General features: G+C 31.1%; 2 protein-coding genes across 5 annotated transcripts in view; both read left to right on the forward strand.

Annotated features, from left to right (window-relative positions):
* Positions 1 to 886, forward strand: part of LOC148272948 (N-acetylglucosamine-6-sulfatase-like) — a 13,918-nt gene extending 13,032 nt beyond the window's left edge. The window contains exon 7 of the mRNA XM_088239354.1: positions 1 to 886. This exon is cut by the window's left edge and continues 473 nt beyond it. The gene's annotated coding sequence lies outside the window, so the exon portion shown is untranslated.
* A 17,836-nt stretch (positions 887 to 18,722) lies between these two features.
* Positions 18,723 to 113,408, forward strand: LOC148272949 (uncharacterized). 4 transcript variants are annotated; one of them, XM_088239350.1, is made up of 5 exons: positions 18,723 to 18,938; positions 51,524 to 51,562; positions 108,901 to 109,020; positions 110,260 to 110,316; positions 111,684 to 113,408. In XM_088239350.1, the coding sequence occupies exons 3-5, from the start codon at positions 108,901 to 108,903 to the stop codon at positions 111,930 to 111,932; spliced, it is 426 nt and encodes a 141-aa protein (XP_088095476.1). In that variant the 5' UTR covers positions 18,723 to 18,938; positions 51,524 to 51,562; the 3' UTR covers positions 111,933 to 113,408. The 4 variants fall into 4 exon arrangements, with proteins under 4 accessions (XP_088095476.1, XP_088095478.1, XP_088095479.1 ...); XM_088239352.1 differs by having other exon boundaries at positions 110,260 to 110,426; positions 111,684 to 112,056; XM_088239353.1 differs by lacking the exons at positions 18,723 to 18,938; positions 51,524 to 51,562 and adding an exon at positions 69,295 to 69,577 and having other exon boundaries at positions 110,260 to 110,426; positions 111,684 to 113,070.
* The last annotated feature ends 8,279 nt before the right edge of the window (positions 113,409 to 121,687 follow it).

The following is a 121,687-nucleotide window of genomic DNA, read 5'->3' on the forward strand; positions in this document are numbered from 1 at the left end:
TTAGAGCGATGACAGGGTATTAAAAAGGTTCTCTCGTTACTAGAACGAGGAGATAGTCCGTGTTGTGAAAGAGGTTGGATGAGCTCTCTCAGATAAACAGGCGAAGTGGGATTATTTAAAATATTGTGAAAAAGTGATAGAATGTGAATGTTTCTTCTATGCCTGATACTGAACCAGTGTAGTTGCGTACGATACTCGGTTATTTGGTCAAATTTGCGAAGATCAAAGATATAACGAATACAAATATTCTGCAATCGTTCTAACTTATCAAGTAATTCAGAGTTAACATCTGGATAACATACATCCGCATAGTCAAGTAGTGGAAGAAGTAAGCTCTGGACTAATGTTTGCTTAACATTAATTGGCAAGAAATTCTGTAATATTTTAAGTGAGTGCAAACTGCTATAAAGATTACGACTAACTTCGTTAACCTGATCGTGCCACCCTTAATGCTTATGAATGATAATACCTAAATTTTTGACTGAAGTCATGAATGGAATTTCTGTACCATCTATTTAACTGTAATGTGCTGCACAGGCATTTCTCACCGTGGATTTGAAAATAGATTAATCAAGTCTCTCCATCCTGTCAGTTGAAGTCCACGCGACATTATTCCCTCGACACATCTCAGTAAACTACTTTTTCCCAGACTATTACAATATAAGTATTTTTAAGAATACATAAAAAAAAACTGAAGAATCATCCTCTCAGGAGAATAGGGGGCTCTGAAATTGAATACTCTATGTTGGTACCGAAAGCCAATATTTGTAAAGGCAGTTGCCTTGTTATAAATTATCTATCACATTTCCTTCTGTAAAAATATGTTTATGTAATTTTGTATGTTTGTGAATGAATTATTCATAATAAAATCCTTTTGTGATCATGATCATATTTTTCATTAAATTACAATACCTATGTAAAAAAAATCCTTCCAACATTGAAAAGTGCGTAATCTGTATAACCAAAATAAATCATTATTTACTACTTTATAATTAAAAAAGAATATTCCACCTGTCTGATTATGTATATTACTAGCGGACCCGTCAGACGTTGTCCTGCCCGAATGTTGGCTTCCCTGCTATTAGCTTGGAATAAGACTGTACTTATGTAGGAATACGATTTTTTTAAATGTATTGAATTTAATATTATTTTAGTGTTACCAAAAATCCAATAAAAAGAAACAAACGGGTAGAAATTATAAGGAATTTAAGGAAAGAATCTGATTGAGATCCACAAAAAACAAATGCCGTTTGTAAACATTCAAAAACAAACTTTTTTTATACACAAAAAAACATCTTTCCATTTTTTTGCAAATCCATTCTCCTCGAATGCAACCCTGGTAGATCGATGAATTTAATATTTATGCTCCTGACTTCTTTTTTACATATTCGATTGAAGATTTTAATATCTACAAACACGCACAGCGCAAAGATCTATGTTTCTCTGAAAACCGCACGTAAATCGATTAAGCCGTTTAGGAGGAGTACGGTGACATCACACGTACAGAGGAATTAAATATATATAAAGATATTTAAAGTAAACAGTAATGTCGGCCTCGTGGTGTAATGATCAGCGCGTTTGCCTACTATGCAAAAGGTCTTGGGCTCGATTCCCAACATAGTTGACATGAAATAATTGTTTGAAAGGGTGTTTTCACACTAGGATATTTCATAGTTCCTGGACTGGTACCTGAAGCGTAAGACTGATCATCTTACCTTCATGAAACAAAAAAAATATGATCAAGATACGCTACGATTGGTGTACCATGCATTGCCCTATGCACCAATAGGTGTGGACAGGGAATAATGATGATGATGTAAACAGTAATTTTGAGCTCTCCAAAGAACTTACAAATCTATTTCAACAGGGACAGAAAACCTATTTCAAAGAGGAAATATGTATCTTTATACTAGAATTCCATATTAGAAACAGTCTTCCTCAGTACTCCATATAAGGTCCGCCAAGATATCCCATAGTAGGAACAAAATCTATATACCTGAACAAATATTTGCCCAGAATAAAATCTTCTTGAATTTAACTTCAAAATAAAAAAAAATAGATTATAATATAGTCGATCAGCAAAAGATTGGTAATTTTGTAAAAAAAATATTGGAAAATAATTAAGTGAAACTTATAAACGTAAATATCGAATCGGAAAGCTCTGGTTCCTTAGGAAAACGGTGCCGATATCTGCGGTGGACAGCCGTAACGGTGACTAGAGAGTGGTTTCCTAGGAAAACGGTGTCATATCTGGCGGCCATCACAGCTTATCTGTCAAAAATATGCCCTGGAACGCGATCTGTCATAATTTTCATTAGTTACCTATGAATAGTTTGTCACAGTTTTTTTTTATTTTAAACAATTTCGAAGTCACGCGATCTTCTCGTGCACGAAAATTGTATTGTGCCATGATGAATGATTTTTCTTTCCCAAATTGATGTTCATTTTCAAGTTTCTTTTGCCTTAATAAAGGTTTTGAACACTAGTGAGGTGCCACGACAATTTCGTTGGTATCAGTTTTTTTTAATAAATATGTATATTTTATAGTAGTTGCTTTATTATTAACTTTCCTTATAATATCCAAGGTTTATGTTTCAAAAGTGGATTTTTCTGAAATTAAATTTCCTTAAATTTATCTAAACTGTTGGGATCAGGAGGGATATACCTACTAATGTGGGCTAATCAGGAATTTCTCAGCATTTGCTCATGTGGAGAGGAAACCACTCAAAACTCTTCATGAGAAGCCGGCTTCAACGCTTCCGGCGGTCAACAGGTTTTCCGTTCCACTAGAAGAGTGTTCGGCATTTTCTTCTCTACTTTGGTTTATTTTACCAATTGCCTGCACTATATTAACCATGTATAATACTACCTCTCGTGAGAGTTCTTTATTACCTATCACCGATGGGATGTCGCATAGATCTTCACCCAAGCTTCTGCATCGCGCCTCCAGCTGTTTTTTTTGAAAGCTGAAAAGAGGGCATGGCATCAACAGTTGGTATCAGATTCGCGTCCCTGATCTTGATAAAATTTTGATAACGGAACCCTCGACCTTATTAGTTTTAAGAACGCGAGAAAGTTACGATGGCATTAAAGCGATGTTGATTATATAATTTTCTTATTAAGCACTCTTTGATTTAACTACGATTCGATCGATAACTTATTAATGTAAGTAGAAAGATAAAAGTGAAATTAAGAGAAGGGTATTATGGTTAGTTTTATTGGTGTATAATTGCGCAATAATATCGCGTTGAATTTTAATAAAACGTGAGGTGACTAAGCGATCTATTTATACGAGACTCGTTGACTAAATTGAAATATTATCATTTTTAATGCGTCACCTTAAATAAATCACAATGTTTTTTTTTCAAGTATCATAAAAGTCATCGGAAATACGAGTATCTACATAAGTATCTCTAGTATTTTTGTACCTGTGATTAGTCAACATTTTCCCCATTTATTGAGCCATTTTACCAATATAATATAATAAAATCGGCCGAAAACAAGTTACATATTTGAGGACCGTTTTCACAAAGCAAAATATCTAAAAAAAAAAAACAAAATGTGTTTTTTGACGGAAATGGATTTTTTTATACGAAATCTATCGATTGCTGAAATCAATTTTAGCTAAACGATATTTATGCGAAGTTGTAGCGAGTTGAATTGGATTGGGTTTTCATTTAATTGTGTAATTATTTGAAAATATTTTAAAAATAACATGCCCATGCATAATAATAAAAAATAGGCATATAAAATACCAATAAAAAGAAAATAGTTTATAACGATTTTATGCATCAAATCAAATCTACTTTTTTATACATTCCTATCACAAAATACTCGTATGTAGAAATATCGTTTTCTCGAAATCGAATCTGATGGTGATGGTTTGGGTTTTGTAAGGAACGAGGCAAAGTTTTCTGTCGTGATCTTCTAAACCAGAATTTGAGATCTTGTTGTTAAAACGCATACACACACCAGAGAAGGCAACGGGAACCACTCTGGTCATTTTTTCCCAGGGATCACTATGGCGAGTACATCTAATAAGCAATTGTCCTGGCTGCGGAGTAGCGCAGGACCGAGATGCTTTCGCTGTAGTGATCGCCAACGTCTGGGGGATCTGACAAGGCACCGCGAGAAGAAGAAGAACCACTTATGTTTAAATTTAGCATTTTAGCATGGTGCTGATTATCTGTAAACAAAATGCGCTGAGTTAATTTATCGGTGTTGGGTGTCGATAATTAAAAAAAAATATATTATCCGAGCATCCAAAATATTTTCATGCCAGTTTTTTGAACGGTTTTTAATACAAAAAGGTTATTTAAATATTATAATAAACGTATCTAATTTAGTAATTACCTAAACAATATATCATATCTTAAAGTGCCGACAACTATATACTATTTACCCTACTATATATTTTTTGTATTGTAGCCCAAATTCACCCAAGAAGCGTCTAACTAGTTATCCTTTATTTATTATCATCACCTCCTCTGCAACAACCTATTCCTTCTAGATTCTAGCTTTGTCCAGGAAACGTCTCCTATATATCTGACTGTTTCTCTCCATTTTCAGATGCCCAAGGATGTGGTGTTCCTCTCCACATAATCCAATCATTTTATTTTATGGGCCTGCCACACACTCGACGAGTGGCATGGGAAGTAGCGAGGAAAGGAGGCAGAGACGTTGTGCGGCAACATTACTCGTCATGCCGCACATGCTCCTCGTCGTGCCCACCGCTCCATATTTGGTCGGTGTTATGAGCGCGAGTCAAAGGACCGGCAATATGAGCGCGAGTTGTGGCCACATAATCGCGCGGTCGCAGTACGCATCGTGCGCTCGCACAAGACGCACGCGTCAATTTTGAATATGTATATTTCTTTGTATGATATTTTTTAAATTAAAAATTGCTGTTTTATTTACAATATACCTAAGAGGTGAAACAAAGTATTAAAAAATAAAGGATAATTACATAGCAATTAAATACATATGAATGAAATACATATGAATGAAATACATATGAATGAAATACATATGAATGAAATACATATTAACAGTAAAAATAGTAAACAAAAATTCCACAAAGACATGGCCTATTCGTACAAGAAACGTTTATAAATTTTGCTCCTATAATAAATAGAGAGGTATAATATTTTTGTGTAATATAAGAAAGAGAAAAGAAAATATTCTGTAAAAGATTATAGGGTACGTTTTTATTTTATAGTAACTAAAAAAGGATATAAAAAATAAAATAAAAAAATTAATATACATTCATATAATTAGCTGTACTAAAAATGCATAGCGCGCATGCTGTCACAGTTTCATCGTCTATTATATAGAAAGACAAATGACAAGTGCGAAGCGTCGCGATTAATTGCGCGAGTAGAGCAATGTGTGGGCGGAGAGGTCAACATCGGGCGAGAGGGCGGCAGCGCGAGGAGCATGAGCAGCGCAAGGAGCATAGTGTGGCGGGGTATTATGTTTCCAGACTCCTTAACATGTCACGGCTTCGTTTTGTAAGTTCGTTTGTATCTCATATTTCTATAACCGCCATTGAATTTCGCTCTCGTTTCCGCTACATACGATCCGATGTTTTTAATTTTTAGGATTGTTTTAAATTGTTGTATAAAATTATAAGATTCTTCAACAATATTTTGAATTTGTCCAAATTTTTGTAGACAAGAACTGGATTTAACTCCTTGGGGAGCTGTTAACATTAACATATTACAACAGAGACGTAGAACATTTTAGAGAAGGTAATATATAAAAAAATCCACCTGGTCAATGAAGAAGTATAGAAATTGAAAAAAATTCAAATTTTCAAGCGTTGCCTAGAGTGTAGGTGAAATGATTCCATTAGATGAATCTCGCCCACATAAAAAAGGTTTCAGCTCTTTAACTTCACAAACATCAACAGATGAAAGAATTTAAAACATATATATGTTCAAATATGGGCAGAATGGTGAATGTTACACAGTGTGTAAAGTGGCCACTTAAACCAGCCAATGACAGGTCATAAGCCCTGTAGATGCCTAGACTTCTATATTAACTTCTCTAAGATTTTCTTCATCTCTGTTGTATTATGTTAATAAAAACATTCTGTTGAACTATGTCAATGTGATGTACTTGTTTATTTTCTCAAACTGAACGGTTTGGGTAGGTAGGAAGAAATTGCCTTAAGGCAATATGACCCGCCCTTATATGTATATAAATTGTAAAAGTATATAAAATGTAAAATAAATAAACAAATAAACCGATACTCTGCGACTTTTGTGCTCAGACACCTTGTCGTCCCATTGATTTATTGTTGAAGAGTCTTTAGATGGTCGGTAGTGGTCTATCTTTGCGATACGACCTGCCCAGCTTAGCCGTCCTAGTTTAACATGGTGACCTTTTAGTGATTATTTTAATTTGTTGGTTTTTCCTAACGTTAGAAGTCTGGTTACCCTATAGTGCCCGCGTGTTATGAAAGCGTTGACGGATAGTATAATACATTTTCCTCTTATGTCAATCTGAAAATGAATGGAGCAATCTCTACATAAAAGAGAGAGGCTTCGGTTAGCTGAGTTATGACGTAACATTTGAAAAGATTTAAACAAAGCGCATGACAAACGTGGTCAATCTTTGGTTACATCACTAACTAAGGTAAATGGAATTACAAAATTAAAGTATTTTTAATTGCCAATTTAAAAATTTCAGAAACTCTTTGAGCTTTTATAAATACAAGTAGGTCTCAAGCATGTTTGTTTCTGAAATGCTGAGTTGTTATTACCAATTATTTTCAGAAATTTATAACGTCATTGACGGTTGTTTTGCCGCTTTTATAAAGCTCTAAGGACCAGTTGCACCCTAAAAACTTTTGTTAAAAAAAGGTATACCTAAAGTTAAAAAAAAAAAAATTTTAGTTTTCGTAAAAATGTGTTATGTGAAAAAAAAAAATTATTATACATTAATCCATTTTGACGAAAATACGACTGTTAACTTTAATTTTTTTAAACTTTGTTTGCTCTCCTAAAAAGTAACGCTTTTGCAGTTACTCTAATGTGTGTCCATCAAAGAAATAAGGATGGAAAGGGTTTGCCTGTACAAAAATCTTAGGAGCTCGTAACACCAAATATAAAAATAAGATTTAAATAGTTCAAGCCGAAATAATGGTTACGTTTTCGACAAAATGAGCAAAACATTGATATAGACCGAACGTACCGCTGTGCTAAATCCATCAATTCTATAATTTTTTATAAAAATAATTATTCTGCAAACCGTTTATCTTTAAAAAGTACCGTTAGTTTATTTTATGAAAGTAACAAGGACACGAATTGGGAATCTCGTAAGGGACGTTGAAGCTAAACAATAAATGTCCGTCCACTCAGGCAATAGAGAGCCTATTGTTCTTACCTCCAAGAACCGGCCACATTTTAGTATTTTGAAGATAAAGACAATTTTAAAAACGCGAGTTTGAAATGAGTTTAAAATAATATTTATATTTTAAAATCAATTACATTCAATTCACTTTCATTTGCACATATTTATTTTTTCACCGTTTGTATGACAATCATAACGACAACCATCACGCCATTTCCGCGTAAGAGTAGACAGAGAGGATGGAACGCCACGTCACCCTATCTCTGCATACAGATCTCGCTGAATTTTTTTACGCAAGTATATAGGACCGTTAGGACTATGAAGTACATTGAACAGAAGTAAGAGGAAGTCATAGTCTCTTCGCTGTCTAATTTTGAGCCATTTCAGTTGCCTACAATAATCAGAAATGTGGTCATATTCAAAAATATATCTTATGCATGTATTCTGAAATCGTTTTAAGTCTATTAAGTTGCTCACAGCTTAAATCAGTCATAGAAACATCAGCGTAATCTAGAATACACATTCTTGTAGAAATGCTTGTACGAGAGTGCATTTAGTATTAATGGGAATAATATGATATTGTCATTCTTATAATTAGTACGTAAATTACGTGCTAGCAACACGTATTAGACGCAAACTTCGAAATCTCCACCAAAAACGGAAAATTAGTTATTGATGCCGAAATAAACTATGCATAAAAATCTACCTACTTGAATAATAGCGTAATTCAAAATCGTCTCGAAGTCTTGCAAAAGTTTATGTTGATTTTTCGGGTTCAAATAATGACCAATTCTTTTTCGTTGAAAATTCATATTTTTTAGCAACATAATATCTATTTTGGTTTCACTGCATTTTAGTAAAATAAAATATAATGCCACAAAATACTTCGCAGTTATTACTATAGTATATATAGTAAGTTGGTTGATTTGTTATTACAATTTATTACTAGATATGTAAAATTATTGTTTTTATTTCTAATCATATGTTTACAGTATTTAGTTTGTCTTTAATTTCTTAGGGGAAGTGTATATTATTATGTACCAATGAGCAATTATCATGGATTTTTAATAACTAATAATTTAATCTAAACAATCACTAGCCGATCAGAGTACTATTTTTATTAAAATCAAAGGAGATATACAGGATTAAATTCTAGTAATTTGAATGGTGCCAAAAACAAATAATTCGTATTGTATCGATTGTTTGAGTATTGTAGATAGCTTCCTTTTTCTATTTGTCGTTTGTTTACATACGGCGTCCTGTCACTTATTAAACGCTACAAGTTGTGATTTATAATTTTCATGAAAAATTGATAATTCAATTTATCATTATCATAATAAATTAACATTTAGAAGAGGTTGAAAACCATAAAATAATCAAAGATATTCGAGATGTAAGATGTAATCCTTTTTTACTTTCATCTGTCAGTGCCTGGAACCTGGAACTGGAGTGTGGAGTGGGTAAGGGGGAACTTAAGATAATATGCATAGACATATTATCATAGATAACTCTCCTTATATTTCTATCTGTGGCCTGTGGCATTACCAACATTAAAATTAATGCATTACTCGTGAACTTCTGTGACAAAATTTATGACCAACTTATGAAACAATCGTTTTCGAAGGACCTTATTTTCGAAACGAAAATAATTAATGAAAATATTCATTATAAGGGTTTATATAAACACTAAGAAAATCTTTAAAAGGTATTTTATTTGTAGAGTAGGTTAAATCCGATATTCCTACCGAGTGATAATACATATATTAATTGCTTCTCTAATCAAAAACCCCACCGCACTCCCCTGCATGGTACCCTCTCAGGCACTCGCGGGTTTTTTTCACGTTCAGGCTCAAAAAAGTTCACACTTTGACAAAAATGCAATAGTAATAACTAGACCGCATTTCCAGAGTGGGAATTGTTTTTTAAGCCATTACGTATTTTTTTATTGAATGCATTTGACCGTCGCCACTTCTGAAACTTCTACTAACTGCCAGCAGTTAACCGCTGTTAAACGCATTGCACTCTCTTGTATAAACAGCGAGGAGAAAGCGGTTATTCAATAATAAAAATTAAATACACATTTATTACCTTGTATTACTATTGCTCAGGCGCGATTATTGGTCACATCAATTTGGGGTCTGATATAACATTGTGTAACACACATATTCGTCATCACTTTTTGTATTTTATTTTTATTTTTTATTTATTGGGGATATCAACAGTAATACATGTAACAAAAATATAACAAATAAAATATACAGAGAATAAAACCAATGACAGATATCCACAGAAATACATTAAATACACGTACAATACATACTAGTGTGTTTGTGTGAGTGTAAGTGAGTGAGCGGGTGAGTGAGTGGGTGGTATTTATTTATTTATTTACATACACGGCACGCAGTGCCTTTTACCTAAAAATAATATAAACATTTTAATATAATGTGTAAAACTTAAAAATTAAAGTATTATTTTACAAAAATACTTAATATAGTGTTTTATTGGAATGAGGGTGGACATGTGAGTAAATATTGCACAAGTGTCGAAAATATAAATATATTAAAAATATTAAGAATTAGAGATAAAATAAAATAAAATGAGATAAAATAAGACTTTATTATTGAAACTAAATATAAGACAAAAAAGTATGTTTTAAGACGCGCATTTTAAATGTTATTTTTTACAATCAAATGGATCAATAAAGGGAAAGTTCAAATAATATTCACGAGCAAAACGTATAAGTGAAGAGTTCTGGGCATAGTTCGTACGAACTGCTGGCACATTAAATAGAGAGCTCGACGTGTGACGGGTGCGGTAGCAGGGGACATTTATTGATAACTACGACATACATCACTATTTCATAAGTCGTCATTATTATTATTCACCGAGTTCTGCATAGGGCACTGCAGTGTTACTTCAACAGAAGCGTATCGGTATCATCTTTGTTCCGTAAAAGTCTTACGATAAAGTACTGTGTCTCTATTATGAACGCTATCTTCATCTGTACATGTCGAGACGGTATACTTAACTTCTATACTATCCGTATCTTACCTCAGTATGTTTTACCTACTTGTCATATCGACATCATATGATTGAAACAAGCCAATGGAATAACCGCAAACAATTAGTCCGCGTTCCTTACGTCATTAACATTTAAAATAGTTTATATTTTAAATAGGCTTCTGTAATAAAAAGTGCTCACTTCAAAGCGATTATAAATAATATACTCCAATAAATCCCAATTCAAGCAAAAAATGCTCGCTTGAACATGAATTTTACATGACTTTTGGAAATCACCTAGACAGTACGCTTAACGACCGTCTGTATGTATTTACCGATCTGTACCGATCGACTACAAAGCCGGCTCCTATAACGTCTCGATACATACACTCGGAAAGATAGTAAAATAGATGGAAAAAATATAATAACGAAATATTTTTTTTAGAGTGGTAACTTTCTGACGCATATAATAATCTGTGTCTGACGCCTAGATACTAGATACTCTTATTTGTTAATAGGAGAGAACCTAGCGACATTACTTTCACATCTAGGTGTTCGTTTTATTAAAGTGACAGTTATGTCGGAATTTAATTCGACTTCAAAACTTACTTATTTCTCTCTCATATTTTTAATAGGCTTTTAAGAAAATAAGTGCCAACCTCCAAACGATTAAAAATTTTGATAAATCATAATTGCAGGAAAAATTGCTCGAACAAAATTTTCGACACTTTTGATACGTAGATAAACGTATCGAGGGGTTCTAGACCCGTCGGTATAAACCGATGTACTTCCATCAAAACTCGATCGTGGGGGTACTATACCTTTGTAGTCGGTCGGGAGACTTTTATCTTCAATTATGACGTTATACTGAAGCTTTGTCATTTTAGAGCGTAGATATGTGTAACGTGACGTACGCTTCCCCTTGTTTCATATCGATGTACCTACCCAAAACTTGAAGGTGGGGGGGTCGGTAGTATGTCTTTATAATCGCTAGAGGGAATTTATCTTCAACTATACCGTCAAGGTGAAGGTATGTCTTTATTTTCCCGTCATAATCGAGAACCTGTTAGAGTGGACGCGAAATTCTGGTAGGGTGGATTTTGAAGGTTTTTCACTGCAATATGTGTTATTCCTAGACTAGAAGTGATTACGATCCGCTGCAATAGAAGTGACAATATATTGCCCTATGCACCATTGGGGGCGATACGGTAATGATGATGATTGTTCACTTTGTTAAGTTTATTTACTATTCATTATTCCATGTCCGCTCCCTCGTTGGAGCATATGGTGTCCACAAAGATCTTCCAAGCATCTCTGTCGGCTGTCGGCTGCCAGCTCCTGTGCATCCTCCCAAGTCAGATTCACGTCCCGTAGTTCTGACATGAACTGCCAACGAACAGTCAGCAGTGGACGTCCAGGACGTCAAGAACCTGATGCCTTGTAAAGTAGTCAAGCGTGGTTAAGGCTCTCAGGAGGCATCCGCAGGACATATTATTTATTATACGGCAGTTTTTTTAAACAATTTATCATATCTAGTTATAATAAGGAAACATCACATACTACGAATACCAATAAAAATATATGAAATGAATTCAGAATAATTAATTGTATTTTCAAAATCAATACTGGTATTGAGGTGAAATGTTTTCATACATAAATGCTTTTTTTTTTTTTTTTAATACGTTGCTAGAAAAATGCGACGTGTTTGGTCTTTGTTGTTGTGACGTGAAGATAAGTGACTATGTTCCAAATAAATTTCAATGGCCAGGAACAAATAAACTTTATCGTGACGTATTAGGGGCGAGTCCAATGGAATGACAGTTTTTGCGGGAATTCAAAATTACAAATTAAAAAATATTTTTTATGCAAATTAGCAAAAAATATTTTTTTTATTGGATTTTTATATATAACCCGTTTATGTATTTATATGTATTTTATGTATTTTTTTATGTAACCCTATTACGAATCATACAAACACAAGTAACAAAAACAAAAATAAATTTATACAGGAAGCTGTAACACATTCAGATGATTGAGATTCGAAAAGAGAACAAAACAAAATTTTAACCAATTTTCAACAAAATATTAATTTTACATACTTTTATGGTTGGTTGAATTGCAAAGGGGTAACTATTTTTTTTTTTTAATATAGCTATTTCTCAATCTGTCTGCATTGAAGAAACGTAGAACGGAGATGGATCTTATATGCATTTTCAAAATACTTAACGCTATAAGTGATGTCCTATCTCTATAACAATTAAAAAAATCATTTTCCCAACCATGTCACAAGTCAAAATATTTTTTTTATAAGATCTTCTGAGAGCAATGCTTTATGTACTAATGTCCAGAGTGCGTAGATTAGTGAATTCGTCACTTAACTTGTAATTATTTGGGATCGAACTTCCGGGTTTTCGTAGATCTCTTCGCCATTAACCCAGTGGGGGATAAAGATGGATTGGCATGGGTTATCTCGAAGTCCTACATGTTGATCGTGTTTTTTATATATTTTTTTAACACGTAAAGCCCGATGGTTAAAAAAATAACACGAGTGGCGATGTGAGTACTTACAGACCCAGTTTAAAAAGTCGCTTTTTGGGCCTGTTCTGTGTTTTTTTTTTATTTAAAAAAAATATTGAAATGTACTTACTATAATTTTAGTCTCAGTAAAGTTTCTTGTATATAAATGTTTCTTTATATAACTGTTGTAATTGGCTTAAGCCGTATATACGAGGCATATCCATAAAGTAAGAGTACTGTTTGGCTCTCGTGCAGTGATATTTTTTTTCCAGAAGTTGTCAACACTGATTGGTAGTAGGGAGTATCCTGAACACGAGCATCAGTGACTCTTGTTAGCACGAAAACATGACTCGTAGTGTTCGTTTCTGTGAAAGATGTCAATAAGAAATCTCGCCAAGTGCGAGGTGTGCGCTGTCGTAAGATTCCCTCTCGCGGAAGGAAAAACTTCGACTGAAATTTTTGCACGGATCAAAACTGCGTAAGCAAAAATTCTTTGAACCGAACAAATGTATTTAAGTATGTCGTGTGTTTAATGAAGGAAGAACGAATATTCATGACGGGCAGAAAAATTCTAAATCTCAATTTCGGCCAAAAAAATCATGGCATCCATGTTTTGGGACCGAATAGAAATAATTTAAATTGATTCTTTGCCTCAAGGTAGACGATTATTGCAGCACAATACTGTGAGATCCTACAAAAGCTCAAAAGAGCAATTCAAAACAAACGGAGAGGAATTTTGACAAAGGGAGTGTGCTTGTTGCACGACAACGCGCCGACTTAGCGCCTTCAGCTTTTCATTTTTTCACCTTCCTGAAGACTTACGTGAGTGGAAAAAAATTTCAACCGATGCCGATGAGGAGGTGAAACAAGAGGTCTTGAAGTGGACGAAGGAGATGGTGGGAGAGTTCTATGAGGAGAGTATTAAAAAGCTTTTGCCACGACTTACAACCTAGAACGGTAAGGCGACTACCTGGAAAAATAAGTCATATATACAAAGAAATTTACTGTAATTTTTTTAAATATACATTTTTCTTAGTACAAAAATTGAGAATTCTTTACTTTCTGGATATGCCTCGTATAAAAAATTAACAAATAAGCAGACACAATATCATATGTTACTATCTTATTTTTTCTGAAAACGCAAACAAGAACAAACAAATCGTCACGCCGTTTCCCCGTAGAGTTAGGCAAAGAGGAAAAAAACGCCATTTCACTATTTGTTTGCAGATAGACCTAGCTTTTTCTACATTCATACATCTTTTAATGGACTAATTATAAAAACGGAATTTTTTAAAACTAAATTATGCGTTTTCAACATACTTGTATATAAATATAAGTACTATATTTTTTCCTGAACGGTAATATTTTTTGCATCTTTTACAATTTGTATACACTTTACATTTTTTTACTATATTTAATTTAAATATCAATTAAATGTATTTTATTTATTTAAGGAAACTAACAAAAAATACATGAAACGCATACATGAATATAAATTGTACGAACGTCTATTATCATTTTCAATATATATATAGAAAGGTCTATTTTAATAATTAGTCAATTAAAAACGTCTGCCTTAAAACAGGTTGTATCTAGTTAGGAAGACTACACATAATCCAAAGAAATCTATTTTATTATTTTTTTGGCGAATTAGTTTGTGCACAATATTTTTTAAAAAAGGTTTATTAAAATCATAATTATCAATTACAAAACATACTTAGTAATGAAATAAAATTTACAATAATAACATTTTTAAGAATGCCATGATTAAAAAAATATGCACAAAATGTTTGAAAAACTCAGTAATTAATAATGAATGCGACAGTAATTTTGAAAAATAAAATAAAAACGTTAATAAAATAAGCATGATTTAAACAAAGATTAAAAAAAAAAAGTTTTAAAAATCACATTTTGCTTTGTTTCCTGGTTCAGCAAAATGAACTATTTAACTGGAAAGAATAGCAATATTATTAATTTTAAAACATTAATCAACATAAAGTATAACAAAGTTTTAAAAAACCTTTTTAGAATACATTAGGAGTTTTGAGTTCCGATAAGTCTTCTTTAAGTGCAATCTAAACAGTAGAAAAAAATATTTGTAATTTTAAGGTGCATTTTTCACGAAAGTGATACAGTAAATACAAAAAAGTAATAATATTAAAACGTCATGATTTGAACAAAGATTTATTTTTATTCACGAAACGTTGAAATCATTTTTTTCTTTGTTACCTGGCTTTGCACTACTAAACATTTAACTGGGATAAAAAGTATTATCATTCAACATGTATAACAAAATCTCAATTTCTTTTTAGAATACATTAGGCATTTTGAGTACCGATAAGTCTTCTTTTAGTGCAAATTCCACAATAATGAAAGTTTAAAGTGCATTTTTCACGAAAGTGATACAGTAAATATAGAAATGATCCAACCATAATTTTAAGTGGTTAATTTTTTGATCACCACGTGGCTTTACATTTAGCTATTGCACAATATTTTTATGCCCAGATAGTCATCGAATCTTACACTGCCACAAGTATTTGCATACATGTCATAAACAATGCTAAATACACTTCCTGAGGTTTATGTGTGTATGAGACAGTAGAATTCTGGTTCGGGGTACTGACACGCCAAATATTCAACGACTTTCTATAGATAATTTTATAAATTTACGTGCATGAGATGATGAAGGAATGTAAATTAAGAAAGGTGGGTGTGCACGTACAGATTAAAGTGGCGTTATATCCTCTCGCCCACCCCTACGGGGAAACAGCGTAATGATTTGTTTGTTTTTATTAAATACTTTATTTATTTATTTTATTTGGGATTTTTACAGCTATTACATGAACAAAATAAGTAGAAAAATCTTAACAATGCTAAAGCCAATTAAACAAATCCACTGTAAATATAATGACACATAATATTTAAGAAAAGAAGTTTAGTAATTGTATTTGTGTGACGTTTGTATTCATGTGTAGGTGAATTAATCCAGGGATAAACAGATTTTACGAATAAATAGATCAAAATTATTATAGTATTATTATTAATATATAAAACATTTTATTTTGTGGGCAAAGATTTTACTAAATGTTATTAAATATTTGTAAATACTTACCGATTTTTCTATATCTACAGGTTCCGAGACGTACCCGTCTCTTTGTCAGGACACCAATTAAACCAACATGCAATTCTTTATTTATAAAACCAACATGTAATGCATGTCCTGTCCTTTAGTTTACGTTGGAAGAACATCAAGAAAAATTTTATATTCATAATAAAAAACAAATGAACTGGTTTCACAATAACAATTTCTCCAAATTTGCAAATCACCTGATTAATTTTAATCATGACTTAAATAAAGATACAGGAGTTTAAATCTTACATACAAATAATAAAGAGTTAAAAGTAAATAATATGGAAATATTTCACATTAGGAAAGCTTTAAGAAAATAATGTTCCTTAGATCAATAATCAAACAACCTTTCAATATAGCCCATTATACGGTGTTCCATTGTAATGATCACCCTACCTATTAATCTCACGCCTCTCCTTTCATCCCCTCCCTCTTTGTTAAACTATTTCTCCGATAACAAAAAATATTTTCATGGCCAAAACAGTGCATGTAAGGGATGCCTCTTAAAATGCATAGCATGTTGGTTTTATATTTTTATGAAGCAATTATGGTGAAGGTGTATAGTGGGTTTTGCATGTTTGTTTAATTGGTGTCCTGACGAAGAGACGGGTATGCTCGAAACCGGAAGACAGAACTGCATGGAAGTGAAATATTCAATAACTTTAAATTAAAGTATTACTTTATAATTGATCTTTCTGATATTATGTAGTACAGTAATCTTTATAAATATATATATATATATATATATATATAATTCCTCTGTACGTGTGATGTCACTGAACTTCTTCTAAACGGCTTAACAGATTTACTTGCGGTTTTTAGAGAAATATAGATCTTTGCGCTATGCGTGTTCGTGGATTTTAAAATCTTCAATCTAATATATAAGAAAGAAGTAAGAAGCATAAATGTTTTATTCATTGATCTACCAGGGTTGCATTCGAAGAAAATACATTTACAAAAAAAAATGAAAAGATATTGGTTTTTTGTGTATAGCAAAGTTTGTTTTTGAATGTTTACAAACAGCATTTGTTTTTTGTGGATCTCAATCAGATTATTTCCTTAAATTCCTTATAATTTTTACCCATTTATTTCATTTTACTGGATTTTTGGTAATACTAAAATAATATTATATTCAATACAAAAAAATCGTATTCCTACATAAGTACACCCCTCCGTTGGTGAGAAGACCGGAGTTTGACGTTTGCAAAAAGAATGCCATGTTTGAAAAAATAGTTATTTTATGTTTTGGAATTCAACCATAAACAAGTACCTAGGTAGCTACTTGAATTCAATATTTGAATATATACTATTTTTAGTTTTGGAATTTAATCACAAACAAGTACCTAGGTACCTACCTACTTATCAATGAACAGTCTTTTTCCAACGTTCGGGCAGGACAACGTTTGTCGGATCCGCTAATGCTTTATAAAAAGCTGGAAAATTGCAGGTGAGATGTCGCGTCTGTGAGGTTCAGGTTGTGGTCAGTTGGGGGCGACAATACTGCTATCAACATATACAGTTACGTACATATGTACATAGCGCCGCGTGAAATACCAGATGAATAACGTCCACCAAGGAGACCCTCAAACCGTTAGAGAGACGGCCGAAGTTCAGCATCGCAAGAGGATAATTCTGTGAAAGCAGACTCTTGAGTCTACAGAAAGTTGGAAAATAATAAGATATTTCTTCTTCGGTTCAGAAATGGTTATCAGTTAGAAGATCAGTAGATACTTAAAACATTTGCACAATACAAAATTCAAAGATATAGATTTCACAAACACCACTCTGTCAGATTTAAAATTTACACTAAAAATGCAGTATGTAACTTAGTAGACATTATAATAATAAATATGTGATTCTCCCTTCCCCACATTATCCTGTTTTCAAGCATCCTTGTCCTAATCCCACCCAATTTACAGTAACTTACTGTTCTTAAAAAAATAAATATTTACGAGTACATGAAAATAACATTTTTATATGTATAAACTTACATGTATTTATTTAATATGTAATATATTTTATTTACTAACTTTGTGGAAATCTGTTATTATTTCTGAGTTTATACACTATATCTGTTTGTTTACTATAAATATGTATGTAGAACTGTTGATTTACCAAATCAAATAAAATAAAATAAAAATAAAATAAAATAGACTATCAAACAAAGTCTTTTTTTTTGTACATCGTATTATCAGCGCTAATATTTTTTAATATTTTGCATTTCCGAAATAACTCCGCGTGTATCGTCAGAGGTTTTACCCGCTTATTATCAGTTCTGCCGATTGTAAAGAAAAACGTGATATTTTTTATAGCTCTCCTATCATTGGTTAATTCGTATTCGTTCGTTTTCATTTAACTATTTTTCATGATTTTTTTCTTGCATTTTCAAGAAACTTTGCCCTACAATTTAATGCTGTAATTTTTACCGCGCACAAGAAAACATTTTTTGTATCCTTTTTTCCATAGGGCTGAAGTTCCTTATATTTATCAGTCACCTAAATAATCTTTAAAATAAATTATATTGTCTAATGTCAATTTAGTTATTGATTCAAGTCACGCGTACTAACTGAGTCAATTAATTAATCAACAAATTTAGTCATGTGTGAATATTTAAATTAAGTATTTGGTGTAAAAACGACTAACAGTGAATCATGCGTGTTTACTTTTCGCTGCATAACATTAACCACAGCATAAAACCGCTAACAGCTGATTATATTCCAATGTATAAGGTTCCAAGCACACCGTTCGTAGCCACTGTTCTTTGAGCCTCCATACGAAGAGGCAGTGCTAACAAAACCGGTTATAAGAGATCTTTCGCGGTACAAATAATTATTCTTGTCGATCAAAGAAATTCTGTTTTCATCCGGTCAAAGTTAGAAGTAGTGTGAGTTAACAGTTAAAGTGTGTCAAATACTGGATCTTAGTCATCTCAATCGTGAGTCTCATTACTTTTTTATCCAATATACAATACACACCTACCTTATGTGACCTATTTGTAGATAACTGGTCCGGAAGCGCAATCTAAATTATACATATTTTGAAAGTTTCTTATTGTGCAGATGTGCATAATTAATGAAGCATAAATCACGTTTTAATGTCTAATCCCTATTGTAAATAATTGATTTATTTATTGGTGAACGTTTGATTTGAAATAATCATATAAAAGTATAAAGTTTACTTGTATTTAAGACATATTGTGTACATCAAAATCTAATTATAGGTAATCAAAATAAACAGTCATTTTTTAAAATTAAAATAAGACAGCTTAATTTTTAACCACATATTTTTACATTATTTTTTCCCATCGCTTTCGTAGCTGCACAAGCTTATTTTTTAGGGTATACTTTAAGAGTAAAATATGCTTTGAAAGGGAAGCTAGTGTAGCTTCGAAACCGGCCGGTAAAAAATAAGATTTGTTTTAATTGTTATTGTAACGACCACAAGGTTAGTGCTTCAAATATGGAATCCTATGTACAATGTGCAGATATCACGCATTGAAAATATTAAAAAAAAATCGTAAAATTCATGTGTTTCCGGTTGAAACTTGAGTTTAAATCTGACCAGTATATTCATATATGTAAAAAAAAATCACCTACTGCCTCTGCAAAAACGTCGTGAAATAGCGGATATAATTTATTTACTTAAAATTGCCTCTGGTTCAATTGACTGTCCTGAACTACTATGCAAACTTTCTATCAATGTTCCTTGCAATATTTTAAAAAATAACCCTCTTCTTCACATACCTCTTGTTTCATCTAATTATAGGCAAAATTCATATTTATGGCGAACTTTTAATAGTTTTAATGTAATAAATAAATCATTTAACATAGATTTATTTGCAAATAATCTTAATAACGTACGGCGTTTGCTTTCGAAATAACTCGTAGTATTTTTTTCTTTTCTTTTAAATTTACATTTAATTACTATTCATTTTATGTTCGAGAATCTTTTTTAACTTACTGTGATGCTACTTGTGAAAACCTGTAATTGGCTTATTTGTTTTTTGTTTTGTTATATAATTATGAGATAATTATAGCTGTTGGTTATCCAAATAAATAAAATAAATAAATATAAATTGTATAGCCACAATTTACTGAAAACCTGCGTTGTTCAAAAACAATATAAAAAATAATGTTCTTTTGTTTTTTCTTGTTAGTTTGAATTTATTTTAGTTTATTCAGACAAAAATATAAGTATTTTAAACAATATATTGAGTTTGTCTAAATTTTAGTAGACATGGACTGGATTCAACTCTCTGGGGAGCAGTTAATATTAACATATTACACCAGAGATAAAGAACATTTTAGAGAAGGTAATATAGAAATCTAGACATTAACAGGGCTTATGCTCTGTCATTGGCTGGTTTGAGTGGCCACTTTACACATTGTGTAACATTCACCATTCTGCCCATATTTGAACATCTTTATTCCTTCAATTATCTCATCTGTTGATGTTTGTGAAGTTAAAGAGCTGAAACCTTTATTTATGCGGGTGAGATTAATTTCATTGAATTATTTCACCTACATACTTCTTACAATACTTCTTCATAGACCAGGTGGATTTAATAACAAATGTACCTTCTCTAAAATGTTCTTCATCTCTTTTGTAATATGTTAATATTAACAGCTCCCCAAAGAGTTCAATCCAGTCCTTGTCTACAAAAATTGAGACAACTCAAAATATTGTTGATTCAATGGTAGATAGAGTGCCATTAAAAAGCGTCTGGGTTTTATAACAACGTTTTGTTTTTAAAATTACTTTTGTAGAAATATTGTTTATTAGTTAAGGTATAATCAGGTGTTCAAATTTTACTTATACAGCTATCTCAAAATAAATGCATTACATTACTAAAAATTTAACTTATAATGAAATGAATCAATATTTGATCATTTTTTAGTTGAATGTTTTACATTTCATAAAGAACGCATTAATCAAATACCCTGCTTGTGAAAACTAACATCGATCAATGAATTTTGGTTCTGACTATATAGTATGTATTCTATGGCCAAAGGGGTTGTTGATAATTGGTATAAACTGCCTCAAAAACTAGTATCTCTCTACCTGCCTACTTCAATGAAAGAAGCGCACAGATAATTTGTTATTTGGACCGCACATCAATTGTGAGAATATTAGCTTTGATAACTTGCTAAAATACCACCTAGGAATTTGGCGATAGTGTTCTAAAATAAAATATAAACATTCTGGTTTTATTACTAGCGTGTTCAGTAAATATTATACGCAGAAAGATGCTTAGCGCAATATCTTTTTCTTCGGCCTCTTTAACTTCTTATTGGGAGTATAGTCTGCGACCAGACGGGTGGAAAGTAGAGTACTGTGTGAGAAACAAAACCGGAATCCTGGACCAGTGTTTTCGACTCGATGGCTGCTCTCAGGGAAAAATACTGAAAAAGGAAACCTACTTACTAAACGAGTACCTTCCTCTAAAAGTTGATCAAGATACGCTGCATTGACTTTAACATCAGATTTGCATTAAAATGATTACAGGGAGCATATTATGGCCACCTCGTCGCGTCGTCTCCATTCAATCCTATCTTTCTCCAGCTCGTTTGCTTTGTTAAAATAAATGCTTATATATATATATATTTTTTTTTTTTTGTTTATAAATTTGTATAAATCACTTAAAATTTTTTAATTACACTTCGACCGGTTTCGAGGTTACTACCTCATCGTCAGGAATTTAACTATTTATTTAAACTTATTTATTTATTTAAACATTTATTTATTTAAACATTATTGTAACCAGAATTACTTTTCGGGTTATTTAACCCATTACGTAATGCAGACTGTGAATACCAGATGGAATTACATTATGAATAAAAAGTTAATGAATAGAAAGCAGATAGCAGCGAAACTGCTGAAATGTACATACAAAACAGAAAATTTACATAAATGAGAGCGAATTTTTAAAATAAAATAAAAAAGACAACTTAGTTTTTAGCCACTTTGTTTATATTTTATAACCTATCGGTTTCGAAGCTGCGTGTATCAAACACACACTCACCCTGTCCATAAACCCACCCTCACACCCATATACACTCACACATATATTCATATACCTACCAAAACCACACTCCACTCACTTACACACGCATCCTCACACAAAAAAACTCGCTCACATGCACTTCTAGGAATTAATATCTAACTGAACTGGATTTTTATAATTGTATTTATGTGGAAAACTGATTTGGCTTTATTTTATGTTTTTTTTGTAATGTTGTGTATACTTTTTGTATTGCTGTTGTTTTTCTGAATAAATAAAAATTTTAAAAAAATTTAATATTTAAAAAAATTAAAAACAAAACGTTTTTATTTTATTTTTGTTTTAATGATTAACCCCAACGTTATTGTTTCAAATACATTTTTAAAAGTTAAAACGTTTTATGGATGCTATTCGCAATATTTTTTTTTTCGGTTTAAAGTATCTGGGCCCCGATTACAATGGGAAGTTAACATATATCTTCTAATTTATCTACAAAGTAAAATTAAGTTTTCTGTATGAAAAGCAGAATATGTATAGAAAATTTTCTTCTAAACATGTTCAATTACAGGTTACCGACGAAGATACTTTAAATATTCATGCAAATATACTCATTTTTGTACACAAATATCGGTTTTTCTTTATAGACAGTCGAAAATAACTCTTAAGAGAAGGCAATATAGAAGTCCAGGCATCTACAGGGCTTATGACCTGTCAATGGCTGGTTTAAGTGGCCACTTTACAAACTGTGTAACATTCACCATTCTGCCTATATTTGAACATTTTCATTCCTTCAATTCTTTCATCTGTTGATGTTTGTGAAGTTAAAGAGCTGAAACCTTTATTTATGCAGGTGAGATTCATATAATTGAATTATTTCACCTACATACTAGGCAACGCCTGGTTCTTAAATGTTGTGGCCTGGCCTTAAATGTTCTTCATCTCTGTTGTAATATGTTAATATAAACAGCTCCCCAGGGAGTTGAATCCAGTCCTTGTCTACAAAAATTTGGACAAACTCAAAATATTGTTGAAGATAACTCTGTTAACTTCCCATTGTAATCGAGGCTCAGGAAGATCAAAATGTATTTTTTTGATCTAAAAGTCAGTAAACTTCATTCCAATATAAATTAGCGTTTCTTATTTGGTCCTTAGGAGCTAATTCTTATAACACATGCTAATAGTAATAATCTACAAGAATGTTGTGAACTCAATGACCTTTAGTGTTATAGTCAATTGTCTCAAATCTTCTTCGTATTCCTTTACCGCGTTTAATAAACGCCTGAAATGTTATTATATTATATCCTTTTTTTATATTCCTTTTTGTTTCCAGGATCCTCTACCTGCCTCCTTCCAAACTAATTGTCTGATCCCACATTCCCCCTTATATAATGTGTTTATCCTTATATGTTAATGTAATATTTCTATAGTTATTTAGTTAAGTCTGATTCGGCTTTTATTTTTATCATTGTTATCTACTTTAACATATTACCACAAAGATGAAGAACATTTAAAAAAAGGCAATATATATGTCTAGGCATCTAAAGGGCTTATGACCTGTCATTGGCTGGTTTAAGTGACCACTTTACACACTGTGTAACATTCACTATTCTGCCCATATTTGAACATCTATATTACTTCAATTCTTTCATCTGTTAATGTTTGTGAAGTTAAAGAGCTGAAACCTTTATTTGTGCGAGTGAGATTCATATAATTGAATTATTTCACCTACATACTAGGCAACACCTGAATTTTTTTTTTCAATTTCTATACTTCTACATGGACCAGGTGGATTTATCAACAATATTTTGAGTTTATCCAAATTTTTGTAGACAAGTACTGGATTTAACTCCTTGGGGAGCTGTTAACATTAACATATTACAACAGCGAGGAAGAACATTTTAAATAAGGCAATATATATGTTTAGTCATCTGCAGGGCTTGTTACCAGTCATTGGCTGGTTTAAGTGGCCACCTGGTACACGAAGAAGTATAAAAATTGAAAAAAAATATATTTTAGGCGTTGCCTAGTATGTAGGTGAAATAATTCAATTAGATAAATCTCACTCGCATCAATAAAGGTTTCAGCTCTGTAACTTCACAAACATCATCAGCGTTCAGTGATATACACATGTACAGAAGAATTATGTATTTAATGTATCTTTTCATATCTTTCTAGCCTACAATTGGCACACTCGTCTTTACAGTATATTATCTAAAAGACCTTTAACACAAGATAATGAGGTTTCTCAGTAGAGAAGCGTCCATTAACAAACACTGTCTTCTGGTTGTAACATTACCCTAATTTCTCCAATACCTGTTTTCTCTTCAACCTCAGCATGTTCTTCAATACAAATAACTTGCATCTTTTTGCACAATTAGCGTTCCATGTACCTTTTTAGTCATTTGATTTCTCATTAGTATAATGGTTTTAAATTCAGACATTTCGAATGAAAAATTGCTAATGTTAAAGACATCTTGAATCAATATAATTTTTTTTTTTTAAATACGGATAATAATTCATTTAAAAAGATGAAAATTCTTTGCATTTCAGATATATAAATATGCGCACGATAATATTCAATTAACGTAAAGCACGACGTTATGAATGAATTATATTTAATGACGATAAACCTGTTGAAAGATGGCTAAATTTGTCGGATCACCTGATTTTTCAACAATTTTTCAGCATTTTGTGTAAATATGCCATAGTGAAAAAATATTTTTTTTTTTTAAATCTTACATGCATTTGCTAAAATATTGATTTTTAAGACTCCATCAAACATTACCAGCACCACCACAAATTACCATCTTTCAACATAAACCTAGTTCAAATGGGGTTACTAAAATTATATGCATTCTAACACGTATTTTTTAGATATAAAAACGGATCAAAAAAGTTTATTTATTTTTTATGTAAATTCAAAACCTTAGATTTGATTTTGTTTAATAAATTACATGGTTCAGTAAAATCATCATCTTCAGTGACGCTACATCTCGTTATAGGCCCTGACCTCATCCAGAATCTGTCTCCATTACTCCCTGCACTCTGCGGCTCTTTTCCAATTCTTCAGACAAATTGCTCTAATGTCACTTTCCACATTATCCAGCCATCTTAATTTTGATCTGCCTCTGCTTCGTCTGCCTTCCGGAGTGGTATAAATATATTTTTTTGAGGTACGGTTTCAGTGCACATGGCCCAACCATCGTAATCTTCTTATTTTTCTGAATTGTGCAAGGTTAGGTTCACCATACAGTGCCTCTAATTAATGATTAAACCATTTCCTCCATACTCCATACAAATATCTTCCTTAATATTTTTCTTTCAAATACAAATACCCTGTTTTAGTCTCTTTTGGTCATAACCCAGCATTCGGCGCCATAGGCAATGACCGGTCTAAGGACAGTTTTGTAGTTCAGTAAAATACAAAAGCAAAAAAAACCGAATTATTCTGTTTTTTTTTTTTCATTTTAACCGAAAACAAATATCTCGAATCAAAAATGGTCGAAACTAGCCAAAAAACGTGAATTGTTGAATTTTATCAGTATTTTGCTGGTGTTTTACAAAACAGTTTAAATTTTGATAATAACACACATTTGGTAGTACCATGATCAATAATAATAATACGATAGATACCAAAGAACGTAATATGTTAATCACAAAAAAAAAAAATTACAATGCACGGGGCGGATAAAATATTTTTATGAAAATAGTGTTAGTTAATAAGCATGCTGGAGACGTCTATTTTAACAATTAATTTAATATCTTGTGTAAAAGACTTCTTCATAATAATGAACTAAGCTGTTAATAATATAATCTCGTATGGTAATAACAGCAAGCATTTATCTATTAAAAAAATAGCTAACCAAAGCAAAATCAAGTAAACAAACAGAATACTATTAATATTTCCAAAACGCAAAATTTTCCCTTGTTTTTTTTACCTCGAGTATCTAACCATTTTTGTTTTCTGTGTCCAGACGGATTAAGACTAAAGTTCCGCGTTTGAAATAGAACCAGAACCTCGGACAAATGTTTTCGACTCGATAGCTGCTCTCATGTAAAAATCCTGAATAAGGAAATCAAGTAGAGACAGGTCCGCCTCGTTGTGTAGTGGTAGGCGCATTCGTCTACCATTCTTGTCTTTTGTATGGTCCTGGGCTGCTATTCGATTTTAAAGATTGTTTAAAATTGAATATTTCATTGATTGGTTAACAAATTCAGTGCCCTATGCATTACTGAGTGCGGAGAGGGTGAATGATTATGATGATGATCTAACCACTTTGTATATTATGTACGTGTATAGTTTTATAAATTGTGTCATATGCCGTATTATTTGCTAGCAATAAAATATTCACCTACTTAAAATAAATGCTAATTTCTTTTTGTTCCTACACTTGGAAGTATTTTTATTTAAATTTGTATATTTAAATGTACAAATTTAAATATAGTGAGAATTTGCTAACAGTTATAATACGTGGAAAACCTTTATTAATGAAATGTTTTTTTTATTAAAGAAATGATTTGGTGCAAAATATGTTTACATGTGTGTTTACGTATGATTTTAAAATGGGTAAAAAATATTTACGATGTTAGTTATTAATCATTTCGCACATCCGTCGAGTTCAATTAGATTCAAACAAGTACAATAAATGTAAAAATATAATTTTATTGATAAAATAGAGATGTTATAAAAACAAATAAAAAAGGGCACTGCTCGTAAACGAGTTTCTTCATCAATGCAATTAAATTTTCTGTACATGTTTAAGTAAATTTTAAATGTGATTCTTATTCGCTGTATTATTTTAAAAGCATTAAAATTATGATCTTAGCATAAATTTTGGGCTTTCTTTCAAAATATTGCCATAATTCAATGGTTTATCCAACTATCCGAATTTCTGCTTAACCGGATAACGTCTGGCACTCATAATTCCGGATAATTATAGTTTTGCTGTACAGGTAAATACGAGTATTTCATTTCTAAACAATAAAATGTAACTGAACTCTTTAAACTAGCATCCTTAAAATTTATTCATAAATTAGCCACTGATGTAATTGTAGACGAAGAATTAAAACTTGAAAAAACTGTAGTAAACATGAACACAATACGAGAATATCAGAAAAATATCATACACAACCTTCTAAAACGAGAAAAGGACAATCGAGACTAATAAACCATTAACTGAAATTATACAATAAACTATCAGACAAAACTAAACAAAAGGCTCAGAAAACCTTTACCAAAGATGTTAAAATTTTTATTGTTAACAGTAGAATGTGAATTTTGAAAGTAAAAATATTTTGTTAAATGTATGTATTTATCAATGAAATTTAAATTTAAAAAAATAAATAAAAAATTAAGACATTATTGTCACCTTAACAGAGCGGATCTCTAATCCACGAGTTCGCAACATTAGCCAGGGGACGACAACCCGATTCAAATGTAGTTCACACGTGAGCGCTGCAAAAATAAATACACGACGGTGTTTATACGAGCGAGTTCATGAAAAATATTATTTATTTTTTACCAAGTTTTATTGGAATTGTTAAGAAATGAACTAATCAATATAAAGGAATTTTTCTGCATCCATTTATAGCAGAAAAAATACGCCGAAGCGACGCGCCCGCGTTGAGCAAAGCAGTCCTGTCTGTGCGCGTTCACTCTAGGACGGTGGAGGTAATCATTGTTCCGCGAAGATAGCCTCCCCGACAATGTCTCGTAACAATGTTCTGTATCACAAATTCCTGTTCACACGTGAACAATGGTCGAGTCTTGGGATATAACAATATTGTATTTTCTAAGTGTAAACAGAATTTGATATACATATCACTTTACACACTGCGTAACATTCGTAGTTGGCAGGGAGAGCTTGTCCACCACATAAATTTGCTCGTTGCCGAAAGAGAAAAGCTGCCCAAAGGAGCCTTCTGTAATCTGGTAGCAAAAACGTAATCCAGAAGTACATAATATGCAGTTCATTGGGTTTGAGAAAAGAGTGAAGTGAATTTTTCGCTGACTAGGATTAAATTGATTGGATATGATCAATTCGCCGAAATGATTACAAATCTTTTTAAAAGCCTTGGAATTATTTTTGGAAGCCATCATATCTGTCAATCCAATAGGACTTATAACAGGCCACGTATAGTAGCGAAAAGCTCCATTCGGTAATCGTAGAGAGGGAGAAAGAGACAAGACCACAGGATGTGTTCAGAAGATTGATTAGGATATCCGCAGCAGTACGAAGGGGAATCAGCATTATTGAAAACAAATAATTTGTCATTAAATTTACCATGGTCTGATAAAAACGGCGCAGTCCAGTGATCGGGGATAACCCAAGAAGATTTTAAGCGCTGGCGGAAAAAATAAAGGTAACCCTCCCTGAAGGAGAAGATTCCAATCGTGGTTGTCAAACATTTTCAGACTTTTTTTTGTATCCGATTGAAACATTCTTTCAGTTGGGAGTAGAGTAGAGTATTTGGCAGGAAAAGGTTTTTTAAAAAATAACGATAGTGTCTTGACTGCATTACTTAGATTATTTTAATCCACCAAGTTTTTAATTTCTCATTAAGTCATACGTGAACAAACTAAGAACAGTGTTTCTTTAGTACTTTCACCTACCGTTGAAATAATATTAATTTGTTCCGTAGTGAATTTATTTGTAATTTTAATTTCATTTTCTATTTTATTTACACTTTGTAATTATTTTAATAATTTACTCTACTTTTTTTTTTCTTATGACAAAATATGGTAATATGAGCAACAAAAAAGTAATAAATTGATGCTACTGCATGACATAATCAATACTATTTTAAATATCATAAACTTTTCTTCTCACACAAATTTAATATACACATTTGGTCATGATATTTATAATCACAATACGCGTTACTCAGGGAATCTTCATGTGTCTCAGTTTCGCTCAACAAAGTTCGGCAGACGGTCTCTGGAAAATATTGACCATTCCTAATTTAATAAATTGCCCGATGACCTAAAACACGAAAAGTCGAATATAAAAATTAATTCGGGTTGTGGTCCCGTGGCTAGTGTCTCGGACTCACGGATCAAAGGTCCGTGATTCGAATCCCACTCTGCCCCAACTTGATTCCCATTTTCTAAAAGTGAGTTATTTACAACTCGTTGAAAATGGCCCTTAAAATGAAATATTTGCGTAAATTATACGAACACAATTTTTTTTTTTTATTTAAAAAAAAAATCCAGAAGTGTCGCAATTATTGTTTTTACTTAAATCTTTTTGATAGTGATAGTTATTAATGTGATTTATATAGATGGTTTAAACGGATGTGTTTTGTGTTTCTTATATTTATATTGATTTATTTCGGATGTATTAACTATGTATGATATTACGTATTGTCACAAAAATGATTTTTTTATGTATGGTCCCAAATGAGATTATTTAATCACTCCTGGGAGTATCTTCTTCCAAGTCGGTCCCTCAATGCTGAGGATCGTGATCACGATGATCGTGATGTGAATGTTACACAGTGTGTAAAGCGGCCTCTTAAACCATCCAATGACAGCCCTGTAGATGCCTAGACTTCTATATTACCTTCTTTAAAATGTTCTCCATCTCTGTTGTAATATGTAAATATTAACAGCTTCCCAGGGAGTTGAATCCAGTCCTTGTCTACAAAAATTTGGACAAACTCAAAACGTTGTTTATATTATAAAACGCAAAATAAAATATCGAAAACATAACATAAACTATACGTTTGTGGAGCAGGTGATTTAATATTGGTTTAAGCGAATGAGACAATCCACTTTACTTCTACCCAGATCCACTATCATTTTTTAAAAATATTGGTTAGTCCATGGACAAGTATCTGAAACGTTAGACTGATCATCTTGCCTGTATATTTTTTATTAAAATATCATGTATTAGAAAATGTATATACTTACATATTTCTTAGATTAACGAATATTTAAAAAATCAATAATTTAAAAGTAACTTTTAAATAATTCGTACAATCTTTATTACCCTTATATTATATTATACTATTAAATATATCAAACCTTATTAAAATAGTAGAAATATTCGTTATCAAAGTAATTTAAAAGAAGCCTTTAATATTCAATACGAAAAATCTATATAAATTATTTAAAGTCATATCCATAAAGGTTTCAGCTCTTTTACTTCACAAAAGTCAACAAATGGAAGAGTTGAGGATATGTGGATGTTTAAACATGGGCAGAATGGTGAAAGTTACACAGTGTGTAAAGTGGCCACTTAAACCAGCCAATGACAGGTCATAAGCCCTGTAAATGCCTAGACTTCCATATTCCCTTCTTAAAAATGTTTTCCCTCTCTGCTGAAATAAATTTAAATACTTAAAGTCCATTCAAAAGACACCATTTACAAAATAAATAACATAGTACAAATTTACAAAAAAGAAAAATTAAATCAATTTTACATGAATAAGTCACTTGGATACCAAAATACAATAAAAATCCTAAATTCTACATAAGTCATGGTCAAAATAGTTTAATTTCCAAAGGAAAAAAAAAAAATCTCACCCATCGGAAAACTAATATATCACTAAATAAATTCAAAGTAAATTTACATGATTTTTTTTAACCCGAGTAAAAACCGCATTATATTTTAATTAGTACCTATTACAGTATTATTATTTTCTGTTTTTCTTTTCATTTCGTTTATTTTATTTTCGTGTACATTCTAATTTTTGCAACTTTAACTAACTAAATAACCATAACAGTGTATATTACCCTCTAAGCACAAGAGCTAGTCTCTTTTTTGTAAATTTACAGTTGTAACATTAACTTAATATATAAAAGTAGATTGTAATAGAAAAAAAAGATGTTTCATTTTATGTAACTATTAATTAATAATAATAAAAAAATATCGAAATATCCTGCGATCTGCAATAAATGTGACAAAGAAGAACAGGTTTGAGAAATAAAAATATTCCAGTTGCAATACACAGCCGAAACAGAAAAAATATGAGTCAATAATCATTATAATACATTCCCTAAAAAACAGCGAATTTATCATCATGTAAGTATGTAATATAAATAAATTTAAGTAAAAAGGACACATACTGTCATTAATAATGGGTAATACCACCGACGCATTTGTCACTGAATCTTTTATTTGGAAAAGAATTATGTTTTCCAATTTTTTATTCAGACACTGCCTCGTACTGTTTTTAATTAATATTGACATTATTTTTTTGGGTGCAAGTCAGGAAAATATTATTCTCAATAAAAAATGTCTGTATTTCAAATATGTAAATTCATAAAAGGAAGAAAATAATAAAGGTTGGGGAAAGTGTGATTTTCAAATAAATGTGTTTATTTTTGTAACAAATGAAAAACGACGATTTTTAAAATATTTTATTAATATGGGATATTAACAGTAATACAGCAAATATACATGTGCAAACGAAAAATCATTAAATTAAACCAACAACAGATATTTACAAAAATAAGTTGTAAATAAACAAGGTGTAGAATAAGAAGTTGTATGTGTGTGAGAGAGATATGGTGGGTGGGTGAGGATCTGTGTGTGCGTATAAGTGTATGGTATTAGGGTGTGAAAGTGGGGGTGAAAGTGTGTGTATATGTGTATCAGTATCAATTTTGTCTTGAAAAATTAGAGTGCATAAATGAGTATTTGTGAACATAAAATTTCAAAATTAAGACATTGTTAGAATAATGAATAAAGAGAGTGGAGTACGTAAACAATTTGAAATATCAACAAGGACTTAAAGACTAGCATTAAGTATTAATTTTAGAGCTCGCATATTGAAAGTCATTTAATTACAATCAAAAGGGTCAATAGAATTAATGATTACTCGCACTCTCTCTAGTTGGTACCATATTTGTAAGGTACTGTTTTTATTTATTTAGTTAACTGTACCGAATAAATTAGACGACGAAATAGCACTGCCTACTTATTCTTAATGTAAATAACATACTAAAATAATTTTAAAAATCCCATCGTCTTTTATCCACTACTTTATTTTGACATTTTAAACAATTAAAAATTAAAAGGCAGTAAATAGAGATTAAAATATTATTAATAATCAAATCAATTTGAGACGCGATACATTCCATTGATGGAAAAACTTTGTAGTTCATTGTACAGTTTTTAGTTTTGTTGTTTTTTGTATCACACAAGTGTTAAGAATGGTAAAATAACTTTTAATAATTTGTTTTTTTATTTCAATGAAAAACTTCGATGATTTCATATTGGTCAAAATCAAAATCTTGTTCTGTCGATTGTTCTTATATTCATTGAACAAGGCTTTATAGGCGAATATGGGCTTTGTTTTGAGACTCAAAATTCGATCTTAATACGTAGAACAGAGAAATTGATGCAAAACTTTCATGATTTTATTTCAGTTGAGGAGGAACAAAAACAATGCTTGTTACGTTGTGTCCAAGAACACAGAAATCTTTATCGGATTGTATAAAGCAAAGATTGAACACAAAATATATACAATAATGTTTTTTTGATCTAAAAAAGTACTAAATATCTACATTGGTACACACAGTATTGACTTAAAATAGAACATTTTTTCGGAAAACATCCAACTATCCGATTTTTTTATTATGCGAATGGGGTTTGGTCCCAATTGATTCGAAAAGTTGGTGGTAATTTCTAACGGTCAAACAAAACAAAATATAATATAGAAATATACGTAGTGATAAAAAAACTAGTTCTTCCAATATTCACATTAACTTGCAACCTTCGTGGTGTACTGGCTACGATACTTTACCCATACACGAAGGTTTGGCGTTCGATTCGCGGTGAGAACACAAAAAACTGAGTGTTTTGTGCTGTTATTGGGCCTCCTGATCTGTTGCGGTGCAAAAAAAGTAATTAACTTTTTCAGTGCGTACTAAAAGAATTATTTGCGATGTTTTGCGAATTTAAAATGTTCTATTATGTCTTATGCCTTAGAAATTACTTAACGATCTTTTTTTTTATAAACAATGGGTCTTAAACTGATAAAATCAACCTACAAAATTAATTGAAAATGTATTTATTATCTTACAATATACCCATGTTTATTTAATCCAATTAATTAAATTTAACTTAAATATGTCCAAAACTTGCGTAACGTATTATTTATAAGAACGACGGAAATTCGCTCCAAATCAAACAAACCAGCTAGATGCCAGCTGTCAGAGTTAAAAACGATTTTTTTTGTGTTATGCTGATTACCGACGTATACAAAAAAATATAGAGACACTCTTATTAGTCCCAGTAATTAATAAATAAACTCGCCGCTTTTGAATTTAAAAGTACGAGAACTAACGAGAGTAAAAAAAGCTTAAAATTTGTGTAGCTTCGAATAAGAACCCGGGCGGTAAAGGTTAAATATTTATTTATTAAGGAAATCATAGTCTTTATATAAATACAAGGTACAAAAGAATAATAAAAAAAAGTAAGACCAATTACAGATATCACACTAATTTATTATAAATGCAGGAGGAGTGGGGAAAAATAATTGAATTCTAAAAAAGAAAAACAATAAATATTAAATAAAAAGGACAGAAAAGGGTGATAACATTGTATTGCTCCAACTTTACTTTCCTCCCTCTCTCTCTGCTTCCATGAACATTTATATTTCTTAGTATAAATATACAACCAACAGTAATTAATTAGATGCAGGTAGTATATGTACATATGAATAAGTATAAATTAAGAGTTGAAATTAAATGTTAAATTTAAAATCAAAAGTAAGTGTTAAAATTCAAATTAAAAGTTTAAATTAAAAGTTAAAATTAAAAGTTAAAATTAAGAATTAAAATTAAAAAGTTAAAATTGAAAGATAAATTTAAAAGTCACTTTTAAAGTTAAAATTCATGCGATAAATTTAAAATGTATTTAACAGATCTGATAAAAATATGGTATTTACAATGTAATATGTCGATGTCACTAACACTGTCATTATAGGTAATCTTTATTCTTCGAAGAGTGCTATTTTTCATATAATTAGTCATTGAGTTAGGAATGTCGAACAGTACAGATTTACGAATTCTACGGATAGGGACTCGATATGAAATGCCTCTAACATTTTCTGGGCTCTCAATTAGGTTATTAACAATTTTGTAGAGAAAGCTCATATCCAACATGGTACGCCGAGTTGCGAGATTTTGAACCTTGTGAAAATTAGCGGACTCAGTCCTACTTGAAAATAAAACACTATTTTTTAAATCTAATTATCTAATCAAATTGTTTTGAATATGTTCAATACGATTTTTGTAAGTGTTGTACTGAGGATTCCAAATTGGCGAACCAAACTCTGGGACACTACGTACATATGAAAAAAATGTTTTCTTGATGCGTCAGTTTATGTGAAAGGTTTGGTTGATCGTATGACAAACTCTAACATTTTGTAAGTTTTTTCTACAGTATTTTCTATACGTTTGTTAAATGTAAGTTTACTATTAAGTACAACACCAAGGTCACGAACTTTCGTAGAAGAATTTATAGTTAACTCGTTAATTTTATATGAATAATTTATTTTTAAGAACAAAATATAGTAACATTACTTGGTTAAATCTGTCGAAAATTTCTTTCAACACTTTTGTAAACACTTAGATACAATTTACATTAAATTTTTTTTTGGTAGCCTATCATAAACTTTAATATAAACACATTATTTTCGGACGAAAATTCTTGTTGACTTGATAAGAAAGTGTTTGCGTAATTTTAAAGAAAGGCGTTACAAAACGAACCACATTAACGCGGGTTGTTCTTGTCAAAACCTTGCAAGAGTAATGAGTAATGATATTTATGCATCTTGAGGCAATCTTGAGCAAAATCGATTGAGTTTCCGGTTGGGTTTGGTTCTTAAAAATATCTGTTGAAAAGGTCGCACCGGCAGAGCTTTCTCCTTACATAACAGTTAAATAACTCGAAGATACAAGCATGGCTCTGTTTGGTATTTCCACTCGCGCGAAGACCAAAACTAATTTGAGAAAAATTGCGTAACGTATTACGCCAGAAACTTTCTACGCGAGTAAATAAAAATATGAATAGCGGGCCTTTTGGTCGAGTTGACTTTCATATTTGTGAGAATTACAGCTCACAGCAATTCATATGAAAATGAAGTGAATTGTTATGCGTTACGGTGTTACGCTGGCTTTTACTTAAAACATTGACTTACAACGTTCGTTGATCTGAAATTATTTTCGAATCAAAATATTCCATGAACCACCGATGCACAAAAGGCCGAATACGTGAGTTACGATGACAAAAATAGGCTTAAGTGTTGTTTTCAAACTAATCACAAATTACCTCAAAACGTTTGTAATAAACCGGTACACAATGCACCATAAGAGTTTTTTTTACTCACGCAACACAACAGCCTGTGCATGCTCTAAAATTAAAGTTATCTTGCGCACGGCCAACAGCAGTCTCGTTGAGCTTGAATTGTTGACGGAGTAACTACGCTCGTCCTGTTTTCCTGAATTTGAAATCACAAAGTTTTCACTATGTAGATTAAAGCGTCAAAAATGTACGTTCATCTGAAATAATTGTAAATAACAAATATGTAGGTACATATAATGGAAATAATATATGTTTTATAAAATACCAAATATCTTTTTTTTAAATATTGAAACGTTTACTTTTACTCGAGTTACAAAAAAAGTTCTAAAGAGTCACCGATTTTATTTCGCTAGATCAAACAAATATCTTATGACAAATTTAAAAAAATTAAACACACGTCCCCTCTATTCTTCCTATTTAAAATTTAGCGTATTCTTTGCAGGTAGGTAGTCATGCACTGAGCCCGCTCTGAAGGAATTGAAGATTACGAGGAGATAATTATGTATAGTGATGATACTGATAAAAATGATGAAGATGTGGATGTTTAATTATATTTAATAAAAAATATACAAACATTGTGAATAAAATATACATCTAGAATACAGAAAAATTCTATATGACGTTTTTTTTAAATTGTAATATTTGAGTTCGTGATCCCCAACCAACTCCAATGAAGTATTTTTTTGAAGATGTCAGGGAAATATCACGTACTACGAATAACGATAAAAATAAATGGAATGTATTTAGAATAACTAATTGTATTTTCAAAATAAATATGGAAATTGTCGAGAAAAGATTTCACATATAACTTTGAAAAAGAAAATATAAAAATATGTCACTTGAAAAACGTGACATCTGGCATTGATAGTTGTGACGTCAAGATTCGTGACGATGTACTATAAAAATTCGAATGGTTTTGAAAAAAGTTGAAAATGAACACGAATCGTGACGTATAAGGGGCGTGGCCAATGCAATGACTGTTTTTGCGGGAGTCCTTATGGAGAAAATATTTTATAAAAATATTAATAAGTGGCAATTTTTTTTTTACTGGACAGTATTTTATAGATCCTTATTACTTTAAAAAGGTAAAAAATAAAAAGTGATATTTTCCTATTATTAAAAAATGCCTTCTTTACGGGTTTCAAATCAGAATATCAAATAAAATCAAGTATTATATTTTTGTCGTCGTTATTTGCGTATTCGGCCTTATGTGCGATGTGAACTGTTTATGACAAGATTTTTTTTTTCTCTGGTTTTAATCCTCTAGATTGGTTTTTTAGTTGTTCTGTCACTCCGGTCTGTCCTGTGCGTCCGTCTTTGGGTTTTCATAAGACCTGAATTTGATCTGGATTTATTCAGTCTTCATATGACCTGGTTTATCGAGGTTGAGCAATTGAGTTAGAATCTTTTTAACAATATTAAATTATTTTCATTTATTTTCGTTGAATTATGTATTTTGAATGCGATAAAATAAGTTTTAGTCCCAAAACTTAAGTATGGAAGTGAAATATGGATCAGGCAGAGGAAGGAAGCAGAGTGAACGAGGTTGAAATACGATTATGACAGTATATGACAGGGATACGAATGATGAAATCATAATACGATGCATAAATATTTAAAAATATATATTTGTTTTGATTTAACAGTTTACTGGCAAACGAAAAAACATCGGAACTTCCTGGAAGTAATTAAAAAGTGACCAATCCTCTTTGACCAAAAGTCCGTTTATTTTTTAATAATTGTTTTTGCAGCATCAGGGAGTAGTGTCTAGTAATTCTTGTATTTGTGTTTTTCATAAATAAATAAAAAACATTAAGTATAACAAAAAAGATTTTAAATTAAAAGAATTTCTCCAAAAACTGTTGCAATTTGTTGGCGTTATGGCCTTAAATGGCGAGTCATGAAGCGATCTTTGTGTCCAATTCTTACCTCTTACGTTTTGTAAGTAATACTACTGTTTGCAGATTCTGTGTGTTAACAACTTAACACTAACATAAAAATACAATTGGTTGGCCATGTGAAATGGTATTATGACCTACAACAAGGACAAGACTCCTTATTCACACACAAATACTTTATTTCATAATTTTACAGTAACCTACTTTTTTACTTTTTAAATATTTTTTATTCCAGTAAAATGGCTACATAGTGCAGAGCCAATTCTACCATATAAAACAAAATTATCATATAAAATTTATATTTGAAGCACTTATGGCGGTCTCAGCATATCCCGCCATTGCTCGAACAGGGATGAATGGATCCACTCTGCAGTGGCTTGGAGAAGCGCGTTGTTGAAGCTTTTCAGGCGTTCCCATAGACTCCAGGCTCTTTGGCAAAGTAGGCCAGCAAAGGTGTTTAGGCAGTCCAAATACGCGACACTTAATTTATTCCATTCTGCTTGTGTATAACTGTTCCACAATTCCGCTGTATACATGGACGTCGAATACGATGTAAAGATGATTTTGATGAAAAAAGCGTCTTGCTAGCATAGAGGCCCTGATATTGATGGCTCTTCTTTGTATATCTATGTCCTTATCATCGTCATATCCTTATCTGCAACCAGTGATGCATAGAGCACCGAATTAGTACTAAAACTAATAAAAAATAATTGAATAATGACGTTACAAGATACAAAATCTTACCACCGATTTTTGCGTCCGTTTGAAAAATTTATTTATTTTACATAAACGGCATAAATTTCCTTTAACTCTATCCAGAATAATAGAACCAGAATCCTTGACGAGCGTTTTTAACTTTATGGCTACTCTCAGATAAAAATCCTGATAGTAGAAATCGATTGGAGAAAAGACAACCATAATAATTTGGGGCGCTTCGTAATCGAACCTTGAAATGAAAAAGCTTCAAATGCGATGTTTGTGCTACTTTTATCTTAAAGAATGTAATTTTTATCAATTATTGTATCCATTATTATTTCCAACACGGATCCTAGATTACAAGCCCCTGAAATCTTATCATAATATTTTTCTTCGGAAACATTTCCGTAGGATGATTTCAGGTAATACCTATGTTTAATTTAAATATGCTGAAATAAATCAGTGTGTATGTCCCCAAAAACTATACTAGAGCTTTTTCTCATTAAATGTTTTACGTACCCAGTAGCCGAATTTATGCAAGTCAGAATTCACCTATTAATAGGGCGATTCGCTTGCTACATACGGCTTCTGCAGATAATATACATTAGTATTTTTATTCTTAGTGGTGGAGGTCAGTGCTATGCAAACTCCTGACAGCACTGCGACCTGTGAAGATCTATAATGACGGGTCCCCGTAAATAGTTCTCGCCCTCCAAACCCAGGTCTGTAAAGAGCTGTATGGAAAGCGAGAGCTTACATTTTGCTAATTTTCCCCGCCGAAGCCCAGATCCGTAAAGTATCAGGCTATTAAGTAGGGGGCGAGCTCTTTAACATCATCAGGTTTAATCAGTAGTCCCCTGAGGATGAAGCTCCTTTTATGATGTAAAGCATCACATTAACATAGAATGTGTATTAGCGTTTCCTCATCTGCACTGCAGAACCTACATCTAGAAGTTTCGGAAAGGTTTATTCTAGCAAGGTGTTTGTTTAATCTGCAGTGCCCTGTAAGGGCTTTACTTATGGCATAAAATCGGGTTTAAAGTACAAAAAATGAACTGTTGTGTTGGTAATAGGTTCCTACATATGTATTCCCTATTTATTCAGTACCACGTAACTGCTTCCCTTATCAAAAAACTCACTGCCCGCCCCTGCTGTAGGTATAATAATATATTTTTCAACCGATTTGTAAAATGCACTACGTGAATAAAATAAATAATCACTTTCGGACAAAGGGATTTTGAGTATAATTCAATTAAAATCTATAACCTACTTCCAACAACAACAACAACAACAAACCATCACGCCATTTCCCCGTAGGGGTAGGCAGAGAGAATAGAACGCCATAACACTCTATCTTGGCATACAGACCTCGCTTCCTCTACATTCATACATCTTCTTATGCACGCACGCCGATTATTCCTACTTTTGACATGTCCATCTTCAAGTATTTGATGGACTTGATCGTGCCATGTCTTTCTCGGTCTTCCTCGTTTTCTGCATCCATCAACATTTGCATCGTAGATCCTTTTGAAAGGAAAATGAACCTACTTCCACTATCTATTAAAACAATCAGTAACGAGAAAATTTTTTAAAAGGCTATAAAAAGTGTTATTTAGTTAACGAGAAAATGTTTTAAAAGGCTATAAAAAATGGATAGTGGAGCTAGGTAGAAGTAAAATGGATTGTCTCATTCGCCCATACTAATATTGAATCAACTGCTCCACAAGTGTAAGTGTTCATTGTGCGTTTTGTAATATAAATAATATAGATGTACATATTTATATACCAAGGTTTTAAAACTGTTTTGTTAATTATCTCTGTTTATTAAGTTGGTCTTCTTTGTTTATTCTCAATTGTAATGTATTTGAAAAAAATAAATTCTTAAGTGTCCTCGGCACGAGTAACAAGTCACATTATTAAATGAAAATAGACGTATTTTACTGTATATATCAGCAATTCAGCAACTATCTGCTTTCTATTAATAACTTTTTAGTTAGTGATGTTATTCTGCCTTCACGTCTGCATAACGTAACGGGTTAAATAACCCGTAAAAAAATGCCAACAACAATATCGTAAAATAAAGAGATACATTGTATCTACTACTTTTTGAAGGTTAGGAAGAACACGAATTAGAACCTCAATAGGGTGACCATGAGTGTATCATGAGTGACAGATAATAGACGGATAAGTACCTTATTTAGAAAATAACTAAAGCAATTATCAATGGGATAATGTGTCAAAGGCTTTCAAAGGTTAGCGTATGGCGAAACTATTTTTCCTTTGTAAATAGATCGTTTATCAACCATTTTCTGTCACGGCTGTATAAAAATGTAAATGGTTAGTCCTCTGTTAAAAAGTTAAAATTAAAAAGAAATAAAGGATTATTCTTTTTTTTCCGGACGGAGTTTAAAATACACTCATTTTTAAACAAACCAACAAAACATCACGCCGTTTCCGCATAGGGGTAGACAGAGAGGAAAGAACGCTACATCACTCTGTCTTTACTTACAGACCTCGCTTCCTCTACATTCATACATCTTCTCATCCACGAACGCCGATTATTCCTACTCTTAACATGTCCATCTTCAAGTATTTGATGGACTTGATCGTGCCATGTCTCTCTCGGTCTTCCTCTATTTTTGCATCCATCAACATTTGCATCGTAGATCCTTATAGTCGTTCTTTCGTTGTCCATTCGCTCTACATGTCCAAACCAACGCCGCACCCCTTTCTTGATTCTGTCGTTAATGCATGTCTGAGCCTTACACAGGTCACGGATCTCGACATTTGTGCCTATCATACCTCGTTTTACCACATATTCGCCTGAGGGATCGCATTTCGATAGCATTTAACTTACTTGCATAATTATTTTTTCCAATTTCATACTTCGCTTCCATACATTAGAGTTGGCACTAAAACTTCGTTGTTAACCGCTAGAAATATTCATTATCATAGAATTTATATCCGCATCCAGTGGTGCATGAGGAACTGAACGTAAGGTGATCAGTTTTACGTTTCAGAGCACGTATTAAAATGGGAAGTAAACGGAGTTCTCTTCAATTGTCCGTTTTCTTTTGGCAAAAATGATATTTTTATATTGGAGGATTTATAATTCTGATTGTATGTTCCCTAATGTACCCGGAAAATTACCGGGCCGGGTGGATTTGCGCGGCATGTGTGAAAGGGGCCATATGCGTGGGGCCAATAGCAGGCGAACTTTCTGAAAAAGGACAGTACCGCGGATCGAAGTGAATAATGTTAATGCACGCCGACTGATGAAATATAAAATATGTTTTTGGACCTTTTTAATTACAGGTATTCAACGATGATCAGCCTTAAATTTTTTATCATTAATAAAACAGATTATACACGAACTAGATATTATACCTCTAGGAGTTTAAAAAAAACTCATTTGGAAAGATACATAAAATAAAACATTTTGTGAGACTACATAATACCAAATATTTTGAGTTTGTCCAAATTTTTTAAGACACGGACTGGATTCAACTCCCTGGGCAGCTGTTAATATTAACAAATAACAACAGAGATGAGTAACATTTTAGAGAAGGTAATAGAGAAGCCTAGGCATCTACATAACTTATGACCTGTCATTGGCTGGTTTAAGTGGCCACTTTGCACACTGTGCATCATTCACCATTCTGCAAATATTTGAACATCTATTTCCCCTCAATTCTTTAATCTGTTGATGTTTGTGAAGTTAAAGAGCTGAAACGAAGGTGAATGATGAAATTTCCGAGCCCCTCAAAATTTCATTGGGAGTACCACAAGGATCGGTTCTCGGACCGGTTTTGTTTATTATATACATAAATGATATTGTCGAAACATTAAAATATTCAAAAATAAGACTTTTTGCAGACGATGCCTTAATATATACATCGGGAGAAAATTATAAAACAATTATGGACCGACTAAATCATGATCTTAATAGTGTATCACTGTGGCTAAAAATTAATAAATTAAAATTAAATGTTAACAAAACTAAATATATGAATATAGGAAACAAAAGAATAGAAATTACACCATCAATTGGAATAGAAAATGAAAAACTTAATGAAGTCACTGAAATTAAATATTTAGGTGTAATGTTGGATTCAAAACTTACATTTCACCAAAACGCTAAGATTGTAATAAATAAGATTGCAAAAAAAATATCAATTTTGGGAAGGATCAGAAGATTTATTGATAAGGACTCCTGCAAAACTATTTACAAAGCAATTATTGAACCACACGTTAACTACCGTAGTTCCATTTTATTTTTATCAAACAAAGAAAACATAGATAAACTAACTGTATTACAAAATAAAGCTTTTAGAATCATTTTGAAAAAAAACAGATATACGAGGGTAAAGTCGATGGTAAATGAAATAAAATTATTAACATATAAACAAAGAATATTTTACAATACAATGATATTTGTTCATAAAATTATAAACTCTAATAAAAAAACAGAATTTTGGAAAAAAAAATATCGGAACCAGCATGAACACGATCACAATACTAGAGAAAAGAACAAAATTAGACTTCCATTTAGGAAAAAGGCAGTCACAAAATTCAATTTTATTTAAAGCAATTAAAAAGTATTACGAAAAGGAAAAAAGTATTTATGGGCGTAAGTATAGCCTGTGAGCTCGCCAATACATGACAGATGACATTAACATAACCATAGAAAAACATAGCAGTTGAGCTCTCAGAAGTAAAGCAACGTGAATGCAGCAATGCTTGAACTACATGTCAATAATATTCTAATAATAAATAATATTATTTGGCCATACGGAACTTTAAAGCACACCTTGGTTTAATATCTAATAGTATTTTATCGGTTAGGTAGGTGTATTTAAAAAAAATGTTGCGTACCTGAAAAAAGCACAAATAATTATGTTTTTGTAAATGATGTCAGTAGCGACACTCAGAGAGTGGCTTTGTGACGTTTTGACATTTTTTATAAGAAATTCATGGCGTAGCCGAAATACTGTTATAAAACGAGGATGTTTTTGTTGATTGACGTTAGCAGGCGCTACCCAGGGGCGACTTTGTGACGTGAGAAATTATTTAAAAAAAGAGATTCATGGCGTAGCCGAAATATTGTAATTAAAACGAGGATGTTTTTGTTGATTGACGTTAGCAGGCGCTACCCAGGGGCGACTTTGTGACGTGAGAAATTATTTAAAAAAAGAGATTCATGGCGTAGCCGAAATATTGTAATTAAAACGAGGATGTTTTTGTTGATTGACGTTAGCAGGCGCTACCCAGGGGCGACTTCATGACGTGATGAAATTATTAATTTAAATATTTTTTTTCATTTTACATAGCGTAGCCGAGATAAGAAATTGCGTGGTGTTTCGAAATTTAACCGTGTAGGTAGCCACCTAGTTACAATATTATTTTTGTATTTGTATAACTCCTGTTTTATAATGTTTATGTATTTATCGCTATAAGAATTAAACTAAAGATCGTTTTTACTTTTAATCGCTATCCGTTTTTTAAATTATGTTTGTAACACTCGGTAAAATTTATTTTTCAAGTATTCAATGTTATTTTTGCATTTTAATTAATATTGTTAATATAAAGCGTATTTTTATTTATTCGAATTTACTAGACTGTTTTTATTACAAAAAATAAAAATGTATATTTCTCTATGTATTTTTCTGTTGTAAACAATCTATTAAAATAATACACATCAAATTTCCATTGTCTGTTGATTTTATTTGCAATCTTCTTTTTTTTCGATGGTTAAAACTCTAGGAAATTCAAAGACAATAAAAATTTTACTGTCATATATTGGCGAGCTCACACGCTATACATAGCCCTATTTATGAAGAAAAAAACATTTCAAAATTTAAAATAATGGTCAAGACATATGTGATAAACAATTTATAAATTAAATATATTTGCAATGTTATTATTAGAACACACATAACAATATGTATGATATGTGTGCCCTACTTTAAGATTTAAATAAATAAAAATAAAAAATAAAACCTTTATTTATGCGGGTGAGATTCATGTAATTGAATTTTTTCACATTTGAAAATGTTTTTTTTTCAATTTCTATACCTCTTTATGAACCAGATGGATTTATCAACAATATTTTGAGTTTGTCCAATGCAGGATGGTGAATGTTACACAGTGTGCAAAGTGGCCACTTAAACCGCCAATGACAGGTCATAAGCCCTGTAGATGCCTAGATTTCTATATTACCTGTTCTAACATGTTGTTTATCTCTGTTGTAATACGTTAATACATAATATCAGTTAATACAATCCAAAATAGTAAAGAAACATAATATTAGAAACATAAAACATAGTATTATACACCATCTATATATATTACATTAATGACTATCACTATCAAAAAGATTTAATTAATATTTTTTCATTGCTACACTTTTAGATTTGTTATTTGACTTTTCGTTTTTTAGTTTATTTTTTTTTATTTTTTTTTTTTTAAGTTTTATTCATTTTAACAAATAAGTAACATACATAATTGTATTTTTCTTCCAGCAAAGCCGAAGCTTGTCTGCGGGTTATTATACATTTTTTTAAAAACATTTATAAGTAAGTGCATAGTTTAATAATAATTGAAGAATAAAATATATTTAATTTTAAGTTCATCGGGCAGTACGAAAAATTCGGTGTTTCCGTAGGCTACTATGATAACAGATGTTGCTACCATTCGTGTCTGCAAAATAGTCATGAGGATGAATGACAACATCCAAAAAAAGCTTATCAATATAATTTGCCAAACACAGAGAAAGGGGCAGTGAAAGTAGTAGAGTTGAATGCAAATAAAAACGCGATATTTGTGATATACTCGTTTATTGACAAAACACATTCCTTTTTTGTATGAGTGAAACCGAAAAGTAGACCTAGGGTCTTTAAAGCGGTCGGTTTCACGTATGTGGAGGAATGTACTTTAAAATTGAAAATATAATACAAAACCGGTATTTCTTATGTATCTACTCTCACTGCCTCCACCTTCCATGGAATCATTTCTCTACAATACCGCAGAGTGTGTGCGGACCAACTACTGCTTTACAAAATTATGACAGGAATGGTTGACTGTACAGAGCTGCTTGGTTTAATAACAATACATGTGTCAGCCAGGATTTGTAGGCGGTACCACCTGTTTCATGTACCAATAAGTAAAACATCGTATGTTAAAAATGCTTTTTTTCGTAGGACTTTTTCAATGTACAATACAAAATTTAAAAATATAGATTACACAAACATCACTCTGTCAGATTTAAAATTTACACTAAAAATGTATTATGTAACTTAGTAGACATTATAATAATAAATATGTACATCTCCCCTCCCCTCCTTATCCTCTCTTCAAGCATTTTTGTCCTTATCCCGTCCAATTTACAGTAACTTAATGTTCTTAAAATTAATATTTAAAAAATCTTTGATTATTGAGTACATGAAAATAACATTTTGATATGTATAAATTGTATGTATTTATTTGATATGTAATATATTTTCTTTACTAACTTTGTATACTATGTGGAAATCTGTTATTAGTTCTGAGTTTATACACTATATATGTTTGTTTATTAAAAATATGTATGTAGAACTGTTGATTTCCCTAATAAAATAAAAAATGTAAAATGTAAAATAGTAAAAAACTGAATATGTACAAAAATAGAAATAACAATATTTTAAGTTTGTCCAAATATTTTGTATATAAGGACTGGATTCTACTCCCTGGGGAGCTGTGAATATTAACATATTACAACAGAGATGAAGAACAATAGAGAAGGTTATAAAGAAGTCTTGGCATCTACAGGGCTTATGACCTGTCATTGGCTGGTGAGTGTTAGTGGCCATTTTACACACTATGTAACATTCACCATTCTGCCCATATTTGAACATCTATATTACTTTAATTCTTTCATCTCTTTGAGTTTTATTGATTCAGTCATATTCGTAAAATCTAAATAATGGAGTCAGGTTATTGTCCCGTAGTTATCTCGTGGACTTTGAATTAGAGGTCTAAGGTTAAACTATTGCTCCACCTCAACCTGATTTAAATTTTCTTTCACAATTATTTATAATTCTATTAAAACCGGCTTAAAAATTATAGTAATCTTTAGAATAATTATAAAACTAAAATTATTATTATCATTTTATACTTCAGCACCTACCGCAAACAAATTTGAATAACTTTTTTTATTTAAATTTATTTCAACAGAGGGAAAGCATTTTTGAAAAGGTAATATGGAAGTCTAGGCATTTACAGGGCTTATGACCTGTCATTGGCTAGTTTAAGTGGCCACTTTACACACTGTGTAACATTTACCATTCTGCCCATGTTTGAACATCCACATTTCCTCAACTCTTCCATCTGTTGACTTTTGTGAAGTAAAAGAGCTGAAACCTTTATCACGTGGGTGAGATTCATCCGGCTGAACCAAATTACCTACTAGGCAACGCCTGAAAACAATTTTTATACTTCTCCTTTTACCTGGTAGTAATTCAACAATGTTTGAGTATGTCCAAATGCTTGCAGACTGGCTGGATTTCCTCCCTAGGGAATTATTTATATTTTAAATTTTCTTCATCTCTGTTGTGGTATGTTAATAATTATAGTATTTTTGACGCTCATAATTTGTGATTAGTTGTGTCTACTCGTGATTGTAGCTATATTTTTCAGGGTATTTATTACATTAAATTCATGTGCCCTTCAACCATCAACTATGTTTATACATTGTACATTTACTTAATGTGAACGTTTATTTGTGAAGAACGAAACGAGTTCGTAGGTCGTGAAAATAATGCATATTTTAATAGTTATTAGTAGGAAGAGCCTTGGGACATTAAAAGAAGGTAATTTTTTTAAGTTCGCAATTTACTTTTAAAATATCATCGTTGTACCCCTGTTCATACCCGATGATGCATCGGGCACTGCATTCTTACATCAAATGCAACGTATACTGATCATGTGTTACATAAAGCTAAGGTGATCAGCCAGTCCAGAAACATGAAATATTGCAGTGACACCACATTTTTAATGAAAATTTTATGTCGACCTTCTTAGGAATCGAACACAAGACCTCGAGAATAGTAGGCAAAAGCGCCTACTACTACACTATGAGGCAGGCTCATTTCCACTCGATTTCCTAGTTCAGGATTTTTACCTAAAAGCAACCATTGAATCGAAACAACAAAATACAAAAGTCCGGGTTTTTGGATCTATTTCACACACATGACTATATTATTAATCTGCCCGGACACGGAGACAAAAAAAAACAAATACTGGTATATCTATTATGAACGTATGTTATTTATCTGTTCCCACGATTTTTTTTAAATGTTTTTTTTTGAAACCATCAACTGAACGTAGTTACGCCGAAAGCAGCCAACCATAGAAAAGTGAAACTGAGATAATTGCACTTTTGAGAAAAGAGTTAATAATCAAATCTACACAACAGTTGGCTTGTTTTTTACTTTGACAAATAATAAATAATGCATACATTTGTCATTTTTAGTAATACGAAAAATAATTCAATGATGTATTTGACCAAACACTCTAATATGTGAATTTTGCAGAAAACACTTGCCCTAGTAAAACTCGTTGTGTCATTATGAATTGAGCATATTATATTTAATTAGGGTACTTAATTGTAAAGAATCACTTATTTCAGTTATTATAATAACGTAACAAATAATTTAACTATGTGCTAAAGTAATTTTGGTGTTTTTTTTTAGACTAGCTACTACCTAAAATATGCATTTTGCAGAAAACAGTCAGATCTAATATTGAATGATACCTCATTCAAACTTTAAATGCATGAGGTGACATTCTGTATGAAAACAAGTTTTTTAATACAGGAATTTTTAAATGAATGAATTTATAAAATAAAAATACCATATATTTATCAATTTTACTTTATTTAAGAGAGGCTGTAGAGATATCTGGAGGCATTAATATTTTCATCAGCATCTATACTATAAGATTTTTCTAGTGTTGTGAGTGATTTCTGCAAATTGCAAAATGCAGTTTTTGTGATCAACACTGTTTTCAGAAAGTGATTATTAGTTTTTTGTTTGAAAGTGGCGTGCCAAATTTTAGCGGAACATAGAATTCACCTTTAATTTTAGTTTAATGTGCAAATAAATAAGTAATTTTTCAAAATTGAGGATAACTACGTTTAATTGTGCTATGGATCAATGCTTTCTCAAAGTATGCAATTTGAATAAAAGGTAAAACCAAGATGAAAGCAGGCTGAATGCATTGTGTTAAGCTGGGTCAAGCATTATCGACCAAATAATGAAAGGAGAGCTGAGTTGGTTTGGACATGCGCCAATGGACAGCTAAAGAACGGTAAAAAATACTAACGATGCGAATAATAATGGATGCGGAAAACGTATTTAATTATGGTACCTATCGCTTTTTGCAACAGATCTACATCTTGATTTACGTCAACGAATAAAGCTAACTTTAGGTGGCCGTAAGAGGCCTTGAAAAAAGCCTTGTTCTCTGATGGTTTAATTCAATAAAATAACTTTTTGTGTATATAAAACATTATTTACTTACGTTAACACTGCTACGGCTTTGACCCACATTAAAATATTTTTATATCCTCTACTATTTGACCGATGAAATAAAATTAATGTGTAAATAGATGAATGAAACGCTTTTAACTGAATGAGCATATTTGCATTTCTACGATTTCGAGCCAGGATAATACCAAAGTAATTACTCAAGTACCTATGTTTGAATATCTTTATTATTTACCAATGCAAAAATTTATTTTAATTAATGCATCAAAATTACAAATGCATAACACTTAAACATATATAATGTCAATGTACATAATATATGTAAATTAATACAAACGGAGTAATTGATACTCTTGAAATTAAATATCTAGAAGTTTTGATTACATTATATAATATTGTAATATTATTTAAAAGCTTTGATATTTTCAGGGGATATTTATGCACTGGTATTATAAGCAATTTAACAACCAGCGTATTGGCAGTTATTGCACTGGAATTTGAGAAAATATGTAATACTGAATTTTATTTTTCAGATTTGTAGGTTATAGTAAAAAAACGAATCTTAATGTCAGTTTACATCAAAATAAAAAGTTTACTCTCAAACAACAACAAAATGAACAAATGATTTTTTATATTATTAATATTTAAAGCATTAACTTTGTGATTATTTTTTTTTTTTAAGTGTTATTAAATATTTGTATATAACTACTTACCGACTTTTCTACGTCTACCGGATTCAAGACGTACCCGTCTCTTCTTCAGGACACTAATAAAACCAACATGCAAAACCCACTATACATCTTCATCATACTTGTTGCACAAAAATATAAAACCATCACGACATGCATTTTAATAAGCACATGCACTGATTAGGACAAACTTGCCCTCCCCTTTTTTTAACTTTTTCTCAAACAACAAAAAATATTTTTTAAATCTAATCAGTGCATGTTTGTCTAAATCAGTGCATATGCTTATTACAAGGCTTGTCGTGTTGGTTTTATATTTTTGTGCTACAACCATCGTGAAGGTGTATAGTGGGTTTTGCATGTTGGTTTAATTAGTCTCCTGACGAAGAGACGGGTACGTCTCGCAACCGGTAGACATAGAAAAGTCGAAAAGTGGTTATGTACAAATATTTAATAACATTAAGATAAGAATATTTTATTAGCTGACATTTTTTCATGCAATCAGTTTTATTCGCCTTGCCTAAGTAGTAACTGCTCAGAAATGACCTTACCCTAACTGTTTCGATAAATTTATTTGTGAGTAAATTAATTCGTATTTTAACGCTAAAAAATAAACAATTTATTCCTTCTTTGTCATTTGAATTTTTAAAATATTTGATGTACAGAACAATTTACATTATAGAAGTACGGAGTTGTTTGCAACTACGAGTAGGTACTAACTATGCACGACACTCTCCGATTCCGCGTTTACATTCCTTAGCCAACAAATTTACTTGTGATACAGACATTTTTAATACGACAATTATCCATTTTAAAACGTTCTTAAATACACTGTTTAAGACTTATTATTAATGTCGTAATGAAACTTTCTTATTCATACTATTTTTTCTCTGTTTTTGATGTGTATTATTATATCCTATCTTTTTCTGAAATTAATATATCAAATATTTTTGTGTACCAGATATTATATATACTTACTGTAAACTAATTTTTATTATTTGTTTTAACAATAATTGGTTAATACCATTTTTTTATACGTATAGGTATATGTATATATTTTTTTTTGTTTAAATTCTTTACAAGTATTTTACAATTTTTAATTCAATCACTTTTCTTATATCCATATATTTTTTCTTTTTTACTACGTAAAGTTTCACTTTTTATTTTGCATGGCAGTATGCTTTTTATTGTTTCTACATGGATACAAAAAAGCGTTGTTTATTTTTTAAATTATTACTTACTATGTTTGTACTTACATGTATATTTTTTGTAAATGCCCCTTGGGCGTATTGTAAAATTAAATTAAATAAATAAATTAAAATTATTTACTGGCATTTTGTAAATAAGTATTTTTGACGCCTGTAATCAACGATGAAGTTAAAATTTCTGACCTCGCCATTCTTTCACAGTTCATGATCACGATGTGTACCTGAAATTCTTCCTACTTATCTAATATTATTATGTTGGTACCGTGGGAAGTATTTGAAAATAACTAATGAAAACATGCACTTAAGAAAAATCTAAATAATACCAGCATAAGAACACAAGCAATCTTCTTCCTTGCCTTCACAATAGGATCGGCAGATCTACAAAGATCTGCCGATCTGTTTGTAATTTTTGTGATGCCCGCTCTTGTTTCTACATCATACAGCGTGCATCTTGTTTCTACAGCATATGCAAAACTATGAAAACTAATATATCAATAAATAAATTCAAAGTAAATTTAAAGAAATGTTTTAAACCCATGTAAAAAGTACATTCTATTTTAATTAGCATTAATGTAATATTACTTTCTGATTTTCTTTTCATATCACATAAGTTTTTTTCTTTTTTCTAATGTAATTATATAAATTCTAATAAATAAATAACTATTACAGTATAAGTCATTCTCCAAGCACAAGAGCTAGTCTCTTTTTTTGGAGAGTTACAGTTTTAACATTTACTATATGTATAAAAGTAGATTTGTATTTTTAATAAAAAAAAAATTTTAGTCAATTATTTTCCACAAGCAAGGAATAGCGAAATAATATTTAAACAAGAGCTTTTATTTGTTTAATGGTTAAATAATTTTAGTTGTCATTTTTACAAAATAATAAAAAAAATACACGTAAGAATAGGGCTAATTTATGCATGGGCGAAATAATCATTGTCCAACGGACTCAAAAGATAAATAAATAAATGTGAATCCTTTGTAAAATTCTCAAATATTCTTTTTTTAAAATTATAATTCACTGCTGGTCAACTTTTGCATTTTCTTCCTACTTTTACAAACTGATAATTTACGTACATGTCAAAATATATTTTTTTGTTAGGTTTCGTAAGTAATTGTATTGAGTTATTAAATAAATTGTTTGACCGCAAAGTAAATGCTTTTAACATTAATTTTATTTTTTGTTACAGGTTTTTACTACTAACGAAGCAGAAAGGAAATAATTAAAGGTAAGAATTTACGGTTATCTATATATTTTTTTAATAGATTTTTTTTTTATCTGTTTTATTTTCAAAACGATTTCTAACACAAAATGCACAATTCTGCTTACAAATGAGTTCAAAAGTAAAATCATTGTCATGAATGGACAATGAATAAGCATGTTTTTAAGGTATTAAAATTTTCTAAAATAATTCATTGCTATAGTTAAAATAATATCCATCCTGTCATTTGTACAAATGTTTAAAATACATCCTTTTGAATTGAATTGAAATACTTCATTATGCAATATGAGAAAACTAATGAACAAAAAATAAGCCTCACAATTATTATAAATGCAACAACATATTGTATATATTCACTCTTAGACGTAACAGAACACCGCCAAAAAAAAACATTTATATTACTTTTTCAGTTTATCTTTCAGATTTATTCTACAAAAATAAACTATTGGTTTTTTTCGAGTAACGCTTATAAACTTTAGAGACTTTACCTGTTTTTAAAGTGAGCTGTTTTTGTTTCCTCAATTTTTATTTATCGCATTGTTAGTATTTTACTGAGGAGTTTAAAAAAATACATTAAATTAAGATTAAAGTTTAATGATAGTTGCATTTTTGTTAAAATATACAGAATGCATAATTGAGTTATTAATGATTTATTAAGTTTATAACATCTTAAAAACTAATATAATATAGCATTATAACCTTAAGCAAAAATTCTCAAGAACATTTTTTTCCAAATTAATTTGATATATTTCAATGCTTTCTATTTCTTCAGGTAGCTCATTGTTCAGCTTTAATCCCTTGTATAATGAGTTTTGAGACTCTGTTTTTCTCTTTCTGGATTAAAATATATATATATATATATATATATCTCTTTAATTATTTTGTGCATAAAAATTGCTCCATTATATTTAATTTGTTGCTTTACTGTGAGCAAACCAATGAGGAACTTTAGCCCTAGAATTGGATACAATAAATGTTTTCTTGCGTGCGGTAAAAATTGTAGTGATAAATTGTACGGCAAAAATTCCTGAATATGGACATTTTTTTTTTACTTGAACGACGTCACTAGTTTACATGAATCAACCAATGTCAAGAAAGTTGTGGAAGATTTCCGGTTTGCTTGCCGTCAATGGATCAATGGGAAGAACTGATCGAGAATAAGCAGAAGAGAACCTTTGACGTCACACGCGGAGTTATTTTAGAAAAAAAAACTTTGAAAAACCATAGCGCTAAAAATACGATGTATAAAAATAAAAATTTTCTTTTTTAGTTTAATAGTTTATAAACAAATGAAAAAGGTAAGGTTAAAAAAACTATTTTGTCGAAAACGCAACAGGGAAACGTACAATGCAATATAAAAACGGAATTGTGTATTTATTGTTAATAACTATTTTAAAAATATAAAAATAAAAGAACTTCAAAATTCATTTAACTTGACTCAATTTTAGTGAAACTTTTATGACATGTAATTTATAATATATTTTCGTATTTATTTATTTGTTCACTTAGTTTTTTTATACGATTACGAAACCTGTTTTGGTGAATTATTATTTCAAATAAGATACTGCTACCGAATGAAATGAATTAATGTCCACAAATACCGCCCCGGGTCGCAATTACAAACGCTATCTTCATCGGTATATGTATTCCGAGACGGTATTTTCAGCTTTTTTACTACTTGTACCTTCCTCAGAATGGCGAATGTTGATCTACCGGTGTGTTTTCATACGCGTTTTCGTTACGTCATCTCAGATGTCATATAATCGAATTAGATTGAATCACAATCATTACAATTTAATTGGTTTATGCCAGATATATTATATTAAGAGACAATATCTTGTGATTTTTTAACAATCTTCCTATTTTATGAGTTGTGTAGGATGCAGGGTTTAAATGCAAAAACAAAAAAACTTTCATATTTATTTATATTAATTTTATTTATTTAATTTTACAATATGCCCAAGGGGCATTGACAAAAATTATACAGGTAAGTACAAACATAGTAAGTATCAGTTTTAAAAATAAACAACACTTTTTTTGTATACATGTAGAAACAAAAAAGCATGCTGCAATGCAAAATAAAAAGAGAAAAAATATGTGTATTTAAAAAAATCTTGGAATTTAAAAGCAAATTGTAAATAACTTGAAAAGAATTTAAACGAAAAAATCGTATTAACAAATTAATTTTAAAAACAAGTTATGAAAAATTGTTAACAGTAAGTATATATAAGTTAATAATATAATATATGGTACACAAAAATATTTGATAAATTAATGTCCGGAAGAAATAAGACAATCAAAAACAGAGAAAAAATTGCATGAAAAAGAAAGTTTTATTACGACTTTAATATTAAGTTTTTAACAATGAATTTAAGAGTGAAGAACACTTAAGATGCCTGAATAATAAAAAATTTTCTGAACTCGCAAACCATCTTCTAAAGAAAATAATAATAATAATAATAAAGAATCTGGATTTAAGTTTTTCGTATTGAAAATAAAATTAGACAACTTGGAAATCTTAGAAATTAAAAAATCGATCCTAAAAAGAAAAAAAAAACAAATAAACAATGTCAACTTTAGTCCACTCCTGTCTTGTTCTTTTGTTATTAAGAATACGTCTTTCGCGGTCCATATCTAGACAAAACTGCAAGATTAAGTACGAACCGTAATACGAATATTTTGAGAAACATCAAATGCGGAGCGGATGCGCCGTGTACGGTGCTTGGTAAAGTGTCCAGACCCTTGCAAAAAATACAGTAAAAATACTTGAAACAGTTGTTTTAATCAACAATATTTTGAGTTTGTCGATTTGATGTTTGTAAAGGTTAAGAGCTGAAACCGTTATTTTTGCGGCTGAAACTCTTTTGATTAAATGATTTCACCTACTTACTAGGCAACGTCTAAAAATATTTTTTCTACTTCATCTATTATCAGTTTTAAAAAATTGAAGAAGTTTCAAACATTATTAAGTATTATGTTGCCTTTATATTGCATGAACCGATTAATTACATACATTTTCACTTGAGATTGGGGCTATGCCATTTATTAAAGAATGATATTAATTATATTTTTTTCCCAGAAAGTTCTTTAATTTGACACTAATGACATTCAAAATTGTTGCTGGCAAACAACATGTCGTTGCTACGTTGTCAGGTATATTGACAACATTAATCAATTGTTGTCCAATATATGCATATTTAGTAAACTTAAAAAAGCAATTAAAAGGATGCACAATCTGACTTTTTTACACAAATGCATTACCGTTTTTTTACACATTACAGATACACCGTTAGCGTGTTCTTATCATTTTTTTTTGTATGTTAATAAATTGTCTTTTATAGTAGCTAAGACCGCCCTAAACCGTTATACAATGATAACTTTAAAAAAAAAAGCAAAACGTACTTACATAACTTACCCCTACAATACATCCCATACAAATAATATTTTTTTTTATTTTTTTTTTATTTATTTAACTTTTTGTACATAATGTTATTTGTACATTGGCGGGCTTATTGCCAAATGGCAATTTCTTCCAACCAACCAATAAAATAAAAGTTTTATTTTTATTATTCAAGTTACAGAACATATTCAATAGAAAAAAAAAAAAGAATAAAAATTTAAAGATATATAAAAATAGAAATAAACGTATTTGTTTATAAATTACCTTAAAGCGAAACTATTACTCAATGGGAAAAAGGAAAAAAGAGGAAAGAGGAAAAAGGAAAGGAGGAGAGATTAAGGAAGAGAAAGGAGATGTTTCTAACTAACTAACTAACCATCACGCCATTTCCCCAGAGGGGTAGGCAGAGAGGATAGAACGCCACACCACTCTGTCCTGGCACACTTCCTTTGCTTCCTTCACATTCATACATCTTCTCATGCACGCACGTCGATTATTCCGACTTTTCACATGACCACTTTCAAGAATTTGTTGTACTTGATCATGCCATGTCTTTCTCGGCCTTCCTCGACTTCTACAACCAGACACATTCGCATCATAAATCTTTTTAGCCGTTCTTTCATCATTCATTCGCTCCACATGACCGAACCATCGCAAAAGACCTTTCTTAATTTTGTCGATAATGCTTAACTCAGCCTTGCATTCTGCTCTAATTTCGACATTAGGGCACCTATCATACATTGTTTTTCCGCACATTCGCCTGAGGGATCGCATTTCAACAGCATTCAGTCTACTTTCGTCCCTTTTTTTCCAACTCCATGCTTCGCTTCCATACATTAGGGTTGGTACCAGAACTCCATTATGAACTGCTAATTTAGCCTCTTGCGATAGACACTTATTTGCTACGACAGACTTTAAGGCACCATTAACTCTGTTACCGGCACTAACCCTCCTTTCAATATCCTTGTCCATATTTCCATCTCTAGTAAACATACTACCCAGATATACAAATTCTTCGACCTGTTTCAAACTATCTCCATTTACTACAATCTTACATTCAGTCATAGTTACATTTCTTTCAAAGACCATGACGTTCGACTTTTGCACATTCATTAGCAAATCACTCTCCTTGCACACTTCGTAAACCTTTGTAACCAAGGATTGCAGTTCCTCTTCGCTGTCAGCTAGGAGGACTGCGTCATCGGCGTACAGAAGGCAACTGACAGTAAGATTACTCATTTTCGCTCCCACATCCATACTTTTCAATTCTCTCATACATTTATCCATGTATATGTTGAATAACCACGGTGACATTACACATCCCTGTTTGACTCCTTTAGGGATGTCGAACCAGGAAGTTAATGACCCATTTACCCTTACACACGCTACACTATCTTTGTACAAGGAAGCAATAGCGCGGACAAGGTTGTCACTCACTCCATACTCCGATAAAACCATCCATAATTTTTTCCTATCAACTCGATCAAATGCTTTTTGCAAATCAACAAAAGCGCAAAAAAGCTTCTGGTTTTTCGCCAAAAACTTTTCTGTCATATTGCGTAATGCAAATATTTGATCCATACATCCTCTACCATTCATAAATCCACTCTGTACATCCCATACTTTCTCCTTGGTCACGTTTCTTACTCTTCAGACGTGATTTAAACAGAGATAATGTAGTAACATCTTTGATGCTGGATGGGAGATGATTCCACAGTCGAGCCGCATGGACACTATATGAGTTAGAGAAGAAAGAGGAATTGTGTATGGGTATTAAGAGAGTGCCTTGAGAATGAGAACGAAGAGGTAAACCATGAACTGATAAGCGTTGAAATTTTTCACACAGGTATATAGGAGCGTTAGGACTATGAAGTACATTGAACAGAAGTGAGAGGGAGTGATAGTCTCTCCGCTGTCTAATTTTGAGCCATTTCAGTTGCCTACGATAATCAGAAATGTGGTCATATTTCCTAAGACCAAAAATGTACCTAATGTAATATAATCAGTAGATCCTTATTACAAAGACAACTTAAACAAATTCAAACTAATACCACTTTCGGACAAAGGGATTTTGAGTATTATTCAATTATAATCTATAACCTACTTCCACTATCTATTAAAACAATTTAAACGAGAAAATGTTTAAAAAGGCTTTAAAAAAATGGATAGTGGAGCTTGGTAGAAGTAAAATGGATTGTCTCATTCGCCCAAACCAATATTGAATCAACTGCTCCACAAGTGTATAGCTTATGTTAGGTTTTTGTTATTTTCATTGTGCGTTTTGTAATATAAATAATAAAGATGTACATATAGACCTAGTTTTTAAAACAGTCTGAATATTTTGTTAATTATCTCTGTTTATTGAGTTCGTCTTCTTTGTTTATTCGCAAATGTAAAAACATTTCAAATAAGTATATTGTTTAGTGTTCTCAACACGGGTAACCCCAGTGAGGTCAAATTATTTTTATTATTGTTTATAGTTTGTAAGAGTAAAACATGAATAAATAAATAAAAAATTCTAAATCGGTTCAGTTTTGAGCTGCGCATGACAGGAATGCGAGACCTCGATTTTGTCAAATTTACTTAAGGATAATCAGTCCGATGGGCAGTTGTTTTTTTTGCACAATATTTGGGGAGTCATCTGTGAGAGAGTGATAGAAAAATCTTATTCAAATAACTTTTCATCGATTCGCACTACTGCCGGCCCGGCCCTATTTTGGTTTCTTAACATTTTCATAGTAAAATCGTTCAAAAATACATTTATTCTTACGGTAACGCCTAATAGAGAACATATCACATACTACGAATACCGATGAAAACATATGAAATGGACTTAGAATAATTAATTTTATAAATCAATACGGATATTGTAGAAAAATGTTTTAAAAATAAATTATAAAAAAATATCTCACTGGCAAAACGCGACATGTTTGGCATTGATAATTGTGACTTCAAGATTCGTGGCAATGTTCTATAAATCATTAAACGGCTTGGAACAAAGTTTAAAATTAACACGAATCGTGACGTATTAGGGGCGCGGCCAATGCACTGATCGTTTTTCGTGATTTCAAAATAACAAATCTTAAAATATTTTTTGTGCTACTTGTTGTTTTGCTTAGCAGCAAAAAAAAACTTGTTTTACTCGAGAGTATTTATATAACCTTATTACTTTAAAATTTTATATTATCTTATTATGTAATGTAATGTACTTATAAAAAAACTTTAAAAAGATGTCAAAACTTACATTATAATCAATATGTAGAAATAAATATCCGATACTATATTACAAGTTGTCGGCCTCGTCTCGGTCTCGGGTTCGATTCCCAACATGGTTGAGATGAAATATTTATTGGAAAATGTGTTTTTACACCAGAATATTTAATAGTCCCTGGACTCGCATCTGAACAGTAAGACTGACGATTTTACCGTCATGTAACAAAAAATAATAAGATATGCTGCGATTGGTGTACCAATGCAGTGCTTTATGCACCATTAGGTACGGAAAAAAATTATAATGAATTATATTACAGGTTATCAAATTCAGACGCGTTTCCTTTTATTTTTTCGTGTTTTTCGTTCTTCATTTGATTACATTCTTTGAGCAACTTTGTATGCGTCATCTCCCTGTTTCTAAAGTTCATACAAGGGTTGTTGTTTACCGATATTGGTTAGTTACCTTAAATATATTTTTATAGTAGGCATGATATCGTCAATTATTTTTATCACAAAACGATATTCTCTATTCATTTATATCGCATACAGATTTTTCGTTAATCTAATTTATTGATGATTTCTACCAAACTTATTTTTTATCTACTGTAATTTTGTTTTTGCCTCTTTTATTGCATGTTTTTTACACCAATCTTCGTAGAAATCCAATAAAAAAATAATATCTTTTATAATTTAACTAGCGGACCTGGCAGACGTTGTCCTGCCCAAACGTTGGCAAAAAACTGTTCATTGATAAGTAGGTAGGTATCTAGGTACTTGTTTGTGATTAAATTCCAAAACTAAAAATAGTATATATTCAAATATTGAATTCAAGTAGCTACCTAGGTACTTGTTTATGGTTGAAATCCAAAACATAAAATAATTATTTTTTCAAATATGACATTCTTTTTGCAAACGTCATGTTCCGGTAGTCTCACCAACAAAGTGGTGTACTTATGTAGGAATACGATTTTTAAAAATGTATTGAATTTAATATTATTTTAGTGTTACCAAAAATCAAATAAAAATAAATAAATGGGTGGAAATTATAAGGAATTTAAGGAAATATTCTGATTGAGATCCACAAAAAACAAATGCCGTTTGTAAACATTCAAAAACCTTTTTTTTTAATTTACAAAAAAACAACATCTTTCCATTTTTTTTGCAAATGGATTCTCCTCGAATGCAACCCCGGTAGATCGATATAACATTTATGCTCCTAGCTTTTTTTTTTACATATTCGATTGAAAGTTTTGATATCTACGAACACCCACAGTGCAAAGATCTGTATTTCTCTGAAAATCGCACGTAAACCGGTTAAGCCGTTTAGGAGGAGTACGATGACATCACACGTACAGAGTAATTATAATTATAAAGACTAGGTGTCATGTGGTACGACTATTTCTCTACGTTTAGGGATTTCCTACAGTCTTATAGAAAACATACTTGCAATTACAAAAAAAGGTGTATTTCTATAAATAATCATAAGAATAGAGTAATAAAACTAACAAAGCATGCTGTTAGTAATAAAAATGTCATTATATACTTTCTAAGCTAAGTTTCTCACACTGTTTTATGGTATTTTCTTTTCAGCATACAATTTTATAAAACTCTACGTTATCTGCAAATTTTAAATCATAAAAGACATAGGTACTTACCGTAAAAAAATACAAATCGAATGTACCCGTATCTGTCAGTTTGCATGCATAATTTATTTACGTACAATATAGCCATAAATGATTGTATTACAAGTTGCGCATACAAAAACGCATTTCTTAGAATGTGAATTCATATTTTGAGGATGAATGAATTCCGATTTCCTTAAAAAAATGTATTTATTGGGGAACGTCAATTTAAAACAACTTTACGTAAAAGCTCTGTTACTATACGCACATAAGCATTATTCTCTACCTTCCGTTACAAATACAAGAGTTACTAGATACTCCACCCTGATGCTGCAAAAAAAATTATTAATACAACCTTCGGTCAAAGAGGATTGGCCTGGCCTACTACTCGGTTAAAGTGTACAATCTACTTCCATTATCCATAAGGACAATTTGTAAGTACTCACAGCATAAAATTGCTATTAAGAAATTGATAGTGGAGGTGGGTTGCACACGGATCGATGAGTGGATCAAGCCAATAGGTAAAATGTGTGTGCTGTTTATGAAATTTGGTCTATTGGTCCCATATAAATTGGTTATGTTTTTAATTATTATTTTAGTTAGTAAGTATATGAATATATTGTTGATAATTTTTATAACTAACTAAATATGTTTACTATACTATACTTAGTATTTTCAGGCCTTCTGTTTGGCCAGTAGGTGAAATAATGAAGTTCAGTGCTACAGGAAATTGGATACAAAATTTTTTTTACGCGCGGTGAAAATTAGAGCATTAAACCGTACAGCGAAGTTTCCAGAAAATATACGAAAAAATAATTTGAAAAAATCATCACTAGTTCTTCCGAATCAAACCAATGACAGTATTGTGATGGATTTTTAGTTTACGGGAAGCCAATTCATTAATTAGCTGAACTCACCCAAAAGAAATTGTCACGTCACTAGCGGAGTAATTTTAAAATTACATATCTTAAAAAATCACAGCGCTGATAAAATGATAGTTTTTTTTTCGTTGCTTGGTTTGATGGTCTAAAAAAATAATAAATACTATGGATTTTCCTCGTTCTGTTAGATTAATCTCTCACTCATATAAATAACGGGTTGGCTTGAAGAAAGGAAGGTTGATCCAGAAATAGTATTTTTAAAGTTTTGTCTAAATTTAAATTTTTTCAACGTAAACGTTGCTACTCTTCAACTTCTTCTTCATCTTGTAGAGGTCTCCCAAGAGGTCTCCAAGGATACTGAACTCTAACTGTCTCGCCGCCTCTTTGAAGTATTCCAGGTTAGCGACTACTCTTTGACATGTTGTTTGCTACCACGCGTGGAAGTCTGTTGGTGTCCATTCTTTTCATGTGGTTGGTGGTCAGAATCGCTTCCCAATTCTGCCCTATCTCATGATATCTTCGACGTTGCTACTCACTGTTTTAGAATTCAATATGACTGAAATATAATTCATATCCTTAATAAAATTTAACTAGACACTACCGATCAATTTGTTATTAAAGCCTGATAAAACTTTAAATTGAAGTTAAAAATAAGCAAATGTTCTTTGGAATAACTTTGCATTTATTACGTTCGAAAAAACAAGTATCCAGTTTAATTTTTTAAAATGATATCTGATAAAAATAATGTCCTCCTGGATTAGCAATTATGTAGCTCATCCTGTCAGTCAAATTTAATTGTTACTTTTACCAACAAATGCGACAATATTTTCGACATTGTGCATGTTGTTTTGACTTCCAATGCTCCAAGAGACGCAAGTTTGTTTCCATAGACCGTGGACTTAACGTAACCTCATAGGAAATAATCCAATGGAGTCAAATCACAAGATTGTGGAAGCCAATTACGATGACTATTTCTAGAAATAATGTAGTCGCCAAACTTGTCACGCAGTAAATTCACGGTTTTCAAAAAAGCCGGTTTGGCGAACTAAACACTGATTTTTAGCCAATTTTCACAATTTGCCAACTTTGTTCGAAAGTAAGGCGTTCCATTAATAATTGAAGTATTGTTACAGAGCTCGAATGAAAATGAAAAATAATAATTGATGTTTAATTTCTGGGATGCTAAACAAAATTTGTGTAACATGCGTTTTAAATAATTTTTTGATTCTGCCACTATGGTTGCGTTGTCTGCGTGGCACGTGATGTTAACGACTTTATCTCCCTTAGTCCTAAATTTACCTAATCATCCATTATTGCGTGAGTTTTTATTGATGTATTTTTTTTGTGTAAGAAAAGTATTTTTGGTTTATAAATTTTTGCGATATATTAAGTTATTCATGTTTATGTTAAAAAAATGCTTCCACTTCTTATTCTGTTGTATCTCAACTCAACACAGGGCTCTTGGCCCCATAAAGTTAGGGATACATTAATATTTTTTTAAGCATATGTATCTTTAAATTAATAATAAAAGATGTTAAACTTGCCGTGTTCTTTGTTGATTTAAATATGTGTGTTCAAGTTCTGAATTGAGTTATAGTAACTCCTGATAATTTATTTGTATTATACTTTGCAAAATACTTTGTATTATATGACTTATAAATAAACCAAAAAATTTTTGAATCTGACAACAAGAATATCATCATTTGTTTGACAGAGACATTATTACAAATCGGAAGTTCCATAACTACAAAAAAACACTTTTTTTAATATTATATTATTATTTAAATTATAGATAATAAAACAAACAGTAATGATAAATATATTTTTACAAGGTTGGAGTAAGTTTTACAATTTATTATCTTCATAGAAGTACCTGCTTATATAATGCACTCATGAACATAATATTTTATATAAATTATCCGCATGCAACGCTTTTGTGTGGAGACCACATTCTTCGGCTCCAATTCATATTTTATGGAGCGGATGGCGTAGCTTTTGTTACGATCTCAAATTGCTTTTATTATAATAATGACTGACATAAACCGACACTTTTTTTATTATTTATTTATTTAATTCATGCTTTACTAACTCATCCAGGCCTTAGAAAGGAAGCTAGGGTCCCCCAGAAGGATATTTTTTAAATAACATTTTTGTTAATTATGATCTTAATATTTTTTTCATACTACCTCATAATTTAAAGAATGTATTAAAGTTATAAAAAATATTTTTCTGCAGAAACCTTTAAATAATAATTATTATTTTTATTTGTATGTAACAGAAAAAAATATAATTCATCGCTTTACAGTGTAATAATCTTTAAACGTTGGTCAATTTGCACGTGTGGTTCTCGCTATTTGGTATATTTTTTCCACAAAAATTCGGATTTTTTAAGCTCGATTTCACATGCATTCCCCTTTCCGTTGTATCTTTCCACTAACGGGTGGTATGACTTTAGATCAGTGTTATTCAACGTGAATCAGCGAAAGCGGCGCAATATCAGCATCCTCTCTCAACAGTTATTTATGAAAAAATGTATGAATTTCGCGACAAACTCAAAATCCTATGGAACAGTTTTATAAACACCACCATGACAATCATAATGCTTTTTTAATAAATGACATTTTGAAGAAATATTTTTAGTATTTTAACTGGGGTTTTACTGATACACTCAGGAACTTGCGAATGTTTTTCAAGCTTGTGCACGGAAAGGTTAATTTAGTTTTTTTGTTTATTTTATAATATGTCTCTACTCGTTTGCAAGTAATTTGAGAGTTCAAATTAACATAAAAAAATCTGTATATTTGTAGCCTAACAACGAATATATATATTTGATGTAAATACAATTTTAAATCAAACTTGATCAAGAACATGACTTTCAAAAATATATATTTGAAAGCTGTTCATTCATTTTATTTCTTCTAGAAACTTATTAAACAATATTTAAAATCCTTTTTAATGATTATTTTTGATTTATTTTCATACACGTTTTTTTATTATAATATAAATCTACTTTTATATATCTAGTAAATGTTTTAAATGTAACTCTCCAAAGTTAGAGAGGAAAGACACTAGCTCTTGTGCTTGGAGAGTGACTTACACTGTTTTAATTATTTATTTGTTTTGTCGTGTCGTCCAGATGCCCTTTGAAATATGTGTATGTTTATGTAATAAAATTTCATTTTTACTTTGACTATTATTTGATTATGTACGTGCTTCTACTTTCCATTACTAAAAAAAAAAATGTCATGCCATGTCTTCTTCGGTCGTCCTTTATTTCTGCATCCATCAACATTGGCGTTTTAAATATTTTTAGCCGTTTTTTTTCTGTCCATTTGCTCTACACGTCCAAACCAGGGCAGAGCTCCTTTCTTGATTTTGTCGATTATGCTAATCTCAGCCTTACATAATGTACGTACCTCAAGATTCGTGCATCTATCGTACATAGTTTTACCACACATTCGACGGAGAGATCGCATTTCGACAGCATTCAGCCTACTTCATCCCTGTTTTTACAAGTCCACAATTTGCTCCCATACATCAGGGTCGGGACCAGGACATTAATTGTGAATTGTGAAGGACATTCATTGAGAAATGCTAATGCAATATCTTTCTCAGTCATTTCATCCCTAGTAAATACACTTCCCAGATAAATAACAATATAATATTTTTTTTAAAAGCCACTGAACTTCCTCATAAGGTGAACTTAACATGGTTTTATGAGACAGACAACCTGTCTAAAATATAAAATTAGTCATATTGATATTTTTGTAGATATTTCTTGATAAAACTCCATAGTCAATGAATTAGATAAAATGATAAATAAAAAATTTATATTTGTTATGTACGAGTGTGTTATTTAATATTTATGTTTGTTCCTTAAAAAAGGAAATATGTCCTATCATAAAATCAAGTTAATCTGCTAAAAAGTGTCTTTCCCACTCTGTTACTTCTTCTATATGTTATTTCCTTGTCTTTTAAATAACAAAAAAAAAAATACTAGGATTTAATCCCAATTTTGGTATAAATATTTGCGAAAAGTTAACAGTTTTTGCAAACCAGTTATAATAATATTAAAGTTGTCTGTCCCTTAATAAAATACTTATGCGATCCTTTACCTTTGTAAAAAAGATTATAAAAGTTCAAAATGTTGTCAACAATTTACCAGTCTTGAAAATGTCTTCATAGGCAAAGGGGTTGTTAGTCAAAATTAAATAAAGGTGAAACGAAACCAAGAAGTTTTTTTAATAATTTGATTTTAAATTTTATCAAAATCAATAAAATTAATCATCAAGCGTGTGTTTTTTTGTATCTTTCTGCCACAACATTAAAGTGTTTTTTTTTTGTGACAAAAAATATTGCCATCAACTAGTCATTAAAATCAATGTTATTCATTATGAATGTAGCCTATTAAATATTTAGGATTACAATATTAAGGCCGTGTAAAAATGGATCAATGCCGTGCCATTTATTTGTAAATTTAGCATGTATAACTCTCAGTTTATCTACAATTTAGTTAAAGAAACATAAAATATTATATATTCAAACACCAAATTCTATAAATTTATAAATCGAATTTACTATAGTGCGTTTTCTTTTACAGAAAAGAAAGTAAATAAGTTTAGCCTTACGGGAAATTGGATACAAAAAATGTATTCTTACGCTCGGTAAAAAATAGAGCATTAAATTCAAAGTTTCTTGAAAATGTATAAAAAAGGAATAAAAGTGATTTTTATATCAATAAACCGCTTCGAACGACGCCGACGTCACTAGTTTTTACGAATCAACTGATTTTACGAGAGTTGTGATGGGTTTCCGGTTTGAAATTTCAAAAATACGAAACTTTAAAAAATCATAGCGCTGAAACGTTAAATTTTTAAGCACTTTTTAAAGCTTAGTTTAATAATATATACAAATAAAAGAATTTCAATGAACTTTCTCAGTGACCTTTTTTTGCGTTAGAGATCATTTTCAAACGTTATGATCAAAATATTAAAACGTTGTTTGATTGAGTTTAGCGATATAATACATGAAATTAAACGTTAATTGTTTGCAAGCATGAACAGATAGCTCATTCAAATTGTTAATAATCTTTATTTTTGTCCACGTGACTTAACGTTTTCAAACAATGTATAACAGCGTGTCTACTAACACAAACGAAATTTGTATGTTTACTTGGTTGACCGACAGGCACTTACACATTAACATAGGGTGATTAAACATTCGAATACACTGTAACTATATTATATATCATCATCATTTTCATTCAGCTTTCCATACCCAGTGGTGCATATGGAACTTAATTTAAAATTAAATGCAGCGTATTTTGATCACCTGTTACATGAATTTAAGTTGATCAGTCGTACGCTTCAGATGACAGTCCTGGAATAATTAAATAACATGGACATAATACAAGAATATCAGAACTGTATCACATACAACATTCCAAAGCAAGACAAAGACAATCTAGTATAATCAATACCTACAATAAACTACCAAACAAAACTAAACAAAAGACTCAGACAAACTTTTCAAAAGGCGTAAAAAATATAATTATCAACAACAGAGTATGAATGAAAAATGATTTATTATTTTTGTAAAATGAATATAATAATCCGTAAGGGTTAATAAATAAATTTCAAATAAAAAAAAGTTGCAGTTAAAACAACCTTCAAAATCAATATTTTGCTTTAACCCTGCCAGAAATTGAACCCAGGACCTCAAAAATGGTAAGCAAATGCTCCAACCCCTACACAATTGACTTACTTCCAGTTCATTTCCTTATTCAGGATTTTTACTTGAAAGTTTTAAACATATCGTTATATTTAAAACAGGTATAAAATTTAATATAAAAAACTTAAAATGAAATCGCATGCCATATCATTTATCCATAAAATGCATTATTTTTCAACATAAGTTACGAATCAAAAATACTTGGTACACTTCCACTGATTTATTTACCAATTAGCGCTTTCACCCGCTAACGGGTATCTTCAAACTGGCGATATAAGTTATAACATAATTTTAATGAAATTAAATCGAAGCATGCTAATTATTGTCAAAAAATGTACATAGAAGAGATTTTTGAGGTTTTTTAAAAAATGATAAATGAATAATGACAAATGCACCATTGGAAAGAATCTGACCTTTTGTGTTTTAAATATTTTTTATTTAGGTGTTATGCTTTAAATGTGCTTTTCACTAACTAAACATTGTTTTCAAATAAGATTTTAGATACCTCACTTTCCCTTTAAAAGTTTACAAACAATGGATTTTAGTTTCCACAATAAAGCTTTAAATTTGTTGCCTTTCATTCGTCTGATTATTCTTTGGATTAAGTTTTATTTTAGAGAAATCTGTATTATAATTGTCGTATTCAACGGAGGCCCTGTTAAATACAAACTCAACATTTTTTTAATGATTTCATTCAGTGTTTGCTTTCATTTCCTTATGTCGCGGCCTTGTCCTTGCTCCAGGGATGGTATTCTGAACGCAAAAACGCGCGTAGAAAACGCATTTTTAACGCGTATTTACTAAATGCACGCTAATAGAGCGATCTATCCGCAATTCTGTTCAAAATACCAACCCAAGATTTGACTCTAATAAGACACGATAGTAAGATAAAACTATCAAGTCGAAAAGTTTAAAAGCTGTTTATTTATTTTTTATTAATATTTAGTCTTAAAATTAAACAAATATTATATATATACGAGGGTCCAAATTTTAACTTAAATCAATTTATCATAATAACATATTTATTTACAATATTTTGAGTTTGTCCAAATTTTTGTAGACAAGGACTGGATTCAACTCCGTGGGGAGCTGTTAACATTAAAATATTACAACAGAGATGAAGAACATTTAAAATAAGGTAATATAGAAGTCTAGGCATCTACGGGGCTTATGACCTGTCGTTGGCTGGTTTAAGTGGCCACTTAACACACTGCGTAACATTCACCATTCTGTCCATATTTGAACATCTATATTCCTTGTAGATGCCTAGACTTCTATATTACCTTCTCTCAAATGTGCTTTATCTCTGTTGTAATATGTTAACATATTTATTTATTTTGTAATATCTCGTTAATCGGCCTCGTGGCGTAATGGTCAGAGCGTTTGTCTACCATTAAAGAGGTCTTAGGTTCTTTTCCCGACGTGGTTAATATGAAATATTTAGTAAAATGGCATTTTTAAACGAGAATATTTCTTAGTCCATGGACCTGAAGCGTAAGACTGATCATCTCACCTTCATGTAACAAAACTGATCAAGATGCGCCGCGATTTTTTTTATTTATTTTTTATTTATTTACAATTTTAAAAAACCCGTTAGGGTTACATTAGAAATTTAATATTGTCTAGTCATTTTATGTCTCGTCTAGTCTAGTTAGTTCAGTCATCATGTGCTTTTTCAGATTGATTTTAAATTTGTCTCCATTAAAAGTTTTCAAGTAGTGAGGTAGGTCGTTGTAGTGTTTAAGTCCATTATGTAGTATTTTTGACTGTCCTGTGTTTGTCTTTGCTTTTTCAATATGATAGTGTTTTTGTTGTCTGGTGTTATATTTATGTATGTCAGCATTTTTGACTAATATTATGTCGTCGTCTTGTATGTTTCCCAGTGTTATTTTGTGCACAATTTTGTGCACATTAGTGTACCAATGCCCTATGCACCGTTAGGTGTGGAAAGGGAACGATGATGATGATGTTAATAATGGACAAATTGAAATATCATGTCCCTGTTAAAACTTTACAAATTATTTATCTATCTATCTCAAAATCAATTATTCGATATGCTATAACTTCCTGAGGGTTATTAAACGAAACTAAAAAAAATAAATTAATTCAATGACCAAAAAATTCTTGACCAGTGTTATAATATTAGCACTTATTTTTAATTTTTAAAATCTATCGTATTCTTCCAGTAGTATTAGTAAAAATTAAATGTATACCCACATACAGGCCAAAAATTGTTGGATTTTTTTTTTGTGTACTGAAGTTTTTTTTTGTATTTTTAACCAAAGTCTAGTATACCTATTGTAAATAGCAATTAAAAAAATACAAAAAATAAAATTATAATTTTAAAAACTTGTATCATTTTATGTAACTAAATTAATTAATTAAAAATATATTAATGAGGTATTTTTGATCGTGGAATCCTAAACAATAAACATCGAATAACAAAGAAATGTATCAGGCGAGAAGAAAGCGATATGGCTCACCGCTTTTAGGTGAATAACCTCCTCAACTTATTCCGACACCACCGATAAAAGCAGAACGCCTGCATTAAACCAAATATCATAGCAATACAAGCTTAAGCTAGGGTTTCCTAGGACAGCGGTGCCCGTATCTTAACGGCCGTAGTGAACGGTGATGCGGTGGATAGCCGTCGTAACGTCGACTAGAGAGTGGTTTTCTAGGGAAACGGTGTTAAATGGTGTTGATAACACCGTTTTCTTAGGAAACTACTCTCTAGTCACCGTTACGACGGTTATCCACCGCATCACCGTACACTACGGCCGTTAAAATACGGGCACCGCTGTCCTAGGAAACCCTAGCTTTACACGGAGTACCGCTAGCGTACTAAGCGTACCCGAGACCAGAATAAGTAGCAGCAGCTGACTGGTTCTCAGTGTACTCCTGACGACTCAAGTTGTTGGCTGTTGTTGTCACTGTTGTCAGTTGAATGATTAGGGCCCTAAACGCGGCAGGTCCTTGTGAATGTAAACGAGATTTATAATTTATTATTGCATTCTAATTTTATTTCCACGTAAAACAAAAATTTGCAGAAATTCATTTTTCTGTGGTGATTATAGCTTTTATTTGGCGGGAAACTTGAATTTTTAATATATCCCGGTGTAAAAAAATAATACTACAAGTTTGTGATGGATTGTCTTTGAAAATAATAATCACAGTAAGTGCATACAGTTTTACTATTCTCTTTTTACTAATATTTATTTACTTGTACACAAATTTAGTATTTTGTTTTTTAACGAAATATGTATTATACCTAATTATGGACCAGGGTCTCAATTATAAACGTTGTCTTCATATGTATATGGACGGTATACTTAAGTTATGTACTATTTGTATCTACCTCGGTATGTTCTACCTACTTGCCATATCAACATCATATGATCGAAATGAACCAATGAATGTCCACAAAAATTTGTCCGCGTTCCTTACTTTAACATTTCAAATAGTTCTCATTTATATTTTAAATAGGCTTGTGTGATAGAAAGTGCCCACTTTAAAGCGATTATGAACTTCAATAAATCCGAATTTAAGTAAAAAATGCTCGCTTGAACGTGATTTTTATATGACTATAGACCTTTGCCGAAACGCTAGGCTTAATGATCAACTGTATTTATCTACTGAGGTACTGAGCAATTACAAGGTCAACTTTCAATACGTTCTCTCAGAAAGATAGTAAAACACATGGAAAAAATATAACAACTATTTTTTTTTACAGTGGCAACTTTCTTAACGCCTAGATACTCTTATATGTTAATAGAGCAGAATTTAGTGTATTTTTTGCATCTAGGCGCTAGTTTTATAATCTGACAGTTAGGTCGAAATTTAATTAGACTTCAAAATTTACTTATTTCTCTTTCATATTTTAACAGGCTCTTAAGAAAAAAAGTGCCAACCTCAAAACGATTAAAAATTTAAACAAATCGTAATTAAATGAAAAATTGCTCGGTGTAACAAATTTTTGACACTTTTAATGCGTTCTAGACCCGTCGGTATAAACCGATGTACTTACATCAAAACTTGATGGTGGGGGGGATCTGTAGCGTATCTTAGTAATCGGTCGGGAAAATTTTATCTTCAACTTTGACGTCGTACTAAAACTGTCATTTTGGTGCGTAGATATATGTATTGTGACGTACGCTTCCCCTTGTTTCATATCGATGCACCTACCTAAAACTTGAAGGTGGGGAGTCGGTAGTGTATCTTAGTAATCACCAGAGAGAATTTATTTTATTTATTTATTTATCTTCAACTATACCGTCAATGTGAAGGTACGACGTCTTTATCTTCTCATCATAATCGAGGCTTAGGTAATTCATAAAATTCTATATTCCAAATACAAAAACATGTTATATGTTAATAAAATAAATAAAAATAAAAAAAATAAAAAAAATTACGGTGTTAAGAAATGAAATAGTAAAATAAATACATAATGGATGTGTTTATATCAAACGGCACAGTTATATCATGTTTACACTAACTACATATTGGAAGTGTAATTGGTAAATACGAAATACGATAAGTATGATTTTATATTTGCGAAACTAATTTAAGATATTGCTTTGAATAAAAAATAATATACTACTTTTACTATCGCTATAATAACTTATAAATGGATTTTGATTGGATAAACAAATTCCAATTATTTTATAATTTGAGCTGGTAGCTTTATATTGACTGAAATGCCTCGATGATTGATAAATATTAGTCATTGTCAATCTTAATTACATGTGTAATAATAATATACGTAATAATATAAGAATTGAATTTACTCCCAAGGACGTAGAACTTTAAAACCGACTATTTTAATATTAGGAAGATGGAAAACATGTGAGAGGTAGAAAATGGTAAGGTGAAATGAGTTTGAATCTCACCTACATTTCAAATTAAACATTTTACTTCATAAAATAAATCTGATTTTTTAATGTTACACAATTTTTTAAGTGATCAAATAAGTCGGTTTAGTTAATAACATATAAACAATGCACTTTCCTTGGCCATTGTTAAGAATCGCCTCAGACATTGTGTTGATATTTATATCCAAAAAGATCTTGATCGTCTATTTTACTGTAATAAAAATCAATTGTACATTAATACCTCAAAATGTTATTCAATGACATTTACTAAAAGTACATTTTTTTTTACGCACACTTATACGACCAAAGACAATTCCATATCACGGTGTAGCGAGATAAGAGACTTAGGAGTTATTTTTGATAATAGATTGTTGTTTGGGTCTCACATAAATTCTATTGTTGAAAAGGCTTACCAAATGCTGGGCTTCATTTTTAGAATTTACAAACCTTTTAAAAAACCAAATACATCAAAAACTTTATACAACACTTTTGTACGTAGTAATTTGGAGTTTGCATCCGCCGTGTGGAGCCCACAATACATAACAAACATAGAAAGATTGAGAATGTTCAACGAAATTTTTTTAAATACCTTGATTATAAAAACAATAAAACGCTTTGTACTTACAGGCAATCTGCCAAACAAAAAGATTTTTTACCCTTTAAAATAGACGCACTGATGCTATTTACATAAATTATTAAATAATAAGGTAGACTCTTTTAACCTACTCTCCAAAATTAATTTCAATGTCCCCTTTCGCGTGACAAGAAATAAGCATTTGTTCCATCTGCCAGTCTGTAGCACTAACTATGCACAACACTCTTTCCTCTACAGTTCTTGCTCTAACTATAATGCTTTTTTTTCATATTTTGATATATTTTACATGCCCCTTAATTTATTTAATTAAATTTTAATCATATTTTATTTAATATAATTTATTTTTAATTTATAAAATTAAAAATAAATTAAGACGCCTTATTTCTGGCTGCGATACTATCCCACTTACTATTTAATGATGCTCACACTTACACACACCTAAACACTTACTCCTACACTAATACACATAAACACACATCTACACTTACTCTCATACGTATACACATAAACACACCCTTTTGTTGTAACACAATTTAATTATAGATATGATTCTTATTTAGAAACTTTGCTGGTCTGTCTTTAAACTGTATTTTTGTATGTTACTTTATCATTGTCGACTGTTTGTTTCTTTAAAATAAAGAAATATCTTTAGAACCATAGCTTTCCTTATCTTTTTTCTTTATTTTCTTTCCTGAATCCTCTTCCTACCTCCTTCCAAACTTTACATTCCTCTTCATGTAATATGTACGAGTATAACGGAAGTATTTTTAACAATAAATTTATGTGTATAAGTATTATTTCCCAACAGCTGTAATTAAGTTTTTTGGTTGGCTAAAAGATATTGCTTTTAGCCAAATTTTAGCCGTTTTCCCGCTAAGGTAGGCAGAGAGGATAGAATACCATATATTTCTGTATTTGCATACAGATCTCTCGTCCTCTTCCCAATATATCCATAATGTACCTAATAAAATGTAATATATCCTAATTGATTTATAATTAAGTTACTTTTCTTGGTCTAAATAAAAATCCTTAATACCAGTTAAATACCCCAATAAACTATTACCATTATTATGCACCTTTATCATTATACAGGAATAATTATTGCTAATGTATAAGGAAACTTTGTAAATATTTCAGTTAGTTTGATAATGTTCTAACAAGAGGAAACGCTTCATATACTGGTATGTTGAAAAAAAAGTACAATTAAACCCAATAAAAGTGTTTTATTTTGGATACCTTACCAAATTTTAAACGTGAATATGACGAGAAAGAATCGTAACGTAGGACGAAGGCGATCAGGGAAGACATGGCATGATCAGATAAATCAAAATCTTATGTCTGGTCATGTCAAAAGCAGGCAGAATCGAAGGGCATGTATGACAAGATGTATAATGTAGAAGAAACTGGGAATGTATGCCAGGATAGACGTGTTCATTCATAAGAAAAAATGTGAACTTCTGATATCTCCATCAAATTAAAACTCTTTCGTCATGAGAAAATTTTCGCTTCTTCTCCTAATACAACATACCCAGGTACATTTGCTTGAGCGTATTCATGTTAGCTATTTCTAAATTCTTCAAATATTTCAGAACATTTCATAACTATTTCAATATCTCGGAATTAATTACACAATCATGAAAATAACTTCTTTCCTAACTTTATTTACTTAGTTTTCTGTGCATCCCACACATTAATGATGAAATCGACAGAGTTTTAAGTGCATAAAATTTAAGATTTTTGAAACAGTGGTTTCAATCTAAAGAATTCTTCAAACGTGCTGCACGTAGATGACAGACTATCCTCCATCCGTTTAAAGCCTAGTTCAAAGACATCGGAAGAGACGAAAATAGTATTGAACAGTTAATGGTCGTGGAAGGAATCAAAGGAAGCAGAGGTAGAGAAAGATCCTACGCTAGATTTAATGACCAAATCGAGGCTTTTACGGAAACATCAGAAGATGAAGCAAAGCGGGGGGCGGTGTGTCGGGAGAGGCGAAAGACAACAATCCATAACGTGTAACGACCAAGAGGAAGGATGGTCACGAGTACACGAGACTTGAGACTTGAAATTTCGAGTTTTCAATATCGAGGTTCAAGATGCTAGAATCGAAATCCTTATTCTACAACTATGGCTAGGCGTAACTTTGAACCAGGTTTAGGAAGCCCTATGAATTAAAAGCAAAAAATACACTAGCCAGGTAAAAAATTGCATTTTTTTATTAGACTGAAGCTGGATCAGTACGGCACTGCTCAAATGTATGATAAAGCTGCACATATTTTCTCTCAGCTCTACCCGGAGCAAGATGGCTACCGGTCGCTAACCGATTTCACCCTTTTTTTGATTCGAGAAGATTTTTCTGTTATATTAATTAAGTTTACTTATTTTGATATATGCTTGGTGATATAGGGATTGTTGTTTTTTTTAATGTTTTGTATTCATTTGAATAAAAAGTATTCGACGATATGATTATTTTACTACATGCGTTATTTTTTCAGTCAGTATCAAATTGTTTCGATGTTACGAAATTTCAATACGTGGAGTGCTGTTCTGAACCACTCTCGCGGTACAAGAAAACAGTTTTTCTCGCGTACTTTGTATGTAAATACGCGAGATAATACGGCCACGAGAGCGTTTGAAATACCAGCCGTGGTGTCCGAGTATCGTCTTAGTATCGAGACTGGAAGCCCCGGGTCCCGATTACAATGGGAAGTTAACATTTATGATCAATTTTCTGTGTGAAAGCAGAATATGCATACAATTTTTTCTTCTATAATTATGGGTTACCGACGAAAATACTTAAACATTCATGCAAATATACTCGTTTTCGTACACAATTATCTGTAGGTTTTTCTTTATAGACAGTCGAAGATCACCTTATTAACTTCCCATTGTAATCGGGGTCCCGGTCACGTCCCTCAGCAGCGAGGAGAACGATGCAGATGATGATGAAATCATGTTAAGTTTATGTCAAAATTTACCTATTCAACTTGCTATTTTTTCAGCATTATTTCACAATAAATGCTTCAAAGACTTCCCATTTGCAATAAATTGCATAAGTTTCACTGCTGAATGCGACTCGGAACTATTACCTGTGAAGGAATTTACCTAATAAAGAAAAGCAAATATTTTGCTTATATTTTACAAAGTAACCGTGTCATGGTCACCTTTGGTGTAATTTTACATTTTCTATTGAAATTCTCGAGTACTCCTAATGTTGTCTTATTAATTACAGATGCGATAAATATTTAGCATGTCAACGTTGGTACTTAAAATCAACTCGGGTACGTAATTAGGAAGTTCATGTAACGTTGCTATGATATTTTGAAGTTTTGTAATTTTGAAACTACACAGCCCGTGACGTCACTATTTCAAGTCGATGACTTTTTTGACATTTAAAACTAGAACCAGATAAATATGGCTTCCCGAATACCGGAGATCTGTCATCATCATAATCATTCCGTGTCCGCACCCTAGTTGAAGCAAATGTTATTTACAAAGAGCCTTCATGCATCTCTATCGGCTGCCAACTCCTTTGCGTCCTCCAAATCACGTTCTCGTCCTGAAGTTTTGACATAGAATGCTGACGAACAGTCAGTCTTGAGCGTCCAGGACGTTGAGAAACTGATGCCTAGTAAAGTAAGCAAGCGTGGTCAAGGCTCTCAGGAGGCATCCGCCGTATATGGTCTAGTTATTCATATCAGCTCCGCTTGACGATAGTTGTCATCGAAGTTTGCTGCGTCCGTTCTCCTATTACCCCATTCCTCACAAAGTCAAACCACCGCACAAAGATTATCTGACATCGCTGAGCGAAGGTAGTTTTTCACTATTTTACAGCAGTACAACTGTATCTGTGACTAAGTTAACGATTACAAATACTCGCAATTATCGATAAAAACATCATGCATTTTTCTAGTACGATTTGCGTAGCGCCGGCAAAAGTGTTCTGGCGCCTAAAGGATAATCTGCCTCTGCGAGTGACACTTAATTTTATGAATTTGGAATAAGCACTGACCAGTTTCATCGCTTTCGTTAGATCTTCGACACATTAAATGAAGATAAAGAATTCAAGATTAAAACAATAGTTTTTTTAATAATGTGTGTCGACGTAAAATTTACAAATAATATAATATGCTATGCTGTTATTTCCAGTTGCGTGTGTCACTAAATTCTTTTGCTTTCGAAATGCATAAAAATCTATTTTGAGTTTTGAATAATTTTGCAGTTTATATTAAATGTAATATAAACATATTAAAACCCAAAGCGTGTTTAAATAAAAGAGAAAGTGCATTTAAATTAGCATTTAAGTTTGAAAATATATTTAAATGTGAAATGATATTCGGTCTCATTGGTGTCTGCAATATTTTTAAGGACAGAAAGACAATAAAATCAAAATTTGTCTTCATTTTGACCTACTTTGCAAAATTTTCTATGAAATAAAGCTGCATTTGACATACTAAGAATAATAGTTAAGAAACGTATTAGTTAAGTTATTAATGTCATTATATTTGAGGACGTTTACGGGACGAGGCTATTCATATAATATTTTTTGTTTATTTATTATTTATTACAAAAGTATATATATTTAGACAGGCGCCGTGGCGCAGTTGATAAGACAGCTAGCTGTGAAACTAGCATCGTGGGTTCGATTCCCGCCAGTTGCAAGTAATAAATTCAGGAAATATTTTTTCTCCATTGATTGGTCTGGGTGTTGTGGTGTATGACATCCTTTCATATCTTATTTCTCACTTGCTGACAAGCCTTTAAAAAAGAAGCTGACTGGGTTATTCCCTTTAAAAAAATATATACATATACAGGTGTTCATTAAACCCTGTCACATCCGAAACTACGATGATCAGTATAAGCAAGAAGACATATTGGCACGTTAAAATAATTTTTAGAACGGATAAAATTTTAAATGTAAAATATCATAAAAAGCAAACGGTTGCTTACTTCTGCCGGAGAGAAACGGGGTGAGAAAGGGGGGAATCTGATACAGTGCCGCGCTCCCCTCACTTTTCCCCTGCAGAAGTAAGCAACCATTTGTTTTTTTTTAAATTTTTCTTTTTTCTTAATATTTTTTTAAATATGCTAATATGTTATCTTGCCCATACTGATCATTGTGGTTTCGGATGTGACAGGGTTTAAAAAACATCCTTTATACAAAATATTAAGCGTTCGTCTGTGATTTAAACTGTTTGTTTTCTCATCAATCGTTTTAAAAAATACTGTTTTAAGACAAAGCAAGTAAATTTTCATCTACATCGTACCTTCTTCAATTTTTTACGTACTTCTTCGTGCTTAATTTGGTAAAAAAATATAAAAATAGCTCGGAGAGAACGTACTGTTCTCATAATTGTTTAATTGGTAAAATCTACAAGATGAAATGGAAATCCGGTAAGTATACGGTATCCGGCCTAATTTTACTTTTCAGCCGGATACCGGATAGTAGCTTAATATCCGGCAGAAACCTTATATTCATTGAACTGCAAAAATTTCATGAAATTTACCCCACAAATTGATTTATTGATATCGATCGTATTTGGGAAAAAAGAAGTAAAACTCATAATTTCAAAAATATTTTTTTTTTCATTAAAAATTTCGTCAGTGTTCGATATGCACTTCAGAAAAATAATTTGATCCGGAAATATTTTTTTTATCGAAAATTATTTTTTTAACTAAAAAGACTATGGGACGGATATCCGGCTTAAGAGCTCGCCAAATATCCAGTATCCGGCCATCCGAACTATCCGAATCATCACTTATAAATATTGCATATTTGCATTAGATACCTACTGACATTACTATATAGTTTATCGAAAGCCCTGTGTTGAGGTAGGATACAACATATTTAAAAGAAAACAATCATACAGAAATGAAGCCGCTGAGCAAAAAAATAAACACATAAAATTATTTTAACATAAATATCTATTATATATCACCATCTGAACAATATTCAATATTATGAGTACTCCATATTCTTTAAATTTATTCAAACAGAGAGGGAAACATTTTTGAGAAGAGAATATGGAAGTTTAGGCATTTACAGGGCTTATGACCTGTCGTTGGCTGCATTAAGTGGCCATTTTACACAATTTGTAACATTCACTTTTCTGTCTATATTTAAACATCCACATTTCCACAAATTTTATATTTGTCGACTTTTGTGAAGTAAACGTGCTGAAAGCTTTGTCACTTGGGTGAGTTTCATCTGACTGAATAAATTCACCTACTGGGCAATACCTGAAAACAATTTTCCATTTTTTATACTTCTTCTTTTACCAGTTAGTTGATTCAAAAATGTTTTTAGTATGGCCAAAATGTTAGCAGACAGGCTGGATTTCTTCCCCAGGGAGTTATATAGATCTATATTAGTTGCAACAGAGAGGGAAACAAATTTAGATCTAAATAATTATCTACATTTTTGTACCATATTATGATAAATAATAAATAAAGTTATCCAATGTCTCGCAGCAGTCTTCTGCAATGATCTCTTCTCCTAGACTAAATCCAATTTTGAATATATCAAATAAAAGACGTTAAAAGTTAACGGGGGATTCACATCTTGGTTTGCGATCTCAAAAGGCGTAAAACAGGGATGGGTAATAAATGTCACCATGGTTGTTTAATCTATACATGGACAATTGTATGAAAGTAATATAATGTATGGGTGTTGGAGCAAAAATGGATCATTTTTCAGTAAGTTGCTTGTTGTATGCTGATGATGCAGTTCTGTTAGCAAGCAGCAACGAGGATTTGCAAAAAATAGTCTCTAGAATGTATGATGTATGCCTGGAAAGTGAATTGGCGATGAACGAAAGTAAGTCAAAAGTGATGGTATTTGAAAGGAGAAGTGAGGTTACTGACTGCATAATAAATGTAAGCAACGAATGTCTCGAACAAGTAGAAGATTTTGTGTATCTGGAAAGCATGTTTTCAAGAGATGGAAGAGTAGAAAAAGATGTTGAAAGGAGAGTGTCACAGTAATTGCTGATAAAAATATGTCAATCGAAGCTAAACTGGCAGTGCACAACGGAGTTTTACGGAGAATACTTATGCATGGAAGTGAAACATGGAACTGGTAGAGGAAGGATGAAAGCTAAGTGAACGCGGTTGAAATGCGATCTATTCGACAAATGTGTGGGAAATCAATGTATGGTTACGAATGATGAAATCAGGCGAGAGTGTAAATCTAAGTCGAGAATAATTGATAAGATCAAGAAAGGCTCTATGAGATGGTTTGGTCATGTAGAACGAATGGAGGACAAAATAATGGTAAAACAAGTATATATGGCGAAAATGAACGGTAACGTGAGACGAGAACGATCAAGGCATGATCAGATAAACGAAAATCTTATGTCTGGTCATGTCAAAAGCAGACAGAACCGAAGGGCATGTATGACAAGATGTATGAATGTGGAAAAAGCTAGGAATATATGCCAGGATAGACGTGTGCGGTTGCTCTTTCTCTCTGCCTACCCCTACGGGGAAATTGCGTGATGCTAGCAGTAGTAGTAATATTTTTTAGTTAAATTATTCAGTGATAGCATTCTTCGGAATATCGTGCCGTACTACAACATTTTATGAATAATTGAAGTTTTAATGACAACTTGGGGGCTTCTTAATAATTAAACATAATTTAAATTTAACGTAATTATAGGAAAGCAACGTTGCTGTGTAATTTGACTGTTAAATATGACGTGCGGGACATGACAACTTCAATAATAAGGAATTGAAGACCGGCTCGACATTTTCATGTCAACTTTTTACGCATTATTAACCCGTCCAGACCTGGAAATTTTTTGTAGAAATAAAATTATTTTTTTTGTTCTCTATACGATAATAGTTCTGTATGTGAAATTTAACTAGAACCATGAATATATGTTTTTGACTCGATAGTTCATCTGTAGTAAAAATTCTGAATAAGAAAATCGAGTGGAAATTAGTTCGCCTACCATTCTTGAAGTCCTGAGTTCGATCCCTAGCAGGGTAGACGTGAAATATTGATTTTAAATCAAACTACAATAATTCGTTGTTCCTGGACTAGCACCTGAAGCGTAGGCTGATCACTTTACCTTCACGTAACAGATGATCGAAACACGCTGTATTGTAAAACGATGTATGATAGGTGCAAAAATGTCGAGATCCGTGAAGTGTGTAAGGCTGAGACACGCACTATCGACAGAATCAAGAAAGGGGTGCTGCGTTGGTTTAGACATGTAGAGCGAATGGACAGCGAAAGAACGGCTAAAAGGATCTACGATGCGAATGTTGATGGATGCAGAGAACGAGGAAGACCGAGAAAGTCATGTCACGATCAAGTCCATCAAATACTTGAAGATGGACACGTCAGAAGTAGGAATAATCGGCGTGCGTGCATGAGAAGATGTATGAATGTAGAGGAAACGAGGTATGTATGCCAAGATAGAGTGTTATGGCATTCTATCTTCTCTGCCTACCCCTACGGGGAAACGGCGTTATGGTTCGTTTGTTTGTTTAAATATAATTTATAAAGGCGCGCGATAGGAAATCGTTTATAAAAAAACAACCTCCTCAAAGTTGTCAAACTAAAAACGAACGATTCCGTGTAATTCAGACTACCAACATAAGCAGAAAAAAGAAAAAGTATTTGGGGGATACTAGTAATTTAATAATAAACTCGCAGCTTTTGAATTTCGGCAGGGACTAAATAAATAAAGCTTAAATACTTGTATATTTTAATTAACACTTAGGTCTGTATAACAATAGGAACTAACCAGAATTATCTTCATTTGTCTATAAAGTAAAATGAAAATTTACGCATGAAAAATGGAAAACACAAAAAACCTTTGTTTTAAACTTGTTCAATTACTGAATACCAGCGAATATACTTCAGATTTTTATACATATACACGTTTTCGTAGATAAAATTTTATATTGCTTTATAGACAATTGAAGATAATTTGTTAACTTCCCGTTGTAATCGGAGCTCTGGGATGAAAGGGTTAATGAATTTATGTAGATAGATCCCCTTTTAGTTCCTGGTTGAACCGTTGACGAACAAATGATACTAAGTTCAAGGTACGCGAGAGGCATGACGTGCCATTTATCATTTTAATTAAAGAACAAGATATTTTATTATGTTAAATTCCTACTATACGAAACGCATTCGTTAGTACTATGTAATCAGATGAATAATTGATTTCCACAAGTACTCTAGATATATTAAATAAAATATCTAATTGTTATCGATCGATACAAATCAACGAAAAACAAACAAGTTGAAATATCCTAGATATTATTCAAATGAGTTTAGTGAAAATGTGTCGTTATTATTAAAGTTAATTCATTTACATCTAAAGATTTTAAATATACATAGTTGTATGCAAAAGTCTTTTCGGTTTCACTAAGAGATGGCGCCACCGAACAGTACGCAGCGTATGAATTTGACACTACGTCAGTTTGTTTGTCTGACATTAAACTACAAACACACACAAATTGAGTCCGCCAAACAATAGCGTCTGTGTTGTGTCGTTCAGTGATCATGTCAAAGTTTGTGCCCGAAAAAGAACATTAGCGGCACGCATTGATTTTCTTATTTAATCAAATAAAAAAGGCTGCTGAAAGTCATCAAGTCACAATTAAAAAAATATTACTTAAATCTTTTTGATAGTGATAGTTTTTCATGTAATTTATATAGATGGTGTAAAGTACTGTGTTTTATGTTTCTTATATTATGTTTTCTTACTATTTCGGATGTATTGATTATGTATTTATTTATTTATGCTTTATTAAGTTAGTTCACAACATCAAAAGAACTAATATAAATATTACAACATTTTTATCAAAATTTCTCAATAACATATTTTTTCAAAATAATTTGAAATATTTAGATTTTTTCTATTTCCTTTATTTCTCCAGGAAACTCATTGAACGGCTTTAATCCCTTGTACAATGAGTTTTAAGATTCTGTTTTTCTCCTCACTGGTAATCTTATCTTTTTTACCCCTTGTTTCATATGTATGACATTGTTTTATTCATCCCCTTAATGTATGTATAAAAATTGCTACATTTCATTTAATTTGTTGCTTTACTGTAAGCAAGCCAATTTTTCTATGCATTCTGTATTGTCACAAAAATGTTTTCTTTTTATGTACTGTCCCAAATGAGTTTTTTTTTAAATGACTCCTGGGAGTATAATATGTCCTATATGTATTATAAATAATAATAAAAATAAAAAAAAACTTCGGTAGGTAACTAACGATAAGCCCACCACTAATGTACCTACAGAAATATTATATATTTGAACAAATAGTCAACCACAACCATAATACAAGCTACTCTAATAGGGATCTGATACTAAGTGAAGGGGTCAACACTGTTCTGGCATCGAGAAAACACTATAACGTAGGCAAAAAGGTCCACAACCTTTTGCCAGAATCGTGGAAAGACGGAAGTGTTGTCAAGTTAGGGAAGGTGTTGACCTCACTCTTTCATGACATTGGTCGTAGGGAGTCAGAAAAGTTGATGCATGCCACGGATTGGAGAACCTTACTGGATGTCAAAAATAAAATATAAAAAAAAATTATTTATAGATGACAACCATGAAGTTTCGCATAAATAAATTGTCTATGTTTTTATGAATGTATGTATGTGTATGCGCATGGGTGTATGTACGTATGTGTGTATGTACATGTGTATATATGTGTATATTTATAAATATGTGTATATATATGTGTATGTCTGTATGTATATGAATCAAAATGTGTATCCGAATAAGTTTATATTTTGTTTGTCTGTGCTCTATATTAATTTGTTAACTATTATAATATATTAAAATGTAATTGCCTAGCTTGGAACGGGGTATGTACCCTTGTTAGCTGGGCAAAGTGAACATGGATTTGTGTTTTGATAAAGAGTGTGAATAAATAAATAAATAAAAAAAAAAAAAAATATTCACTTAATGATTAATCGAGTTAAGTTCACTATCATCACCTTCACCTTCAATGATTCCAATCATGAAGCTGCTATTATTGTATAACTTGAAGGCCGTGTGACGATGTCATTAAATCAACTCTGGGAATATTACAGCGAACATTAAAACTAAACAATAGACGCTATGACCAATTAAGTCGTCTAAAACCATGCGCTGCTATTTTTATACTGACAACATTAAAAAAGGAAGTATTGAAACACACAACATAATGCCTAAGTATTCGGAGGAATATACGCAACAAGGATGTATGTATTAAAAAATCTTGCAAGAACGAATGTTGTTACAAAGAGCGTGCCGCATGAGATTGTACATATTGTAAAAAAATAATTGGTAAAGACAGAACTATGTTCTTTTTCTCCGAGTCATCGCGTTATACATTTGAATAAAAATGTGATTTTATTGTTAAAATTAAGTGCTTCAAAGACCATTCTCTACGTACATAAGCTGCACGTAAGACCTATTTCACTCCATGGTAAAAATCCACAAGGCACGATAAAATATGGTGGATTGGTATTTATGGTATTAAATTATAATTTTTTTTTTTCATTATTTTTATTAATTTAATCCCGAGAAAACCAGTATTCCATGAGGCCGACTAATCTCCGCTCGATTTCTTTTTGCAGGTTTTTTACTTGCGAGTAGCGTTGAATACATTTTGAATAAATATTTGTTGAAAAATAGGACGTGTTCTATTTTTTTATGGATTTGACTACAGATTTCACCCAATGAGTAAGTGCAGTACTATTAAACTAAGCTTATTAAAAAAAATATATATTTGTATCGTATAAACAGCGCCATAATTTTTAAAAATTTTGAAATTATTTCGCTTGTGACGTCTTAAGCTTTCATCCCTTCTTTTCTTTTCTTTCCTTTTCGCTAATTGGTCAGTCAACTTTGTGTCAACCAGAAATTTATTACAATACTCTTATCATTGATTGACTTGAAAGAACTAGTGACGTTATTCAAAGTATTTTTATAATTTTTTTCATACATTTTCAAGAAACTTCGCCGTACAATTTAATGCTCTAATTTCCCGTAGGGCTGAACTTCTTCATTTGCGTCTTACACTACAAAATATTTATAACATTGAATCGCTAGTTAGATGGCAGAAGGGACCATCAGTATTTTTGTTTACGTTTTAGTTTTCAAAAGTTTTCATTAATACTTCAGTAAATATACGCAAAAAAAAAATCATCGTAATTTTGAATGGTAATTTATTATCGAAAAACAACACTAAAATATTTTAGTTTGTGGATTCAAGTCTTGAAATTAAGACGTATTTCAACTTTCCTAAATAATTTTGAAAATTACAGATGGTCCCATATGCCATCTGACTGCCGAAATCTTGCACTACATCTAATACTATTTTCTTTACCTTGCAATCCGAGTTTTAAACATGGGTCCATTACTTTAAAACAAACACGTTTTCTAAACGTTTTTTTACTAAGGAAATGATGTTAATAAATTTGGTCGAATTGGCCCAATTCATGTACTCATACCTACCGTAGACAGCCAAGAAAAGTAGAACAAATGTATGGCTAAAAAGTTAATAGAACAGCGCTAAGTCGGCCTCTGAAAGCGAGAGTGAATTCCAATACTTGAGCTAGCAAATTTAACATGCTAAATTTAGAATTAGCATAGCATGTATATACAAAAATAATAAATGTAGGTACGTTTGTATACACACGCCTATTGTACATTTTTTAATTTTTATTTCATTTGATATGTATAATATCAGAGATTAATAACAAGATACGATTTATTCCCTCTAATTGGCTAGTCTTAATGATCGCTAATCGCTGTAATACACAACGAGTAATATTTGCAAAACTAGACATATTCATTCCTCTAGTTTTTCCCTCTGTTTATTTTAAATGTATTCAAAATACGCCTTCCAAAATCAACGCCAAACTCTCAGTGGAAGTGATAACTAAAGCCTTGGGATTAATTTCATCGAAATGTTAGTCAATTTAAGAATAAAAAAAAATTAACAGAAAAAATGTGGAGTTAGTGCTTGATTGTTAATTTTCGAGTCTGCAAACCTTCCCAGAAGGTAAATCCCAGTTTTGATATAATATACAAAAAATAATAACATGCATTTCAGATATCATTCAAATAATATTTTGATTCGGTCGTTAATTTTTTTATTTATTTTATTCACACAAATTACAAAAAAAATCCAACAATAACGTATCCCGAACTCTATGAGGCCAAGGGTCCTGTGTTGAGTAAGGATACAACATTATGGAAAGTGGAAGCGTGCACATAATGAAATAAGAGCAAAAATAAAATATTATTAGATAAACTAAACTCTCCTATCGTGAACACATTGATAATATTGTAAACAAATCTCTCAAACTTCTCGGTTTTATCAATAGAGTGACGGCGGACTTCAAAAATATTAATACCATCAAAACTCTTTATTGCTCACTAGTTCGACCCCATCTAGAATACGCTTCTCCTATTTGGTCTCCATTCTACAGGACTCATATTGACCATATCGAGTCTGTCCAACACCGTTTTTTAAGAAAATTGGCATGGTTGCTCGGATTACAAAGGGGTAATTATTCTTATTTTGAAATAGAGCAATCTCTTAATCTGTCTTCATTGAAGAGACGTAGAACTGAGATGGACCTTAAATGCATTTTCAAAATACTTAAAGCTTTAAATGATGTCCCATCTCTGTTGCAATCAATTTCTTTTCATGTTCCCAACCGTGTCACCAGAAGTCAAAATCTGCTATTTATAAAATCTTCTAGAAGCAACTTTGGTTTTTATGCCCCAATGTCCAGAATGTGTAGATTAGTCAATTCATCACACGACTTGGAATTTTTTGGGATAGATCTTCCGGCTTTTCGTAGATCTCTTTGCGACTAAACAGTGTGGGATGAAGTTGGATTGGCATTGTTTAGCTCAAAGTTTTTGGTCTTTCGTTTTTTTAAATATATTGTATACAATTATTGTTTTGCCCTTGTTTGTCTTTGCTAAATAGTTTTATGTTCTTTTTATTCAGTTTCTTGCATTTATGTTTCTTCATGTAACTGTTGTAATTAGCTTAGGCCGTATATATATAATAAATAAATAAACATGCATATATTTCAAGGGGCATCTAGACAACACGCCTTATAGTATGTAAATCTATGTAATATCTCGCAGCAGTCTCCTGCAAGACAAAATCCAGACTTGTACACTCCTGAAAATCGCTTTAGTTTTGGAGGACTTAATATGTTCATCCAGGACATTGAATAATCTTGGGGCCACGAAAGAGAAATTCCTGTGAGCAAACGTCGTACGTGTTTTTGGAATTAAATAATTCAAATTACAGAAAAACCCCGTACAAGCATTAGTTTATATCTAAATAAAATGTGTATTCCTTTTGTTAATGAAATATTAAATGTGTTTCGTAAAACATATTTTTCTACATAAAAACGAAATGTTTCTTATTTTATTGTTTCATTTATTACGACCAATTCATTTATGACCAATTACATGATTTTTTACAATCAATACTTTAATTTACAATCAATACTAAAATTAACAACCAATACTTACATTTACAGTCAGTATTTATATTCATAATCAATACTTGAATGAGTATATAGTAAATATAAACAAAAATAGAATGAGTCTATGCGTTTGCATAGGGTGTGTATTTGTGCGTGAATGTATAGAGAGGTGAGAGTGTATGTGAACAAGATTAAATTATTATAGTAAAATATAGTGCATTAATCCACTGTTAGAATTGTAAAATGGTGTACAACATAAACGTAAATTAACAAGCTGAAATATCACTGAAGACTTGACTAGAAAAGGGAAATATCACATTCTACGAATACCGATAAAAATATGTGAAATGGATTTTAAATAATCAATTGTATTTTCATAATCAATATGCAAATTGTGGAGAAATGTTTTCATGCATGAATGTAAAAAAAAAATTCAATCAAAATACGTTTGTAGGAAAACGCGACGTGTTTGACCTTGATTGTTGTGACGCCAAGTCCGTGAAATTGTTCTACACAAATATAAATGGTAGGAACAAATAAACATGAATTGTGACGTATTAGGGGCGTGGTCAATGGAATTAGCAAAAAAATATTTACTCGACAGTATTTCATAGACTTTTATTGCGTTAAAAATGTAAAAAAAGGTTATATTTACCTACAAAGTAGCTCGCATTAGTTTTGAATATAATTTTATTACAATGTAAAGAGTCAATAGAATGAATGTTTGAATTATATTCTCTAGCGAAGCGTACAAGTGGAGAGTTCTGGTTATAGTTCGTAACAATGGATGGTACATGGAATTGTCAGTTTAATGTGTGACAAGTAAGGTAGATAAGGCCCATATTACCACGGAAAGTAAACATTTATCTTCAATTTTATCTTTAAATAAAAAATTAAGTGAAAAATAGAATACGTGAATTTTATTTTTTCTAAACATGTTCAATTACAGGTTACCGATGAAGATACTTTTATTTTTCAGATTAATATACATATTTTCGTACATAAATAAAGATTTTATTTTATGTTGTCTCGATATGTACCGATGAATATAGCGTTTGTAATCGCGACACAGTAGAGTTAAGGGCTAATTTTGAGACGAGAGTCGGGCTATCTAGACGTCCAGTCAGTACAACGTCAAGAACTCCAGGCGGCCTCCGTGGTGTAGTGGTTAAGACGCTCAACTCACGCACGGAAGGTATCGGGTTCGATTCCCAACGAGAACATAAAAAATAAAGTTTAATTTTCTCAAGCCTGGGTGTTCAGTGCTGTAATTTGCCACTGTAATTAGGCCTCCCAGCCAGTTGTTGTGCAAAAAATAAATATATATACATGAAAAATATCGTCGGCCTTGTGGTGTAATGGTCAGCGCGTTTGCCTACCACGAGAGGTCTCGGGTTCGATTCCTGACATGGTTGATACGAAATATTTATTTAAAAGGGTGTTTTCACACCAGAATATTTCATAGTCCCTAGACTGGTACCTAAGGCGTAAGACCGATCATCTTACCTTAATGTAACAAAAATGATCAAGATACGATGCGATTGGTGTACGAATGCAGTGTCCTATGCACCATACCATTAGGTGCAGAAAGGGAATGATGATGATGAAAAATACAAAACTCCGATATCCAATATCAGGCGACTCATTCAGACTTATACAAATGTTTTAAACCTATAAATCAAATTACTTTGTTAAAACATAAAACATTCATAAATTAACCACTTTTTTTATTTTCACAACCGACTAGTTTCGGCAAATCACGTTACCCTATTCAGGATTATATAATAACTAAATTTAAATACGTAAAATAAAAAGTGAACAGTGGGTCTCGATAAAAACAGTGGGTGTCCTTTAAAATATAACAATGAACAACAAAGTTAGTGCTACAAACATCCTAAATATTAAACGAATGTAATCATTTTAACTTATATTACAATTTTATATATTGTCTTATTTATTCGGCCTTTAATATACTGTATAAAACATTGGTCCTACCAACGCACTTAAAATTTGTGACGTATAAGGCGTAACGTAAATATAATATGCATAATTTAATAAATAAAATGAAATAGGAACATTACCATAATCACATACGTCATAAGTTACGACTACAAAATATTTTTAGTATTTGGTTATGATTCTGTCCAAATTCTTACATAACATGGGCCCTTTATTACTGAATTAATAATTAATAAATATTTTAATATTTGTCATCACAGAAGTCGTAGTTGAGAATAATCTCTAAAATATTAACGCATAATAATATTTTATTGGTAACCATTATCAGGGAAACGACTATATATTTCGAAATATTATCAATTCATTGGTAGTTTGAATAGTTATTCCTTTAGCCTTGTTTTTATATATCGCCGACTTGAGTCGATGAGAAGTATATGTTTCTTATGGATAAAGACACCGTTCTGTTCGTAAATCGGTCGTCCAGTTTATTGGTAAGATATGTCCAAAAAACAAAACCGAATTAGGATGCAGTGATACACAAAAAAAATCTCTTAACTTTGCTGAATTAACAAACATGTCATCATTTGAATGAATTTAAAAAAGGAAAAATCCTTTCCAATCTTATATTTTATAGAACGCTTTCATACTACGCCATTATACTATGATTCATAGTAAAAGTCACTCCATACCAAATTAACTCAAGCCCCTCCCTCCATCCTCTCCCTCTCTTTCTTCAACTATTTCTCCCACCATATATAATATTTTCATAACCTGATCAGTGCACAAAAAAGTTGCTTATTAAAATGCAAAGCATGTTGGTTTTATGTGTTTGTGCAACAACTACGATTAAGGTGTATAGTGGGTTTTACATGTTGGTTTATTGGTGTCCTGACGAAGAGACGGGTTTGTCGATAAGTGGTTATATACCAATATTTAATAACTCCGTGGTGTAATGGACAAGACGCTTGACTCATGATCGGAAAGCTCTTAGTACGATTCCCGGTGAGAACACCAAATTAAATGTGATTTTTCTCAAGCCTGGGTATTCTGTTCTGTAATTCACCACTGTAATTGTGCCTTCTGGTTTGTTGTGGTGTATTTTTTTGTATAAAAACAGTTTTTTTTACTGGTTTCGAGACGTACACGTCTCTTTATCGGGACATTAATTCCACTATCACGCAAAACCGCCTTAGATACACCTTCACTTAGATAGACGCCCCTTTTTATATCTAAACTTTTTATTTGGATATGTGTGACTAATGAACTAGACGTTCGAAATGTATAAAATGAAGTACTTATGTAATACGATTCCTTATATTATTATGAATGTTGAAAAAAATATGAATGATTTAACGTAAATTATGAATATATGCAAAATTATTCATACATGCATATTTAACGTTTTTCTTTAACTTTTGATAGAAGTGTGTTAGTGAAAAAAACGAGGAAATTTACTGTCTTATTGATAAAAAAACTATTTCTTTCATCCAAATTAATTGAGATTAATTTGTCTGGTTTTATTTGAATCACGGAAGGAAATAATTCATACTCTTAAAAACTTAAAAAATATAAATGCTAGCTTTCTTACCGATGACAAATTTTTCCGGTAAATGAAAATGCATAATTTACAGCATTAAACCACTTTCACTGACTTTTTTTAGAACAATATTTTTTTGAATATATCCAAATATTCTTTGACAAGAATACTGAATTGTGACCTTTGATCAAAGCTACAATTCTCGGGCATGTGGTCAAGTAATTTATTTTTAACTTTTACATAACAAAGATTAAAAATGATTGATGAAATGAAACAAAGATGAAAATTAATAAACTCAAATAATAATTTAACTATCTATTTTTTTTAGTAACACCATTCAGTTATAATTGAAATGCCAACCGGTTTCGGAAAACTGTTATTTTGTCAAGGCATAAATATAAAAAAATAATTTGGATATTAATAACTCCCCAGGGAAGAAATCCAGCATGTCTACAATCATTTGGACATACTTTAAAAAAAAAAACTTTTTTTTTTTTTATTTGTCAATAGATTATCAAACTAAGCGAAACAAAAAAATATTTTTTGCATCGTATTAGCATCGCTACGAATTTTGGAAGTTTCATTTTTTTTTATTACTTCGCGCGTGAAGTTACTAGTTGTCTTCGGTGAATTGTCCTAATTGGTGGGTTGGCTTTCCTGAAAACGGAAATCTATCGCAACATTCTTTCATTGGTTGATTCGGAAGAACTTGTATTGTCATTTAAAGTAGTTCATTTTATAAATTTTATATTTAAAGAACTAACTTGGTGGTTATTCATTATAATAAAATAAATAGATCAAATTTGTTTTGAACCACTTATTTTTTATTTTTTCTACCGACCGGTCTCAAAGCTCTTGAAAAAATTAATCCAATTTCCCTTATCACTGAACTTCCTCATTACATGAATTTTGATTGTACTGAACATTTTCGGCCTCGTGGTGTAATGGTCCACCATGCAAGAGATCTCGAGTTCTATTCCCGATATGGTTGATATGAAATATTTATTTAAAACGGTGTTTTTACACTGGAATATTTCATAGGTTCTGGGCTGGTACCTGAAGCGTAAAACTGATAAATTTACCTTCATGTAACAAAAATTATCAAGATATGTTGCGATTGGTGTATCAATGCAGTCTCCTATATAATGATGATGATAATTATTAAAATCCTCAAAACAATTTTATTTAAAAATTTAATCTATTTTCTTATACTTATAAAAATATTCATTTGCTACATGTAAGTAAAGTTATTAGCTTTATGCCTCAGGGGTCAGTCCAAGTACAGGGACTGTGCCGTCAGAGGAACAAATAGTCAATAATTTATAATTCATTGTAAATGGTCCCCAAATTAGAAATATTTGCTTAAATCGTAAGAACCTCAATATTTAAAAAAAAAAAAAAACAGAAAAGTAAACATGGAAATACAAAAATACATTTAAAACAGACATATACAATAACATATTAAAACATATATAAATAACATTTAAGAGAAGGTAATATAGAAGTCTAGGCATCTATATGACCTGTCATTGAATGGTTTAAGTGGACACTTTACACACTGTGTAACATTCACCATTTCACCCATATTTGAACATCTCTATTCCTTCAATTCTTTAATCTGTTGTTTGTGAAGTTAAAGAGCTGAAACCTTCATTTATGCGGGTGAGATTCATTTAAGTATTTCACCTACGTACTAAGCAACGCCGAAAATTGTATTTGTTTAATTTCTATACTTCTTCATGAACCAGGTGGATTTATCAACAATAATTTGAGTTTGTCCGAATTATTGTAGACAAGGACTGGATTAAACTCCCTGGGAAGCTGTTAATATTAACATATTACAACAGAGATGAATAACATTTTAGAGCAGGTAATATAAAAGTCTAGGCATCTACAGGGCTTAAAATTTAAATTAAATTTAAAATTTAAGTTTTCTAGGCCCTAAAATATTCCATACGTTACCCAAACATTGCAAAATCATGAGCCGGATACAAGTAAATAAATTTGTAAAAAATGGTTCCTGGGTTTCGAAAAAGAAAATTCAAAAACATTCTTGAATAACAAATGGGATAATTTTTTATTTTTTTTTAAAGAAATATTTGCGTTCTTATAATTTACGCAAACATTTAGTTTTGAGGGCCATTTTCAACAAGTTGTAAATAACTCACTATTAGAAAATGAGAATCAAGTCGGGGTAGAGTGGGATTCGAACCACGGACCTTTGATCCGTGAGTCCGAGACACTAGCAACGGGACCACAACCCGACACCCCACAACAACTGAATAATAAATTAACTAGTAGGTAGTAATATTATTATTAATTTTGCATAAAAATGTCTGCCTGAAAACAGGTTGTACCTAGTTAGGCAGACTTGACATGATCCAGAGATATCTATTACCTAAGGGTGAGTAGTAGATAAAGAAATAGCTATTTTTGTTAATAAACCATGATTATTATTATTATTGATGACAGGTCACAAACTCTGTAAATGCCTAGACATCCATATTTCATTCTCAAAAATGTTTTCCCTGTTTGTTGCGACAAATTTAAATATTATTGATTTAAAAAAAAAAAAAAATACTTGAAAGTAAAGCAAACATGTACAAAATAATAAAGTTTAAAAAAACTTTAATTTAGAGCTCCTAATATTTTTTTGCATATATTTACATAAATTTAAATCCAAAGTATACAAATAAACAGTTGGTGCTTACCTGTGAAATAAGTGTTTGCATTTTTAGTTATTCACGGTCAAGAATATAGTTTTATTCGTTTTCAAATACCAGTTCATCTGAAGAACTGTCTCAAAAGGTAATAACTTATTAAAAGCAATGACAATTTTCTATCACCTTGTTACTGACACTGGATTTATACTGTGGAATACAATTTAAAAACCACGAACGTCCAATTTACATTTTGAAAGGATAAAAATATAGTCTTAATAATGCAAGAGTTTAGAAATTCAGGATTTCATGGTTGCTCAGTAAATAATCTAAACACGACTGTTCCACTACCAAAGCTTAAAAATAGCTCTAGACTGAATAAAAAGGTAATATTTTTTTATTAAATTTATTTTGTGAAAATAACAATAATTTTTATATAAAATTCATACAGAGTATAAAATAATAAATATATTATTTGACTTTTCAGCATTTACTTTGTGGAAAAAATTTTTGAATTTATTTAAAATAAAGCACTTTGTACAACACGTTTTTTTTTTTTACATCTGAGCATGTTTTTCATTCTTTATTTTAGTTCTTACCTTTTGATTACTTTTACAAAAAAAAAAAAAATATTAATATTATATCCATTTGTAAATACTAACTACAAACTTTTCAATAACTTTTTTTACTTTAATTTTAATTTTTAATTAACTTCCATTTTTTTTTTTTTTCTATCTCCTTTTTGTACTTTCATTGATAACCTTACATATAATTATTATATAATATGGAAACTTCACTGGTCCGTTAGAGTTAAGTCTAACTGTGTAAAATATTAAATAACGTAACCGTACTGTATGTTTTCATAAAAAAAATAAAAAAATAACGCATGTTCATTATTGTTCATTGTGATCGCTCAAATGCTAAGCATGTTTTAAGTACGTCGATAGTTATTTGTGATTGAGCTACAAGCGTAGGGTCCCTTTATTCGTCTTACGCCGGTTTACAGGGTCCAGGGGTGCAATAATGAATCTTCTCTATCTCTAGAGAGTAGTTACTTTGAGGATACCACACAAGATTTAATAAATTATAACACGAATCGTTTCGGGTAGTCAGTATTACCCATCCTCAGGTGTAAATATAAATTAAACTAAAATACGTACACAGATTAATATTTAAGTAATGATAGGGTTGGGTGGAAGGGGAAAGGCAATGTAAGGTGGAGGGGGTGGGGTTTTCCTAACTATGGAGAATATTGAAAGCAGGGGTGATGCATTTTGAAATTGATTATTATTGATTAAAGTTTTCCCTGTATTTTTTTTTTGTATTTTAATATTTTCTAAGTTGTTCATTATGATTCTTTTTTTATGACCGTATGCAAAAGTTTAATTTTGTGTAAATGAAACGAATGGTTTGTATCCATAATATGGTGTGCGAATTCAGAAAAACTATTTCTAGAAAGTCTAAATTCAAATTTTTTAATTTCTCGCAGTTTAGTCGATATATTTGTAAAACATCCACATGTAATTTTATTTTTATTTTTAATTCCAACACTTATGTTTGAAAGTGAAACATAGAACTGGCAGAGGAAGGATGAAAACAAAGTGAATGCTGTTGAAATGCGATCTCTTAGACGAATATGTGGGAAATCAATGTACGACAGGGTTACGAATGATGAAATTAGGCGAGAGTGTAAATCTGAGTCAGGTATTATTAATAAGATTAAGAAAGGGTTTCTGAAATGGTTTGGTTATGTAAAACAAATGAACGACAAAAGAATGGTAAATCAAGTATATATGGTGAAAATGAACGGTAACGTGAGACGAGGACGACCAAGAAAGACGTGACATGATCAGATAAACCAAAATCTTATGTCTGGTCATGTCAAAGGCGGGTAGAACCGAAGGACATGTATGGCAAGATGTATGAATGTGGAAGATTCTCTGTGTCTACTCCTACGGGGAAATGGCGTGATGGTTGTAATAGTAGTAGAACTATTATTGCGTCGTAAACGCATAGCAGTTTATATCAATTAGTATTTTTTTAAATAACGTATCTTAATTATTTTGTCGATTTTAGAATTGGTTTCCTTTTGGTAATACGAGACCCAACTGTACATTATTGAAATTCGTGACATTAGTAAGGATAAGGGCTTGATATAAAGTAAACTTCCTCTGTCATACTAAACTTGTAGATTGTTAACCTTTCACCATAGTTTAAGGTCGAATATTTACCTTGAGGAATGGTATAAAACATATCTACTCGTGTTTATAGTATTTACATATATATGGATATTTTATATTTTATGGAAAGAAAAGCGATCTGTCTTACGCTTCAGATACCAGTCCAAAAACAATGAAAAATTGCGGTGTAGAACCACCTTCAATTAACAGTATTTCATGTACACTCTGACAGGGATTGAACCTAGGACCTCATGTCTAGGAATGTACAGGGATTTAAACCTGTGATAGACTGGTTTTTGTGACCACTTTACACATCGTGCATTATTTAGTATTCCACCTATGATAAGACGTCCACATTTCTTTAATTCCTCCAACTTATTCTGGCAGTTTAGGTGCTCACACGTTAATTTTCTAGGTTTGAAATATACCCATGCATTGATGTTTAAAATTCATTCTACAAAACGGAAATATAATCCGCCTAACTTTTAAAACACGTAAATCCCAAACTTAGTTTTTTTTCGGGGGAGAGACAAAACAGTTTTTACTTTAGGAGCGAAGCCTTTTTTATCGAAAAAAGGCTTCGCTCTATCGATGTAAAAAAATATGCAACATCGTACGGATGTACAAGTTTTTTGCACCTATAGATTATTTGAAGTCCTAAAAGAAAACATCAATATATATTTTTTTCCCATTTGTGGATTTACGTGTTGACAAGTTAGAAATGCGATATTCCAATAATTTAGATTAAAAGAATTGTAAAAAATTAAGGTATATACCAACTATTTCGGCGCTTTCAGAATTTTTACTGTGGGTTCCGGTAAAAAAAAGTACATCACCATAGATAGACACCTATTCTGTTTTATGTAAACTCTGTTGTTTGTACAATGTACGAGAACATTTAAAATTGTATACTTATGTAGTTAAATACACTTTGCTAGTCTTTAAGTGAGTATCTTTACACCACTTTTGGAGTAAAGTTATTCAAATAAAAAAAATGTTAGTCACAAATTCGAGGTGATATTTGTTAAGTGCCCACAAAATATGTATACCCCATTGTTTACTTGTGTTTTAACATTATATCTTAAAACAATATACAAAATCCATTGATGTCATTGTAAGTCGCACGTAAAATAGAGGATTTATTTTTATGGCATGGTTGCTCGGATTGCAAAGCGGTAATTATTCTTACTTTAAAATAAAGCAAACTCTCTCTAATGCCAATGTGTTATATACTCGTTTATTGAGAATTGTCTAAAAAAATGCTATCACACGTTTGAAATAAAATCTAGACTAACAGAGAGGAAATAGTTGAAATATTACACCGTTTGAGAATGGTCGCGTTGGTTAAATCGTAAAGTTAGAATCATACCAAAAGTGTGGGGATTTGAACAGTAAATATATCGGCCAAACTGCGAGAAATTGAAAAATTAGAGTTAATTAACACCGCCGTGGACTTTTTAGTAATAGTTTTTCTGAATTTGCAAACCATATTATGGATACACACCATTATTTTCATTCCTATTAAATTAAACATTTACATTCTGTCACAAATAAAAGTATTATAATGAATAACTCAGAAAATATTAATTTAGAATACCTGAAACTAGTTGTGTAATAATATATTTAAATCTTATGTGGTAAAAATTACAAAGTGTTTCATTTTTAATAAATTCAAAACGGTTTTCCACAAAGTAAATGCTGAAACAATAAATAATATCATGCCAAATGCATATGTGAGTTTTTTTTATATGGCAACATCTTAATATGTCTTCATTAGAGAAACGGAGATGGACCTTACGAGTATATGCATTTTCAAAATATTTAATGCTCTCCTTTAGATAATTATAACTAGAAAAAATTTAAACTCAAATTTTTTAAAAAGTATTTTGAGTTTCCCCTAATTTTTGTACACCAAGACTGGATTCAACCTCCAAGGGAGTTATTAAGATTAATCCATTACAACAAAGATGTGGAGCATTAAGAGAAAATTGATATCTAGGCATTTACAGAGTTAATGACTTTACTCATCTTTGGCTGGTTTTAGTGGTCATTTTACACACTGTATAAACTTCATCATTTTGCCTATTTAATGGCATTTTAACAAAAAATGACTTAGTAACCCAAACAATTATTGTACACAAAATATTTTTATGTTTTAAATTTTATTTTTGTATTACTGCAAAAATATTTTTTTTCCACTGCCATCTGATTGTTTAGTTTATTTTTAAAATATGATTTATCACAACCAAAAAGATAAACGTTGTTAAAGATTAACGTTCTTTAAAATTTAAGATTCAAAAAGCTTTATTAAAGGACAGCAAAATACATCCTTTCAAAGGGTCCATTGACACTGGGTTGGTAAAAAATGGTCTAACCTGCTGGGACCGATTATTTTTTTATTATTTTTATAATATTCACAAAATTAAAATTAGGCCACAGGAATGTGTCGTTATTCGTTTTAGCAGGCTGTACACTTTTTTATTTGCATGTACGTTCACGTATTAAGTGCACTTTAAAAATGTATATACATACGTGATGTTATTTTTATCCCTTTAAAACTATTGAGAATCAAATTCCTAATTCTGAATTTGGACCGTGAATTTATTTCCATGATATGAGTTTATCTCGGCTAACACCTAATATATTTAAATATTTTTTTAAAATATCTGATTTATATGGCGCCATTTTTGTGAAAAATCACTTAAGCAGCGCTTTACACTTTTAAACGTGAACTTACATTCTAACTCTACTAAATTTTGACTCTAAGCTAATGTTACATATTGTATTTTTTGATTTAAAATTGAGGGTATGATAAACTAAAGAATTGAAATTTTAGTTGAGATCTGAACTGACTAGGACTGTCGATGATTCGCCAGTTTGAAGGCAATTAGTTTCAGGCAGAGGGGCCGGCAACGGCAAAAGCACGATCTCCGAACCTAGTGTTTGGACAGCGTCGGGTTTTGACATATTTTCCTGTGCCCGAATCAAATGCTGACCTTAGAGTAGATTTTCTTTGACATGTATTTTCCCTAATACAGAGGTCCCATAGGTATCTTAGAGCCATTTCATGAAGGTATTTGAATACTGTCCAGTGAAGCTTGTATTTTGTTCTACATAGGTAACTTCAATTTGTTCTACAGAGTAATTTGATATTATGGTGCTTTTAAATAGAAGTCTCCATTTCCCGTAAGATTTGACTGCGTCATTCATTTTTTTTATCTCGCAAAATTAATTGCTTTATTATATATCTGACAGGCATCTTGGGGCTTTTTTATATCTATTTCGCACCTTCAAGTAGACGAGTAAGTTTGTTTAAAGCGTGCAGACATTCACGTAGACCTATATTTCTTGTAGCGAATTACCAAGCATTGTTTTGCTAAACCGGTTACAAAAATTCCTGCCTTTATTTCCTATAACGCGATGCGGTCAACGGTCTGTCATTATTATTTTTATTACCAGGTAATATGTATTATTAACATATCTATATTAAACTGTAACGGAGTATAGATAATCGGGTGGTTTTGTGACGTCATATGTGTGTTCGTGATAATCGACATGTAGTCGATGATAAATCAACAAAAAAAGGTTATACTTGGAAATCACATTAATCATTTTATAGGTAATATTTTTTTTACGGCTTTTTATTGTACACAGTAATAAAAAAATAAATATACCTACTACATTGGTACACGTGATGATGAAATTATAATAAAAAAAATTGCATGACAAATGAAACACTATATAAACCAAATACAATTAAAGAATAAAATTACAATGTAAAACATAAACAATGATGAGATATAGAATACACTTGATTATGAGGAGAAAATTTAATTTGATTAACGTAAATTAAAAGTTCAAATTGAGATTTCAGTCATTTTTTGATTTGTGAATCACTTGTGTTAAAAATAGCAACAATATTCTATTTTTTTTTAGCAATAATTGCCAAGCTTCTTTTTTTTGTTAAAGTATAACCCGCTAAGACTCTATTGTCAGCTTGTCAGCAGGTGAGAAAGAAAGGGTATGGAAAGAAGTTATGAATAATGCACCACAACACCCAGAACAATCGAACAAAAATCTTTGTTAGATTTTTTTCGTACAACTGGCAGGAAGCGAACCCGCAAAGCCAGTTTCGCTTTTTATTTAACTTTATTTTTCACTAAAACATTTTTTCTGCAATAGGTCATCTTCTGTATTGGATTGAAGCTATTTTGAAACACCTTTAAAGGATTTGAGAAACTTAAATCATACTTTATGAGGAAAAAAATATTTTTAATCTCATCATACATCACACCATAGACAGCCGTTCCTATTGTGTTTTCCTTAAATTAAAACATGACTACATTATTTATTATGTCGAATGTAAAAAAAACAACTGCTTAATTAATTTGCTATCGAGAAATTATTTATAATTGGTGCTTAGGTACGGGATAAAAATAATAAATATTATTGTAAATGGTGGCTTCCAAAAATAATTCAAGGCTTTGAGGAAGTTTTGTTATCATTTCGACGAATTGATCATGCCTAATCAATTTAAATCCCTGTAATTTAAAAATTCACCTCCCTCTCTCAAACCATTGAAGTACCTCCATATAAATTGCTTCTGGATTATTTTCTTTCAGTACAAAGATGCCAAGACTATATTACAGAGAGCTTCTTCGGGCAGTTTATCTTGCTTGGAAACGAGCATTTTTTTATTGTATACGGATACCGCTAAGGAGACTTAAGTCCTCAGATCAGGTGTGGGGTATGTGGTGGGAAAGCTATTATTGCTAATATATTTGAGACAGGTGGGACTATTCTAAGAAACAGTAAAAAATAATTACAGGATAAAACAGGAGTAGGAAGGGAAAAATGTGGTTCTGCGTTAAAAGGGAATGCAGTTTATTCTGATTTACTGCTGATTTTTGTACTGTAGCAAAGAATCTGTTTTAAAGATAACTTTGTTGATGACTGATATGGAAAACCTTCGATTCTCTGAAAAGCATGTACGGTAAAAAACATGCTTATCAGTCTGTAAGATTTAAATTATTTATGCCCGATAAGAAAGATTTAGAACATAAGATTATGAACATAGCAAAAACGATATCTTGTATCTTAAATGCGCCAATACGCGATATTTCGAACTGTCGTATCAAACTTGAGAGGGAATCTGGAATTAATTTGTCTACAACATTTAATTTGTAAGTGAAAGTTCTTGATGGAAGTTCATCGTAATTTAATATATAAATAAAATACGAGTGATACTTTAATCCACAAATTTTTGGATTAAAGTATCACTCGTCTTTTATTTACATAATAAATTAATTTGTCTACGCCTGCCAAGATTATTTGAGTTGTTCTAGATCTTGTATCTTGTATCGAGGTCATCAAAAGTTTTTGTTCTTTTTTATGTATTGTTTTTTTTTATTCATCGTTCTATCGCTCCACATAATATGTAATTACATGGGAGTCCGTAATAAATAAACTGATTGACAAGACAAAGTGTTTTTCAACCTGTGAGTCGCGAGTCGCGACCCCCAGGAGGGACGCAAAGCCTTGCTTGAGGAGCCGCAATCACGAGCAAGCGTTAAAAAGTAAAGGTTTTAGGTACCACATTGTGGGTGTACCAGGCTGTGTCAGTTTATTTTTTAACAACTTATTGCTCGAATCATGGTTTTATTTTTGAGATGCAAATAACCGACTTTTCTTTTAGTTGGAGTATTTTTATATTTAAGTTTTTTTATTTATTTTTTTTATTTTCTTTTATTCAGGAAACATACAGTACAGTTACAAAGTTTAATATTTTACACAATTGGACTTAATTCTAATGGACCAGTGAAGTTTCCATATTAAAAAGCAATTAAATGTAAGGTTACTTATGAAAGTATAAAAAAGAGAAGGAAAAAGAAAACATAAATAAAAGTTGTTTAAAAATTAAAATTTAAGTTAAAAAATATATTTTAAGGTTTGTAGTTTGTAGTGAGTATTTAAAAATGGAAATAATATTAAAAATGAAGAAAATTTGTAAGAGTAATTAAGAATTAAGAATGGAAATAAAGAATGAAAAACATGCTCAGATGTAAAAATAAAATAAAATAGTAATAACATTTTTTTTAAAAAAGGAAAAACATAAACACATATTTATTTTAAGGGATTCAAAGAAACGATGAGAAGAATCTTTAAGTGAAATATAAGACAATAAATTTAGGTCAATTTAAAAAACATCTTCAAAATTAATGACACATTATAGTAAGAGCAGCAATATATTGATTTTATTAACATAACTAAATAAGTAATTAAAAGTAGTTTAAAAGTATAAAAAGTATAAAAACATGCCAATGGCAGCAGAGAAAAAAGAAAAAATAAAGAAGGAATAACAAGTATAGCAAGTAATCATTTAAAATTTGAAAAAGCAATATAAGGAGAAGATTTTAAACCAAGAGAATTCGATAAAATTTCATTAAAGCGATTTTAGTAGTAATACAAAATTTCAAAAGAGAAATTTAATTTATAATAATAATATTAATGTATGTAATTTGAGTGATATAAGAGAAAAAGGGACCAACCGGAGTTTTATTCAAAAGTTTTCAATACACTATTTTTAAATAATTGTAATCCTGTAAGATATATATGTATATGGTTAAAAAAGCTGTTAAAAGTGGAACACGATCTGTGTAAAAACGAATTCTGGCAATAGTTCGTATTGACACTAGGTATTCTAAAGGTCGGGTGATTTCGTAGGGCACGTGATGGACAGTTAATTTGAATTTTATTTAGGAGCTGGGACGAATCAGCTAGACTGTTAATAATTTTATAGAGGAATGTGAGTTTTATGTCTGCCATTGAAGAAAACATTGGTTCACATGGGCAGGATGTGGCAAATGTCACTTATCATTAAGCTTCCCTTTCCAACTCTGGATGTTGATCTTATGCAAATTAAATTCAATTCTAAGCTTGCCGTGTGGATTTTGTATCGAGCTACTGCTTCAACCTTGCGCTTGATTTCTCGATTATGGTGTGGTCTCAATAGAAAGAAAATTAAATTTGCCGTCGTTAAAATCACTAGTATTCAGTATTAGTATGATAAAAAAGAGTTCCAGTAGCTCAATCACAAATAACTCTCTACGTGCTAATAAGCGACGTGATAACAATTTTTCATCATAGTTGTTTATCGTATTCGCGATCACAATGCAACATCCGTGAACACCTAATATTCAATGGTAAAATATTTACGTTTCGCGACGTATTATCCTGCTGCGCAATCTATATTTTAATTTAACCTGTGTAAATATGGAAAATATTCCAAAACTGCTTTTTATTATTTATTTATTATCGTGCTATTTATTGCATTTCGCCGGCGGTTGGCAAGCCAAATGTCAAGACAAGCAGTAGCCATAGTAATTGTAATTTAATTTTCACTTTTTTGTATTAGATACTGCTTACTATTTGGGAATTTTTCATTATCTTTTTTTGTATTTATTTTTATTTAAGAAGGTAAACATGAACAGAAAATATAAAAGGAAAAATAATGAAACCCACTAAACCGCGAAACCGGTTTGTCAGCAGGTTTCTTATTTTTCTTTTACAAAGAAAAACGTTAGAGAAATTATATAATTTAAAAAAGTAATACAAACATTATTAAGAACTAAAAGCATACGTATTTTTACACAAAATTTGTTTACAAAAATTTAAATAGATGACTGTTTATATATAAGAATAATCCATATAAGGCCTTGTTACATATTAGCCATTTAATTATTTTTTCGTTAAAGGTTTTGTCAACATTTTCTTTTAAAATCTGCCTAGGAATCTTATTAAAAATTTTAGTAATTATATAATGAAGTGTTCTTTGGCCATACTTGTAAACAAACCTCATATTCAAATTAAATGTAATATATTGTATTATTTTTTATAGTAAACGCCGATTTTTCGCCATTGAACTGTATTTATTTATGAGGCTAATAAAAGACAAACCGACACGAGCGTTGACTTAGAGATTACACATGCATTGACTTATGACTGCGATAACTTAAGCATGTTCATTATGGTTCATTGTGATCGCTCAAATGCTTAGCATGTTTTTAAGCACGCCGATAGTTATTTGTGATTGAACTACTGGGAGGTCAGCAGACTTTTTACTTCAAAATTTACAAAGGTCACAAATGAAAAAAGTTAAAAATACTGTGCTAGAGCCAATGTATTTATATAAACATGATTTTTCACCTATAAAATACTCTTATTTTAAGAACGGTGCATTCTCGAGACAAAAAAAAATATCGGTGTTAAAAAAACATATCAAAACACACGCATCAAAATAAATTGATCAATTTTAATTCAAAACAAGATATTTTTTATTTTTATTAATCTTACTATTTTTATTAATCATAACTCAATCGAGTGGTGTAATGGTCGGCGCATTTGCCTATCAATTAAGAGATCTCGGGTTCGATTTCTGACATGGTTGATATAAAATATTTTAAAAAAGGATGTTTTCACACCAGAATATTTCATATTCCCTGAACTTGTACCTGAAGCGTAAGACTGATCATCTTCTCTTCATGTAATAAAAAACATGAAGATACGTTGCGATTGGTGTACCAGTGCAGTGCCCTATGCAGCATTAGGTGCGGAAAGGGAATGATGATAATGAATCAATCAAACTCAATATAATATCTCGTTGCATATTTATTACCCGGCTTTTTAGTGCTGTGTTGCTAGAAATATTATCTGAATGGTGCATTAAAATAAGAAAATAATTATAATTTATTACATTGTAGTATTTTGTTCGATTATTATCAGTAATAAAATTATATACATACCTTAAATTAAGTCGAGTATTTACAATCTTCATTAATCAAACGCATCATCCATTGTTTTTTTTTCAAATCTAAGACACGATTAAATAATTTATTGTTTTGGGATTTACTTTGTGGAATAAAGTTTCATATACGCATACAAGTTAATATCAAGAAGAACGCAACAAGTTTTGGATATTCAGAATTACCCATCTGGACCGCGATTATGACGGGAAGCTAAGGACGACAAACCTTCGCCATGACGGTATAGTTAAAAATAAATTCTCTCCAGCGATTACAAAGATACACGACCGACCCCCCACCTTCAAGTTGTGATGTAAATACATCAGTTTGTGCCGACGGATCTAGTACTCCTCGATACGCATATCTACAAATTAAAAGTGCCAAAAATTTTATTACATCGAGCAACGTTTTCTTAAATTACGATTTATTTGAATTTTTAGTCGTTCTGAGGTTGGCACTTTTCTTCTTAAAAGCCTATTAAAAATAGAGACAGAAATAAATATATTTTGAAGCCGAAAAAAATTCCGACATAACTGTCAGTTTTGAAAACGGACGCCTAGATGCACAGAAAATGTAGCTAAATTTTGAGCTAGTAACATGTTAGAGCATCTAGGCGTAAAAATTTTGTCACTAAAAAAAAATTTTTCATGTTATATTTTTTCCATCTGTTTCACTATCTTTCGGAGTGTATGTATCGAGGCATTACAGGAGCCGGCTATGTAATCGCTCGGTAGATAAATACAGACAATTGTTGAGCATTCCGTCTTGATCATTGTCAAAATCATGTTCAAGCGAGCATTTTTTGCTTGAATTGGGATTTACTGGAATTTATAATCGCTTTGAAGTTATCGCTTTTTATCACAGAAGCCTATTTAAAAAATAAATGAGAACTATTTAAAATTTTAATTATGTAAGGAATACGGACTAAATTTTCGGGGTCATTCATTGGTTGGATTCGATCATTTGATGTCGAGACGGCAAGTCGGTAGAACATACCAAGGTAGAGAGAGATAGTACAGAAGTTAAATATACCGTCGCGGTATGTACCGATGAAGATAGCCTTTATAATCGCGGCCCTGGAGTAAATATAAACTAATAAAATAAATAAAACAATTTTGTTTTTAACCACTAATTTTTATTTTTCACCGACCGGTTTCAAAGCAAACAAGCTTCTTTGTCAAGGTTTACGTAACTAATGAATTGATTCCTTTTTATTTTATTTCTATCATGTTCACTAAATACTACACGTGGACCCAATAAATCAAGTGGTCTTTTTTCTTACACGGGTGGTAATTTGATATCATTATTTTCGAAGTAAGCCAGTTAGTGCTTCAAGTATAAACTTTATAAATATAAACTGTTTGTTTATATCTGCTGATGGGTAATTCTGAATACCCGAGACTTGAGTTCTAATTCATTATATTAAATTCCTATGTATTGGTTTTATATTTTAGAGACAATTATTTCATTTTTGATTTCATAACATAAAAAAAAAATACTTTGTTCCATCTCAAATGAACTTTTAACCCTGTGGACAGTCATAATTCACATAAACATGAAATATAATATTATAATGTATTAATACGAGTACAAAATAACAAAAAAATTATAGCCAACAGATATTCATATTTTTTTAATAAATGTTATTCAATGATAAACATAATTAAAGAAAACTAAATTTATTAGTAATTATTTTTATCACTGAAAATGCACTCGTATAAAAAAAGCAAAGTGAAACAAAAAATACATAAATAAATATCAGCGTCCTCGGCGGTGTTAATTGATATGCACTTAATTAATAATTGTTTTTATGGTGTTAGTTGATTTTATTTTTAACATAATTAATACATAGTTGCCTGAAATAAACAAAAAACAAAAATTTGAATAGTAAAAATATATTTTATTAAAAGTAAAACCCCTAATATATTAGGACACGTAATAAATTACGTGCGGTTTCAATTAAAGCGACCAAAATGATCTGATCAAATATGCAGATTTATTTATAGACAGGTGATTTGCAGTCCTTTAAAATGAATGTTATAATGTGTTCACAATTCCACTGTTTATAGCTTTAATTAAATTGCAAGGTAAGAAAAACTATGATTTGCATTCGAAAGGATATCGTAATGACTGCCATTTGTATGTTTAATTAGGCAAACTTTAAATAAAATGTGAGCAACTAAGTTTTTAAAACAAGTGCAATAATTAGTTTTTTATCTGTCTTACTTTATTGTTTAAATGTTTCATTAAAAATAAAAAGGAACACATGCGAGTAGTTTTCCTTTTATACATCACAATAATTAATTGTTTTTCAAAGTAAAATGCTTGTTTAAATTTATTTCAACAGAGAGGGAAAACATTTTTGAGAAGGGAATATGGGAGTCTAGACATTTACAGGGCTTATGACCTGTCATTGGCTGGTTTAAGTGGCCACTTTACACACTGTGTAACATTCACCATTCTGCCCATATTTGAACATCCATATTTCCTCAAATCTTCCATCTGTTGACTTTTGTGAAGTAAAGGAACTGAAACCTTTATCACGTGGGTGAGATTCATCCGGCTGAACCAAATCACCTACCGGGCAACGCCTGAAAACAATGGTCCAATTTTGGTACTTTTTTTTCCCAGGTAGTTAATTCAACATATTCCCTTCTTAAAAATGTTTTCTCTGTTGAAATAAATTTAAATATAAATGACTCCCTAAGGAGGAGATCCAGCCAGTCTGCAAGCGTTTGGACATACTCAAATATTGTTAAAATGCTTGTTTAATCTAGTAAAAACGTAACTACGTATTGCACCTCCAATCAAATAGTGACAACTAAATAAATTTGCTCATTATTTATTTATTATATAGGTATATGGCCAAAGCCGATAAAAACAGTTTTATGAAGAAAAATGTGTACAAGAAACTTAACAAAAATAACTAAAAACTATCTAGCAAAGACAAACAAGGGCAATAAAATAATGGGATACAATACACATGTACATATATAACTTCGAGCTGACCAATGCTAATCAATATTCGTCCCACACTGCGTTAGTGACGAAAAGATCTACGAAAAGCAGGAAAATATATCTTAAAGAATTCAAAGTTGTGTGACGAATTGACTAATCTACACATTCTGGGCATAAAAAAAAAGTTGCTCTTAACAGATTTGATAAATAGCAGATTTTGACTTCTGGTGACACAGTTAGGAACATGAAAAGAAATTGATCTTTACAGAAATGGGGCATCACTTAAAAGTATTAAGTATTTTGAAAATGCATAAAAGGTCCATCTCTATATTACGTTTCTCTATAGAAAAACTTACATGTGCTAAACGTTTGGCATCATTCTAACTTTACGATTTGACCAACGTAATATTTCAACTATTTTCTCTGCGTTAATCTAGATTTTCTTTCAAACGTGTGATAGCATTTTTTGAAACAAATCTAAACATATATGACCCATTGGCTTTACTTGAAAGGATGAAAACAAAAATTAAAAACTAAATAAAGAAAACGTGATTTTAAGACAGCACGTTATTTTAATTTTTAGTCCTGTAAATTCAGAATTTTCGATTTATGAATCTGTTTTATCGGATGTGCAATATATTAAATAAGTACCTACTTCAAAGCGGACATTATGCACTAGCAAGATTTTTTTTAAATCCACAAAAAATGTTTGATCTCGGAATTATTGTTCCATGTCTGCTATTTATAATTTATGTTTATATCCATACAGTGTTATTTATTATGTACTAGAAAATAATATAAAAATAATGTAAATGAATGCCTCGACTCTGGTTATGCCCAGTGAGGTGTTCATATAGAAAAGACAAAATATTTTTTTTTGTGTAAAATATTTTTTTTTAAAAAGAAATATTTTGGACCATTGCAAACACTTTTTATGTATTAAGTTATGAAATAAAAGTAATAAATAATTTGCCAACTAATATTGAGTACTAAATTAAATAATACGAAAATACATAATGAAAAAAACATAAAATATATAATATTAGGTATATATAGGTACCGTTAAAAGTACATACAATAAGGTAGGAACTGTTTATTCCATACATATAACACTGCAAAACCGGTTTAAAATAACCAGGAAAAAGCTTTATAATATCTTAAAGCTCTTTTATGTGTGTAGGTTGTTGCACTCTGCACTTGAGACCGAAAACGAATGCATTATTGCAGTCATGCAGCTGGTATAGACTTCCTACTTTTTACTCATGATCTCTTTTTGACTGATTTAAGTGATCATTTTACTTTTTAGTTATCACTTTGCTCACAGCGTAGACTTTGCCATTCATTCCCCACTTTAAAACCATATCCGTCTCAGTTGAAATATTATCTTTGTATTTTGTTGTCCCTATTCAATAATTCTGTACGCGAGACGTTAACTATGGTAGCTCCAAATATGATGAAAACATTAATATCTTTTTTCGTTGTAACTCTATACCAAATTATAGGTTTTATACAGAGAAAACATACAGTAGGTCCTACAAAAGATTTTTTTAATATGTATTTTTGTCATACGTTTATTTTAGAAAACAAATTTGCTTTAAAGCCTCTCATTGAAAAATACAAGATGTTTAAAGTTAAAAAGTTTGTCTCTTTGTCTATTTGTCTCTCCTGAAAAGTTGGGTTTTTGGAGATGCTGTAGTTTACCTCTCGCACACAGATTATTCAAATTATTTAAATAATAAGATTAAAAGCACACTTTGAAATCTCCACCAAAAACGAAAAATTAGTTGTTGATGCCAAAATAAACTATTCATAAAATCCTACCTACCTAAATAATTGCGTAATTCAAAACCATCTCTAAATCTTGCAAAAACAGATTTCAATTATGCTACTTGACACCGCAAACTTAGCATTTCCATTGAGTTAATGAAGCATATTTAAAAAACTGAATTTTTTTTTCTCCATATATCTCAGTAACTCTTTTAACAGAGATTTCTTGGTTTGCTTAAAATACCCTCAATTATTCAAAAAAGGATATAAAAATTAATTTAAGCCATACTAAAAATATTTCATCAATGATCAAACAATTTTTTTATATAAATACTTGTTTGATAATTTGAACAATTTTACACGGGTTTTATTTCTAGCAAATCAGGATATAATCATGTCAAGGAATTTGAAAAAAAACGTGTAGTTTTGTAAATAATTTTATAATTAATAGTAATAATAATATTTGTAAAATGTCGTGTGCTTTTTTAAATGTAGTACTTTTTTAATATTATATCGTTTTAACAGGTAAACATAACATTTAAAATTTAACTCTCACGGCATCCTTTTGCATTTAAAAAAAAATATATAATAATTTTATCTTACAGTACTAATAAATTAAAACTTTCCTTTACGCGAATCTGTGTAAGTTACTGCCATCTGTATATTATAAATAATGTTTTTCGTTGTTTCAGATGCGGTTCTTGCGAATGGTAAATCGGTTCGTGTCCGTGGTGTTAGTTAGCGTGGCGCTCACAGCGGCGCTACAGTTTGGCGGAGTGGCTTCGCATGCTAAGGACAGCACTGATTTCAATGTAAGTAGTGTATAAAATACCTTTTATCATTTGTATTTTCACAATATTACAAAGAATTAAACGTTTTAAAAAAACGTGTCCCAATTTGAAAAAATGTATATTGTCATCCTATTTTTTTTTTTAAAAATAAAATTTGATATTTTCGTCGAGCATTGGAAGCAAAAATAGCAACCTCCAAAAAATGTTTGTTCTCTTGTGATGTCATTATGTAGTTTATCAACTTTATTTTTATAAAAATTGTGAGTTAAGTTTCAAATGTAGTTTTAAATCATACTTCCGATGATTTAAAAATAGTGTTAAGGAAACATAGCAATATCCATTAGCCATTTTATTCGACCGATGACAGGCTTGAGATTTTAATTTTCAAAATGACCGTGCCATACAAATATTAAGAAAGTTTTATGAATTCGTGTTTCTAATAAAGCTAATTTATTAGTATCTTAAAGTTTAAGTTCAGTGAAAATAACATTTCTAACATAAAAACTCTCTTTGGCATTAGTGTAGCAATTTTTGTTATTTTTCTTGAAAACACCAAAACGGGAGTTTGCTATTTGAATTTGAATTTGCTTCCTATGCCCTCAATTATAAAAGTAGGTACATTAATAATTGAATTGCGAATTTATTTACCATAAAGGTGATTTTAAAAGAAAACATTAAACAAATTATTCATAGATGGCGCTTTATAATTTTTTATTAAAAATTATGCTAATTATATGTGTATTTTCAATGGAAATTTTACAAAACTTGATTTGTGGAAACTTTACACTATAATGATTGTTAAAAATATCAAAACAATATAATTCTGCACCTTTTCACAAAATGGTGAACAAAACAAAAAAATATTTATCTTATTTTTTGTTAGGTACTACAAAAACTACAAAAAATCAAATCACAGCAGTGAACAAATCACAATGTAAAATGATAACACACAATATGCATTGAAATATTTTAAATATTAATTAAAACCAAAAAACTAAATAAAAAGAAAGAATAAACAGTAAAAACTGTACAACGTTGATAACAACAGTAAAAAAGAAGTGTAACATCATTAAAAAATATAAAAAGTTATCATAAGAAAATTTTACGTTGAAATATACATATTACTAACAAATGTTGAAGATTAGGAAAAAAGTAGCCAGTACTCAATTAATGATAAAAAAAAAAATTACATAATTGTCGGCAATAATAACAATTTAATTTTGAATCACCTTTTTAATCTTGTTTATAACTGTTTTCCAGGCCCTCGTGGACGGGAAGATGGACTACTCAAAGCAGCTGATCGACGGCATATTCAACGTGAGTTGGTACACCCTTCCTTTGAGGAGTGTGATTCGAGGAGCCGTATTCACTGCCCTTACTGCCATGTGGAACTATCAGGCAGCTAAGAGACTGCTGTGTCTAGCCAGGTACAGCCTGTACGCATGTTTGTGTCATCCGCACACATCTTCCCATGCGCATGACCATCATTATCAATTCGTCACTCTTCTGAACTAACTCATAGTTTCATTTATCTTATATTCTACTCTCCTACTCTCTCTGTGTCAAACCTGGCTTTTTAAGTTGATGTTTGTGTCTGTTCAATTACCAGTATTGATATTTGATGCCTCTATAAGTCAAATATTAGTTTTTCTGTAAGCTATATACTCGTATATAAAGACTTAGCAAAAAAATAATAACCAGTATTTGATTCCTGTGTGCTCTGGCCAATATTCAATGATGTATACCCAACGCCTTATTAATTATTTCAGTGCCATTTCAACGCATGATGATAAAAAAAACAAGATGAGAATACATTCACTTTTGAAAATGTAACTGTGCTGTCACTTTTAAAAGTAAATAGAAAACTTTTAGTAAAAAGTATTGTACCATAAAAATTAATAAAAGATGAGGTTTTAATTAAATTAATAAATAATTCGGACTAAGCTAGCTTCAAATTTGAACCTCGGTGATATTACAGTAATTACATGTATTTTTTCTTAATCCACAGTGTTATATGATTCAATAATTTTCACTTGGCCTAATATGGTGCAAAAAGATAACTTCTTAAAGATAAATCTTAAAATATTATCGTTCCTCATATATGTATTTTTTAAAATGCTTGCACAAATCCCTGCCTTTGTTTCATTTAATCAATCATTATATGGCATGGGTACCTAACTCTATTAGGTATAATAGTTTATCAATTATAGTAATATTATGTTGAGGAAGTTCAGTTATTTTTTTTATTTTTTTATTTGTTAATGAACTATCAAAACTAAGATTTAAAAAAAAATATGTATCGTATTATCAGCGCTATGATTTTTTCAAGTTTTGACATTTTTTAAATTACTCCACGTGCGATGTGACAAGTTTTCTTCGGTGAGTTTGGCTGATTGGTGAATTAGATCACCATAAACCAGAAATCTATCACAACACTCTATCATTGAATGACTCAGAAGAACTAGTGACTTCATTCAAAGTTGTTGATTTTTATTAAAATCATATTCAATATTTTTTTCATAAATTTTCCAAAAAAATTAACTGTGCAATTTAACACTCTTTTTTTACTGTGCTTTTTTTATATAATATTTTCCGTAGCACTGAACTTCCTCATTTAGTAAATAAAACCATTGTACGTGGTTTTATTTAACACAATTTAGATTGAATTTGTATTTTGTTTTCAGATCCCAATCGCCACACTGAGCGCTGTCAGCGACCTGGTACTAACTACAGGACCTCTCTTGAAGAAAGCTGCTGACCAGAGAAACGAGAACAGAAAGTCCCGGGCGGAGCTGGTGAGGGCAAGAGCAGCAGACAGACAAGCCAGGAATGACGCCAAGGCCGAGCGAAGAGCAGAACGTTCTAGACCCGTGGTGACATACGTCCAAGAGAGCCCGCGTGTTATTGAGAAGACAGTTATAAAGAAACATTAAAATACAGAGAAATTTGACATGACGTCTGTACCAACACTGTAAATCAACAAAATTTTAAGCATGTCAAGCAATTTTGTAGTCTAGATATATTTGAGACTCAATAAAATAAGGAAGATGATGGCATTCTCCATTTTTTTCCATTCGAGTAATTTGCAAAAATTTTTTTTTGCACTTTTCCCAGACTGCAAAGATGATTTATTATATAAGATAATAATTCATGCCAGAAGTTTCTCTCTGTGTATATTTAAATGGTAAATCATTGACTTTAAAAAAATAATAGATGGTTTTGGTTTGCTTTTTGTTCTGTAATGTAAAGGAGACTGCCGTTGTCATTGCGGAATGTGTTGTATTTAACATTGAATCAAAAATATAAAGGATATTGCCACATATATGGCAAGAATTTTTTTCGTTTCCTATCCATTGCCATACGTAATTCATTTCAGACCAATAGTTGACATTGCCGACTTTGATTTAACACGCCCCATTTACAAACAAAATTACACCCTCGATATATTTTTGCTAAAATGAAGTATCTCTAAAATGCATCTTTTTAAATACAATATATAGATCTACATGCGGGGTAATTGAATATTAATAAATCACATTAAACTGAGGTAGGTTGTGGTTCCGTAGTAGTGTTGTGAATTATGATGACGGAAGTCTGAGGATCAAAATCCGCTTTACCACAGCTTGTTTACCATTTTCTTATATGGTTATTTAAGACCAGCAGAAAATGGCTTTAATTTAATTTTAAAAAATTCTGATTTAAACCATCGACGACCATTATTTTAAATGATTTAATACCTGGAATAAAATTTAGACACACAAAGTTATTTGACATTGTTGGTATAGGAATGACTTGACTTGACAAATTTGATGGAATTTTAATATAATGGTAATTTTTTTACCTTTTACATATTACTCAATAAGTTTTCTTATATTTTATGATTGCTTTTATAGTAATAAGTTGATTAAATTTTAAAATTGTTCTTCTTGAACAATTAAAATTTGCCTTAAATACAATGTTATTTTTAAGTATTTGACAAATTTTAATATTCAGTTAAACAACATAAATTGATCATTTTCATCCTTGCATTTTTACAGTACTATAAGATTTTAAATAAAACTTTTTTCAACACAAGGCATATTATTTTGGTGTTAAATATGAAAAAAATAGATTGTTATTAAGTTTAATGTTTTTACAGTGTTAATATTTCACCACAAATGATATTATTTTGTTTAGTTTTAGGATTTCATGAGCTTATTGGAACAAAATATTTTCTGATCAAAATAATTATTCGAAAATTATTTTTTAACAAATAAACTAAAAACTATTTTTTAATCCAACCACTATACCTCATGGATATATGCATTTATGGTTACCTTAGATAAGATCAATTCCTATGACATGTGCAAATAAAAAATGTAATTTTTACATTATATTAATTGATATTAATAAAAACATTTTTTACTTTTTATGTACGCATTTTTTTGCATTATCTCCTTTTTTTACAGAAGTATTATAAAACTCACTAAGTATGTGCATTAAATTACGATACTCCTATTACACACAGTAAATAACAATATTTATATGTATTTAAATAAAAAAGAAAGGTTTATTTCTCATAAACATATAAAAATACATAATATTGCACATATAATCTCTTTGATTTTTTCAGTTATCTAAAGAATTTAAGAATTCAAACCCTTCCGGACCTGAGAGGGGTATCTAGCTTCCCCCAGATAGTGGATATTTTAAATAACATTCTTGTTCATATTTAGATTTATTTCAACAGAGAGGGAAAAAGTTTTCGAGAAGAAATTTGGAAGTCTAGGCATTTACAGGGCTTATGACCTGTCATTGGCTGGTTTAAGTGGCCACTTTACACACTGTGTAACATTCACCATTCTGCCCATGTTTGAACATCCACATTTCCTCAACTCTTCCATCTGTTGACTTTTGTGAAGTGAAAGAGCTGAAACCTTTATCACGTGGGTGAGATTCATCCGGCTGAACCAAATCACCTACTAGGCAACGCCTGGAAACAATTTTCCAATTTTTATACTTCTTCTTTTACCAGGTAGTAATTCAACAATGTTTGATTAAGTCCAAATGCTTGCAGACTGGCTGGATTTCCTCCCTAGGGAGTTGTTCATATTTAGATTTATTTCAACAGAGAGGGAAAAAGTTTTCGAGAAGAAATTTGGAAGTCTAGGCATTTACAGGGCTTATGACCTGTCATTGGCTGGTTTAAGTGGCCACTTTACACACTGTGTAACATTCACCATTCTGCCCATGTTTGAACATCCACATTTCCTCAACTCTTCCATCTGTTGACTTTTGTGAAGTGAAAGAGCTGAAACCTTTATCACGTGGGTCAGATTCATCCGGCTGAACCAAATCACCTACTAGGCAACGCCTGGAAACAATTTTCCAATTTTTATACTTCTTCTTTTACCAGGTAGTAATTCAACAATGTTTGATTATGTCCAAATGCTTGTAGACTGGCTGGATTTCCTCCCTAGGGAGTTGTTCATATTTACATTTATTTCAACAGAGAGGGAAAAAGTTTTCGAGAAGAAATTTGGAAGTCTAGGCATTTACAGGGCTTATGACCTGTCATTGGCTGGTTTAAGTGGCCACTTTACACACTGTGTAACATTCACCATTCTGTCCATGTTTGAACATCCACATTTCCTCAACTCTTCCATCTGTTGACTTTTGTGAAGTGAAAGAGCTGAAACCTTTATCACGTGGGTGAGATTCATCCGGCTGAACCAAATCACCTACTAGGCAACGCCTGGAAACAATTTTAAAATTTTTATACTTCTTCTTTTACCAGGTAGTAATTCAACAATGTTTGATTATGTCCAAATGCTTGCAGACTGGCTGGATTTCCTCCCTAGGGAGTTGTTCATATTTAGATTTGTTGTCTCTGTTGAAATAAATCTAAATATGAACAACTCCCTAGGGAGGAAATCCAGCCAGTCTGCAAGCATTTGGACATAATCAAACATTGTTGAACATTCTTGTTAATCGTAATATTGATTTTTAATGCATTTACTTTGTAGTCAAACGATTTATTAATTTTTATTTAATATTTGTAAATAACCACTTACCGACTTTTTTATGTCTTGTAAGACTATGTATAGAAAAGACATAAAAAAGTCGGTAAATGGTTTATATACAAATATTTAATAAAGCTAGGGTTTCCTAGGACAGCGGTGCCCGTATCTTAACGGCCGTAGTGAACGGTGATGCGGTGGACAGCCGTCGTAGTGGTGACTAGAGAGTGGTTTTATTTTTTAACGGTGTTATCAACACCATTTTTAAAGGAAACCACTCTCTAGTCACCGTTACGACGGCTGTCAACCGCATTAATGTTCACTACGGCCGTTAAAATACGGGCACCGCTGTCCTAGGAAACCCGAGCTAACACTCAGCATAATATTGATTTCATTTTTTGCATAATCCAACCACAGAACCATAGAATAAAGAATAGTTCAGAAGGAGCGCAGAATCATATTTGAATACATCGGACTGTGTCCAATAATTTACCCACTATGCCTCACTTTCGGCGCGCGCATTCGTGATGCCGCCGCGTAATGTTGCACGATGGGAAAATATATAATTATAACAAAAAGCAATCTGTTAATTTTTCTAAATTTTATTGTGCACGCGGAAATATTGATTGACACAACAGAGTAGATAAGTAAAGGGTCATTTAATAAGAGAAATTGAATCAATGAACTTTAAACTTAAAATATAAAACAACTTTTATTTTACATAAAACGGATATTTTTATATCATGTTAAATAATATTTGATATTTTAAAGATTGTCAAATGTCCACGATAGAGTCGTTTAATCCGAGATACAATTTTCATTAGTTCTCTCATTAAATGAGCAAAGTAGGGTAAAAAAATTTACTACCCTGGCAACACTAACGAAATGTTCATTTTGTTTCTTTGACAATCTGACAGATAGAAAAATAAATTAAATTTTTAAGTAATGCATTTGTTACATACACATTTATTTGCTAATTACACATGAAATGTGATTGCATCCTGTTTCTTTAAGATCCTAGCAGTATTTCTACACTTTAAAAGGACACAACACGGCATAGTTTACAAAAATAGTTATGGTATTTGTGTACCTTGAGCCCAAAGACAGCGGATAAAACTGGGCATATTTACAGGTTTTTGGATGGTTCTTGTTTATAAAATAAACAATTTAACAACAAAAAAATATAACGACACGTCAATAGTAAATACCTATAGCGTGTATAAAAACCACTGGTCTAGTGCCATGAAGAATATAGTATAGATGTACCTATTCATATTATTATGGCAATATAAGTCATTTTTTTCTACCTACTTACAATACATTTATGTAACATTTAAATGAGACACAATTTTTTTTTTATTTTTTTTTTTATATACGGCATTTCAGCCATTTACATATATGTGGTATAAAGAGTGCTTAAAAATAATAAAAATATAAAAAAAAAAAAGAATATTTTATATTAATATACTCGTACCACACACATTATAAATTACTTGAAATACATACATATTTATAAGAAATTATACAATAACAAAATACATTCATCAATCAAATTATAACTATTCCAACGCAATCTCTTTAAGTTGATTTGCTCTTTTAGATAAAAATGTGTTGGTCACTTTATTTTTTAAGTTAGGCAGAATTAAATCTCAACTCCATGGAACCTAAGTCCTGTGTTGATTTGGGACAAATATATGTTTAACACTTTAATAATCAATATTAGCATATATATCGTACAGAACAAAAACATCATTAAAACATACATGGCATATCAACATATAAAAGAAACATGTAATAAAAAATAAAAAAAACATTTAATTAAACGAAAAAAAATAATTGAAATATACTACCTCAAATATTTGAAAAACCATCAAGGAGTTTTTCACTTAAATCCCTCCCTCTAAAAAATATTTAGTCCTGAAACTCTTTTTTAAAAACAGGTTTATTCCTTGAGAGCTTAACACGCTCTTCCAAAATATGAAACACTCTTGGTGCGATAAAGGAGAGATGTCTCTGAGCAAAAGTCATCGGAGTTTTGGATTTCACACGATGCATTCCCTGGGAAAACCTCGTACAAACGTCGTGCTGAGACCTTTTCTTATTGTTCGACCAGGGCTGGTATTCAAAACGTTTTCGCGGCCGTAGAAAAAACATATTTTGTATGTAAATACACAAGATAAAGTGTTTTCTACGGCCGCGAGAGCGGTTCAAAATAGCAGCCCAGAAGTGTGTCGGTGCCTCTTTTAGATAAATTTGCCTCACATCCAGTACCTACCCTCATACACGGTCGCAACAGTTTTGATGGATATGTTAGATGTAAAATACAATGTTTTTAATTTTACTTTAAAATTAAATATTTTCTTAAAATATATTAATATACAAATAGCAATTAATTAAAGTGTTTTAACAATCCAATGTCATAACATGGTTGTTTTACATATTATATTACTCCACCGGAAATAAATTGATACAAAATAATAAAAGTAAGGTTAGCAACAAGTACTTAAAAACCAATTCGCAGTTTCTGGTTGGTAATGGGGAAATATCACATACTACGAATACCGATAAAAATATATGAAATGGAATTATTAATTGTATTTTCAAAATCAATATGGATATTCTAGAGAAATGTTTTCCTACATAAATGTAAAAAATAAATTCAATAAAAATATGTTCGTAGAAAAACGCGACGTGTTTGGCCTTGGTTGTTGTGACGTCAAGATTAGTTAAATTTCAAATTTCAATGGCCAGGAAGAAATAAATATGAATCGTGACGTATTAGGGGCATATCATATAATACAAAGCATAATAATACAATTCAAATCAAGTTTGATTTGGGACTTAAATATGCTTAAGTATATTACAAAAAAGCATATATTTAGAACAACAAAAAAACTAAACAAGTTTAAATTGTATTGATCTAAATTTGTTGCAACAAAGGAAAAACATTTTTGAGAAGTGAATATGGAATTCTAGGTATTTACCGGTCTTATGAGCTGTCATGGGATGGTTTAAGTATTCATTTTACACACTGTGTAACATTTACCATTCTGTCTATGTTTAAACATCTACATTTCCTCTCTTGTTTGTTGATTTACTCAAATTATATATTTTTTCAACAACAATTATCTATATTCATATGTTTGTAGACAGGCCGGATTTCCTTTCGATGGAGTTATTTTGATCTAAGTTTGTTGCAACAGAGAGGGAAAACATTTCGAGAAAGGAATATGTTAGTCTAGGCATTCACGAGGCATATGACTTGTCATTGGCTGGTTTATGCGGCTACTTTACACACTGGGTAAGATTCACTATTCTGTCTATGTTGAAACATCCACATTTCCTCAACTCATCCATATGTTGACTTTCACTAAACTATGCCAAAAAATTTGGAAAAAAAAATATGTATCGTATTATCAAAATCAAAATATTTTCAATGTTTTGATTTTCTGAAATTAGTTACGCGTGTGACGTCTCAAGTTCTCTTCCGCTTCTTCTTGGTCAGTTCTGCTAATTGGTCCGTTGACGGTAAGTAAGTCAGAAATCTACTACAGCTCTCTAATCTTTGGTTGATTCATATGAAATAATGACGTCGTTCAAAGTAGTTTGTTTTTATTAAAATATTTTTTTCGTGCATTTTTAAGAAACTTTATGTTACAATTTAATGCTCTAATTTTTACCGCGCGCAAGAAAACATTTTTTGTATCGAATTTCCCGTAGGTCTGAAGTTCCGTCTAATTTGTTACCCCTCAGGGCCCCGATTACAATGAAAAGCTTACAGAGTTATTTTTAACTGTATATAAAGAAAAACCGACATCTGTGAACGAAAATGAGTATACTTGCATGAACATTTAAAGTATCTTCGTCGGTAATTGAACATGTTTAAAAGAAAAATTGTGTCCATGTTCGGCTTTTCATTCAGAAAACTTAGTTATACTGTGTAGGTGTAGAATTGCCTATCTTAGTGTAGTTTATCTACACTCTACACCGTAGAGTGTAGATAAAATTTAAGATAAATGTTAAAATCCGAGTGTAATCGGGGCCCTGGTCAAAAACACGAGTACAACTTTTTCTTTTATTTTTTTTATTATTTCTTTATTTTTGTAATATTTTATTTATTTTTTACGCATGGAATGATGCGGAGTGGCTATTTCAATGAACGCTTTTTTTCTTCTTTTTTTGACATTGTTTTTATGAATGTATGGAAAACTATAATTGGCCTAAAATTTTGGTTTATTTGTAAATATAATATATTTTTTTGTTGTAATGACTGTTGTTTTCTTTTAATAAATAAATAAATAACGAGGGCAAGAAATAATATCATTCTCCCTTTAACACGACATTTGGACAAAGGTCCAAAGATTTTTTTTCTGAAAAATAGTTTAACAATAATGATAATAATATTTGGCTGATTTGTATAGCGCCATTTTTGTGAAAAATCACCTCAAGCGCACTTAACAATTGTATACCTAAACTTACATTCTAACTTAACTAAAGTGACATATCATATTTTCAGATTTAAAATTGAGGGTATGATAGTCTAAAGAAGTGGGATTTTAGTTGGAATCTAAACTGACTGGGACTGTCGGTGATTCGTAAGTTTGAAGACAATTGGTTCCAGGCAGAAAGGCCGGCGGCGGCAAAAGCACGATCTCCAAATCTAGTGTTTGGGGAGCGCCGGATTTTGACAAGTTTTCCTCTTCCTGAATCAAATGCTGACCTAAGAGTAGATTTTTTTTGACATGTATTTTTCCTAATACAAAGGTCCGATAGGTATTTTGGAGCCATTTCATGAAGGGATTTGATTACTGTCAAAGTGGAAGTGATGGAAGCAAAGCTTGTATTTTATTCACTCTGGGCCTTTTAACCAGTGCAAATTTCGAAGATGTTTTAAGATGTGAGAATATTTTTTTACTCCCGTAATATATTTAAGCAAATATGCTCTGACATGAAATTTAGTTAGCTGATATCAAACAATATTTCAAAAGAGAAATAAAAATTCTTACAAAAGAGAAGAAAATTGGGATATAAGAAATAAATAAAAAAAAATAGTAACACATGAAACATACATAAATATATTTTTAGAAAATTTAATACTGTACAGTCCTACTTAGAACAGGTTTCTTTAGTGAGGAGAACTCTTGTAGTATCTTTTTATAAAAAATATTTTAATGTATTAAGTATATTAATAAAAAATAAAAAATAAACCTCAGTGTAGTTATTATTATTTTATTTTTTTAATAAAGGAGTTGCATTATTTTTGCCTTGCTTATAATGTACAAGGCTTATATTAACTGCAAAAAGTATGTTCCTTCTATTTTTTTAGAAAATGTTTACTATTGTGTGAGGATCTGGTGGTGGAAACTCATACAAGAGAAGCCGGACTGTTGACAGGCATAAGCAGATCTTCTGTTCCACTTTGAGAGCGTTCGGCATTTTGAGTCCTATTTTTATTTATTTCAACAATCACCTTTACTTTTATGTATGATATTACCTCATGCGATAAGTCCTTATGACTTATTACTGTTACAATATCTCCTAGGTCCTCATCCAGACTTCTGCAGCGCGCCTCTTGACAGCTATTGATTTCCGAGAGCTTGAAACGGTGAAGATAGCTCATAAAACCTCCGTGGCCTGTAAGGATTTGAGTCAGTTCGTAGCCAACTTGCTGCGTTTTCTTGAAATCAAAAGCACGAAAGATTGTTCGAAAAAATATTTTAGTTACCTGTCCAGTAGTTTCACTTGAATACCGGTCGTTCAAGAGCTTAAGAGTTCAGCCTCTTATTTTCTTTTTTTTTCTCGGTGTGTTTTTTTCTCAGTTTTTTTCTCAATGATGCATTTAGAGGGTTTATCTGTGTACCTACGATATTATGTATTTGGAAGTGTTATTAAGTAGCTACTTGGTAAGGTAATTACGAAAAATACGTAGTTCATTTGATAGGAAATTTAGATAATAAAGTATGTAACTTCTCAGAAATAAGATAAGTTTGTAATAGCGAACGTAGAAGAACCGGTTCTCGTTAATCTTGTTGACTACATTGTAGTTTTTTTTAATGAAAATAATACACTCCACATTGAAATTAGTCAAATATGTTTTTTGATCATCATAATTTTCATTCCATGTCCGCTTCCTAGATGGAGCGTATGGTGTCCACGAAGATACTCTCGGCATCTAATATTTAAGAAAAATGTTTGCAATTGGTTGCTGCACATCGATAGGGACAAGATTGTCAAATTCGAGATTAGCAATTAGCAAAAATTGACAAATCTGCTTGCCTTCCATACTTTTACTTTTATTTGCTTTTTATATATTTTGATATTTTTTTCATTGTGTATTTTTGTATTATTTAATTTAGCATTCAATCTTATTTGGCATAATATTTATTACTCCTATTTCTTACTACTGTGTGTAGTGAGTTTATAGAAACCATATCTCAATTATCATTTCAATTATGTTTTAAATATATATTATTTTTCTATTAATTTCAGTGATAATATTATTGATTTTTTTTTTCAATTCTACTATACTTTACTATTATACATTTATTTTGTTGATTTCAATGATACTGTTTTTTGTATTCTTGATTATGTATGAATGTAAATTTGTTTAATTTATAATTTACATTTTAATATTTATGTCTGATTATCTTTTTTAAATGGTATTCTTTAGAATTGTATTATTTATTACT

Source organism: Micrasema longulum, unplaced genomic scaffold (assembly GCF_059751315.1).
Source record: "Micrasema longulum isolate JH-2025_06_02 unplaced genomic scaffold, ASM5975131v1 h1tg002143l, whole genome shotgun sequence".
In the NCBI taxonomy this organism is placed as follows: domain Eukaryota; kingdom Metazoa; phylum Arthropoda; class Insecta; order Trichoptera; family Brachycentridae; genus Micrasema; species Micrasema longulum.

Coding starts and splice junctions, on each gene's coding strand:
- LOC148272949 (XM_088239350.1), top strand. CDS start 108,901: ATGCGGTTCTTGCGAATGGTAAATCGGTTCGTGTCCGTGGTGTTAGTT. Junction 109,021..110,259: donor AGGACAGCACTGATTTCAAT/GTAAGTAGTGTA, acceptor ACTGTTTTCCAG/GCCCTCGTGGACGGGAAGAT. Junction 110,317..111,683: donor TGATCGACGGCATATTCAAC/GTGAGTTGGTAC, acceptor TTTTGTTTTCAG/ATCCCAATCGCCACACTGAG.